The sequence below is a fragment of the Ascidiella aspersa genome, chromosome 7, assembly GCF_963924565.1.
Source record: "Ascidiella aspersa chromosome 7, kaAscAspe10.2, whole genome shotgun sequence".
NCBI lineage: Eukaryota > Metazoa > Chordata > Ascidiacea > Phlebobranchia > Ascidiidae > Ascidiella > Ascidiella aspersa.
The window spans coordinates 27,572,800-27,704,296 of record NC_139453.1 but is presented as its reverse complement, the minus strand read 5'-3'; the positions used below and the strand labels follow the sequence as shown (position 1 = coordinate 27,704,296).

Below are 131,497 nucleotides of genomic sequence, written 5' to 3'. Positions count from 1 at the left end.
CTTGCTTGACAAAAACGCAAATTCGTTCGTTTGCATGCGATTCTTATATAAGTTTTTGTGGCGTTATAATGCCACTCTGTGACCTCATCCGGAAAAAATATTCCACTCCTCCGAACAAAATTCCTGTAACCGCGCGCCCGATGCCCGCTTACACGCGATGGTTCAAAGTACGAGAAGCAGGTTTAGTTGTCTCGTCCAATGTTTGCTTTTGGTTAAGACGCGACAATTTCTGTGTCGCCATTAAAGCTACGCCCAAAGTCGCTACAACCTACACTTGGAAACTGAATTTGTTTTAGCTTTTTAATATTAGGATTACACTAAAATTTAAGGTATTTCAGTTTCTTAAAATAAGACTGGAATTGAATTTATGGAACTTAAAAACTAAAAAAATTTTTTTTTTTAATTGAAACTAAAGCAGGGTTCTCTTTTTAAAAAAAAAACATTTTTTGATTCGTGTGGACACGGGTCAGCCGGAAATTGTTAAGATTGCGCCTTAATTTGACGCCATAAACAAGTAGACATTTTCTGTCCCAAAAAGGTGAATTGTTTTATAGTTTAAATACATTCAAGGATAAGGCGCCAAAGCGGTATTTCCTATTGAACTTTTTTCTTTTGAAAAATAGTTGCATTTTCATAATACGCCATTTTTTTATTATACCTTTATGAGCTCCCTAAAACTAGTCCGCGTACCCCAAGGGGTCATGGAGCCCGGTTTAAATACCCCTGAACTGGAGTTACATTTATATGTTTTTATCCTTTTAGCATAGTCTATGCTTTTCAGACTATTAAATTCACTTACACCAGCAGAGTAAAAACTCCATTCATTTGTTCTGACTGAGATTAGATTGGATCTAGAATTGCGGAACACAAGTAATCTACAAATTAGATAAGAATTAAATTTAGCCGCATTTTGTTATAAATCTTTGATTTATATACGCGTAGATTTGTTCAGATGTTGAAGTTTGACATCAGCCCTTGCTTCACCTAAGACGCATGAATCCAGTGTCGCCATGAGAACCACGCCCTAAAGGCGCTACTACGCACCTCGCTGCTGAAACAGTTGACTCACACAGGGCTTTGGCACTGATTTTTTCCCTTTGGAAAACTTTTCAGGGTTGGATTGTCATAAAAAAACCCACACCCTGTAAAGCAGTAGTTCTCAAACTGTGCGTGTTTTTTTACGAGCTTAATAAAAGAAAATCTTCTTCGCTGTTGACTCGCTCTTATTGGTTGCAAGATATTCGATGCAAATGACACCAAACGAAATCACGTAACGGAGTAAGGCGTATAACTAATATAATTTAATTTCCGCTCATTTTTTAGCGTTGAAGTTGACAAAGGTCGCCATTTTTTGTCATTGCTTCTGTATGGTACAAAATTAACCTCGTATGTAAAATTTATACCTTTCAAAGTATCTTGCTTTTCTAGACAAATGGAATTTGAACAAAATACGGCCGTTTCGCACTAATTTTATACTTGTGCAAATCAATCGCAGAACACCCTAATACTTGACTGAGTGTGAAAAAGTCGATAATTGTACAACAAGCCTGATGACTTTATGAACCCTAACAGTTTGATAAAAATGGCTTTTTAGGGTCAAGCTCTGCCAAACATAAACGTTTGCCCACCCCAAATTCCCCCAAGTGTTACCCCAAACTGACCTTTGTCTATTTGTTCCACTAAACAGCACAATTAAGTCGGAAATGGTGTCCTCAGTGAACCGCGCGGTACTATTATGACGTAGTTCCTTTAAGGGGGCAAAATGATCAAGCCTAAACAAAACAGAGCCAAAGATGTTTTTTCAGTATCTTTAATAATTTCACTACAACTAATAAATGTAACTAATGCGGCACGTTAAATGACAAAACGCCATTTTGTGACAATATTTAACACTATATTTTAAAGCGATTTTCGGCTCATAAAGGTAAAACTTCACATTGATTTTCTTTTTACTTTATGACAGCTAATAGGTTTCCAGCAACACACAATTAAATGTGTTCTTAAAACTTCAAAGCATCAAGGGTATATGGTTTTGTTACACACAACAGTTAAATGTGGAATGGATATATATCAAATACCATACAGTAGTTAGCATTTTGCAAACGTTTCGTATACTTGCCTACCTCTGTTCGGCATTTAAGATTCATTCTACGGCTATACGTATACATTCGCCATTATGCTCCGACGTTACATCTGCATTTAAGGTTTTACTAACTTCATGATTTATAAGTGATTTTACAGACATGGAAAAACACTAAAAAGTACGTGTATACCGCTCATTTGCTGGCCTACACCGGTACAAAGCGATTTATACAAAAAAAACACATATCCTGACGGCCACGTGGTTTTTCAGAGGTCAAACATTTGACCTTTCTCGAGATGAAAGTGCGGTGCCATTTGTGCAGATCATGACGTGTCGTTGTCTATTGTGACGCAACAGCACATCGTGATATTGCCCGATAGGTGACCGCCCAAGAAAATTCTTGTGCAAGTAGAATGAACGCCAAAGCCCATACAGAAGTCTGTCGCTATTTGTTACGTTTAGAATGATTTTTGACTTAATGTCTAACGATTTTAGTTAGTCGTAGATTGCATTTTAAAGCCTATACAAAAGAACGTAGCATTTTGAGAACGATTGGAAAACATCTATAATCCAAACGTTTAAAACCGGATGTAAAAAACTAATAAAGATTTTGATATACAACCTCCAGCCATAGTCTTGAGGTTTATTCGAAACCTCAATAATGCAACTTATACCTCAGTATGGGCTTTGATATTCATTCTACGTCCAACTAGCAACCTCCAGCCATTGGCTTTGATTTTAATTCTGCGCTAACTAGAACATCCAGTCAAATTATCCTTTAAGATTTCTTTGCATTTTGGCCTCGGCCAAAATTTTGTTTCCGCATCAACAATGACGTAAATATGACGTATTTCTCGATATTGCGTAGCTAACAAACAGCTTACTTCCGCTTAAGCTTCCTTGATAATTGCATTGCGTGAAAGTCATTAAATCACGCAAACGCGGAATTATGGAACAACAGGTCTTTTGGCCAAACTACATATTATAAGGTTTTTTAGTTTTTCGTACTCTTAGTGACTTACTGTAAACGTAGGCCTACTATATTTCATCTTGTGAAACCGGAGTACCTGAAAATATAAAATGGCTTTTCGAGTAATTCGCCCAAAGTTTTAAAAGAGTTAATGGATGTATCTGCAATATTGCAAAACGTTCACCAAAACTTACATAAACCGGATGTTTAGGTTATCAGTTAATTACGCTAATATAAGGTTGCCAAAACTATCGCTGGAAAAATCTAAAAAAGTGTTACCAACTTGCTTCACTAACTTTAGTATTATATGCGCTCTTTTAGCAAAAGAAAAATCAATGAGAAAACTGAAAACAGCAAAATGTCCTCCATTTTGCATTAAGCGTTTATTTCGTTATATTTTTGACTTATATAGTTTTATGAGTTTTTCGACACGAGGTCTAAGCCCAACTAAATAATTTTTTGCGAGAGTATGAGACTTTTTTTTTAATTAACGTTTCCTACTAAAAAAATGTTATTAAACGAACCAATAACCATTCATGGGCTAAATCCGCTAAAACTTGCGTTTTCTTTGCGTTCGTTTTTGCTGTTAGTTTAGCGACACGTTCCACAAAATTACCACGTAAAGTAGACTTTTTAAAACGCAAATTTATAATTCTTTAAACGCAATTTATTTATATGTGTTTGTGCCGACGAAATTGTCCACTTTTAGGAATTGAAAATATGGTAGACCTTCATGTTAGAGAGTCATTTATCTGCGGCTCATTGCTGTAGTTAATTCAGTTCCGCTAAACTTCCATTGAAAATTACGAACCAAAGATGCAACACGGTAGGCTTACTTTGTAGCACCAATATAAATTGGAAAATATGGTAGGCCAATTTGTAACAGAGAAGTCATTTTTTTGCGAGGAGTCGCTTAGGGACTTAAGTCGCTTCGTGATAGGCCTACTCTATAGCACCAACCGAACCCTAATCCCGAGTCCTTACCTTCATTCCATCTCCTATAGAGTACTTCTTTACCTAAAAAAACACTCACCTTGGCTCCAGCGATCGCCAACTAACACTTGAACTTAACTCGCAGCTCTCTGCTCCTTATAAGCGGAAAGGCAACTGAAAGAGGCCAACGCCCTGGCATCCACAAATTTGCTCCGAGCCCAAGGCCTCTTGTTTGCTTGCGCAATTGTTTGCCTTGGAATATATCAGTCTGTGCTAATGAGACAGGCCGCCTGTGCGTAAGCACAACGCCCTTGTCAAGTCGCCTGACGACCTATATGCGACCAGCGCGTATGGATGCGAATATATGAGCCGCTTGAAGCCGGGATATGTAGCAATGCGTTGCTGCTGCGGAGCTCACGTAGGCACCGCGTGGTTTCGGTCGTTCTTTTGCGCATGTGCCACTGAACGTTGCCTTATTAAGGGCGCCGCATTTTTTCAGTTTGGGGTATTAAAAAATCAGCAATTAACGGCATATGATCTAATTTTTTTATATATTATTTATTTGAAAAGTGATTAACTTTTTAAAGAAGCTTTTTTAACCGGAAACAGCAGCTTTATATTCGATTTGTGTTACGTCAATCTTTAAAATTCCATGCCGATCTTGGTCCACGCTTTTTTGACACTGGTCCATGCTAGGTTCAAAAAGGGCAATTTTTTGCTGATTCGTTGATCAACTAAGACACTACGTATACAATAAAAACCTGGAGCCTTTTTTTACGAAGTTTGAAACTCTTACTTTTAGACAAATTACTGGAAAATATGGCTGAGTATCTTCCTCGGGGTATGACACAGCACTGGCTTATTTATCTGCCGACGGGTTAGAACATTTTGTTCGTAAAACGAAATAACTTTTACAAAGTGCTGTATTATTATATGCGTGTTTTCTTGCAATAAAATTTAATGAATTACATTGTGGGTATATTGAAATCGCTTCGAATTCGTTTTACGATTTTCGTTTCGTTAAACCGCAAACGGTGCCAAAAAGCTTTCACAAATTCATTCGAAGATTACACATCTATAACTTAATATTGTGCATTATTTTGCATCAAGCAATATCTACCATTAAACTAGCAGCTATTTTACAAAGTTATAAAGTACTATGATGTTTTCGTTATTATTTTCGATATGTTCCAAGTCAACTAAAATGAATTTTTCGCGACAATATTACTTGGGTAAATCATTTTTCTAATCAAAGTTATCGAAATAAGAAATGGGATAATTGCAAATCACAAGCAAAAAAAGACAAGACAGTAAATACTATTTAATACATTTGCACAAATTACAGAAAAACAACTATTTAACTTAAGAAAACCACCAAAAATTCGTGGTCAAAGATTTAACCCAACTGGATGGAATACCCTTAAAAGCCATCCAAAGCTGTCGGGTTGCGGGTTACTTACCTTTTGCTTAACATTTTAGCATTTCAATTCAATCCATTTGTATTCCTTCATCAGCAAAAAATCAACACACCATCAACGAAATATATCGCAAAGGTCCATTTCATCTTAAAACAGGAGGAATTGAAACATTTCGTCTTCCTAACACTCGCGTGCGTTCTCTTGATAAATCACCTCTGTTAAGTCAACAGCAGGACGCCGACCGGTTAATGAGTTATACACGTCGTCCGTTGCTCCACACAACGTTGTCGCATTGCGAAAGTGTAGCCTCTTGTACATATTTAGATAACCGCCCGCTCCGGAGTTCCTCTGTTTGTCTTTGCCTTTCGAGACTCGGTCGCGAAAGTATTTTCCTGATAAGAGCGCCCGGGCTTTTTCCGCGTTCTGCAAGGCTCGTGTAACTTTCGTTATAACATTTCGCCCTACACGGTTTGGAAAGTGTTTCTTAACCTTTTTTTCGCTGCCACCTAAATTCTAAGTGTAAGTATAACAGCCAGTGGTGAAAGAAAATCGAAACAGTCCGGAACGGCCTTCCAGTAAAATAAGTTTTACAGGCACGCCACACCGCTAAAATTGGTTTTGTCCCTTTTTCACCAGGCCATGGTCTTTTCCTGAATGTATTTCACCCAAGATTTCGAACGAAAACCACAGGTTTCATTTAGTTACTAGATTGCAACGCCCGTTATGACGTAACTTTGTGAGGTCATTTCTAAACAAAAATAGATGCGTTTCGAAAAAAAAATGTTCTAGATTTACCCTTAATAACAGCTATGCTTCGGCGGCCCACTTGTACTCACTAAACTTTTTGTAGGCTAAGACTGGACAAAACACAAATGAGGCCACAACATTGGGTTTGAATTAAATTATACGAGCCGTTTTTTAATCCATTTGCAATTTTGTCCAATTTAGAATAAATCTTGCTTCGAACTTTTCTCAATAAATATAACACTTTGTGGACTTCAGCAAACGGCGACTCAACCAAATCAAACCGCGACCCATGTGTTGAGAAACCCAGGTTTTCTGAAGGAACGGTTTCAATTGTGAAAACGTAACACTGTGGATGGCTGTATATTGTGGCTGCCAATTTTCCACAATAAAAAATCTATTTGGCTGATTTTATATTTATAAGATATAAGTAAAATAAAACTACAAAAAATTACAATCTCAAACTCATTTTGTTAAAAAAAAACTCTATGAAAAGGCCACCATTTTTTTTTCGACCCCTAAATTAGTACATTTAACTGTAACATTATCGCATTAGTTCAATCCGGAAACTAAAAAAATAAAAATCGCCATGAACTATAGCCTTTAAAGTAGATAACAGTAGAATTTTTACTATTTGAGCGATTGTTTTGCTTGATTTGATAAAGAATGAATGGGCCATTGTTTCGTCATAGGCATACTATAATAAAACAATGAGAAACAAAGAGCGGAAAACAAAATGGCTTACAGCAGAGAGCAATGGGGTAAAAACATTCCCGTGACCTAATGAATTCAAACCAACCCTTAGAGTTTTACTTGAGGTCATCTAATTCAAAAAGCTAACAATTACATAGCTCTTAATATAGAAATATGGCTCTATAAGATATTTTAGGACAAATGACTGAGAGGTTTTAAACGTGGGTCTGTTTTGGGAAATTACTTGGGCTGTAGGCCATAAGTTCATTGGCATCTAACAACATGTTTATTCACTGGGTGTTCCATATTGACCTTACATACACACTTTACACTTTACACACTCAACGGTTAAGCTGGTGCTAGTAACGCTACATGGTTCTGAGGACATACCAATGACAAGTGTGTTGTGCTATTTGTGGTATTTTTCTGTTCGGTTGCTCTGTGCTGCAATTGGGATAGCAACTGCAATTGTTAACAAGAGTATTTTATACTAATCTTGTGGTTGAAATACGCACGTATCTATAACAAAAATCTTTCAGGTGTTTAATTGAAACATCAAAATGAAAATTAAACACGAATGTATTTAAATCAGGTGTTGACTGTTTAGACTTCAAACGTGTTTAGATCGTTTAGTGCTTAAATTTAAACAAAGCAAACTCCACAACGTAAATGAATATTTATGCTAACAAACCAAAATTATTCTAATGCAAATACGATTCGAAATGTATTTTTTTAGAAATGATTTCAACTAAACTTGATAATGATCTTTCAGTCTACGATTAAGCTTAATAAATCCCAATCGTTGTAGAGCTTTACCGGATTTCGTGATTGGGCAAGGTCAAGAAGTCACCAGCCACGTGTTATTTCGCCTTACATCATTCATTGACTCAAGGTAGGTTGGAAATTCCCTAGATTAAGGTTTCCAAAAATGGATTCGAAGTTGGAATTTTCCAAGTGCCTGTAGTTTCCAAGGCTTTATTGCTCTTAAATTTTCGTTGTACATTAACGTACATTCAAGCTGGATTAAAAACACTGATAAGACTTTCAATTCATTTTTTTCAATTTTCCCCCCATTATGTAGGCTCGCAGCAGAAAATTAGTTTCTCCTTCTGTTTTTTTTAAAGTAGAAATTCTTTTCAACCAGAACAATAAAAAAATTCTCACCAAAACTCACTAGAGATAATGTCAAAATGTTACGTCGCAAAAGTACATCATAAACAAGTAGCCGTATGAAACCGGAGGTCATCGTTCGATGTAGTGCACAAATATGCACCTGAAATCTTAGTTTAAACACAATTAAGGAGATTTCGGGATGGCCTGGTGAAAAAGGGACATAGCTTTACCAGTACGACGTGTCTGAAAAAATATTTTACCACAAAGGCGTTTCAAGCTCTTCCGCATTTCACCACCGATACAAACACAAATACCGTGTTATATGTGACGTTTTAAACTGTTTCTGTCCTTATGTAAAATACTCACAACAATTGAGCGCAAACGAGCTTATTTATGACCCAGTTTTTATTTTTATTATACTTGCTGCGATAAAATAAGCGTTCCAAAATTGAGCTGAAAATGATTTGTTGACAGACATTGTTTTTAGGTATCCTGAACCTTGAACTAAATGTCTCACCTTTTGTGAATTTTCCGTAGAGGGTATCTATAGTGAACTGAACTTATGCGCTTGGGTTTAAAAAGCACACGTGAATCCTTTTTTCGAATAATGTGATATTTTATTTAATTTCTAAAAAAAAACTTGCGTATCGTCCTCCAACCTTTTTGTAACGAACACAACTTTTTAACTTTTGCTGATGTACCCTGACTAAAAAATAAAGTCAATTATACGCAAAACTCCAGATCACATAAATAGGCACCACAAGTTGTATAGCTCAAAACAAAACAAACTGACATTCCCCGGGTATTACCACTCGAGGCTTCGAAAATCCGTTAAAATTGGTTTTATAGGTTTTCGTCACTTTGTGGTCTATATTTAGGCCTTCAATGCCATTTCAATTATTTTCGTTTTGTTGGGCTATTATTTAGCCAACGAAACCAGGAAATACTTTTTGGATTGGAACTAACATTTCTGGTCGATTGGTTTACTTTTAGGGTTTCATTCGATTTGAAAACAGAAATTAAGGCTATTTTTCACTGGCCCCCATATTAAAGCATTTTCATCTCAAACTGAAATTGGGGTGTTTTTATAGACCGACGCTAATACTTTGAGAATTTCTTTGTTTAATGAAAAAACTTTATTTAGGCTACCTACTAGATGCCAACAAAGTACAATCATCGATGGGAACTTTCTTAGTGTGTCGCTGAAGAAAGCTGAAAACGAAGCAGTGACTTAAAGAAACACAAACAAATTTACCGAAAAAAAACTTAAAAAGCAAAATATCAATCTCAAAGTTTAGCGATAAAAATATTCGAGTGATATAAGCACGCACCACTAATTAATCCCAACAAAACCTTAAAAATACACCGCAGTGTGTACGTGACCAACCAGCCAAGACTATAGACCACGTGTTTAAACATACGGAAGGGCTTCTTTTTTCTTCGGGCAAACATAGCGAATGGCATACTTGGCGTTCGACTCCACCCCACGACAGCCTTGATTGTAAATCATTAAATGTTTGAGGGAGGCACGAGAAGCAATTAGCGGGCCGGCGGTTGCTGGGCAAGGCATGCCGGGACAATGCTGTGTAATGCTTGGGCAAATATTAAAAAACGCCAAGGACATGATGTTATTCAATGCAGTGGTTAACAACCGTGGTGCCATTTCTAACGTTCAAGGCTGCCCAGAGACATTTCGAATCCCTTTGGATTCCATTTTTTCCTGTATTGATGAGCTTCTTCATACGATTTTACCCTACGATCGAAGATCAACAATTTGGAAAAAAATTGTCTAAAACTTTTTTCATGCCCTTATTTCTACGATCACATTCCGCAATTTATTTTTGCTACATTGCTGTCATTTCGAAAATGCGCAGTTGTTCATTTTAATGAAAGATGAACATATTGTTGCGGTCTTGCAACATCTTTAGCCGTTAGTAATTACTTAAGGAATAATAAATTAACACACAGTACCCCGACGGGTTATAAACATTCGTGCATTTCATAGGCGCCGGTTACCACGATATTACCTCGCGAATCTGTGTATCACTATAGCATGTGAGGTCACGCGAGGATTGTGAAATTTAAGCAAAATGGTTTGATTATGTTTCGTTATTATTTCAGTAGATACAAGTTTTTGTTCGAGAATGTTATAGATTGCTAGCGTATTGTCGCTATGTATTGCTGCCGTTTCAAAGATATGTTCTATGATAAGGGAAAATGTTATGAAAAAGTATTTAAATATAGTTGTTGATTGTTTAGTCGATAATGTATATAAGTTATTGTAGTGCTTAAGCTCGTTTTTGTTGTCAATAATTAATAATGGAAATTACGTTTCTTGGTATTTTTGAGAATCAGGCAGATAGTCTTACTGCGGCAGAACATTAGCGCTAAGATACAAATAATCAGAACTCACGCTAAATTTTTATTTACGATAAATAAGGTCGTAAAATTAGTGTACCCGAGATCGTGAAATTGGTCCCCGAGTATCGTAAAACATACATGAGTTCAAAAGCTGTAATCTGGCCATTGTGAAGTCGCTTTTTGACCAACGATAAGGGCTTACAAATCATACACCGGAAGCCAACGCATTCTGTCGATAAATGATGCAAGAAAGGCAGGGTAGAAAATCAAATATAGCCCATCGTGAGGTTCGAACTTACGACCTCGACCAAACCTGGGCAGTCGTTCTACCGACTGAACTACACAGTCTAAGAAGAAAACATGTCCAGGAACAATCATAGCAACGTTGCCTGCTGCATTCTGTTCCTAAAACTAGCCTGCCGTGAGTTTCGAACTCACGACCTCTGGTCATACCGGGTTCGTCGCTCTACCAACTAGGCTACACAGGCTCAGAAAGGAACGAGTCGAGAAACAACCATAGTACCAGTGTTCTCTCTAAGAAAACTTTCTACTGCGCAAATATTTTTTGTAGTGCGCAAGAATATTTTAAGGCTGCGTTGGCAGGGGCCCGCGGCAGATCAATGTTTTTTGCATGGGGGCGAGTCGTGAAAATTAATTTTTTTTCAAACATTTAATTTCCACGAGATAATAACATACGCAGCATGGGTGACAAAAACCGAAGAGACAAACTGATTTATTACGTCACAATCGTCAATGCGGATTTGAATTGCTTACTTGCTTTTAGCTACAGACATCAACGAAAAATGGCCAATGCGAAATGCTCAAACTGTTGTGGCAAAAAATTAAAGATATTTTAGTTTTAATTGGAGAATGATGTAAGTTCGCAAAACCAAATTTTACTGTGCAATTTGTCTGCTGTTGCTGCGCTGTTACGCACCTTAAGGGAACATTGCATGACAGCGTTGCTGGCTACATTCTGTTAGTACAAGCAACTTCACATTGAAAAAGTAGTTCATTTAAACTAACAAATGTAGAATTTGTACTACGCTTTTTCTTTTGGTTTACTGCCCTTTACCTTCCGCGTAACTATTATTTAAGAAGCAAACAGCACTACTATATAATTTTCTATTTATTTTAGTGCAAACTTTCTTTTGGTTTTTAAAAAAGTTGTCGAAAAAAAGATTTAACAAGCCTGCGCCTAGATTGCCAAATAACGTAACGCTATTATTTTTTTATATGTGAACGACTAACACGATATAAGTAAATGTCACCAAAAAAATTTAGCTTGCTGTTTTTTTTCGACGTTTTCTGGCGTGATATTGCTCGGATTCGAACGTGTTTCCATGTTTTAAGTTGACACTTGTACTTTGATGTCAATAACCTGACTATTGGATTTGACTTGTTAATGATTAAAAATGACTTATAAATTAGATTTAAGTTGTAGGGTACTGCGCATAACTGTACCCTACAACTGACTGGGGCTTAAATAGTTTTAAAATGATTTGTTATGTGGAAGTAGGTTGATTATGAGAACCATTAATTGTCTTTTGCCCGATGTATCAACCTTACTCCTACAAGGTAGAGACTTCTTCAAATAGAATTGTTCATCTTCTGCTTCATATTAAGCCTTAGCTCAGAAAACAACCACTCGACCTTTTGCTTCTGGGTTACTGGACGTACTTTATCCAATAATCATCTTATTCAAATAGAATAATGTTAATGATGTCAAATCATATAACGCTCAACCATATAAAGAAGTTTAAAAAGAGATCTGCATGAAGAAGGCAAGATGTACATACGCAATAAAATAGTTATTTGTTACATTATAATACGTAGGCGTCACGTGATAATTGGGCGGTTCCAGCTAAGCTTTTTCTCTCGACTCCCTTATAGGCGGAAATACCATTTTTGTCCCAATATGGCTAAAACAAAAGCCCTTCGATCGACAAAGCCACGTAAGGGCCAAACGCATATTCGATTCTAAAAATATCGAATTGTTGACAATAACGCGAATTTCAAAACATGCGTCAACATTAAACGGATGTACGTATGAGCCGGCGAGGCCTGACTCAGTGAAAAATGGTGTTTAGAAAGCTTAGTTTGCAAAATCTTGCTAGATCGGAAATTGATGTTTTTTTACGGTATTTTTCCATGATGAAACATTTTACAGCAAAACAGCGATACAAGAAATTATCTGTGATAAATAACAATGTGACGTCATGTGTCGCTACAGTTTTACAATAATGCAAAACAACGGTCCCTCACGCCATATCCTATAACTGTTTAGAGGCATCTAGCGGCAAATAAATATCTAATCATATTTGTAAACACTGCTGATTGCGGGAACTGCGTTGCTAAAACGTCTGCAAAAAATACATGTTGATTTTATCGAATATTATGACTTTTGTAGTTTTACTGAAACTACTAAGTAAAACCTGTATATTTTGTCCCAAAGACTGTTTGCGATAAACAAAAACACTTGGAAACTACAAACAAACTTGCGCTTTGGGTGTGTTAAAAACTTAAAAAAAGAACATTGTCCAAACTCCCCTACTTCTACCAACCGCTGGCGGGGTTCCACTGCTCGATTATGACGTCACTCTTGTCGGCGACGGGCCGGAGTTTGGTGCCCCCTGTTATAAAATCTCCAATGTTTTTCGGAGCAATACGAGACACGAGATAATTTCACGCCGAACATTCAAATTGAAAAAAATCAATTTGCAACAAATCCCAAACAACCCCCTATTTCTACCAACCCCTGGTGGGGGTCCACTGCTCGATTATGACGTCACTCTGGTCGGCGACGTAGAACAGGGGGTGCATGGAGCAGGTGGCGCACGAAACTTCGGGAGCGATCCGAAGCCGACTTCCCAACGGAAAACTCGCGAAGTCGAAAGATCCTCCATCTTTTCTCCTGATCTCTCCGAGCTCCTGAGACATGTCATGGAGTTTGAGCTCCGGATGACCCACCACCATCCCGAATCCGCTGTCCTTCGGAAGACGCCCGCAGCAGTTTCCTTCTCCGTGCATGCTGAGAGCCGTGAAGCCGCAATCCACCAGTAGGAAGTTTCTGCTTGAGTCCGGGTAGTGTCCCACCACCTGAGTGATGACGAAACAACCGATGTCGTCGGCGCTGCAAGATCCGAACTGGAGCTGGAACAATTTTAAGAGAATCGCTTTTAGAATTGGGCAGTGTTGTAACAAACAAGTCATTTCAAAATGACTTAAGTCCCAGTCAAGTCATTTGGAAATTAACTTAAGTTCAAGTCAAGTATCTTTGTCATAAGACTAAAATGTTAAACTATTAGAATGTTTAAACTAGTAAGATTATAAACAACAACTCAACTAAAAAATGAGAAAACGCAACATTTTATGTGCAAACATTTAGATAAATAACTCAATTTTATAAAAAAAATACTTAAAGAAAATACTTCATTTCAACCATTTGCCCAAATTACTTAATTCAAGTCATTTGAAAACAGTGACTTAAGTGCACTTAAGTCAAGTCATTGACTTAACTCATTACAACATTTGAATTGGGTATATTCAAAAACATAAGTATACGTGCGTGTGTTTGCAAAAACATCAATTTACGCGCGTGTGTGGGTATCAACATCCGTATACCCACATATCACGTACGTTCGTAGGTACATGAATATATACGCGAATGTGTGTGTGTTTGTGATTTCTGTATAGGAACAAACAAGCAAGAAAGCGAATCGTGTTAGCAATTAAGGTAAGTTTACGCCGGGCTTCCCAGACTTTGAAGTAATGTGCATTTCACAGGTTTTGATTTGCATTAGGTTTGTCATTAGCGTATCAAACTGAACAAAATAACAGTTTTAAAAGTGTTACACTTTGTATAAAAATATTTACTCGCGACCCCTTAAACTCGTTGCACGACCATTTGTTCCCTAATGGGTTGAGAAATTATTTTTGCTATAGTTTGTACTTTTATTTTAGACAGACAAAAAATATGGATTTCAACCCCAAAACACGTGTTTTGTCTGCTTAATCCATTGTTTTAAGGGGTACGAAGCTAAAAATAGTTTGACTAACTCTGTAATATAGCCTTCGTGTTGTAAGAAATTCGCCTTAAAATCCTTGCATGGGGCTTAAAGAAAAGGAGCCTATACATTTATTTGGACTCAAAAATGAATAGTTCTTTTGCTACAAATTATAAACGTGTGCTATTTGTGTAATTCCCAGTGGGAAATTATTCGATTTTAGTTTGCCTGGCGAACGCATAGTGTATAAAAAATCCGTTATATTATTTTACACAGAGGTCGCTTATTTTGCCTTCAATTATTTACATTTTTCCAGAAATTTGAGCAACCTTTGTGAGCGTGCAACGGTTTACTATAACACTTTATGCTTAACACTATATTAGTCCAAACCTGCATATGATCGAACAGCACGTAGTTTCCTGGGTGCCATTCCGTCAGTTTTCCCATGGCTGGAGTCGGATGGCTGCAAGTAGGAGTCGAACCAATCCCGTACACCTTACACTCGATCCCTTCGCTTTTCAGGCTTTCAACAGCCTTAAGCAGCTGGTCTGTTGTCCGGTCTGCCACCTTCTGAACCTCAGCGATGCCTTGCGCGTAGTAGGAGTCGCCACAATGTGCGTAGAGGCCGCGAAACTCCAAGGTTTCCGAGTTCACGATTTCCTTGACCAAAGCTACCAGTTCTGGTGAGTCAAAAGGCACCCCTGCTCTGCCGTTTTCGCAGCAAACTTTTACGACCAGCGACCAGCGCTTTGAGGCTGGCGGAGTGCTGGTTTTCAGCAGCTGTACAATTTGCTGGTTGTCGACGAACAACGAAAAAGACTCGAGGCTTTCAGCAAGCGAGCGACACCGGTCTATCTTGTTCGGGGCCAGCGGAACGCCGTAAAATATATCATCAAAGCCGTGATCCCGTAGAAGCTCGCCTTCTGGAAGAGTTGAGACCACCATTGCCCGTTTGGTACCGCCAGTTTGCATTACAGCGGCCTCTACGCATTTTGTGGTCTTGATATGGGGTCTGAGCTGTACGCTGTGTGCCTTAGCGACTTCGAGCATACGCGCGCAATTTTTCGCAATACGATGCTTGTAAATGACCAGGGCGGGCGTTGGGAGGTCGTCCACCTTTTTGCCTTTGTAGTCGCAGTCCATGGCGTCGATTCCTGTTAAGCCAGAGAAAAAAGTGACGAATTTTTTAGATGAAATTTTCGCGAATAGTCTAGACCTGAATAAAACAAAGAATTTTGTTTTCCGTTAACTTTTTCAATCGAATTTATTTAAAAACATATACCTGATAAATAATTAAAAAAGAAACTTCCTTCTTAGATTACTCTGAGATAGTTTTCAGTTTTTTTAATTAAAATCATTGAAAACTGGATACCTCATAAAAATAAAACAAAAAGTTTCAATTTTATTGTAAATTGAAATCGTTTGGAAATCTACATCTGAAAAAACAAAAATTCTTGCTTTTTAATCATTGTTTTCTTGTATTACATGTAGGCCACATTTAAGCGAAATTTGATCACACTGCAGGACTTCTCAAATAAATAGGGGCCTATAATCACGCTGACAACTTTCTAAAATCTGTTAACTTGACTCTACAAAACGATGGTGGTTCCGTAATTTCGTTTGAGGTGACATGGAAGATACGTGACGCCATAAAAATAAGTCTCGTACACAATATGCAACTGAAATCAAGCTTAAATACATTTAAAAAACCTTCGTCCCTTAAACTTTAGCAAACTGCAATGAGATTCGCAGCGTGATGATCTTAACAAGAATTCCCAACCCGGCTAAGACAAATTGAAATGTTACCAGTTTAGCGTAATATAGTTGCATTTAGGTATTTTAAATAGGCAACAAAGCACATGAGAGTTGATAATGGACATCCTAACAAACTGAAATTTAAGCTGGACGTGGGAACCGCATAAAACTGATTGAAGAGCTGCGGTTGGGCCAACTCTGTACTTAAGACAATAACATATTACGCCATTGCAAAACTTACCGCTGTCTACCATGCAATCACTAGGCTGGTGTAGCGCACGGCTATTTACCGACTAAGAGATTTTGTGTTTATTGTGCAATTTACGCTGTAACGGCTTATGCCCCAGATTTATTGTTTACTCGCACCAAAGTGTAAATGCTAAATGTGCTGTTCCGCGATTATCTCGGCGGTCAGCAGTTCGATTGTCTGTGGCTACTTAAGGCCGCTATCCGGATTGTAAACGGGACCACTTCTCAGTTGCGTGTTGTGCGGTTGAAAGCGCTGTGCTGTTCACAGCGTTGTGTTGTTAACAGTTTTCATTGTCCGCCTTCTCTAGTTTCAACTGGGTGTTTCGCTTATCAGATAATACAATTAATAATCACCAGAAGCATTGTGGTTGGCAAACGAGTTATACGCACGCAACCTTCAAGCAACCTTAAAACGAGAGTCAGAAGCTTCAACTAAACTGAACTCTTGCCCCACACTGGCCCCAGAAACCAAAACCCAAAGGAAGTATGCAGCTCGAAATTTCGTCGTGTAGTGCCGCCCAGAAGTTAACAAGATACCGATCAGAAAGCATCTCAACCCCTAACAACAGTAACAAGCAAACGTACATCAATTTAACAACAGAATTTTTTTTTCATCGTGCAGTACAGCCAGTTTTCTTTTCGTACTACAGGATATCCTATCATAATATCGGTTATCGTCGATTTAAACCCTTATCCCCCCCCTATCAGTGGTATCGTGTGTAGCATCGTTGGAAAGGTGTGATCAAGGTCTACCCCAATTTGTTGGGTAAACGGTTGGCAAATGAAAATTTCTCTTCATTTTGAGGGGATGCTACTGGGAGCAAAAATCGCGATTATATCACATGGTTAATTATGAATATGAATATCGGTTATCTTCGATTCAAATCCTTATCCCCCATATCAGTGGTATCGTGTGTAGCATCGTTGGAAAGGTGTGGTCAAGGTCTACCCCAATTTGTTGGTTAAACGGTCGGCAAATGTTTTTATATTTTAATATTTGGCGAATATTAATATTCAATATTAATATTTTTTTAAATTTAAATTTTGTTTTTTGATATTCCTAAAATATAAACCTGTATTAGTGTGGTTGTAAAATATTTTTTTTCTAGGTGCCGAATAAATATGTTTATTTTGCCTTTGAAATTGTAGGATGAGATAGGGCGAGTTTTTGTAGGTTGGCTAGCTCTTGGTATCATATTGTGTGTTTTCCGACTGATTTTTGCGCAAGATAGCCTACATAATTATCCTGTTTCGGTAAGCATTCAAGTCTTTTGTTTTGCAAATTTTCTGAACACTGGCTTTACTTGACGCGTTTACAGCTTAAAGCAATGTTTCTCAGCCGATTTTCGCAGACTAATATTACGCGAAAGTACAACAGATAAGCTTTGGCGTCCCAACTATTTCCGCTGAACTTTTTGTAAGCTTAAAGTCGGCAAAACACAAATAAAAAAAATCTTTAAACAATTTAAATTCATTTATTTGCACCACGTTCCGACATTTTCACAAATTTTGAAGAAATGTTGCTCAAAAACAATAAATCCAATCATATAAACTTATAAACTTAACTGCTGTCCACGACACAACCAATCAAACGGCGACCCACTGCGTTAAAGAGTAAAACAACAAATACACAAAGCTAAGCTGTTTTCCATTCAACCTTATAAAACAGCTCTCCAGTGTACAGTACAGTTTTCTGTTCGGTTAACGCCGCTACGTTTAGCAAGCACCCAGTTTACGAGACGGACTCAAAAACAAAACGTGCACATTGTGCGCACAATGTGCACTTGTCATATGTGCACGAAACAAAACGTGCACATTGTCATACGTGCACGAAACAAACATCCGGCTCGTTTCGGTCGCTTCAAGCCGTCTTATAATTTCACTTATTCGGCCTTACAGCAGTCCCGTGGATGTCCACTGATCCACTGGTGGGGTATGCTTATTGCTTTATGCGAATAGCTTATTCTACTCGCTCAAAGCACTCACGAATCTCCGTGAATGTGATTTACTGGCAAGCGGCTATAGAGAAAGGCAATAATTTGTTTTTTTATTACACTAAGGTAACGATTTAACCCGAAAATTATGCAAAAATAAACTACTTAAGTAATAACGCATAAAAACAGCAAAATATATTTTTAGTTAACAAACAAATAGGAATTACGAAAATGTAGAATTTTTAATAAATTACTTAAATAAAACTTATACTTCAGTATAAGGGGACTCCCCATTGTAGCGACCGGAACGCTAGAAAACTTGAATTTGGCTTAAAAGTTGTTTTTTCTGTCATCACAATTTTAAATAATATGAAAAAAGGCAAAAGGTAATTACCTGATCAGGTAACATTTCCTGTCAGCTATGTTTTAGTCATGATAAAGTGTATTGTATTCGGCCCTGAGGGTGGAATCGCCCACAATCGGTCTCCCATACATTTTTATTAGCATTCAACTGTTTTCACTAGTCTGGACCTATCACTTATCAAGAAACACAGCCGTTTGAACAATCATTTTTTGTGGCTTGTGTAATGATTTATGTTTCTATAGTTAACTCTGATTTCTATGGTATTTACTTTTTTAAGTGATCTAAAGGAGAGGTCACCAAACCTTTTTTTTCGATAAATTTATGAACTACAAAACGAAGAAAACACCAAACAAATATCTATTAAAATATTTTGTGAGCTTTACGAAATTGCCGCTTAGTTTAAAATTTCATTAAGATTTAGCCTAGTCTTGCATTGATTGAACAAACACTTTCGTTAAATGAATATTGTTAACCGTACTATCGGTAAGGGGCTGGGAGAATTAAACCATAATAGTTTTGAAAACCGAGTCAAATTAATATTTTCCAATAAGATTCTTAGTGCGCAAATTATGTTGCTTTTCTGCAATTTTTTAGCAATATTTTCGTTTTTTAACAATACTTTATTTCTAGGTGACTGGAAACTGTAAAGACTGGAGATCGCGGGCTGGAATTATAAATTTGTTTTTAGGCCTACCTTATTTTACTTTCTTATTAAAAAAGGCGGAAAATATAAGAGTATTTATCAAACTTTACCCGAAACTTTATGAAATTGTCGTTTTTATTTATAATTTTATCATATTTCGCTTATGAATGTATTATATTCGAATTTTAGGAATATTTCTTAAATTTTATTAGATTTACCTTAATTTTATATGCAGCAAATATTTTGCTTATAAATGTATTAATATTCAAATTTTAGTAAATTTTTTTCAAATTTTATTAGATTTAGCTTAGTTTTGTATGCAGCAAATATTTCGGTTATAAATGAAATAATGTTCGAATTTCAGAAATAAGTTTGTTGCGGGGTTTCAGTTAGACGCAGAGCAAATAACACCCAAAGCCCTCCTTAAAAGTGTATAGGAACGCACAATAAGACCTATAAACAATGTTTGACAACAAAATTTAAAGCGGAATTATCTTTAATACCGTAGTACGTGAAACAACGAAAGAGTAAAACCAAATGCGCAGAAATATCCACGATGGAATTAAACCTAAACTCGCAGGAATAAGGCTCTTATTTTCTACAAACACTGGAGCATTCTTCGTTGAGCGTTTCTTTACAAACGACTTTGCAGACGAATGGCCGTGCTCAAAGCCATCAAGGTCACCATCACCAACTTTCCCTCATCGGACGAATTGGACCTGCTCGTCCCCGACTTCCTGGCGGATGAGAGCAAGGGAAAACGGTTCTGGTCCACTGGCCGTAGTTTTGCGATCCCTAGTCTAAAATCTTCCATGTTTTTCGCACACACAATACATGAGACCAGATAATTTCACGCCAAACGTTTCAATCGAAAAAAAAATCAGTTTGTAACAAATCCCAAACAACCCCCTATTTCTACCAACCCCTGGCGGGGGTACACTGCTCGATTATGACGTCACCCTGGTCGGCAAAGCAATACATGACACGAGATAATTTCACGCCGAACGTTCCAATTGACAAAAAACACTTCGCAACAAATCCAAACCAACCCCCTATTTCTACCAACCCCTGGCGGGGGTCCACTGCTCGATTATGACGTCACTCTGGTCGGCGACGTAGAACAGGGGGTGCATGGCGCAGGTGGCGCACGAATGGTCGGGAACGATCCGAAGCCGACTTCCCAACGGAAAACTCGTGAAGTCGAAAGATCCTCCATCTTTTCTCCTGATCTCTCCGTGCTCCTGACTCATGGCATGGAGTTTGAGCTCCGGATGACCCACCACCATCCCGAATCCGCTGTCCTCCGGAAGACGCCCGCAGCAGTTTCCTCCTCCGTGTCTGCTGAGAGCCGTGAAGCCGCAATCCACCAGTAGGAAGTTTCTGCTTGCGTCCGGGTAGTGTCCCACCACCTGGGTAATTACGAAACAACCGATGTCGTCGGAGCTGCAAGATGCGAACTGAAGCTGGAACAATTTTAAGAGAAATCGCTTTTATAATTGAACAGTGTTATAAACAAACAAGTGATTTTAAAATGACTTAAGTCCCAGTCAAGTCATTTGCAAATGACTTAAGTCCCAGTCAAGTCTTTTTTAAATGACTTAAGTCCCAGTCAAGTCATTTTAAATTGACTTAAGTCCCAGTCAAGTCTTTTGGGATAAATAACAAGTCAAGTCCTAGTCCAAGTCACTAGTTGCTCCAATCAAGTCCCAGTCAAGTCACTTGTCCAAAAGACTTAAGTCAAGTCAATTAATTTTGCCCAAATGACTTAAGTCAAGTCAAGTCATTTGAAAACAGTGACTTAAGTGCACCTAAGTCAAGTCATTGACTTAAGTCATTGCAACACCGGAATGGGGTATATGAAAAAACATAAGTATACGTACGTGTGTTTGCATACGTATATTTCTGAGCGTAACACAATGCATGACGATAGTCGTCCACACCTGCATATGATCGAACAGCACGTAGTTTCCTGGGTGCCACTCCGTCAGTTTTCCCATGGCTGGGGTCGGATGGCTGCAAGTAGGGGTCGAACCGATCCCGTACACCTTACACTCGATCCCTTCGCTTTTCAGGCTTTCAACAGCCTTAAGCAGCTGGTCTGTTGTCCGGTCTGCCACCTTCTGAACCTCAGCGATGCCTTGCGCGTAGTAGGAGTCGCCACAATGTGCGTAGAGGCCGCGAAACTCCAAGGTTTCGGAATTAACGATTTCCTTGACTAAACATACCAGTTCTGGTGAGTCAAAAGGCACCCCTGCTCTGCCGTTTTCGCAGCAAACTTTTACGACCAGCGACCAGCGCTTTGAGGCTGGCGAAGTGCTGGTTTTCAGCAGCTGTACGATTTGCTGGTTGTCGACGAAGAGCGAAAAAGACTCGAGGCTTTCAGCAAGCGAGCGACACCGGTCTATCTTGTTCGGGGCCAGCGGAACGCCGTAAAATATATCATCAAAGCCGTGATCCCGTACAAGCTCGCCTTCTGGAAGAGTTGAGACCACCATTGCCCGTTTGGTACCGCCAGTTTGCATTACAGCTGCCTCTACGCATTTTGTGGTCTTGAAATGAGGTCTGAGCTGTACGCCGTGTGCCTTAGCGGCTTCAAGCATACGCGCGCAATTTTTTGCAACACGATGCTTATAAATGACCAGGGCGGGAGTAGGGAGGTCATCCACCTTTTTCCCTTTGTAGTCGCAGTCCATGGCGTCGATTTCTATTAAGTCTGAGCGAAAGAAATAACGGATTTTTGAGAAGAAAGGTTTGCGAATAGTCCAGACCTGAATAAAATAAAGAATTTTGTTTTTTTGTTTACTTTTTCAATCGAATTTATTTAGAAACATATACCTGATGATTAAAAAAACTTCTCTCTTAGATTACTATGAGATAGTTTTTCGTTAAATTAACGGCGTGCTGAGGTACACGATTTCTCAACCTGCCAAGACAAATTGAAATGTTACCAGTTTACCGTAAAGATAGTTGCATTGAAGTAGTTTAAATTGGCAATAAAGCACAAAAGAACAGCCAATAGACATCCTAAAAAACTGAAATTCAACCTGAACGAAGTAACCGCATAAACCTGCTTGAAGAGCCGCGGTTGGGCTAACTCTGTTAATCGACAGTAACTTACGCCATTTCAAAAGATGCCGCTGTTTACCATGCAATCACTAGACTGACTTCCACAACAAGTCAGTATAACTGGTTTCGAAAACTTCCTGGTCAACGAAAAGCATGTGAGCAGTCGTAGCGCTTAAATAGGCAGCAGCGTGCAAAGTTTAACTTTTTTTGAACACGTTCGGTTGCCACTGGCGCTAATTGACGCGTTTTACAGCTTCAAGCGGTGTTTCTCAACCTATTTTCGCAGAACCCTAATACTAGGCGTAAGTGAGTGTAACAGCGAAGCTTTGGCAACCAACTATTTTCGCTGAACTTTTGGTAAGTTTAAACGAAAAACAAATCACAAAAATCTTTAAACAATTCAAACTTGTTTAAGTGAACCATGTCTTGAAATATTGCTCAAAAACAATAAATATTTCATACAAACTATACTGCTGTCCACGACCCAAGAAATCAAACAGCGACCCACTGAAAAAGACTGGTTTAAAGTTTTGCCTAAAATCTAGATAAAATACCTAAACCCACTGCACCAAACCAACCTTTATAGAGTAAAACAACAAATACACAAAACTAAGCTGTTTTCTATTCAACCTTATAAAACAGCTCTACAGTGAACATTACAGTTTACTGTTCGGTTAACGCCGCTGCGTTTAGCAAGCATCCAGTTTACGCTCTAATACTTTCAAGCGTGTACGAATCCAGTTTTGTTCCGATTGTGACATAAGTAATTAATTTCGATTCACTTCCTATGCTGACTTGCTCTGAAGTGCAGGTTTGAGCAGCCGAGCGTATCGGCAATCAAACGCGTTCTTTTGTTTGTTTAGAAAGACTAGATAATTTCAAAACAACCTGGATAGTCTTTCGGACCATCTACATGCAAAGGCTCGGTTTTCAATGCAATACTTAGAAAAATAATCTAGTATAGCTCGGGGAGACATTGATGTAAAAACAAATCATGTTATCATCAAAGTTATTTACTTTAATATCTTAATTTCTTAAAGTCACATAAAGGCAGAATTATGTTAGTTTTCTATGCTATGACACAACATTTTTGTTGTAGCGGCCATGTTTTATCAAAATATAAAACGTTACTCTGCTTATTGGCTGTTTATTATGTGCTAAAATGTGTATAATAAAGTTTTTTCCGAACTATTTATTTTTTAATAATTTTTAGATTTAAAAAGAAATACTGCCATGCATTTTCCCGAAATTCGTTGCTGTTACACACAAAATGGTGTTCAATAAATTTTCTCGTTGGCAAACAAACTAAATCGCAATTTATTTCATTGGAGGTCTAATTTTAAAGAGTTTACGTTTAAGTTTATTTTTTGTTAACGTCGAAAAAACAATCTGCCTGGAATCCTACAACAACGAACATTTTTTCTGTTAGAGTGGGGGTTAGCGTTTGGGTAGGTTAAGAAATATTCTTAAGTTATAATAAATATAATAATCCACCATCACCTAAACAATAAGCGACGCCTTAACCCAAATATTGTTCGTTGCTTTAATAGTTATTTTAACACTGCGGTAGGATTCTAGACCAGCGCCAAAAAATGCGCTAGTTACAATTCCTGAAAAAGGTATAAGCGTTGTAGAATAGAAAGTATCAATAGCATAGCGAAAAAAATCTAGAAAAACACAACTATGTCAGTAAAATAAATCCTAGGTTCTGTTATTTTAACATTTTGAAGGGCCTTCGGTCTGGTTAAACTAGTTCTGGTACAATTGAAAGGAAGTGGCTATTTGACTGGATCTCTATTTTACGCTCGCAGCACTGTTGCATGATTTTTATTTATTTGGTTTGTGGATACTAGCACTTGGGTTGGGCCTCGGGTAGTGGTCATATTAGATTTAATTGTATTTAGAGTTCAATCAGAGGTTTTTCAGATTTCGATATAAATCACTTTGTTAGGTGGGCAAATATCCTCAGAAGGTGCCAATAGGCTATTTGACTGGATCGCTGTTATTTGAATAGCCTCTTCCTCAGTTAAAGCTATACTCTATCCAGGTTGGAAACTTTGGATTTTGCGAGGGGGAGACGATTTTGCAGCTTGAAATTGCGCGGCTGTAATAACATTTTCGCCCAAATTTGGGGAATAAGAATAAATCCCCCACGCAGGCCTTACTTTCCAACCTGGTACTCCATATACATTTGCTATATACTATGTCACGCATGAAATACAGATTCTCCAATTCTTATTTTGGTTTAAATTATTTTATTCTGTTAGCTTAACAATTTAGAGTAGTAATTTTAGTACAACACTGTCAAAAAGATGCCAGATTACTTGGGAACGGACCAGCGAAAAGTCAAGAAAGATGACAAGGAAAAGGAAGAAAAACCAATTCAGGCGTTGGACGAAGGCGACATTGCGCTGCTAAAAACTTACGGTCAAGGCGCGTACGCCAAGCAAATAAAAACGGTCGAGGAAGACATCCTCGCCATCACAAAGCGCGTCAACGAGCTGAGCGGCATCAAGGAGTCAGACACGGGACTGGCGCCGCCGGCACTTTGGGACCTTGCAGCCGACAAACAGACTCTGCAAAGTGAACAGCCGCTTCAGGTCGCTCGTTGCACGAAAATCATTGACGCCGACACGGAAAATGCAAAGTACATCATCAACGTGAAACAGTTCGCTAAGTTTGTGGTGGATCTCGGAGACCAGGTGGCGCCAACTGACATCGAAGAGGGTATGAGTAGAGATAGACCCATATGTCCGACTTGATCATGGAGAAGTGTTTCTCAACTTTTTTTAGCCTACAAAACACTAAAAAAATGAACACTAATTTGGAACACACATTTTACAAAACAACATACATGGCTTCTACCGATATATCGGTATCGGTTAAAGTAGGCTGATACTTTGGCCGATCGGCCTACATTAACGGGCTAAATTATAAGTTTAAAATAAAGTGATTGCCTGCCCAATTTAGTGCCCGACTGCCTTTCATTTTTTTATATTTGTTATCCTTTTAAATAAAACGCCACATATTTTCGATTTATCTTTTTGATATTTTTCACTCAATTCATCCCAAATACTTAGGACGGTCGAAGTTTTTTTCGTACCAAAATATTGATATTTTAGTACAAAAATAGGATATAATTTTTTGTGTATCAAAGAACTTACCCGTCTTTTGATAAAAAAAATTGGGTTTTAGCATCAGTCAAGTAACAGTTATAAAGGTATATATCAGGGTGATGCAAGATTGACAGCATCGCGGGCCACAATATTTCGTTGATATACTTCGCGGGCCACATAAAGCAGGCTATTTATGCGACATGCATGCCAGGAGTGATTAACGATTTTCGTTAGGTTGGGGCATAAAATGTTTAAAGATGACGACAAAAAGCATTGTCAAAAAGTAATGTGATAATTAGACTGAGGGCAAAATGGTGCGCGCGAAGCGTGAAAAAAATTGACAAAACAGAATAGTGCATTTATAAGCGTAGAATGTTTTTTAACTAGAATTGCACGATGGAAAGGTCCAGGTTGTTAACCTTTAGCCACAGTGAAATCCTGTAAAACAATACTTTCCAGAAGCGCTATATATTTCATCGTTCATTTACCTTAAAGGGGCAAAAATAATAATTTATATAGGGTTACTTTTTATGTTATGTTTATCGGTACATTAAAAAGACGTAAAACAAAGCGCAAATGTAACCTACAAGTTCACAAAACAGCCATTTTATAAAGTTGCATATAGGATGTACTGCGACTTTAAAACCGGTCTAACACATAAATTATTAGGCGTTTTGCCACCCCTGGATTAAAACTTGATGGGCGATAGTAAACCAGTTAATTTATAACTAGGTCTATAACCAAACAATTGCAATATGCTTGCTGTTCGTTGGTAAGTTATATTTATTTGATTAAACCCTCAACTTTCCTATTACAATAATTCAACAGTGCTTCTCGGGCCACAAAAAATGGTGTCGTGGCACGCGGGCCTGGGTTTGGACCACCCTGGTATATATAATAAAACAATTTTTTGATTTTATTTTCTACTACCAAGTTTTAAAAAAAAATTTTTTTTAACGGGTATCGGTTTACAAAATTGTAAAAAATCGAGATCAGTAAAAAAAGTGATAACGTTCGATTTCTAGGTATGAGAGTCGGTGTCGACCGGAACAAGTACCAAATCCACATTCCGCTGCCCCCGAAGATCGACCCAACCGTGACAATGATGCAGGTCGAGGAGAAACCTGACGTGACATACAACGACGTTGGCGGTTGTAAGGAGCAGATCCAGAAACTTCGGGAGGTTGTTGAGACGCCTCTGCTGCATCCTGAACGATTTGTAACGCTCGGAATCGACCCTCCTAAAGGTACAACATGTTTGTGGTCCTATTTTTATATGCAACCGTATATCCAAATTTTGCAGAAATACTGCTGAAATGTGTTGCTTTTTATGTGTTTAGTTTTGAAAAAAAAATGTTAATATCTTTCAATGGACGGTTTACAAACTTTGTTATTGCTAGAATGCCAAGATTCTATCGCGGTCTTAAAGTGCTTTCTGAAAAATGTAAGCAAAGTGATTTCTCGATTGTCTCCTTCAGCAACTGTGGCTAGGCCTTAATATTTTTTTTGGCAGAACATTTTTCCTCTTTGTAAAGCATGTTTTGTGTATTTTTTACACAATGCTGCAAGTTTTGTGCCCAACTGTTTAAAAGTAAGCTACAACTCGCTTAACTTAAACTTTTAAGACCAGTTGTATGTAAAGAACTCCAATAGAACCACTTATAACATGTATGATATCAAAAAGACAGCAGCAAATTGCTCATTAGATTGAAGTTTCCATTCTTTGCTTTTAAGTTACATACTTGTCGTAATTACATTTTGGATTGATTTTAATTTTTTAAAGGTCCACCAGTCCGCAAAATTTGTTTTGAAATTTTACCGGTTTATAAGCTAAAAAGGCTGAAAACCACTAGTTTAGGGCACTCGCCATTCAATCAAGTGGGGAGTACGAAATATCAAGCTTAATTTCATTTTTTTTGTAGTTGCTGTTTAATTAAGTTCATTTACATTTCAGGAGTTTTGCTTTTCGGACCTCCCGGAACCGGCAAGACCCTCTGCGCCCGTGCCGTGGCCAATCGCACGGACGCCTGCTTCATCCGAGTAATCGGCTCAGAGCTGGTGCAGAAGTACGTCGGTGAGGGGGCGCGCATGGTTCGCGAGCTGTTTGAGATGGCTCGAACCAAAAAGGCTTGTCTGATTTTCTTTGACGAGATCGACGCCATCGGTGGAGCGAGGTTCGACGATGGGGCTGGGGGTGATAATGAAGTGCAAAGAACAATGCTGGAGTTGATTAATCAGTTGGATGGGTTCGATCCGAGGGGTAACATCAAGGTAAGTGTGAAAACAGTTTTTTCAAGCTATTTTTTATTTTAACGATTTCTTGTTTTTGAGTTTCTAGGTTTATTTAACTTCTAAAACTTACACTACAAAGTTTTGCTCTTCAGGTTACCTTTAGGCTAATAAATGGCAATTGATTGGACACCCTACATTAGGCCGTGTTCCGAACTGGTATACATAAAACACTCAGCCTGCTGTTTATTTTTAAAGGTCTCGCGATGCCTTTAAAGCAGTGGTTCTCAACCTGTGGTGCGCGTACCACTAGTGGTACGCCAAGTCATTTTGGGTGGTACGCTGTACGCAGTATGTTTTTAAGTAAAATTACAGTTTTACCAAAAGATTAAGCATTTTTTTTATCGTTTCAAACTATACATTCATTGTAATGACTGTATAGTTAAATATTTTACAATTTTTAAAGAAAGGAACTATTATCTTTCCGGAACTTCTATGCAAATTTATTTCATGACATCATAGTAAAAGAACAAAGAATCACAAAACTTGATGACTATCTTGCAAGTTGAAAAATAGAAATATTTTTGAGAGAAGTGGGCCGCATTTGTTTTGAAATTTCCGGGCTAACTATAATTAGCTAATCCACCCCTGTTAAAATACATTTTGAGTAAAGTTAGTTTTTCGACAATTTGTTGGGAGGTAACAAGATCATAGAAGCTTGAGGTGGTATGCAGTGACAAAAAGGTTGAGAACCACTGCTTTAAAAGGACTGTATAAAAAATTATTTGAAACACCATTTTAAACTTGAAAGGTAAACTTTGGGTGGTTTAAGGTAAATGTTAAAAGCATTCTTTAATAGTTTTAATTCTAATGATTCCCTTATTTTTGAGTTTGAAACTGTCTTTATTTAATCACCAACGATTTTAAATACAAAATCTAGCCTATTCAGATGTATCTTTATTTATGGTTTGTGATTAAAATTGATGAAGCCTTCTTATAAATTACCGTTTTCTAAACTGTTTTGTATCAAGCAATCATTAAATACCGTAGTATTTGTTCTTTTTTTTTTGTTTAAAAAATGTTGTTTTTCAATAGACTGTTTAAAGGCTTTCTATTTTTATCTTAAAAAAGTAAAGCCTTACTTTTACCCAGAAATTTTTATCTGTACAAGTTTTCAACTATTCTACTTACTATACAAACTTTTGAACCAACTACTACCATATAGCCTCATATGAGAAAATATACATATAAATGATGTAACGTCATAACTGCATTCCATTGCTGCCTTTATTTAAATTTGATAGACTCACTAGTTACTTGGCAGTACAAATTATTACTATTAAGAAAGTCTTGTAGGTATGCTGGTCTATCAAAATAAAATATCAAGTATTGGACATGCCTAGCTGGGTGTTTTTATGTTCAATTGCTTATAATATATTAAATAATATATTAACATAAATTGCCACTGTGATAACTAATTTATTTTAACCTTCACAGGTACTGATGGCCACCAATAGACCGGACACTCTTGACCCCGCCCTGATGCGACCGGGACGAATGGACCGCAAGGTCGAATTCGGGCTTCCTGACCTTGAGGGATGCACCAAGATTTTTAAGATTCACGCTCGTTCAATGAGTGTAGAACGTGATATCAGGTATATTAAAGAACATAGCCAGCAAATCTAGCTAGCTTTAGTGAAAATTAAACACCTATCAAATAAGATAAATATTATACACAGATTGTAACAAGCTTTATGTAAAACAAAAAGGGATAAAGATTTAGCATACACACTTTCCAGTTGTTAAGTTCGGTAATCATGTAAATATTTTAAGTAAAATTGCCAAACAACTTTTTTTTTTTTTTTTTTTTTTTTAGATTCTAGATGTAGGCCCTACTTTAATTTTTGTGTTTCTATGACTTAGCACAGGGGTGTCCAACATGAGGCACACGTGCCAAATTGTCATTGTTTATTAACAATACAAAACAGTCCCAGTTGCAACAACGAACAATTATTTCTGATATTATAACATTATACTATTTTTTATTTTATGTATAAAAGCGCTTTTAATATTACAAAAAAGAGACAGTTGCTAAACTTTGGCATGGGACGAAGTTATAAGATAAAAATTGGCACGTCGGCATGTTTGAGTTGGACACCCCTGCTTTAGCACAACGTATTTCAATTTTTTTTTTTTAACAGCAAATCGAAGTTTATATAAATTAGAAAAAAAAAGAAGCCAGCTTTATTTTTCTGATCAAATTTTTAAACTTTTACTGGACTAGCCCCATTTTATATTATTAATCATAAACTGATGTCCATCGGCTACGTTTAAGTGGTCCTTGGAGGATTAATTGATGTCTTAGTTTGTAATTTAACAAAGATTAAATTTTTCAAAACAACAAAGTTAAATTTAAAATGGGTTCGCAAATTTTGAAGTGGAAATACTTGGAATTTATACAGTTTTACATTACATTTTGTTATTGGACTGAAATCAACTGATTTCTCACTTTCTTTATGACGTCATGTCGCAAACCATGGTCCACACCAGCAAACATTTTTTGGGGTCTGCATCAAAAAGTTTAATACCCCTGTATTGGTAGATACGCAAACAAAAAAGGTTAAGCACACTGCTATAGCTCAAAAGCTTTTCAAGCTTTTTAAGTATGTTATAGAAAATAAAGTGTAGCCCATAGGTGTAGCCAGGGGGGGGGGCCTGAGGGGCCATGGCCCCCCCCAAAATTTATAAATATTTTACTCTTAATAATTTGTTTTGTATCATTTATAAGCAGTACCACAACATTTGATCACAGGCATGCCACACCTTCAATTGTCAGGCATTGTTACGTCACAAACGATGTAGTTATTATAACATTTACTATATATTAATGTAGTTTTACTACTTTCAGACAGTTTTTGCTCATTGACTGTTTTTTGAGTATTGCGTTTAACACTCAGTCAGTTGCTGCTCGAAACGGTTTGCTGGCATTGTTACTTGTGTTCGTTACGGCAGTTGATACAATGCTAAGAGCTAAACAAAACATTCCAACTTTTTGGCCCCCCAAAACTGGCTACGCCACTGGTGTAGCCTACCTGATTTCCAGATGAAAATCTAATAAGGACATAAAACTATTAAACCTAGTAAGGATATAAAACTGTTAAACCTAGTAAGGATTTAAAACTGTTAAACCTAGTAAGGATTTAAAACAGTTTAACCTAGTAAGGATATAAAAGCCTATACAGAAGTAGGCAGTATTTTAAACGTTTGAATATCTCTTCTATTCATTTTCAACATGCTCAACAAGAGATATTCGAAACGTTCAAAATGTTACCTATTCTATATGGGCTTAGCCTTAGATGTTCTTACCAAGTCTTAATACAACCTGCACGCATTATCTTAAGATTTATTTAAAACGTTAGCAAAATGCTACCTACTTCTGCTTTGATATTCATTCGACGTCTTACTCCAACCTCCAACCATTATGCTCCACTACTATATATTTGTTTCTCTCTCGTTTTCCAGATACGAGCTGCTGGCGCGTCTCTGTCCGAACAGCACAGGCGCTGAAATCCGTAGTGTTTGCACAGAGGCCGGTATGTTCGCCATTCGCGCACGACGCAAGGTAGCAACAGAGAAGGACTTCCTGGATGCGGTGAACAAGGTTATCAAGTCCTATGCCAAGTTCAGCTCAACGCCGAGATACATGACCTACAACTAATCGATTTATTTGTCTCTTATAGCGTCCGGTTTTGATTCCTTTTTGGTCCGATTAGGTATTAAAAGCAAAATAAACAAAAAATGCATGTTAAGTGTTGACAACCTATTTTGCTCTTAAGTGATAGAAAATCTTAATATCTCGGCATCAAGTTTGTTTTTGTTCACTTGGCAAGTTTTTGAAACTAGTTAATCGGCAGCAATTTTTTTTTTTAAGTTTGATGAGTATAGCCACTTAAGGCTTTTGTGTTGCCTCCCCTCGTCCGATATAACCACGTTTATTTCTTGTCAGCTTTTTCAGTCTGCTAACTGGCCTACCGCCATCCAATTTTTAGTTTTTTTGTGAAATTTTGAAACCCCTTGCAAGGATGCTTGATATTTGTTTGAATTTGTGTTTTCCTAACACGTTTTTCGCAAAGTTCAGTCGTGTCGTTTGGACAGCACCAATAAATATACGCACAACAAACACATCGAAACGGGGCTAGTCGTTCTTAGTTACTCAGCCGTCGCTTACTACCAGTGTTGTAAACAAGTCGCTTGTCAAATAACTTAAGTCCAAGTCAAGTATTTAAAAAGAAGTCAAGTCAAGTCATTATTACAGCAAGTTAACCAACCAATATAATAATAAAACGATAAACCTTTAAAATAGGTAAACTCGTCCGACTATGAGCAATAATTCATCTAAAACATACCCCCAAAAAAACATGTAGCTATCTAATCACTTTATGAACAAAACTTGCAATAGATAGCTCGATTTTATAATTAAACCCTTAATTTCAACTCAAGTTGTTTGACTCAATGACTTAAGTCTAAGTCAAGTCGTTTGTCTAAAAGACTTAAAGTCAAGTCAAATCATTTGAAAACAGTGACTTGAGTCATTACAACACTACTTACTACTATACTAATTAATAAAGTAGACTATATCTGTTAATGTAGTGGTTATCAACCTTTCAACGTTTCAAGAAAAATACATCACAAAAGGTTTAAAAAGGTTGTAAAGTTTACCTGGCTAATATTTCATGTAACAAGAAACCTTAATACGACGCCTGAGGATCTTAGGTAAAATAAAAATGTGTGTTCTACCAGAAAAATCGAGTTTGGCAGATAGTTCAACACTGAAACTTTAACCCGACCGTCTACATGTGCAAGGATTAGTAAGCTGTTGCTGTAGTTGTGGTATTAACCTTTATTGGTTGGGCACCTTTTCAAGGGCTGTAATTTTAATACGCCTGGGAATTTTGTGCGCAAAATGCGACTACAATTTTCGATGCACATTGTTCGCATAATGGCAATTACATTTTTTGGCTAGAAATTACTTTTTTTATATAGCTTTGTAAAACACAAGAACACATTTGTCGAATTTGCCGACTGCTGTAAATACTGGGCTCCGACTTTACAGCCTGCACCCATTTACGTAACTTAAACAGGGTAGATGTATAGCATAGCAATCCGCTTATAGATGTGCATAATGATTCACCAGCCCACATTTTGTGGGTGGAAAATACCTTGTGGTATTCCACATGTAAGATTTGCAGTTTGCTGCCTTCTTGGTTTCAGAATTAGTACTGCGCATGCGCACCCCGGACTCCGAGGGTAGGCTTCCCTGACCAATCTGATGATGTCTACACTTTAAGTTTCAGCTTACCGGTTAAGCTGTGGGATGTATAAAAATTAAAATCTGTTGCGACCGAAGTTAAAATCATAATTTGCCAGAATAGTTTTATAAATCCGTTCAGAATACAATCCTCGTAAACGGCGACGAAAAGGCTAAAACGATCGCGAACAATTTTGTGGAAAAAATGCCAAACGAAAACAGCATACCCAAGTGATTTGGCCAAAAATTTAAATGTCTTTGACTTAACAAAAACAGTTTCTAATTTGTAAAATATTACAAAGCCCGTAACTTTCACATGTAGAAGTAGCCTACGTTACTCGCTGGTAAGTCCAGTCGTTTAGTTAACTGTGTTATATACTGGCATCTCAAACAAGTGTTGCAAACAAGAGATTTTTAAGTGAATTAAACTGGTTGCTCAATAAAAATCAGTTAAATGTCCAAAATGGATATTTTAAAAAAATAATTAAAAATCAAAAAAGGGAAAGGCTATATAGTCTTGCCAAAATTTCAAATTCTACTAAAAAAATTTTTCGCTCAAAATTGCCTGCAATTATGGCCTAAACTGGTATGGGGTGGTTTGAACTGGTTACTCAGTCATAATCAGTTAAATTTTGGGTGGGAAAACCCCAAAATCGTTACTATTTTTTGGGGGTGGGAAAACCCCGAAATCGTTACTATTTTTGGATGGGGAAAACCCCAAAATCGTTACTATTTTTTTTGGGTGGGAAAACCCCGAAATCGTTACTATTTTTTTTGGATGGGAAAACCCCGAAATCGTTACTATTTTTTTTGGGTGGGAAAACCCCGAAATCGTTACTATTTTTTTTGGGTGGGAAAACCCCGAAATCGTTACTATTTTTTTTTGATGAGGAAAACCCCGAAATCGTTACTATTTTTTTAAGATGGGAAAACCCCGAAATCGTTACTATTTTTGGATGGGGAAAACCCCATTTTTTTGGAGGGAAAACCCCAAAATTTTTTTATTTTTTTTATTTTTTTTTTTGATGGGGAAAACCCCGAAATTGTTACTATTTTTTTTGACGGGGAAAACCCCAAAATCGTTACTATTTTTTTTGATAAGGAAAACCCCGCAAACGTTACTATTTTTTTGATAGAGAAATCCCACAAATCGTTACTATTTTTTTTGGGTGGGAAAAACCCGAAATCGATACTATTTTTTTTTGACGGGGAAAACCCAGAAATCGTTACTGTTTTTTTAGTTGGGGAAAACCCCAAAATCGTTACTATTTTTTTTGATGGGGAAAACCCCAAAATCGTTACTATTTTTGGATGGGGAAAACCCCAAAATCGTTACTATATTTTGGGGGTGGGAAAACCCCGAAATCGTTACTATTTTTGAATGGGGAAAACCCCGAAATCGTTACAATTTTTGGATGGGGAAAACCCCAAAATCGTTACTATTTTTGGGGGGTGGGAAAACCCCGAAATCGTTACTATGTTTGGATGGGGAAATCCCCATTTTTTTGGGTGGGAAAACCCCGAAATCGTTACTATTTTTTTTGGGTGGGAAAACCCCGAAATCGTTACTATTTTTGGATGGGGAAAACCCCAAAATCGTTACTATTTATTTTGGGTGGGAAAACCCCAAAATCGTTACTATTTTTTGGGGGTGGGAAAACCCCTAAATCGTTACTATTTTTGGATGGGGAAAACCCCAAAATCGTTACTATTTTTTTTGGGTGGGAAAACCCCGAAATCGTTACTATTTTTTTTGGGTGGGAAAACCCCGAAGTCGCTACTATTTTTTTGATGGGGAAAACCCCAAAATCGTTACTATATTTTGGGGGTGGGAAAACCCCGAAATCGTTACTATTTTTGGAGGGGGAAAACCCCAAAATCGTTACTATTTTTGGATGGGGAAAACCCCAAAATCGTTACTATTTTTTGGGGATGGGAAAACCCCGAAATCGTAACTATGTTTGGATGGGGAAATCCCCATTTTTTTGGGTGGGAAAACCCCGAAATCGTTACTATTTTTTTTGGGTGGGAAAACCCCGAAATCGTTACTATTTATTTTGGGTGGGAAAACCCCAAAATTGTTACTATTTTTTGGGGGTGGGAAAACCCCGAAATCGTTACTATTTTTGGATGGGGAAAACCCCAAAATCGTTACTATTTTTTGGGGGTGGGAAAACCCCAAAACGTTACTATTTTTGGATGGGGAAAACCCCAAAATCGTTACTATTTTTTTTGGGTGGGAAAACCCCGAAGTCGCTACTATTTTTTTGATGGGGAAAACCCCAAAATCGTTACTATATTTTGGGGGTGGGAAAACCCCGAAATCGTTACTATTTTTGGAGGGGGAAAACCCCAAAATCGTTACTATTTTTGGATGGGGAAAACCCCAAAATCGTTACTATTTTTTTTGGGTGGGAAAACCCCGAAATCGTTACTATTTATTTTGGGTGGGAAAACCCCAAAATCGTTACTATTTTTTGGGGGTGGGAAAACCCCGAAATCGTTACTATTTTTTGGGGGTGGGAAAACCCCAAAATCGTTACTATTTTTGGATGGGGAAAACCCCAAAATGTTACTATTTTTTTGGGGTGGGAAAACCCCAAAATCGTTACTATTTTCTTTGGGTGGGAAAACCCCGAAGTCGCTACTATTTTTTTTGATGGGGAAAACCCCAAAATCGTTACTATTTTTTGGGGGTGGGAAAACCCCGAAATCGTTACTATTTTTGGATGGGGAAAACCCCAAAATCGTTACTATTTTTTTTTGGATGGGGAAAACCCCAAAATCGATACTATTTTTTTTGGGTGGGAAAACCCCGAAATCGTTACTATTTTTTTTGATGGGGAAAACCCCAAAATCGTTACTATTTCTTTTTGGGTGGGAAAACCCCGAAATCGTTACTATTTTTTTTGATGGGGAAAACCCCAAAATCGTTACTATTTTTTTTGGGTGGGAAAACCCCAAAATCGTTACTATTTTTTGGGGTGGGAAAACCCCGAAATCGTTACTATTTTTGGATGGGGAAAACCCCAAAATCGTTACTATTTTTGGATGGGGAAAACCCCAAAATCGTTACTATTTTTTTTGGGTGGGAAAACCCCGAAATCGTTACAATGTTTGGATGGGGAAATCCCCATTTTTTTGTTTGGGAAAACCCCGAAATCGTTACTATTTTTTTTGGGTGGGAAAACCCCGAAATCGTTACTATTTTTTTTGGGTGGGAAAACCCCGAAATCGATACTATTTTTTTTTGATGGGGAAAACCCCGAAATCGTTGCTATTTTTTTAGATGGGTAAAATCCCAAAATCTATACTATTTTTTTTGATGGGAAAACCCCTAAATCGTTACTATTTTTTTTTAAGTTTGTTTATGACCTTAATTTGTTAAAAAAATCAAACAAGATTAGCAATTATTTTTTTTTTAAGAAAATAACTTGGTGGCTTAAGTTTTAAATACATTCGAAAAAAAGTAAAACTAGAATGATTTTTTTACCGAAACGAAGACATTTTTTACCAAAACGTCTGGCAATTTGCAGAAACAACTTCAAAATTTTAGGTCATAGCATAGCGTGACGTCTAAAGCAGTTAGCATTAATTAATTGGAATTTAATTAATATTAACCACGACGATTTTGCAGAATTCATTTTTAGCACCCATATCAAAAATCTAACCATATAAACTATTGCAGTCGGCGGCCCGAACAAATCAAACTGCGACACAATCATGGGTCTCTGCTCAAGGGTTAGGAAACACTGCCGTAAATAAATTAAAATAATGGTTCAAAAACAATTTATTTTTTCGACATTTTCTTGACATGAAAACTAAGATTTCCATTGTATATTTACGTCAGTGTAGCTTGAATTATTATTTGAAAAATTTAAGACAAAAAATTTAAAATTTCAGGAAACACGCAACATTTTGATCTTAACGCAATTAAAGGGGGGGTTGAAGTATACCATTTTTCTCCATATTTTACACCGGTTTCTTTGTTTTAGCCCACCCATTATGACTTTTTAAGCGTGTCGATAAAAACTTTTTAACGTTTCTGTAAGGAAGTTATTCCACTTTTGCCCCTGGTAATTCTAAACCCCTGAAAACCGTCGCCTAAAGATCGCGCAGAAAGTCATACAGCAAACCTCAGTACCGAGTTCAATGAAAGATGCACACACTATGTGTTTTTCCAACTGAGATCTAGGCTTTCTGAAGCTGCTTTTTGACCAACGATTACGGCTTACTTATCATTAGTGCACCGAAAGCCATGGCAGAATCTGTCGATCAATTATGCAAGCAGAGCAGCTTCTAGTGAGGTTCGAACTCGACCTTCGGTCATACGGGGACAGTCGCTCTACCAACTGAGCTACACATGCTCAGCGAGTCAAGAAACAACAATCCGCCGACGCTTGCTCAATCTGTTAGTACAAGCAACTTTATATTGATGGGGAACCTCAGTACCAGGTTCGAATCCCAGCCAAGGCAACGCGCTGTGCTCGTGTTAAAAGAAATCAGGCCGGTACTCCGTTGGCGTTTCACTTTATTCTCTTTGTATACAAGCAGTGGAAAGAGGACAAACACAACAGAAAACACAACAAGAAGAAAAAAAAACAGGTCGAATTTTCGTCGCGTAGGGTATTTCCCCAATACCGAGTAATTGAACGTTTTGTCGCTTGATAAAAAGACTCCAATTACCTAAGATATTTTTGATATAAACATAAAAAAGAACAAAAAATAGTAAGAGGGCACCAGCGTACTTTTTATTATCATAATAATGCCCGAAAGCTTCTGAACTAGACACACATACTGTTTTTAAAAATGTCATGTTAGACCAGCCCAAAATAGCTTTCGGTAAAGCCAGACGAATCAAAGTCGATTTCAGAAAAGTTTTAACAGAAACCACATTTTGGGTTAGTATTAAAATTATCGCCAATCACGGCGTTACTTTGCAATATATTTTTTTTAATTAGGCGTAAAATGACTATAGAATATTTGAAATCTTTCGCAAAAAATGGCGTAATTCCGAATATTGAAACATAAATACGAATTGAGGTCCAAGAGTATAGATAAAAATCGCAACATTAATTGCAATGCAACATTCTGAGTAGCAAATGTTTGGTGAGTTTTCGTGTTTAACAACTACAAAAAAAAACTGGACTGCATTTGTGACCGATAAATAAACTTTTGCGAAAATGATTTTTCAGTTAGTTTCTCCTGAAGATTGAAGAACAAACACAAGAAAAATTTCAGTTGTAAGAATCGTGGGTATTTATATTTTTAGTACCGAAAATACAATTCTAAATTTCTCACAACTAGCAATACAATCTTAGGCAATTTTAGTCCTACAGGGTATTCCCAAAATTGCCGATGAATTACGTGAAAGTTGCGCAAAATTTTTGCAAATCAAGAAAACACTAGTGAAAGTTACAGCCTCAGGCGTGGCAAAAATACCTTGCCTTCATAGGCCGTTGCAACCGTGCTTTAAACTTCTAAATAATTTCCTAAATTTGCTCATTGAACCTGAAAAGGCCGAAAGAAATTAGCCAAGGATGATTTCCAACTTGGATGCATTTTATCGACTTTCGAGTGAAAATTGATCATACTCAATAAATTAGGAAAGCTGTGTTTAAAATATTAATGAAAATAAGTGAAAAAAAATATTTTAACAAGTTTCCAATTCTAAATTTATTCAACCGGGGTGTATTCTAAACAGAGGAATTTTAAAAGTAAAGCAATGTCATGACTTAAAGCGTCTTTATGGAAAACAAAAACATCACATTAACGCCGTAATAAAAGCAGCATTGCCGATCTGAAATGATGGTGGCACCAAAACTACGACTTCTTTCACAAGAATGGTGCAAACAATTTCGTAGCGAGTTTTTAGTTTCACAGATAACGCTATTGTACGTGGTTTAACAACTCACTGTTATTTTTCCGGCCGCAATATTAGAATCAAGTCGCATTGAGAACAAGTTGCTGAGTAATTTCGGCCCGTTTTGCCGCGTTTCTTCACAAAAGTCGAGTCAGCGAGAGATTTCCACTCGTACCGAGTTCAACCGCAGTGCTTCGAAAGCCGAAACGACACATTAGCAACGAGAATCGGTCAAAAAAACGGATTTTAACGGACACTGTGTTGAAATACCTAAAGAAAATCGGCGCAGACGCCTACTTGTCATGCAAACACACGTGGTATTGATTACGCCAGTGTTTCTCAACCCATGGATCGCGACCTAAAACTGGGTGAATGTTTGATTTAGTTAGGTCGCCGACTCCAGTAGTTTACATAGATGTATTGAGGTTACTTCGCTAGAAAAGTGATAAGTCATTTTTTTTAACGCATAGAAAGCACTTTTTCCATGGATGGGGATGGTAACAAGAAGTGACTGAATTATAAACTTTGAAAATGTGTTATTGTGATTTTTGAGAAAATTATTCTTTTTCTTATTGAGAAAGTGTTGGAGAACAACAAGACTTTAATCATAATAATAACATTTGAATTTATTTCTGCTATTTGTCTTTGATTTTGTTCACTTACAAAAAGTTTTGTAAGAACAATTAGGTCGCAAAAGCTTTGCTGTTATTCTTAGGCGTAGTAATAGGGTTGAGAAACACTGGGTTATTCGTTCTACAAGCTGACCGCTTCAGAGTTCGCACACAGTCGGAACAAAACACACACACAGAATACAAAAAGTCAAAAAACTTCGGCGGGCTTTCGAGAGCCAAAACCCCGCAGAACGTGGCGACATCGGTCGATCAGCAGCAGCCGGCTTCAAGGCGCCCAAAAAAATCGGCCGCTTACGAGCGTCCAAATCCTGCCGGGGCGCGCTTAGATCCCGATGAGCGAGAACACTCGGGGCACCACTTCTACGCCCACGTAGGTGATAATGCTGTAGACGCAAAAGCGAGTGGGCAGCTCAAAGTCCCAGGCGCCTCCTTCGCGCGCTTTCTTTGTGAGGGCGAAAATAGCGGCGCCCAGCTGCATCGACTCCAACCACGAGCGGTCCGGAATCTCGTGGGCCGCCTCCGCCTTTGATGACGTCATTTCCGAGTCGCTGACGTCAGAGGATGACGACGTAGTGGTGGCGGTTGATGAGGAGGAGGAGTTGGAGTCGTTGGCCAAAGGATCGTCGTCGAGCTTCACTTTGGTGGCCTGTGACGTAATTGAGGAGTGGTTGTTAGGTTTGGTTCTATACGTTTGGAGTCATTGTTGGCTTAGTAGGGTTTAAACCAGTGATTCTCAACCTGTTATGGCACCCCTCAACAATAATAAATAGATTTTTGGCAGCCCGAATGAAATTTTCGTTGAGTATTTTACTAAAATGTCACTATAAATGGAACTGGAGCAAAACAATCAACTTAAAACATGTAGGAAAACGTCATTGGATATAATGTCTCTAATCGTACACAAATAGTTGTATCAAGAAGCTTACCAATTAAGCAAAATCAGATTCTTAAAAATTCTCAAATATCTATTGGAACCCTTGAGCATTAGCAATGGCACACAAGGGTGCCACAGCACCCCGGTTGAGAATCACTAGTTTAACCTCTTTTATATATGAGAAATTTATGAGCAAATCTTTGTCTAAGCGAGTTCAAATGTTTTAACCAGGGCAGCGGAGTTCGTTAAAAACGGCCCTATAGTCCGGCTCCATCCAAAAAATCAAGTCGCACATTTCACCCAACTTCATATATTTAGTTAACGTCTACTGTAAGATAAACGAAATTTTGTATGTCACTTTTTTTTCAGTCCAGATGAAATAAGGTAATTACTGAATATCTACTAATAAATATTCTGTTACTGCCAGGCATTGTTTTGATTGTAAAATTGTTCTTCCGGCAAAATTTTATTACATAAACGTTGGCACTTTAATAAATTTATGCCAAAAGAGCAATTTTACAGTTGAATATCTACTAATATTATATAGTACACCGAAAGCCATTCATCGAATCTGTTCATCTATGATACAAGCAGGGCAGGCTAGGAAAACAACTAGCCTGCAGTGAGGTTCGAACTCACGACCTCGGTCATACCTGGACCACGGCTCAACCAACTGAGCTACACAGGCTCAGAGAGAAGCGAGTCGAAAAACAACCATACGCCGAAGCTTGCTCAATCTATTAGTACAAGCAACTTCATATTGAATCCACAGTACCATATCATTTATTCAATGAATCATGTACACACATATGTGTGTTAATAACTGAGATCTATTCTAGCCCTTCTGAAGCTGCTTATATATTACTAAATAACTCACATAGATAGGAGGCAGCTTGAAGTCCTTAGTGTAGTGCTTTGGGTTGGGAGCCATTGCTTTGCGGTAAGCCGAACTGCTGAAGGTTTCCAGCCCGGCCAGTCGGTACAGGTTGCTGAAGGTCGCGCAGAAGGTCAACTTGAGGCCCACGCGCAACGCGATGATGATGCCGCCGCCTGGGGACAGAAGAGAGCAGATTTATTTCAAAGCTGGGGGTCATTTTTTCAAGTTGTCTTTATTGGGCCGCATTATTTTGTATATCGTTTACCACATGCTTTTTTATTTCCTTTTATTGTTTACCACATAATTTTCATCACATGTTATAATAAAAGCACAATTTACGACAACCCGACAACAGTTTACGACATAACAACACATTTTTAAACGAACAAGGCTTAAAATACCTTTTATGCACCTTTATAGCGACAGATCCATCCATAATTTATTAACTTTATTAAATAATAATGGTCGTGTCCTTTGGTTTGATACAACACATACTTTAGGGCCACCTTAATCGCAATTTACGACTGATATTTACCGAGGCGGTATAGATGCTTCGTTTGAAATAAACCCAAGGCGTATAAATTTTTGCTACCAGGCATAGTAACATAAATCAAAAACCTAAGGTGTACCCTATGTAAGGAAGCTTTAAAATCCATTAAAATCAGTAGTCAGACATGCCAAACCAGGAGTCAACAAATTATAATCCGGGGACAAAATCCGGCCTTAATTCTACCGAGTACAATATAAATGTTGTCAGGTGCGATTCAGAACTAAAATTTCATGATTTTTGTTATTAAAGCCTAAACAGTTTTTGATGCATAGTCTTTTATCTTTCCTTCGTTCAACGAAAATCAAGATAATAAAGTTCGACACAAAATTATGGTCAGTCCTTACAGTTATTCGTCCTTTTCTGAGAAAACTTGGTTATTCCTGTTTGAAACGACGCTTAACTTTCTACATTCGATTTTTAAAATAACAAAATTCAGCTGGTAAAAACAAAAGGTGTAGTTCTTAAGGTCTCGAATCCTAGGTGCAATTACACCGGATTACCGCATGTTGCAAAGGTCAAAGTTCACCAGGAAAGCCACTGATTGGTTACTTTTTGCTGGAAAGCGACGCAGCAAAAAAACAAGAACGACAACAACGTGTTTTGGCGCCCAAAAGCTTTTGCAGCAAAAAGTATCCAATCATTGTCTTTCTTCGCGAACTTTGACCTTTGCGACAAGAAGTAATCTGCTGTAATTGAACATGGGAATTGAGAGCGTAAGATTATACCTTTTATGTGTACTAACTGAGTTTTGTTATTTACAAAATATAATGCAGCAAAATAAGAATCGTTTTTTGCTTGAAAACGACGCAGCAATATAACAAGAACAAGAACAACATCGTGTTTTTGCGCCTAAGAGCTTTTTTACCCGCTCAGTTAAATCAAGAACTATAACTTTTATTTGTACCAGCTGAGTTTTGTTAATTAAAAATACAACGTAGCAAGTTAAGCGTCGCCTTTTGCCGGAAAGCGACGCAGCAAAAACAACAAGAACAACAACAACAACATCGTGTTTTGCGCCAAAGAGCTTTTTGCAGCGCTCAGTTCAATCAAGAACTATATATTTTATTTGTACCAGCTGAGTTTTGTTATTTTAAAAATATAATGTAGCAAGTTAAGCGTCGTTTTTTGCTGGAAAGCGACGCAGCAAAAACAACAAGAACAATAACATCGTGTTTGGCGCCCAAGAGCTTTTTTGCAGCGCTCTTTTAAATCGGCGCTCAAGTGATTCGGAGTGACTTGAGTTTTAAAAACACCTCGGTCGTTCAAAGTCCGAGTTTCGACAGAGGAGTGAAAAACAAAGTCCAAAACAACAACAGCAGCAGCAGAATACGAGCGGCGGTTGCGGTTTTTGGGTTGTGTCCGCCAGTTTGTCTCCTAATAACAAATATGAAAGTCAAAAGCGACCTTGAAAAATGTGCTAACGCATGGGGAACCGAAGGCCAATTTGTGTGTATTAGACCAGGGTTTCCCACTATTTGTGAATCTGTTTTTTCGCGGGCCGCAATACAAATCAAAAATAGACATACCCGAATTTTATTTATTTACAAAACTGACAACATCAATGGGACGGATGACATTGATTCATTCTGCTTCGTTTCACTAGCTTTTGCGTTGGCAAACGTTTGGAATGATCTCAACAAAACCGCAAATTCCGAATGGCGATAAGTATATTGTTACGTCATAGACGAGGAATACGTAAACAACTTTTTGACTAAAACGAAGGGGCAACAAGTAAGATTTATGTCACTGGATAGCAAAAGCTTTCGAAATCTTTAAGTTGTGATTAACTGCAGCAATTATCTTTAAAAAGGGTGTGTACTGTACAACATATATGTGTGGCTTTTGAATTTCCTATCAAATCGCCAAGTACAACCTGTGCAGTCGTCGAGGACCACAGTTTGGGAAACCCTGTATTAGACAAGTGCACCGGTTTTCAAAGTTTGGCTTATTGCACTCTCAGTCGCACAAAGTCGACCAAGCGCAAAAACGTTAATTGCGTTTTTAGTTTTTAGTAATAATTCATATAAAGCTTTGCAAATTTTACCTGCTTAAGCATCTCCCGGCCGCAAAATTTAATTATTTAACTTTCACGTGGGTATTTCACATTCGTAGTCACTTCGAAAAAATGGCACAAACGAAATAAACCGCCTTAAACCAGGCTACAAATGTGCGTGGTGTTAAATCTGTTCTGATAGCTGAAATAATTTTAAAAATGTTGGTTACACATTAATTTCGCCCTATTACGAATCATTTTGAGAAAGTTTATGCAAACAAATAACCAAATACATAAGTTTAAAACCAACTAGCTCAACTAGCATGTTTCGCAAACGCCCCGTGCTAATTGTAAACATTGGATTTCTACAACTGACGACAAATATTGCCAAAATAGCCGCATTAAGAAAGTACTTCAATTGCAAAGCCAAAAAGGTCGAGTAGATCGAAATTATCTTGATTATTTCGATACAAAGATTGTATCAACTTCAGTTAAATGTGTATTCGGCTTTACAATTCATTATTATCGAGCTACATTACAGATCCGCGCATAGCGTACCCAATAAAGGACTTTTTAACCAAAACTGTGTCCAAAAAGAACCTTATCCAAAATTAACGTTTTCGGATTCGTAAACATTTCGAATTTCGACAAAAGCGCATACAACAAAGGAAAAGCGTCAAGAAATTGCGCAATGCGTCGTCACGTTTTGCGCAAGATTGCAAACAGCGTAAAAGTTGTTTGCACGAAATGTAAACTGGCACGCGGTCGAGTGCTGGCCTCACACACGACCTTTGACCCCGCTCCAATGACCTTTGAACCATCGCGCCACAATCAGCTGAGCCGGTTTGCAAGCTCGGCTGCAAATTTGAGATCGGACGATGGTCGCGTGACGCGTAAAATTACATGTTTTCAACAATTTGCTGCGTTTTTTTACTAAAACACTTTTAGCAAGCTGAAACCATAATATTTCTTGCAAAACGATTTCAAACGAAAAAAGTGTTTATTTTTACTCGAAATCCAAAAAAAATACAAGCTTCTATCATATTCAAACTGAAGCATTAACCAAATTACTAGTGATACATGTTCGTATCGAAACGTCTTAATCAAGATGATTTTATCTACTCAACCTTTTTGGCTTTGCAATTCATTAACAAGTTACATTACAAATCCGTGCACAGTGTACCTAACAAACAGTGCATGCATATTGGTAAGCTTTTTACAAGCAGATCTGGTTTTGAAAAACTCGGTGGATTAAAACAAAAGTTTTTGTATATATATACAAGGATTTTTGAGGGTTTTTTTGTTAGAAAGTTTACAATAAAAAGTAGAGCAAAAAATAAATAAACTGAAACACTGGTCAACGTAAAGGGCAGGAAAGTGCGCATTTCAAAAGCTTGCCGCTTTGATATTGATTTTTTATAATTAGTTTAGACGCTCGGGCGTATTAGGTATGCTTTTCACGATTCATTTTCTGATTTGTCAATTTTAGAGAGAATCTCCTAACTGGATTTACATATTTTTTAAACATTTTAAGAGGATACCAAGAACGTTGTCTTGTCGGGTGCAAACTCAATACAAACGCAAAAACTGGACGCGTTTTTGTTTTTTCGCTAAAAATGCGATTTCTTGTCGTCTTTAAATCGCTCCACGAGTCTGCTATGCTTTTTGTGAGTTTTGGTTTAGACCAGTGGTTCTCAAAGTGAGCAACTTCCTGGCTCCGCTAGGATTATTTTTGGATGATTCTTTTTTCATTTGGGGAGGAAAACTTATCAAAATAGAAGTTCTTTAATCAGCTTTATGCAATAAATAGCTTTTTTAAGAGTAATGATTTGTATTGTAAAGAGTATATTAGGCCCTTAAACTGGAAGGTTTATGGATTGAGAGTAGAACGATGAACAATTCTGGTGCGACAAATTAAAATTAAATGGGTAAAAACGTTAAGTTATAGTGTATATTATCAGATGTCAGTAATTATTGGACTTAACTTCGTTGTTGTATGCTTTGATACAAAACAAAAAAACACACAATCTAGGTCCATTCAAAAGACACAAAAAAACAAACAAACCTCCAGCCGCCAAATAAACCATGTAATTCCTCGCAAAAAGCACACCAATTTGTTAAAAAAACGCCACTGATCAACGTCAAACTTTTGAGTAGATTCACTTGTTTAACCAAACAACGGAGCGTCTTAATCTTCCGAGGAATTTGCTTACCTCGATACTACGTCAAACTCAAGCGCCTGTCGGTCGGTCACGCATCACCGCGCATGACCCACATTTACGTTCAATGACCTTAAATAGGTGCGTCTCAAGTCTTAACTTGAATCCACCTGATCCGTTAGACATTGGTGCATTTCTAAGCAAAAAGGTCTACGACAATTAGGGCATCCAAAGGCAGAAAAGTCTGACTTTAAGACCTTGAGGTCGTGGCACTGCATTAATTGGACCTTTAGGTAAACTCCCAGCGAAGATAATTTAAAAATTGGAATCGCAGGGTTAAAAAACTGTATTTCGGACCTTACAGTGGAAATGCATATGGCTCCTGTTAGACACAATACTGTAGCATAAGATCTACCAGTACTTCACCAGTTAAACAAGTTTACCAGTCTTATAAAAAATTGTATACCCATGGGATAATTTTGTAAACTTTAATTGCAAATTATTTTAATAAAATGTCCCCATAAGTACCTTTATTGTTTAAAAGCGTTTCCTTATTTTTAAAATAAAAAAAATTGCTTTTCCGACGGCACCTTCGAATGCAGAAAGAAGGCTAAAAAATATATGCTGTTATTTATACAAAATTATCCGAGAAATGTTGAAAATGAATGTAGATTTTTGGGGAACGTTTACAAAACGCTACCTACTTCTGTATGGGATTTCGTATTCATTCTACACCTAACTACAACATCAGCCATTATGCTACAAAACCTAAAAAAAAACTTGTTTTTCGGATTCTAGGCTGTTTTATTTTTTCACGGTAATTGTAAAAAATAAAAATGAAAAGCGACATACAAAATAATAGGAAGTATGCCATATTTGGCAAAACCCAACCCAAGTAACCATGACTAACACCAAAGGCGCAACGTAATGCCACCGCAAGCCAATCAGCGAACGTGAGTTAGCCACACGAGTGACGTCATCGTCTTCGCGTAATCTCAAGTCGGTTTTGCGTCAGAAAGACAGGAACTGGAAAACACGCCGTAATAGGCCGAACAAAACGTATTTCAACCACGAAATTGTGGACAAGAATAGCGACAAGAAACGACATCTCAAAACGGTTTTTTCTCTTACGTATTTGTAACAACTGGTATTTCAGGAGGGTAGCCCAAAAATCGACAACAGTTATTTAAAAGTTTACCGGGGGTGTGAATGAAATGATTTTAGTCAAAAACCCAAAGCCTAAATAAGTATATTAAGGAAGCGAAGAGGTCAAATCTTAAAAAAGTTCGCGATATATTAGTTATTTTTATGCTGTTGTTTTCCATATTACAATGGCCTTGGCCTAATGATCCTTTTCCAAATCATTTTTTTAATACAAAAGTACATTGAATCATTACAAAAACGAATCAAAAAATTTTTAACGTAAATTAAAAAAAAATTGGCACCGACTTAGCAAGACTTAGTAATGTCCTTAAAGTTAATACAGTCCCATAAAAAACGCGTTCACCTTTGCTTTTGATCACTATTTATTAGACCAAAATATGGAAATCAGGTGGCACTGCACAATGAAAAATTTGTAATGTTCAATAATACTTTTTTTACAAAAGTTGAATTGTTGTCTAAGATAGGTCTTTTAAAATGCGCTAAGATAAGAAATGTCTGAAAATTTCTGATCGATATATTTTTTACTTGCGGAGATATTACACGGCTAAATGTCGAGGTCAAATATGACGTGAATATATGAGTATTAAATCTTTCAATAACATTTTTTTATAAAAGTCTGTTTGCTGATAATAATGTGTGAAATTTTCTGAACGATATTTTTTACTTGCGGAGATATTGCACGGCGAGCTTCCGAGCTGATTGCTTCCCTTATGTTACCGGCGTCCTTGTGTTTGCTTTAGTTGTACCGGCTTTAACGACTGCCTTAACGTTTTGGAAATTGCGCAAAGGGCAAATTCCGCGAGCTTGGGTGACCTTTTTGTACCGCTAATAGTAAAGGTTGGGTGTTACACAACGCTGTTGGGCGCGTAGGCTTACGCAAGGTGGGTGGTTTGGGTCAATAGAAACGGCGCAGAACAGGGAATAGTAAATCTATTTAGGCCGGCAAATTTGGTCGCTTTTAAGCGGGGTTTTCGGCCAGGCTTTGGCTCCAAGTTTGAGTACAGATAAGAATAAACGCTCAAAGACGTAAATACCGTACAAAAACGCCAGTTTTAGGGGTTTTATGAAGGCTAAATTGAAATCTTAGTATACTATTTGCAAAAATTAAATACATTTAAAAGAAAAGACTTTGATTTCGGTGCCTTCTCCCTGAATGTATTTAGACTCCATTTTTCACATTTTTGAGTCTACTGGTTGTATGACGTTAGCTCAAAAATTCAAGCCGACCATGATCCACGTGAACAAAACCATTTGGGCAAACCTTTGGTTGTTTGGGTAAACTTGACTAGAACTTATTTTTTAAATTAATTGGCTAGGACTTTTTATTAATTGGCTAAGTTATTTTAAACACTGCTTCGTGATATGAACGGTTCATGTATCGCCTAATGCTGCGCTGAAAGCAAATCTAATGTAAAAATCGCGTTTCTATTATGACGTGACAGGGATGTTGCATAACAATTGTTTTGCATCCGTTTAACCGGTTGTTACGCTGTTGTTCTCAAAGCGTAAAATAAACTGACCTAAATCCACTCGAAAACGGGAAGCGAAGAGTGAGGCTTTGTAGCGGGTTAACCAGAAGTTGGTTAGTGGGCGATTAGTCAGCAAGTTACACGGGAAGTTCAGGGCCTGTGAACCAATGTTGCAAACGAGGCATTTTGTAATCACTTTTGAGTAAGAGTCAGGTCATTTGCAACGAATAACAAGTCAAGTCACGGAAGTCATCAGTTTCCCGTGTTAAGTCCCAGTCAAGTCTTTCATTTCCATATTGAAACAAAAAAAGTTGAACAATTGCAATTGGTTAACTTTAAAAACTATTAGGAGATATAATTAAAAAAAATAGCAATCGTTTTAAGTGCAAAACTTGAGATAATTAGCTAAATTTTATATTAAATTGTTAAATGAATACACTCAACTCCAACCCAAGTTATTTGAACTAATGACTCAAATCCAAGTTTACCCAAAACATTTTAAGTCAAGCCTAGTCATTTGAAAACAGTGACTTAAGTGCCCTCAAGTCAAGTGACTGACTTAAGTAATTTAACACTTCTGTTTTAGCTTTCCGTTTTTACATACAGACGACCGATGTGAAGTGTTTACTTTTGTTTTATAATAACGTTAGATGGAAAGCAAATCCAAAAGAATTACCTCACGCAAAAACTAGTTTCTACCCACAAAAAAGTACTAAAAAATAATAATTTATTGCGGTTTTGGTCGCAACACAACCCAACTGGGTCATACCACTCGCGCGACGTTGACAATTTGCGTTGTGACGTCACTGAGTGCACGAAGTGCCGGTAAGCGCGTCTACGTCATACCAGGAAGTGTCCCATAAAGTTGGCACACAGTGTGCAGGCCATTCGTCAAATGAAGTCGCTATTTAAGTCATTGTGGTAACACTGATATACTGTTATGCAGTTATTATACAGGAATTAAAAAGGCCTTTTTTGGCTGCCATATTTAATGGGTAAATCATTACATTTTATTGGAAGTGAATGTGATAGATGGTGTACCATTTCTGGGTGGTAAATCGTTCAATTTTGTAGTTAAATTGTAACATTTAAATCTTAAAAAGGGTAAATCGTTTCATTTAGGGCAAATAGTGTTTGTTTTTTTGATATATTTCGGGAAATAGGTAATATTTCCGGTAGGTTATTATAGTTACATTTTTGGGTAAGCTTTCCCATTTTGCGATATAACGTCATATTAAATCGTATAATTTCGTTTGGGCTAAATCGTTCCAATATTTTTGGGCGGTTAATCCTCACAAATTATTGTAGATAAATCTTGTACCGCCTTTAGAGGGTAATTTTCCTGAGGGTAACATTTGATTAGCGTTTTCTGTAGCAATATCGACAGACACCATCTGTCGTACATCGGCCATCCGTTAGGCTAGCACTGTTTCTATTTTTTGTTGGTAAGAAAGACAAAGGTCGCCGTTGGCGGCTTTTAATAATTAATCAGCCGCCACTCTACTAATTGTTGCGGCCTTTACGGTTCCACCAATTTGCGCAGTTACTGCCAACAGAACGCTTTTCTCTTCAACATAATATATATAGCAGCTCGAACTACCAACTGAAACGCAGGCTACATCTATATGTACAATGTATATCTGTGATCAAGCCCTTCTGGAGTCGTACTGGCAAACGACAATAGAACCCCTATATAGTACAAGATGCCTTCGGAGAGGGTTACCGAAAACAATTAATCAACTAAACCGTCCATATACATATGATGTCATGTTTGTTGCATCTACTTTATTTTAAAATTTTAAGCCATTTTTCATACATAACAGCCTAACAAATATTGTTGAAATGTGACATTTGTACCATGACTACTCACTTTTTTACTGCAAAACAGGTTAATTTATGGCTATTCAATTGCAAAGCAATGCAAAAAAAGAAGAAAAAATATTTTTTTAGGGGGAAGACAGTTTATGTTTTTTCAAAAATTTTAGCCCAAATCTGAATTTTCAAACTGACGTAGCACGGTCAATACTGAACCAAACGTGGTCAGATTGGTTTGTGGGGTTTTTAGACGCAACCTTACAATTCCAGGGGGTCCCCACTGAAATTTGACAAAAAAGTGTTTGAACAAACAACCCTAGTATACAGTTATAAACAATGTGTATTCTGTGATCAAGCCCTTCTGGAGTTATACTGGCCAGTGATAACGTCACACATTTATTTAGTATACAAGATTCCTGTAGATGGAATAACCGAACTCGGTTTATTAAGTGAAACGCTCATATAAACAAAGTGTATTCTGTGATCAAACCTTTGTGGAGTCGTACTTATATGTCAACTACTGTTTGGTGCTAGGTTTTTACTAACATGGCACGACTATGTTCACTTTATTACTATGTTTACTGAGCGCGATTTGTTTTGGTAAACCGACATTTCTTGCAAGTTTTTATTACACTGCCGAAAATAAAAAATAGAAAAACGGAAAAAAAATTATCTTCAATAATTTTGAATAGGTTTTCCGTTTGTCCGCGACATACTTTGCAGCCTTCCACAGCGCAACGGTAAAGAAGCGCTAATCTAGTTGAAAAGACAGCATCAAAACGTAGCGGGCGTAGAAAGATCATTCTAATTTTTCGGACTTGAGACGCACATAGTATACAAGATGCCTTAGAAAAGGTCAGTTGGTGAACTAAAACGTCCATATAGACAATGTGTATTCTGTGAGCAATCCCTTCTGAAATAGATATCGGCACCCATATATAGTACACAAGTTACCTTCGCAAGACTAACCTAATCGGTCGATCAACGATGCAAGCGAGGCCGCCCTGCCCTACTATTTGAGAAATATTAATCAAAATTATTTGTGGACACGTTTTGATTATTTTTAAACGTGCTGCGTTTTCTTCTATTTGTGATTTTGCTATTCCTGGCTATGTGTGTAAATGTACGTTCATTCAAATAATATCGAGTTACTGGAGTTAAATATATTTGACAAACTATGCAAAGTATATAAAGCAAACAAGAGAAACTATATGAGCGTCGACATATAGTTCTTCACAATTTATACTGTTCTTTTAAGATCGGAAGCCACTTTAAATAGAGCGTCATTATTGGCAAAGGAAAATACTTGTTAACTTGTTCAAATAGGCCTCAATAGCTATTTTTAAACACAAATTTATTTAGGTTTAAGTACATTTTTGGTGATTTAACATAACATATTATTTACACAAAGTATTGCAATTTTAAGAGATTAAATAGCAAAAACTTAAGACGCAGCAGAATTAAGTCAGGCAAGCAATTATGGTCTGAACATAGTAAATTTATGCAAGCAAGGCCTTGTTTTCCTTGCATCTCGGACTATAGGTTAACCTTAAGAAAATCTTCTAAACATGCAGTTGGTGGCTAAACCATTTGGCTCGAGTTCAATTGGAGGCGTCACTTTATGAGCCTCTTTTATGTGGCATTTCAAGTCATTCTAAGCACTTAACTAGCAGTCGGCGTTTATTGATGGTCGTAAAGTCATAAAGGTGTACAGCTATAAGGTTATCTTGAGTTTTCAGTTGAAATGTGACGGTGCTAACCTTAACACTAGACTATCTGCCGAAACGTCGGTTTATACTTCGTTTACACCAGAAGAGCGATTTATATTTGTTGACTAGACTATTTTGTTCAATTTTAACAAAAGCTTCTTCGTTGGCCACTAGAGATGTTCAAAGTAGAATATCGAATCCTTGGATTCGAAGATGGGATTCGAATCCAATTCTGCCGTTTATTTCGGGTAATTGGAACCGATATAATTTAATGTTTTAAGGCCGATTGTTGCGCCTAATTGCACAAACGCTTGTGGTAAGTTGGCCTGTCGCTGCGGCAACACATTTATAGTGCTTGCTTAAAATGTAACCTGGTAGTGCAGTGTCAGCGTTTTTTCGGGGACCAATTACTTTGCGTCTCGCGATAACGTTCGTCTAATAATTAAGTGTCAATCAAGCGTTATTGGGCGAGCGACTAAGGTGTAATGCCAGGTGCGGAGTTCGCAATTTCCCTAAATGCGTTAAGTTGCAAAAGTAACAATACATTGCAAAACGTGCTGGCCGTCGACATAATGCGCTATAGGGTTACTTAAGGTCAACTTTAGGCCAATATTCAGTGAGGTTATGGAGTTATTCACAGCGTGATTGTCAAGTATTCCTTATGCCAATAGTAACTTTGTTTTTTGCAGTACATTATTGGACTGCATAACAGACCCTGTTAGGCAAAAAAGAAGCACTAAGACCCAACAATGCTTTCAAAAATAGGACCGAATTGTTAGAGTTCTGTGTGCAGTGTTGCATTGTACTAACTATTTGCAAAAATATAAGTTTTGGCAACAACTTGTACAGTTGACATATTACAGTTTACACAACTGCTTCAAATGACAGTTGTTAAGAATGTTAAACATATGGGAGATTTTTTTATTATAATGTACAAATGTTAGCAAATTGTTTGGGCGATTTATTGTTGTGATTGTGGGCCCTGTAGGGTAGATTAAGATTAATCCCTTCCCCAAACAAAATCAAGGTTAAATAATTTAATAAAAATATACTAGGATTCGCTATTCTGGATCCCCATTGGCCACAAAATCTAAGTAATCACAAATTGTTTTACATTTTTACAAAGCAATATTCCAATGACAGACAAATCCATTTCAGGTCAAACTTAATATTTAGGGCACAATTTAAGACCAGAAACTCGAATTTATACAAGGAAATACAAATAAAACTAGTTAAGATGCCGTTTGAATACGGCTATCGTACTAAAACTTGAATGGCACTTATCCATAAAAATAATCACATTAACCATAATTTTTATTTTGTATTCTTTTTTAAATCTAAATGTGTTGAATTTTCAGGAAAAACTTAATCATATTTTCATAGTGAACATGAAAAGTTGCTGCTAACGATATATAGGTAGAAGCAATATATCGGCGGATATAATCAGTTAACCAAAATATCAGTTTGTCTCTATTGTTAAGGCTCCTGAGCACTGATAAATTTTAGTCTGCAAAAAATTCTTAAACTGTACCTATGAGTAGCCGAGCGAGGGCGATCATGATAAAGGTCATCGCATCTGTGTCGGGAGAGGTTTCAAGGACCGCTTGCATACCAAGAATCCTGGATCGCTGGCTTCGTCCGAACACAATTCCATTGATCACGCCAACCAAAACACACTGTTCGAAAAACATGCAAGTTTTAAATCAACTACTAATGTTTTTGATAGCATTGGTTTCCTATCGAGAAAATTAAAATGAGGATTTTTTGAAAAATTAGATGTTATTATAGGGACACAGTATTAAAAGTCATTTCAGCAAACCAAGCCATTAAGGAACAAACTTGACATTAACATAAAATCGAAGGTCTATCAGTTAGGCTTAATCATGGACACTGATAAAAGTTAAATGTTTTCCTTAAATTACTGGAATACAAATTTTAACCAGACTTTGGTTAATAAAAAAAAAAAACTAACCAGATTTTTGTTAATCTTTTTTTTTAAACTACATAATACAAATACAAATATGGCTTGTAAAATTGTCAAAAACCCATGCTTTTTCATAAAGCCATTTTGTGGGCAGCAACAAAACAATGGACCACAAACATAATTTTAGAGAAACAAGATTTTAAATTGATTAGCATAGAGTGCTTACGCTGTCTGAAAACGAAGGGTTTCCGGGTTCGGTTGTCGGGTGAATGCACAAAAGTAGCACCATGAGTGCAAATAACTGCAGCTGGGGTTCCAGGCTCGGTTGGCTGATGTGCATTTCTATGTAGTCATCAACCTAGATTTGTAAAAAAATATTAATATGGGATTATCACAAATTTTTAGGAAATAAATTCAAAGGAGGGAAATTCATAGCTTTTTAAAGATCTTAAATTACACCGGTCGATGTTTTTTAAATGCAATTCATGTAGGGTGGAATTTTGGCATGACACAGCGAGAGACACACCGCATTGTTTCAATAATAACATAGCACTAAATCTGTTTCCCATATACTGTTGCTTTGTTGGTGATTCACTACTAATAAAAAAACATTTGGACTAATTTAAAAAAACGCCCTGGAATTTTTAAAGTATGGCGCCTATGGTTGTAAATATTTAGTTTTAATTTCACACAACCCAAATAAATATCAGCTTTAAATGAAACCTCTTGACAGTATAACTATAAATTGTGTTTGTTTTAAACCCGCAACCACGGCTAGACTTTGCAATAGAGGCCAATTTTGCCAGAAATAAAGCCTGTAGTTTACCTGCATCCACATCGATAGCACCAGTACGCCTGAAATTCCCCCGCAAACAATATCTGCAGGACTGTGGACACCAAGGTACAATCGACTGAGCAGCACTCCAAATGACCCTGGAATTTATTCACATTAAAGTTTTTTTGGTCAATTAGAGTTTTAACCATGTTTTTCAAGGAACTGAAAAAGTGCATCTTTGTAACACATTTAGTTGCTGAAACACTTTTTGGTTAGACATCATTTTATAAAATTTATAGAATTTTTAATACAGTGAAATATACATTTCGGTAAAGTTTAAGAACGGATTTTATGCTTTTGTACCTGTTGACAGTCTAAATATCAGAATTAGGTATTTTGAATTTGAAATCAAACCTGTTTAACCAACATTTTCAACAACATTGCGTTACAACTAAAACGTCATATATAATAGCCCGCTTAAAAATACTGTTGATATCTATTTTGATGATGTCATGGCTGACATAGAAAACAACAAAAGAACACAAAATCAAACATTTAAAAACAGCCAAAAAACAAATGTCCTTACGTTGCCAAAGCGTAGCAAACACAAATACAGTATTCTCCCAACAGTCCTATCAAATTTCATGGCTTACTTTCCCATAACATCAATTAGTTGCCTAAGATGTCACTTTATGTGTTCCCATTAAAATGAATAGCCGATGTTAGTGTATTGTGTTACTGGATATATATATATTTACACATATGTCGTTCTGATGTGCCAGAACAGTAGATTAATGAGGTAAATTGTAATTTTCATTCAGAGTTACCACACATTTAAAACAAATTTTAAGATATTTAAAAACTTTTTAAAGAAAATGTATAGGTTTTTAAAAGACATTTTGAGTTTTGAAAAACACTTTTAAAAATAAATAAAAAATAAAAATAAAACCGTATAAATGGCATGGTCAGCACAATAACAAATAGTTTAATGTTTTTTTTACTATGGCACTAATTTTCAATATTGAAATGAGTTAAAACATGATCAACAGCATTTAAAGATTAAGGGAGTTTGTGCTAACCTGTTATATTTATCATTAGAATTAAAAAACTAAAATTTAATTTTTCAAACATCAAATTCATAACAGATCGTTACATAGTACTTAAAAAAATATTAAATTTGTCGTAAAAAATAAAATAAAAAAATGCATAAATTGGGTTTGCACAACATTATTAGGATGGACAGTTTACCAATTACTAGAATGTATAACTCCAAGTTATTTGGGCTTTGGCATATTGCAACAGATTTAAGTGTTTACCTAAGTGCTAAACAAACAATAATGGAGCCATTGCTAGCCGGCATTTGAGTGGGCTGTGTAATTACTGCAAATTGCTAGGCACCACTCCTCTATTTGCATTTAATGCAATAGGTCTCCATACAAAATAAGGGTGCTTTTCCACACATAAGTATTTACTATCTACATGTTTTACAAACTCACAGAGTTAAATCTGTGAAACATGCACATATCAAATAGTCATTTTAAAAAACTTTTTGCGATAAAATTAAAAAAATATTATACTGAAGACAAAAAATTACAGTTTTCACACAATTTTTTGTACATTCTACGACTGAGATGTATTTGGTTTCATTTGAATGTGTATGTTTTGGGTGACAAAACCTTTTAGGTTGTATAACTCAGAAATATTATTTGGAGAAACCGATTTAAAAAAACAAAACAAACTATATTAACAAAAGTAATGATATATGTACTGGTTTACATAACATGGAGAATGGAGAATATAATGTTAGGAAATCAATATGTTTCAAAAAGAAAAAAAACTTACAATAACTTATGGGTAATTCTTCCATGAATAAAAAACTTAAAACTTAAAAAAAAATGATAAACATATCCAGGTCACTGAAAAACGAATTGCCAAAAACAAAATTAAAAAACGAAATTAATAACCAAAACAGGTCCTAAAATCTGTTAACCAGATTTGTATTTTAAAGCTTTACATTTAAAAAAAAAGTAAGTTGTTAAACATAACTTACATATTACAATCAGTGTGCAGACCACACTCATTCCAACCGTACTCATGTCGTAGTGTAGTGTGGTGTAGAGCCAGATATACCAAGGACAGATGACGCCCAGCAGTGAATGGTGGCTTGGAAGAGCCCTACAATTAACAAATGCGGATTTATTTTATACTCATGTAACACATTAAAGCCTTTATATTCAATAAAATCGACATTACACTGTTACGAATGGTTCGGCGGTACGCAATGCCATCATCAGTGTGACGATTTTATCGAATATAATGGCTATAAATAATATTTTAATTAAAATAACATACATATTCCTTAAAAGCAAGAAAATTTTGATTTTTTTAACTTGAAATTTTGTTCTTTCGAATTTATTTTCATAACTGGTTGACTTATAAAAAAATTTGGTATACTGTGTTTAACATCATGCAAAATTATAAATTATCACATCCAAGACAAATGAAAAAAAATCAGTGTCAGGTATTACTTGGCAAAAACATAACAAAATCGATCTCTGTCCAAAAAAGTGACTGGCTAATCTCTATGAGTGAATATAAAATTTAGCATCACTCTGTTGAATGGCCTTTTAACGAATAGGAAGGGGTCTGTCAGATGTATAACAGGAAGTATTGACATGTAGTGCGTGTTTGTATGTTGTGTAACATAGTTTGTTGCTATATTTGATGACTGGCTTATTTGTATGGTCAGATATACATCATTATATATATATACGAAGACAAACTAAACAATCTTCTTTTGGAACTATTCTGAGATTCAACTCATATAATAAAAAACTTAGTTTTCAAATTTTGCAAAACGTCAGAACTAAACCAATGTATGTGACTCACTGAATAAAAATTGGCCTTTCAGCCTTAATAGGCTTTAGTCTTCTCAATGGACAGAAATGTGTTGAAAAAGTGTTTAAAAAAATAAATATACTCATCATGTATTTATTTTAAATCTAAAGTTGTCTTTAAACCTTTTGCAAACATTATTTTTATGATGGCTTGGTTTATTAGTGTATAATAAATTAAATGAGAGAAAATGCTTTCAAATGAAATGTGTCAGCCAGTATATAATTAGCTTACGCAGGAAAGAAGTTCATTATGGTAATGCACTTGCATTAAGGTATGAAAGTATCTTCAAAAAATACTAGCTGACCAAGTCAGTGGTCAACAACTGTTTTTTTTGCAATTTAGTTGGTTTTAACTACACTACTGATCCTGCAATTCAAAATTTTTCACAGTATAATGTCACATTCAGTGAAATGCATTCCGCATTTCAGGGTGCCGATTTTATGCCCTCAATTTTTTTTTCCACACAAAATCTAATACCAAATTCTGCCCATATTTGGCAGAAAGCATTTATTTCTAATATAAACTCACTATCCCAGTAATATTATTACATAACTTGACCAGCATTTAACACAAAAGTTTTTGGCAGAATGGGTCTGAGAAATGTAGTTGGGAGTCGGAAGACTGTGGTTTAAAACTTTCAGACTCAATTGCTTTTTAGAGGGAAATAATTAAGTTTTACCAATCAAAAGCTTTCTCCAGTGGAATGATGGGTGGGCATGGCGGTCTCGGCAGACACAAAACCGTCTTCAGAAATCCAGTGGTGTAAAATCCGATTCCCATCAGGATTCCGAACAGACGGCCAAGTCGCGAATCAACTGACCTGCAAACAGTAAACGTTGTAAAATCTTTTAGCAAAATAAAAATACATAAAGGGGCTAAGATCAATACTTTGTTTTTATTTAAAGAACGGCAAATTAGTTGCAGGGAAATACAATTACATTAGTGGTTTTAAGATAAGGTATTGGACTAAATTCGTAGCCAGGAGTCTGGCAGGGGTCTGCTAATTAACACTTGCACACAACAAAGAGAGTGCAAAAAAGCTTAAACCTGCATTACTTTTATTATTAATGTAATTAATCTTAACATATCACATGCTCTGGTAATATTCGTTTACCTCAAATATTATATATATATTCACGCTAACAGTTTTTAGTTATAAATCCATTTTTTTATTTATATACAACTATAGCAAATAGTAGTCTTAAGTTCAGCCTAAGACCTCAAAACCTACCATAAAAGAAACAGAAAGAGTATTGTGTAGAAGTCTTCTGTCCCGAGAAAGCTCATAGTTTTCATAATGGTTGTTCTCAATTTGGTGCGGTGACGTTGAATAGTTAGCAGCACCGGCGTTCCGACCAAAATTCCGTCAAGGAGTTTGTGCCGAAACCATCGTCCGGTCGGGCCAAATTTGTCTGCCAAAATAGAGGTTTAGCTAAATTTTGGCCACTTAATCTTAATCGGGTAAAGAGAAATGTTGCTGCATAGTTGAACAGGCTGTGTTTCCGTGATTTAAAATAGTAAGCCAAATAGTAGAAAATTGTTTACTTTTTAAAATAACTGAGTCTTAACCTGTAAAAAAGACAAAAAAGTTTTTTTTTTTAAAAACAGTTGCATGGCTACAACCATCACCTACAAATTTTTAACATTTTTGTTAAATACTCAACTTCTGTAAGTCATATTAACAGTAACAAATTATTTATGATAATCCCTCTAAACATAGACAGTTTCAAAACTCCAAGTTTTATAAGAAAAACACATAGCTTTGCTTAAAGTCATATAGACCAAATAAATTTACTAAAAGCAAAATAAACCTTTAATAAACTGTGAAAAAAAATATAAAATATTCATGGATAAGTTGTAAATAAACCTACTACAAACCTATTGGCGCATGAACGTAGCTTCCCGATGATGATTTTTCAACCTCCATGTCAGAGTTTGATTTGTGACTGGAGCATTGGTCAGTCTGCAAGGACAGAGTGCCGCTTCTGAGAGCCATTATGGCGCAACTCCAGATTTTGGTCGGGTTAATTATTTATTTAATGTGTTGCGAAGTGAAATTGCAATGATGCCAGAAGTGTAATAATTAACACATTTTCATTTGACTAATTCTGAAAACACCCAAAGGTAAAAACAGTATGTTGACACACAAAACAAAGATTTATATTTGCATAACCTTTAAAAAGAAAAAAATCACAAACTTACCAGGCCATGAAAAACTAATTCGACGCGTTTTACAGTAGCTAACAACACAATTACTGATTTTTTTTAGTATTTTGAAAATATTTAACTTTTAAGATTAAGCATTTTCTAAAAATCTGTCAAGACTTTATAAACCGCAAAAAAAATAGCACAATCTATATCCTGGAAATTTGTAAGACCATGCCCCAACATGTTTAGTTCAATGACTGTACCAAGCAATATTTCACTGGGTTATATACCGTGGCCAATATTTAAAAAACAGTTTGCGACTAAAACATCAAGTATTTACGCATTGCTTTGTATTGAAACCGGCTTTCAATTAGACATAGACGTAATTAAAAACAACCCATTTAACTCAATTGTCTGGACGCTGGTTTATGAAAGGGCGGCCGTTGCCGTCACCTCAAGTAAAAAAATGACCGAATTTAATGACGTAATGAATGGTGCGATTATAGTAAAGAAGCGCTTGAGCGGTCAAGCGTGATGCGTTTTTCTGTGGCGACATTTTCGTGCGATTGTTCGGGTTCTATGACGACACAAAACATCCGTTTCCAAACTACAGATAAATTGTAGAAGCTATAATAAATAATTGGAGACTGATTTCTTGTTATAAATTAGGTCGTTAGAATTGTGTTGATGCCGTTGGAATTTTTACCTTCTGTGGATTTGGGCGGCGATGAGAAATTTAGTAAACATATCAGCGACTCTATCCACGACATTGGAAATAAGTTAGGATTTTTTATTTGTGTTTTATTTTCTGCTTGGTTATTTTTTAAGCAAAGCGGCCGTATCCTGCGAAACAGAACGGCTCAAGGTACAATTTTCTAGACATGGTTATCTTTCCTCATTTTATTTAGAAAATGGCTGATTTTCCGCATTTTTTTGTAGAAATAGCAGATTTGAAAATGAACATAGTCTATGTTAGGCTTATAAAAATTATATTTAGATGATTTTAGATCTTGTTCTGCCGTGGATAAAACCAGTGTTGTAAACAAGCTATTTTGAAATGACTTAAGTCCCAATCAAGTCATTTTCAACAAATACCAAGTCAATCACAGTTCAAGTGATTAGTTTCGTAAGTCAACTTCAAATCACAGCTTTGGCATCAAATAGTATTACTTAACTTCTAAAAATGTTGAACATGTTCCATTCTGAACTACATTTTTTAATGCAAACACAAAAAATAAAACAAACAGCAAGTAAACATTCACAATTAATAATTGGCCTGTCTAACCCAATTTACTATGAATTATTTCAATTAAAGAACATTAACATGCGTAAGTATACATCAAGTCATTTGTCCAAAACCTATAGGTCAAGTCTAGTATTTTAACAGTGACATAAGTACACTTAACTTATTTAAATTAAATCATTACACCACTGGATATTACGGTGTGTTTGGCTTTATCATGTTGTCAGTCTTAATACTAAATAGCTTTTAGATTTATGTGCTTCGTATGTCTCAAGGTTAGGTGGCATAGAGACACGAGTGGCCGACCTGAACCGAAAGTTCGACGAGTTACAAGTTTTGGCAGACGACGTTGCTGAGAGGTACGAAAAAACGGCGAGGAAAAACGGCGGGAGAATTGTGGACGGAATCGATCGAAAATCGTTGCTGCAGGTGGTTGTTAGTAATCAAAGCTTTAGGTTCAAAGTTTATACAAAAGAATTTCTTAAAATTGACACAGTTCGTACAAAAATCATGCGAAAGAGGTAAAATTAACAAGGCCTTCACGCTAGGTTATTAGACCAAAGTTGTTTAAAGTTAGGAAGTTTAGTTACCTTTAGTTGTTAACCTAATATGTGTTTTTGACAAATTTACCTTTCAAAATCGAACCGTTAGATTACAAAGTCATGGCTGAAATTCTCTGTTAACTTGGTATTGATCGGCAGCGACACCAGCCAAGTATCGGACGATTTCTGATTATAAGGTTGCCATCGGGTATCGCAGTGATTCTCAACTTTTTATGGCTAACGGCACCGCTCAAAAATAATTAATACAGGGTTGGGCTTAAGCACTCGCACGCTCGCCAATGCGAGTACAAATCGCTCCTGGCGAGTGCTGATTGACACCCACTCGCCCGACTGGCGAGTGGGTGCCTTCGGCGAAAAAATTAATTAGTTGGTGTAGGACAACTTGTGTTAAGCACCACTACTATACGAAATATTACTTAGCGCCAGTTATTTACTTTACACACTAAGGCGCAAATACATTCAACACTACACAAATAATAAGGTTAATCGAAGTGACGTTCGAAGCTTGTAATAAAGACTCTTTGTCCCGCTGTATGATCGTAATAAAGACTCTTTGTCCCGTTTAAAACAAAACGTTTAACTGCAAACAATCAAAGACGTCATTGGACGTGCTATACACAACGTCTTCATCAGGATACTGACATATCATGTAAAGATATACCAACGTTTACTTATCGAAACTACAAGTCAGGTAAACGATAACCCACAAAATGACCGCGCTAGGACGTAAATTTGCAGATGGCGTGCCCACATTTTTGGCGAGTGTTATTTCGACCGGGCGAGTGCTGATTGATAGCCGCTCGCCCGGATGGCGAGTGCAAATTTTTGCTTAGGAACAACCCTGTAATAGAATTTCGACACCCCGACTGGAACTTTTGTGGAGTATTTTACTGAAATGGAACTGGAACAATACATCGAACTTAAAACATGTAGAAATGTAATTTGATATATAGGTCTCTAATCGTACACCAGTAGTTGCATCAAAAAGCTTGGTAATTGAGCAAAAATCAGATTCTTAAAAATTCTTAAATACTTAACGGCACACTTGAGCCTTAGAAATGGCACATTAGGACACCAATTACATACATAACGGCCATTTGTTTGCAACAGCCCATTCTGGACCACAGTCTTCGCAACGCTGACGTGACCTTGCTTTGTCGCTACATTCGTTCTCTCTTCTGCATTATTCTCAAGCTTATTCAGAACAAGGACCGCGCCAGGTTCGCCGAAATAAGAACAATCGTCAAGCTACATCAGGCTCGAGCTAATGACAGGTTAGGCTATAGCATATTTTTCAAGCGTCCTATTTGCGGTTAATGGCCTGTACATGCGCAAATTTGGCCTGTTATTACATTGGCTTAGTGCAGTGGTTCTCAACCTTTTATGGTTTGTGGCCCCCTTTGAAAGGCCATCGACCCTTGAATGGCCCCCCTGCTTATGAAAAATACCTAGCGTTGTGTTTAACTGTTTTCACTTGTTTTATTTCTTTCTTATTAATAACAAATATGGCTATTAATCAACGAATAAATGTACTTAGTTTCTAAAGATTTCTAAAAATTTAACAAAATCAGTAATTTTCTAAAAAGTAACAAACCAGTCATTTGAATTTAAATTAACATAGTAGTCATTACAAAGCTTTATCTTACAGAGCTATTTTTACATTCGGCTCTGTTTTGTATTGAGCCAAGCGAACGTGATTAGATTCGTCGAGATGATTTCTGAATTTTTGTTTTATAAATGCGTTACTATTACTTGAGAAATGCGCTGTGCATAACCTCGCTAAATATTAGTCTAAAACTGACCTTGAGTAACCCCGCATCATACTTTTACAAGTTTGTTTGCAAGTTAATGCCCTTTAAGAAAATTGCGAATTTCTGCAACTGGCATTAGGCTACACCAGTGTTCGGCAATTTTTTTGTCATGGCCTAAAGTACGCTTTTAAGAGGCCCACTACGTAAAACCACTACGAAAACAGTGGATAAGTGACGCATATGGCACATGAAAGGATTCGAAAAAATCATTTATAGTATAAATTAACAGAAATTTAACTGTACAGTTATAAGTCTCACGACTTACAAGGCGCCTTGATATCGAAAACATAGGCAAACCATAATGTTAATATAAAACTAAAAAAACAGGTTACGCGCGAAGCGCGCCAAAATTTTTGCGTTCATATATAAGTTGGCAAAAAATATAACTTGACCTGCACTCTCAGAGCCACATTTGGCACGCGGGCCTAAAATACGCTGAGACATTATCAAAAAATATCAAAATTGTTAGCCACGCATTATCAAAAAATATCAAAATTCTTAGCCACACCAACTTTTGAAATACATTGCAACAAATGTAGGGCTTCCACACGGCCAACAACTACATAATAACACTAAGCAATTCAAAATAACTCGGGACCCATAAAATATGAGTCTGCGGCCCACAGTTAGCAGACCACTCGGCTACACGTCAGTTGCTTGCCCAACAGCATTCGACGAACACTTTATGATTAGGCGAAGGTTATCGGAAAGTAATAGGCCGCCGGAAAAAAAAAGCTGGCTCTAATTACTTGGCTACATAGAAAGCAGCAAAGTAATTGCTTAGCCATCGTGATCGGCCGTTATCCAAACTTGCCAATGACGAACGTTCGAATAAGCGTAACTTTTCGTGATAGAACAAATCCAATATTATACTTTAAACATGCCTAATGACGCGTCAAAGAACGTGTCAGAAAAATTTGTTACGAACGACACGAGAAAGTTTTACAGTCATAATAAAAATGACACATTTAAGTTAACTTGCAAATTTCGAACATAGTGATGCTTTGGTTTTGCAATACCAATACTTACAGAATTATGCCCGTGGCCCCCCAATGACGGTTGAGAACCCCTGGCTTAGTGCAATGTTTCTTACACTTTGGGTCGCGTCTCAGAATTGGTTGTCGTTTGATTTGCTGTAAGGCTAACTGCAGTTATTTTTGCATGGCTAGATTTCTTGAGATTAGTTCTGAGGGGGTGCGGGTCCGATTAATGAGTCTTCATTTATATAATTGCCAAGATGAATCGACCACACTCCTACAAGATTTGAGATGGCCTGTCTTCGTGAGGCCATTCAGGTCCAATTCTTTCCTTTAGTTCAGATACATGAACAGTCAATTTTTGCTGTCTTCAGTCAAAGCTGTAAAAGCCTCTCTCTGCACTAGGCAGTACTGGGTGATACTGGTTGATACTGGTTGATACTGGTTGATACTGGTTGATACTGGTTGATACTGGTTCAGTCACAAAAGCACTCAAGTTTGCTGTCTGAGTAGAAGCTATAAAAGCCTCTATCTCTCCCTGCTTTATATTGATTGAACACGCTATTTATAGACGAGAATCAGTTAAGAAAATTTCTGCGATAAAGAAAGATTTACGTCATTAATTCTTATAATACTTAACAAAATATCACGTGATAACAAGGCGTGGTCTAAACCTTTTTCTCTCGACTCTTATAGACGGAAATAATATTTTTGTCCAAATATGGCTTGAACAAAAGCGCTTCGATCTACATTGCGACGTAACTGGCGTTCGATTCTAAAAATAATGGATTGTTGACAATAAGGCGAATTTCAAAACAAAACGCTCACATTAAACGGATATACGTCACATCACATACAGCTCTGACGCATAAAAATTGGTGTAACAAGGCATTCGTTGCAAACTCTAGCAAGAGATATCGGCAATGGAATTTAAACAAAAACTTTCATGACGCAACATTAAGGCGATAAAACAAAGAATTAATTTGATGTGCTGACGTGTTGCGACAGTTCTAAGCAAGTTTTCTGACATTTGAGTAAACTGCGAAAGAAATACGAAAACATGACGCATATTAATTCAATTGAAATGTATTTATGCTATTTGTCTTACATTATGTTTACTTAAAAATGTTTAGTTTAAAGATTTAAGTCCTAAAAGCTTTGTCTTATACTTTCCAATTTGGGTCGCCGCGAAAAAGGTACTGGCTTACTGTTACACGAGCTTGTTGATAAGTGCAGTGCGTTTCAATCTATTTTTTACGTCGTTTTAAAACCAGTTCACGAAACCACAAGGGGTCCATGGACCCCAGTTAAGGAACCACTGCCCTAGACGGAATATTTCACCCGGCTTAAATCTACCCAAAGCAGTTGGATCGGCTGCAAGTTAAGAAATCAGCATGTAGTGCTCTTTCCTGCCGTCTAGCGCAGTGGTTCTCAACCGCCGGTCTGCGTCAACTTTCCTGCCGGTCCGCCAAATATATTACAATTTTATATCTCGATTGCAAAATGGAAGATGTTGAAGGCTTGCATCAAATTTAGAACTTCGCCAATCGCGTAATTTGCAGCATTGTGACGTAACATAGAGTTAATGGCTTTAAGTCAACATTAGGACCAGTTGTATGTAAAATACTTCAATAGAAACACGTATAACACGTATGTTATGAAAAAGACAGCAGCAAATTGCTCATTAAATTAAAGTTTCCATTCTTTGCTCAATTTACATATTTTTGTCGTAATTATGGGTTGATTTTGATTTTTAAAATCGGTCCGCAAATTTTGTTTTCAAATTTTACCGGTCCGTAAGCTAAAAAGGTTAAGAACCACTGGTCTATAGCGGTTAATAAATCTAAGCCAATATTTCGTTTTTATCAGCGCTTTGGGTCGGGCGTACAGCGACGTCGCAAAGTACCTAGAGATTGACAACAGCGGCAGGCCGGAGACGTGCTTGCATATCTTGCACGCGTTTCTCGCCGATTACAAGTCAACCACAGAAGGCGGACCCACAAGGGCAACAGCGTACAGTGTAGCTACAGGTTAGTGGGGTGTGTACTTGGCATAGGGCTGTGGGTCCATTGCCCCAAAACTATGTTATTTTCTTAAGTTTCTCACAAGGCAATAATGTAATCGATACCGATATGTTTTTTTTTATTAATCGCCCGAGATAATTATTTTGGCACGATTAAGTTCATTTATAGCAAAGTTGTAATATTTTGCGTACAGTGTATTGATAAGTGGTCGTTGTAAACTAGGAAAAATGGGCGTATCCAAGGGGGTCCACTGCCCCCAGAACTATATTTTTTGACTATTTTTCTTATAAGGCAAGAATATTAACAATAGCGATGGAATTTATTTATTTATTGCCCGAGATAATTATTTTGGATCTTTGAGTTTGTTTATCGTTAACTTATTTTTTTTTTAAGTTTTGGACAAAATGTATCGTGTTCCAATCAGGGCTGGGGAGCCACCGTAAAATAGCATTAGCTCCGGCTCCAGCTCCGGAGCCATCAGGCAATTATTAAATGGCTCCGGCTCCAGCTCCGGAGTAGTAAAACTCATATCCCTTGGCTCCGGCTCCAGCTCCGGAGCCATCAAACATAAACCCAATGACTCCGGCTCCAGCTCCGGTGCCACCAGTCACTTATTCAATGGCAAGTTTTAAAAATTGCTTTTGTCTCACTAACGTTGGAGATGGAACAAAATATAATTTCTTAGCTTTAACACCACAAATTGAAAAATGGCTCCAGCTACACAAAAATAATAAAAATGGCTCCAGCTCCGGCTCCAGCTCCACAAAAATAATAAAAATGGCTCCGGCTCCGGCTCCAGCTCCACAAAAATAATAACAATGGCTCCGGCTCCGGCTCCGGCTCCAGAGAAAATGCTTAGCTCCGGGCTCCAGCTCCTGCTCCGGCTCCCCAGCCCTGGTTCCAATACCAAATGACGTCCCTAATAATAATGAAATAAAATCGTTCAAAGGCAATTTTGCCAGTTTAATAGCCCAAATATTGTGTATCTGATCCGGACCTATAGCGTATTATCTGATCCGAACCTATAGCGCATTGTCTGATCCTGACCTATAGCGTATTATCTGATCCGAACCTATAGCGTATTGTCTGATCCTGACCTATAGCGTATTATCTGATCCGGACCTATAGCGTATTATCTGATCCGAACCTATAGCGCATTGTGTGATCCTGACCTATAGCGTATTATCTGATCCGAACCTATAGCGTATTGTCTGATCCTGACCTATAGCGTATTATCTGATCCTGACCTACAGCGTATTATCTGATCCGGACCTATAGCGTATTATCTGACCCGAACCTATAGCGCATTGTCTGATCCTGACCTATAGCGTATTATCTGATCCTGACCTATAGCGTATTATCTGATCCGAACCTATAGCGTATTGTCTGATCCTGACCTATAGCGTATTATCCAATCCTGACCTATAGCGTATTGTCTGATCCTGACCTATAGCGTATTATCCAATCCTGACCTATAGCGTATTATCTGATCCGGACCTATAGCGTATTATCTGATCCGGACCTATAGCGTATTATCTGATTCGGACCTATAGCGTATTATCTGATCCGGACCTATAGCGTATTATCTGATCCGAACCTATAGCGTGTTATCTGATCCGGACCTATAGCGTATTATTTGATCCGGACCTATAGCGTATTATCTCATCCGGACCTATAGCGCAGGGGTGGGCAAATGTATTCAACGGAAGAGCCATTTGCAGAAAATACAAACCTCAAGGAGCCTCAAAATTATTCCAATACAAAAACGGTAAACAATGCAAGGCCAGTCGCAATAATAACAGAATTGTAATATAACAAAACGGTAATAATCAACACAATAAAAACGGTAATAGCAAAATAACATGCACAATATTTATTAATATCAGTCTTTTGTTAACTAACTCTTCGGCCTCTATGTCTAGTGTTACGTCATAAACGAAATGCTGGCCTAAATAAAGAAAAGAAAAAGAGAGAAACGTTTACAAACGGTACTCTTGGTAACCTTTACAATTTTTTTGAAATTTTACGATTCAACTAGAAGAGCCACAAAAACATGCCTGAGGGCCGCATGCGGCTGGCGAGCCGCAGTTTGCCAACCCCTGCTATAGCGTATTATCTGATCCGGACCTGTAGCGTATTATCTGATCCGGACCTATAGCGTATTATCTGATCCGGACATCTAGCGTAATATGTGATCCGGGCCTACAGCGTATTCTCTTTTAGACGAGGAGGATGACGTAGTCGTTGCCATGCCGACCCACGCCGGTCTCGCTTCAGTGGCCATGTCGCAGTACGTCAACGCAAGGATAGCGCAGAGGGTTCAGAACGCCAACCTGGCCGAAGCGCTGAGGCGTTGTGTGAGGGCAGTTCGTAAAGTTCGCTCGGCTGATTCGTAATGTCGTCTGCTGTTTTTGTTGTGTTTCGGGATTCTTGTGTACGATGTAAGCGTGTGTTCCGTGCAAGAAAGTTTCTTACAGAGCAAACGGTCGTGTTAGTGTGCGGAATATCTAAAAGCTAAGCGGGTTCGAATAACAAACTTCTTGTTATAGTCCTATATATAAAAAGGCGTATCTTTATGGATTCCAAAACCATTGGCAGCAGGTTTTTGCTTGTCGATCACTGTTCCACTGACGGAAATTAACGATAAAACTCAAATTAAAAACACGAGTAAAACCATTTTTAAAGAATATATATTAGCCTATAGTATACTGGCATCGTCAGTTTCTCTAAGTTATGTAAAATACTTATGTAGCACAATTTACTTATAGGAACTGACGATGCCACTATAGGCGAAATATATATTCCTTTAAAAATGTCTGATCCTTTTTATACGGGTTTTTAAACTTTGAAACCCATATAGAACTTTTCTGGATTCGTAAGTAACCAACTTCTATATAGGCATTGATAACCCTTAAAACCAGGGGTGAAAACAAAATAATTTTCTTTCCCGGAAACACATGAAAATTTTCAGATATGACGTCACTTAGTTATTCCCAAACTTAACGTCAAAAACAAGTAAGCCAAGAAAGCCCAAGGCTATTGTTCGATGTCGTGCACAAAATATGCAACTGAAATCCTAGTCTAAATACATTCAAATTAATGGCGGGGTGGCCTGGTATAAAAAAAACATTACCGGTACTAAATGAATTATGCTCAGTAAAAAACAGAAACACATCACCTAAAATGAGGAAACGGCTATATTAGTAGAAAAAGATCTTCGAACAAAATAGCTAGCTTTTGCAGAGGTTTTAATTTAACGCAATTAATCAACAGCACCTAATTCTGGCCACAGAGGTACGATGAATGAAATTATCCAATGCCGGCTGTAGGTGCTTTTAGTAATAAAAATCTAAAAATCTGCAGTTATTTTTTATGTAAAAGTTATTTATTGTCCTGTCTTTAGTTGGCTGGTTTTAGGCAAAATTATCAAATCGACTTGGCATAGAAGACGTCGGTTTGAGAAGTTTAGGAGACGTTGTTTGTTCAGTGTTTTTTAACAAACAATTATCACAAAAATAGTTGACACACTGGTTCTTGAAAAAAACTTGTACTGCATTACTTCTTTCGACAAGATCTTATGCTTTAAATAGTTACTTGGTGATACAGAGCTGCGAAGTTTGAACCGTACTCCGATTACATGACCAGAGCCGGACTCCGGTAATATGGGTTGGGCGAGTTGTTAGATATCCTTCGGGGTGAAATATAGGGATGACGGGTCTTGGCGGCGAAGTTGTTTATTTGGTTGGACTCTTAATTTATTTTCTAGGCCAGACTTTGGAGCATAATGGTTGGAGGTTGTACGAAGACTTAGTAAGAATATCAAAGCCCATACAGAAGTAGGTATCATTTTGGACGTTTCGAATAACTCTTTATTCAATAGTTATGTTGAAAATGAATAAAAAGTTATTCGAAACATCCAAAATAATACCTTCTTCTGTATGGGCTTTGATATTCTTATTAGGCCAGACTTATTTTTTCGAGTGGACTCCAAGAGTCAATCTGTTTGGCTGGAGACTGTACTTTATTTTTTTTGGGTTTAACCGACTCCACAGCCCTGATTTTAGCTTCAGAGTTATTTTAAAAAACTCAGTCTAATAACCAACACACAACCACAATGCTTATTTTGGCCATACGAATATTAACTTTTATTGAACGCATTCGACGAACGGATATAGCTCGCATTAAAATTTTGACACGACCGGACAAATGTAAATAAACTAGCCAACAAACAAAAAAAGGGGCGGTTCAAAGATGTTTAACCGCCCTCTCACAACCGGTTAAAACCAGTTTAAACCGGCTGCTTGATAAGGTCAAGGTAGACTTTAATCTTGCTTGCGGTAGACATGTCAATGTACTTCATGTCAGTGTATTCGTCACCAATGTCTACGATCATCCCACCAAGGATTGAAGAATCGACCTGTGGAGAATAAAAGTGTTGAAAAATGTGCTGGGATAATACAGACTTTGGGTCTAAATCGGCCATAACAGTTGTGTGAAATGACAAAATTCTGGAAGAACATTTGTGAAAAAATACATCAAGTCATCAGTGTCTGCAGCTCAGAAACCAGACTAAGAAAAGTTAAAAAAAAAATGCAATAAATTAAAATTTGCGGTGAAACACTAAAAACAAGCACACCACTAGGTATATACTGCATTTAAGAGAATTACCAAATTAAAAAAACATGAATCTTGATAAATGAATTTCAAAGCCAAAAAGGTCGAGTAGATTGACATCATCTTGAAAAAGACGTTTCGATACGAGCTTGTAATTCATTATCTGTCTAAAAAATCATGTTATATGATTTTCATCAACTAAAAAGATACACCTTGAAAAAATAACCACCATAGAAATAATAAAAAAACCAAAAAACATAAAAATTGGGGTGCACAAAAATTACAGCAAACCAAAAAATAACAGTTCGTGTGTTATGTCAAATATATGACAGTGAAAAATTCACTAAACAACTCACCTTTTCACTGAGCTGAACTTTTTCGTTGCTCTTCACAAACTTGGCCAGTGAGGCCTCGACCTCTTTTTTCTGTTTGGCGTCCAGTGGCTGGGCAGTAGTCACCGTGGCCGGGACTTCCCCTCTTTCTGCTGACATTAGCCGAGCGAAGATCTTGCTGATGTCACTGACCAAGTTGAGGCGATGGTTCTCGGCTAAAACTCCTGTTAAAATGCAGGAAGGTTTTAGTAAGTGAAGCTGTTGAAAAGAGTTTGTTGCTAAAAATGTGCAATTACGGCATTACGGAAGGATTGCCAAAAATCAATTTCTTAACAAAACAGTATGGTTGCAAATTACAAAAGGTCAACACAATAACAAAAAGTTTGCTGTTCGAAAGAGCTTGATCCTAAAAATGTGTCTCGCTGGAAAATGTGCATTCAGGATTTTACATAGGATTGCCACAAATAAATTTAATAACGAAAAAGTATAATTGTAAATTGCAATGGTCAACAGTCAACACAACAACAAAAAGAAAAAAATGTTTTACTACGGAACTTTCCACAAGCATATTTTAGGTAGGAAATAAAAAAAATCAAGATACACATGAAGAAATATATATTTTATTCACTTTTAAATACGCCATTCAAATAAAAGATGTTTAAAATCGTTTTGAAAGAAAGATTGAAGGAAATTTGTAGCAACCCTGCTATTATTTTGCCAAACAAAAACAAAATTTAAAGAAAATACTCAAGCCGATGTTGTGGTTTGTAGGACATCTAAATACTAAAACACAAACTTAAAATCATCTAATTATGTTAAAATGATCAACCAACTAAATTTTTCCAACTAATGGTATTTGTATCTTGTGCATTTTAACTTGTAGGCCATCCTTTCCAAAGAAATATTTTGACAACGTTGCAAGGTGATAATTAAGAATTGCAATTATTAATTGTTTGAGACACTTAGAGGTAATATTATAATAGAAACAAATGAAAAAACCTACCAAAGAAGTTTACCACAGTAGCGGTCATTCCACCTTTGCTTGCAACTTCTTTTAAAATTGCTAAAAACAAGTAAAAAAAGATTTACTAAACATAACGACTTGTTTATAACTAAATTGATCTATGGATTATATATTTTAGGACACAGTTTTATTCAAATCTAATCGAGGGATTTACTTTAGGGACAATATATTTTTGTACTTAAGCCTTTTGGTTTTTATTACTTTAAGTCTTTTAAAAAGAAAGTGGGCATTATGTATTCAAGGTTAATTGAATATCAGTAGGCAGCATTTTGTCAATCTTAAGTATAAAATATTAAATATGTAATTTTTTAAAACACTCACAGAATTTTAAAAGACGGAAAACTTGATCACCTTTAGAAATGTTTTGAATATAATTTAAACAACATAAGAGTTGAAATACCATGTTCAACACGATAGGAAATAGCTAAAAATTTGTTTTACTAACTACAGGATATTTCACATTGGGGTTCCTCTTTTTCCCGGATTTTTTCACAAAAAAAAATGAAACTTCCCGGGAAATCCCGGGATGCCGACGAAAAAATTATACATAAAATTACGTCATTTTGAGGTTTGTATTTTTTTATTTTAGCTCCAAACATTTAATTAAGCTCATTATGGGCGTTCTTTCACTTATGTACGTGGAAAGTTATGCAAAAAAAACAAAAGAAAGAAATACCGCATACCACAGGTTAGCGTTTGGGTGAGGGTGTGTCAAGTATTATTATGTTTATTATTAATAATAACCCTTGACCCACCCTTACCCAAACGCTAACCCGCATTCTAACCCAAATAATTTGCGTTGTGGTAAGCGGTAAGTTGTGGTAAGCGGTTAAAGACCATTTTTTTTATTAATTTGTACGTTCATAACTGAAGGAGCGCCAGACCTTCTCTAATATGAGTCAGGACCGTTATTTGTGCATGCATGACATATTTTTTTGTTAGAATAAATTTAATTAGGTTTTTCCGCTGGTAAGCGCAAATAAAACAAATCAGGCAACGACGTTAACATGGTTGGTACTATTTTTTTATTTATATTAGTCAAAAACTGCAATATTTTTAAAGTTTTGCTAGGATGCCGAATACCCGGGATTATAAAAAAAATTTCCCAGGATTCAGGATTGTTAATTCGCGGGAAATCCCGGGAATTTCCCGTCGAAACATTCCCGGAGAGAAACCCTATTTCACATAACTTAGGCTGAGAAAAATAAATTTAAAAGCTTTTTCAAATATGCAAATCAATTCGAAGTTAATCTATGACATTTAAAAGACTTCATGGCAACCCTGTGTATGGGCTTCAATTTAGTTGTTTAGTATTGTTCAACTTACTAAGCTTTTTCTGGCTAGGAACGAATGGGTCGTTCATGTAATCGAAGACCTTCTCATTCTTAAGCAAAGTTCCGAGAGTCACTAAATCCGTGGCGACATTATCCTTCGTTTTGCTTTTCACCGCAGCCGAGTAAAGTGCCTGGGCGTAGTTTCCGGTGAGACCAAATGTCGGAATAGGAGTTCGCACCAGATTGGCTTGAATTGAACTTGTGGCAAGACTTCGTCGAAGCTAAACAAATCAAAAAATTTATAATCCAGAAGCAAATGGCTCCTTATGATTAGCTCTGGAATGTATGGCAAGTGCACTAACAATTTTTTTTTTGGTTTTTGGCGCTGGTCTAGAATCCTACCACAATTATATGGGTTAGGGTTGGTCAAGCATTATTATTAAATAATGAATATGATAATACTTGACCCACCCACACCCAAACTCGCACCCTAACCCAAATATTGTGCATTGATATATTAATTGTGGTTGGATTCTAGGCGCTCTTTCACTATCGTACGTAAAAATTAATAAAAAAAAAAATTTCTTTAAATGCCGCATACCACAACGCACATTGTTTGGGGTAGGGTGCGGGTTAGCGCTTGGTTGAGGGTGGGTCAAGTTATTATGAATAATAAACATAGTATTACTTGACCCACCCTCACCCAAACGCTAACCCGCACCCTAACCCAAACAATGTGCGTTGTGGTATGCTGTATTATTATTATTTTTTTTTGCATAACTTTTCACGTACAATAGTGAAAGAGCGCCGGATTCTAGACCAACGCCTGTTTTTTTAACCAGCTAGATCTTGTGGAGATCTGCCATACTTTCCAGATTGGTTTGTGGGTAATAGCAATATTACAGCAAACAAACAAATAAATTCCTAAATTTAAAGCAAATCAGAAAGGTTTAGTTTTTTATGTGCTGTGTGAATCGGATTTCTATATTAAAACATGAACTTTCAAATGTAGTTTCACTATGATGTTTTTTGGCGCTGGACTACAGTGACAGCGCTGAAACAATTAGCAACACACAATATTTGGGTGAGGGTGGGTCAAGTATTATTTTGTTTTTTTATGTAGAAATATTGCCTAACCTACCCAAACGCTAACCCAAATAATTTTCGTTGATATAGGATTCTAAACCTGCCTCAAACGAACGCATTTAATGTGGTTGTACTTCGTTTATCATCCTATATGGTAGTTCATGTCGTTTACCATGTACAAAAGCAGCAAATGATTTTTTTTACTTACCAATAGAGAAAGCGACGATGCCATTTTACCGACTTCAGGTTGGAATCGAAAATTTACGAAAATTTGTTCCAAAAAGTTTCAACGCCACAAGGACACCGTGTTACCACAACGGTTGGTGAAATGCGTCGCGGGGTGTCAGCAATTTTTACTATTTTTTACTGAAATTTAAAAAAATAAAAACCGGTTCCAATAAAAAATACACATTTGTGGATAATCCCGATTTGAAATAAATAAATTAGCCTCATATCTTTATATAGCTTTTTTTACGCAAAATGTAATTTAGTGGGAAAAAAAATTGGGAAGTTGTTTTTAACGGCCGTATTGGTTGATAATCGTGCAGCTTTGTAAGAAGTTCGGGGATATCCCACAAGTTAAGTAATTGACTTGATTTAACTTGGGTCACTTGAACAAATTACTTGACTTAACCTGTGCTTTTTATAAGCGTGCACAAGAATGAAGGAAACTTATTATATTACAAAATGATGTCGGTTTGATTTGATAGATGTAGTTTTACTACTTTATTCAACTTTTGTTAGCATTACAAGAAATCTCCCGAAATTATTCACAGAAATCTTTGCCACTTACATTCTAATGAAAATAAACTGTAAGAACACACATAACAAATGCTAGCAAACCGTTTCGAGCAGCAACTTGTGGGGCGCGAGTTTAATAGTTAAAGTTTCTGACTCTCGATTTAAAGTTGACTCGAAGGTTGAGTGCGAATAACTCGTTAGCCAACCACAAGACATATAGGTTATTAGAATTGTATTATCTGATAAGCGAACAACCAGTTATTATAGAAGGCGGACAAGTTAGCATATAGTATAGATGCTACTTGCAAATATCAAAGGTTGCGAACAGCAAGACGATAACTGAGAAGAAGTTAGTTAACAAGCGGATAGCGGCCTTAAGTATAGCCACAGACAATCGAATGCTGACCGCCGAGATAATCGCGGAACAAGACATTTAGCATTTACACTTTGGTGCGAGTGGACAATAAATCTGGGGCATAAGCCGTTACAGCGTAAATTGCACAATAAACACAAAATATCTTAGTCGGTAAATAGTCGTGCGTTCCAAACTGACTAATACTCAAAAAACAGTCAAAGAGCAAAAACTGTTTGAAAGTAGTAAAACTACATTATTGTATGGCAAACGTAATTGTAACTACATCGTTTGTGACGTAACTGTACATACCAATTGAATGTGTGACATGCTACAAAACAAATTATTAAGAGTAAAATACTAATCAATTTTTATGGGGTCATGGCCCCTCAGGCTACGCCTATGCGTCCAAACAACGCAAATTAATAGATTTAAAACCTTTATGAATATTACGTTTGCACCTTATTAGTCCAAAGCTTGCTTCACCTTATGAAACTCCTTCGTTAGGCTCCTACTATTTTCTAGTGCTGTAACAAGTCATCTTGAAATGATTTAGTACCAGTCTGCAAAAATTAGCAAGACAAGTACCAGTCGACGTCATCCATTGCCCCCAAAATGCCCAGTTAAGTAATTTTAGTGCAAGTCTACCAATTGGATGATTAATACAATTTTTTTTTAAAAATATTTAAAATAAACACTTAATTTCATTTATGGAGACATAACTTTAAGCCATTATGGACACACTTAAAGTCCAAGTAAAGTCATTTATCCAAATGAAGTATCATCACTGCTATCCTTTGATCCGATATTATCAAATACTCAATATGGTTCCTGCAGATTCACGCCTAATTTGTAAATAACAGTAGGCTACTTCACCGCTGTTACTCAATTTAGACAAGTAACAGGAAACCAAAGCACGAAAAGAACGTATATTTGTCGCAAATCGATGAAAGCAATTAACTATCAGCTAGGTTGATCAGTCGAACAAAAATCGTTGAGAGAACTGACATGGAGCGACTTCGCCTTGAAGGAATTTGGCTTGTATGACGATAACTGTAGAAGAAATACGTAAAATTAATCAAGGGGTTTTGAAACGCATTTAAAAAAATAACAGGGTAGTCAAAAAGTATTTGAATAAAGTTGTGCATAGATAAGCCTTTAAATAACCTTAGGTTTTTTCTCCAAACGACAGAGAATGCCTCTCTCGGTAACAAATAAAGAAAAAAGAAAACAAATTATCCCGACCTGTGCAGCCACATAATCCCCCGGTTTCGGTGTCACCAGATCGGATGAGCCATCGGACGCTGGTATCCGGTCGTCGCTGATGTAGACCTTTATGAATCCGTCGCTTCGGCCCATCAATACGCCAGGGGTTTTATCCAACTCCTGGAAATAAAGTATTAGAAATAGAAAACAAAATAGCGAGACTTTGTCGTTTACTGAAAAAGACTTAAGTTGTTTTACGAATGACTTGACTTGAACTAGGATTAACTTAAAAAATGACTTCAATTGGACTTTAGGTGATTGCGATTGACTTAACTTGTCAGTTGTTGAACATGATTTAAATTGGACTTTTTTCAAAACAACATGTTGAAAACACTGCTAATACCATTCGTCTTCTACATTGCTGACATTTTTTTACTACTTAAGTTACCCGAAGTCAAAGTAACAATTGAAAAAACTAAGCTCCTACCTTTTCAACGAGCACGAGCTGCACTTGGTCAAAGTACTTGTGGTTTGCTTCGACCAAGTTTCGTTGGTACACCTCAGTAATCTCGGCAAGTCGCCTAATTTTGTCCTGCTCCGACACCGTGTCCGTCATCTTGTGATATGCGTGGGTTTTCTGAATAAAAGGGAAAATAACATTAGGGGGAATATAGGGCGAGGTGAAATACGAATCTCGTTCTTCTTCATGGCAGACTAAGGTGATTTATAGTTTGAAGTAGGCGCAGTGGGTTAAAAATAACCCGAGTCAGACTCCCAAACCTGACTCCGGCCCAATGTGCGATTTCCCCGAGTTTCGAGTCCGGCTCTGACTTAGCTCCGCCAATATACGAAACTAAAATAACGTGGATATTAAGCAATCCACTTATAGGGGTGTCATATATTTCAATCACTTACAATACATGGTGGAAAGTATTTGATCAGGTGCTATGCGGAATTTACAATTAACAGAATATCAGTTTTTCGCTACTGCGCATGCGCACGTCGGTCTCAGGACTCTGATAGTTATCCGTAGTCTTACTCGAGTCTCGAGTCCGACTCAAGCAAAACAAAACGACTCCGTCGAGTTCCGAGTCCGACTTCGAAGCCCCCCGGACGAGTTCCATAGTAATGATATGTTAGCAATTATTTTCATGTATTCTTTAACTCGTGTCTCTTTAAACTCTAAGTTCAAGGATATTAATTCATAGGTTGATGAAGAGGCTTTTGACTCTCGAGTACTTCCATCGATAGAAGTCATTTCCTGATCTAAAAATTGGAAAAAGCCCTTTCCTTGTTTTAATTTCGTTATAAAACATGACTTGCTACTGGAAATATTGCGTTGATAAATCGGCTTTGTTATTCGCATCAAACCCTACTCGTTTGAGAAAGATGAAATTCCTATTCGTTTGAATGCCCGTAGTCGCTTGCCTGTCAAATTTCATTTTTGGAAGTTTTTGTGAAATAAAATACATTGTCATAACTTCAAAAGTTTTTTTCCAACCTAATTTCAACATTATCATACAAACGCAATTCTTTACCTTCCTCATGCTGTACTTGAACAGAAAGGCCAGGTTGTACTTGACCGTCTCCATTAGTTCGAGCGTCTCGCGATGTTCCGACTCCGTTTCCGAGCAGAAGCCAGTTATGACGTCAGTTGAGAGGCTGAGTGCGGGAATGATTGAGCGCGCGTGCTGCACGAGGCGCAGGTAGTCGTCGCGTGTGTGCCTGCGTGAGGGTGCGTTTGCGTTGATTGGGAAGCGATTTTGTGAAAATCGTATTCCAAGCGGTTTGCTTGCGCGCTTGTTGTAGCCAGAGTTGGATGAATTGCAATTTTGAATTGTAGTTGATGTTATTAATTACAGCTTTTAAATTAAGTGGTATTGCAATGTAATTTAGGCAGTTTTATTCTGTGTAATTGTAATTGTAATTGTAATTCTAATTTGCTAAAATTTAGGCTAAATACATTGAAATTGAGAAAATTGAAGTAACAATAATGTTCCACGTTGTATATTTTTTGAAAGTGATGAGACAATAATTTTTAAACACATGGCCGTTGGCTTGGCTGTAGTATGTGTGGTCTATGCCATGCCGAAAGGCATTTCCTAATTTTAATGTAATTGCAACATTTAAGGGAGTAATCGTAATTGCAATTGAACTGAATTAATGTAATTGAACTCTGGTTGTAGCTGCCCAGGGACTTTTGTTAACTTGGGTGATATTGACAACTAGAAATGTCCATTAATATCGGATCGGAACCGATGCCCAATGCCAAGTGGTAGTATCGATGAGCGTCCGACACTAGGTTGGCATCGGCGTCAATCAGATACCAAATAATTGTGATTTTTTTTTTACATTTGTGATACAACGCACTAAATTTTAACTATAAGGTAGAATTACTAAAAAAATAATAGGTCATCAACTGGAAACAAATTCGAGCAAATTTTCTTCTGATAACCCCGAAAAAATACTTTTGAACTTTTCAATTTTATTAAACTGCCCATTTAAGCATAGTCATGACGTCATTTGGTATCGGATCGCGATAGTTTTAGTCCAAAACTTGAAATAGACATCGGATTAAAATGTCAATTACCGGACATCCACAATATCAAGAAAAATATTCACTATATATACTGTTGATACCAGGAGTAATATTAGTCAAAAACAGCTCCTCTGGTAATTGTAATTCTTAACCAACGTTTCGGCAACCTATGCAAGTCGCCTTCGTCAGGGTGAATGACCGAAAGCTCGTAGTACAATATACGGAAAACTCGATTACGAGGTATATGGTGTACCTGCATTTCTCTGTGTTTCCATATATTGTACTACGAGCTTTAATAAAATATTCACAATTAAATCACAATCTACAGTATATATATATATAGCACCAAACCCTCGTCGCATAGCTTCCAGTATTCTTGTACTTCCGCTTTGCGCTGGCAAGTGAATGTGCTTGCAAATGTTTTTGCGATCTGCAATTAACTCAAGGACCTGAAATGCAAGGGTAAATATGAGACGCCACTTTCTACACCAAAGGTGATTTTTGAAGATTGTTTTCTTGTTGTAGACAATTTACAAGGGGCAAAATGTATAGCGAAAATGCTTAAAAAATTAAATTTTTCAGTTTTTACCAATTACGGAAACACTAATAACGAAATAGAGCAAGGAAACCATTCAAAACAAGTTGGGAAAAATATACAATAATTCATATTCTCAACAGAAGCCCATAAAGAAACACTTAAATGGTTATATTTTGCACAAAAAAAAACAGTCGTTTCGCTTTCAAATTTTTTTATCAAAATATTCCGCAAAAGAGACTATCATTATTTTAGTTAAAATTTTTTTCGCAATGTTTTAAAAATAAATTTCCCGTCGAGAAAAAAAATTGTATTAAAAAAATCGAAAATTTAACAAAAAATTAAAAACTCCTGCACACTCACCTCGTCGGGGAAGTCCTTGGGGTGGGGTGAGGTGAATCGAACGCGCATTTCGGGGTCAACTCCCGAAACTCGCTCCAGAAGGTCAGCAAACCTAAGCCCACCCATCTTGGGTTTGTAAATCGTCTTAAAACCTGTGGTTTAAGGGATGAATGATAAATTATTGAAACTTAGCCGAAAACCGGATACCAGTTGGAATAATGAGTATTTAAGGAGCTTTAAAGTGGCCAGATAATGTGGCCAACTATAGAAACTCAGACTGATAACAATTGCGCCCACCTTTTATAAGTGATGCTTGAATTACTTCTCAGTCACATTAACTGAAGATGATACAAGCTCGTATTAAAACGTCTTAATAATCAAGATGATGTCGATTTACCCGAGTATCGACATTTTTTGGCTTTGCAATTCATTATTAAAATGCACTGTTACTGTTAAATTCATTCGGTCTTCTTTTCAACTTGACGGCAAATCTGTTAAAGTACCTTCGCTTAGATTTGTCGCTTGATCGGAAGTTCCGGTTGAATGTTGCTCTTCTGACAAATCCCTGTAACTGTTTACGTTCTGGCCGAGTAAAGTGACTTGCTTGATACCCTGGAATTGTAAATTCCACTTTTTATAACCTTGTTGAAACCAGACCTTTAGTATCGCAACAACAAAATATAATGAACTTAATAAACGGGGATCTGAATAACTACCATGATAGGAGATACCATATAAATATAAGAATTTCGGCAATAATTCGCGAATCAATGCAGCGATTTCTACGCTGTAAGATAAAATTAAAGAAATAGTAGGTTGACAACTGGAGGTATACCAATCTTCTTAAACCTAAAGCTAATTTTATCCTAATAACCTGGAAAAAGGGGCGGTATGAGAGAAAACGTATCTTGGGCAGTTTAAAGGAGTATCTGAACTACATATAATATGAAACGTGATACATTTTGAAAGAAAGTGGTAAATTATTCCAAGTATGACCATTTGATTCTTCAGCTGCTCTTTCATACGATTTGGAACTGATCCCCAACAATAAACAGTGCATATTCACCTGGTCGGAGAGCTTTTTTATTTCGTCAACAATTGAACTCACAGGCCTGCTTCTCTCGCGCCCTCTAGTGAATGGAACGATGCAGTAGCTGCACATGTTGTCGCACCCCCGCATAATCGACCTGGTGAAAATTTAATTAATTGATTGCTGGTTTACAAAGCTAACATTAAAATGTACGAAGGGTTGCCTTTGGCAGAACTACAGAAATTTTTTAGACACCTTTAGTTGATTAAAACTTTTGGAGCCTTCAAGCCAGGGGTTTCCAACCATTTTGTTACACCGTAACCACTTTGAAAATATTGAGAAATCAATTGCCCCCCTATTTTTTTCAAACTTGTAAAAAAATTAAAAACGTCAGTTAAATTAAAAAAATGGTTTATAAAGTAACAGGTAGTTAGAATGATAAAATGATATAAAAACAACACACAGTAAACATGATGGTACATTTATATATCAAAATTTATTTCTTTTGCTATAGTTGAGTAGACTGAATCAATTATTGATAAATTAAAAAAATATGTTCTTTTGTTTTTTTCATGGCCCCCTTGAATAATGCTCATGGGCCTCCAGGTTGGAAACCCCTGCTTTAGGGAGTAGAGATTGGCCGATATTTATGGGCTGATACTGATATCCGATTTTTTTTTGTTATCCGGTGCCGATATTGATTTGTTTTACCTGAAACATAGCGAACATTTAAATTAATTTAAAATAAAATCCAAATAATATTTCACTTTATCTACCTATACTTATTTAATAAACTGTTATTTTTTATATTAGCTTAGCATGATGCTAAGTAAAAAAAAATTTGCTAAAAAATAGAAACCTTGTTTTCAGGAAAATTTAAAACAAAAAAATTGAAACTTTGTTATTTAGAAAATATTACATCATGTTTTCATAAAGTATCAGCCAAACTTTACCGATATTGATATATATAGGTATATCGGCAGGAGCAAAATATTGGCCGGTATTATCGGTAGACCGATATATAATATATATTGGTTTATTTTCTATTCCTAGTAATACACAATTTAGTTGGTGGTTACATTCTGCAAGTAGTTCAAAAGTTAATAGAAAAAAGTAGACAGAAATTATCCAACAAATTTAAGGCTTGGGATTAAATGTTCCAGCACTATTGCACATTATGGCATACCTTGCACAAAGTTTTTGGAGAACAGCAACATAGCATCTTTTTTAAATAAGAAGATTAGCAAAAACATTGATACTTACACAAAGGCAGATTTAGATTTTTCGTCAAAGCGCACAGGCATAATGTCAGCGTAAGTTTCATCCACAGAAAGCATAACGTTAATAGCAGTCGTTGGTTCACTCGTAGCATGTTCCAGTAATCTGGGTAGATCCCTGTGATAAGTTGTAAAGATGTATTTAGTAAAGGTTTGTTAGGAAATGTATAATAACAATTTTAAATGGTTTTGAAGTACAAAGTTAAAACATTATTGCATGTAGAAACCAATGCAAGATAAACATTAACAAAAGTTACATTCTTAAACATTGACACACGCAGTTTAAGTAAGTAGGTGGATCGCATTAATAGTAAAAAAACATCAATTAATATGCAGTGTTATCAAGAAGTTTTTTGAAATGACTTAAGTCCCAGTCAAGTCATTAGAAAATCGACTTGAGACAAAGTCAAGTATTTTTGAATAAACGACAAGTCACGTTTTAGTTCAAGTCATTAGTTGCACACGTCACATCATTATTACACCAAGTCAAGTCATTTTTTCAAAAGACCTAATTCAAGTAAAATGATTAATTCTAGTCAAGTTATTGATTTAAGTCATAACAAAACTAAAATGCAGAGATAGAATTCTTGACTCTAAAATCCTCAAAAAATGTTAAGTGATAGTGTGGTTATTTAAATAACCGAACAGAAAATGTTTATTGTAAATACGTTATTTAAAAATTATATGCTGATTGCCGAACAATAACTACACAATAAAAAATACCAGAAATAATACCTGTACGCATCAGGACCTGCCACTACATCGACAGCTTTTTCTTTTTCGACGAGTTCTTTCTTTAGGCGCTCAGCCATACACCCTAAATAAATTTTTTTACTGCGTGTTCTTCTTGTATATTTTTATTAAAATAGCTACAAAACATTTGTAGGCGTGGATAGCATTCTAGAATAACAACTTACCGAGAACCCCAATCTTTGGGTATCCATAAAACCTTTTCCTTTTCTTAAGTTTTTTAAGCTGCCGCAGACGAGCCCAAATTTTCTGTTCTGCCTTTTCGCGAATAGAACAAGTGACCAACAATACGACATCAGCCTATTAGAAAAAAAAAATACTGAGGTTAAATAATGAAGCTCAGATGTTAGGTTAAATAATGAAGAGTTTACACATTTTTACTCCCTGAGTGTTACAATTTTTAAAAAATTATATATTTGGTGAAAAAATGGCAATATTTGATGTTACAAGGATCATGAAAAAGTGAGAGAAAAGTTCCACGTGGTAAATCTAATTTATAGCTAGCTTATTTTAATCCAACCGTAATATAACTTTAACCTAAGTTTCTTACAAAAACTTTGTATAAGAATTTAATAATTGCAGAACATTAACATTTGCCAACATTTTATTTGCTGAAAAAAAAAATAGTACAAGACACTTGAACTTGAGTCAACAAAAAAAAATTAGGCCATGTCAGCTTTGATGGTATTAATTTACAGCTGTGCAAATAGAAGTTAATGCTATCACAGAAACAAACCCTTACAAAAACGAAATAAAATCACCTCTTCGCTGACATCTGTCTTTTTGTAACCCGCATTTTGCAAGACGGCCCAAGCATACTCGGCGTCATTCACGTTCATCTGGCAGCCGTAAGCCTCAAAATAGACCGTCTTTCCGAAGGGGTGCTCGGAAAAAACTGCTTCCTGTAGATAAGGAGGGGGGTCATCTGCTTCTAAAGGTACATGTTTCACTTCCACTTCGGAAGACACAAAGTCTTTTATGTCTGGAATCTTTGAAATGTCCAGTTTTCTAACATCCGACTGGTCAGCTTTATTTGGTACGACAGGGCCGGTGAAAAGTGTTCGATGAAACAGAATGGTTCCATTAATGCTATTTGTTTTGCATTGGCACCTTGCATTTGTAAATAACCTCCTGTATGCTGTGAATCTTGAAAGACATTTCCACGCCATTGGGAAGCTTTCACATAAAGTCATGCTTAAGTATGATCAAAACTGCCAGATAATAAATAGCTAAAATATAAGCAACAGGTAACCTGTCACCTAAGGTGAACGGTGGCTTAAGTGTTAATTTTTTTTCGTTATTTATCCGAGTATTTTAACCAATATTTACGATTATCAAGGTATAAAAAGTATGTTAATTGGTTTTTGAAGTTTTTTTTTGTCTATTTGTTAGTTTTATACCTTTTAGGCTATCAGTCAATATTGAATACTATAGTTTAAATGGTATTGCAAAATAAATTTGTCTCTTTACTACAAGAACACCAGCAAAACAAAAATGTAAAACAAAATATTGAAATACACAGTCAGAGAATATAATTTTTTAAATTTTTGAACCACGCGAAAACGCCACATTAGCCTTTAATACCCGCACAAAAGTTCATTTAAATCATACTAACCAAAATAATTTACAGGACAAATTTAAAGACGGTCCATAAAGTTAAAAAAAGTATATAATAATGCAAGCAGCACCCCTTTAGGTTCAAATATGTTACCTTGAAATTTTTAGGAATAAGTTTGGGGACTACCCTTAAAGACGAACACTAACTATAGAATACATAATCAAAAATGTTCTAAACAGCGTAATAGCAATGGAGAAATAATGTAAATTTTGATTAATTAGCTGTCACTCTTTGGGGGTATTTTCGTTAATGTTCAAACTATGCCAGACTAGACGGCTTTAAGAGGGCATTACTAAAAGTATGAATACCACACATGACGAAACAGAAATACTTAATGATACAAATGCTTGAGTAAATTATGTTTACTTGGATTATATCAGTGTGTAGGGCATATCATACTTGTGGATATTGCCGACTACGAAGTTCTGTTAGCTTGTTGTTTATTCCGTCACAGAAGGTAAGGTAGTGTTGAGGGGAAGCAAGAGAGACCAGAAGCGGTCTCCCTGGTGAGAGACTTGGACGGTCTCCCGTGAGAGAGTATAGATACAGAAGCATATAAGCAGACACAAGAAAAAGGTGATATATAGAATACCACAGGAATATCGTTGGGCAGATAAAGTTACCGCTAGGTAGAGGTAGAGTCACTACAAGTGTTTTAGTGAATTAAGTCAATGGATTTACTTAGGTGCTGATTTTTAAATGATTTGACTAGGCCCAAATTTTTAGGCAAATAACTGTTAATGTATTTTACGATTTTGTCGTTTGACTTTGATAAACCACCCTTAAAAAGAAGGCCCCGAAAAACACCCCCCGACAAAATATACAACCGCAACCCCGTTTAGTTTCTGTTTTTTCTCTATTTTCTTGTTTCTCTTTCCCTATCATTTTTGGCCGTTTTCCACCAGTTCCCACTATCATATTGAAAACGCGCGTTCTTTTTAACCGTTCTTTCGTGCTACTTTGCGTTGTTGTGGGCAAAACATTTCAGCTGGTGATGCACGACAACCTCCTTTTTATACCACAAAATATCGCCGAGCCATGTGGCCTGACGTCACTAGCTCTTACGTCATGGGCCAGGTCAGCGTCGCTTTAATAGTGGAAAGTTTGATTGGCGGCAAAGTGGTTGACCTTTGTAAAAGGTTCAGTGATTTTTGTTCTTTGGGAGATTAAATATCGCATTTGTGAAACTGTTTCAGTGAGTGTAGGCCCCTAGGTTGTTTCGCTGTGGCTTACATGCAGCAACATATATTTAGCATTGAGACCTCCTCCGCAATATTTTTTACAAGGTTATCATTAGCTATTGCAGGTTAAAACACAGTTTGGATAATCGCTTTAAAAACGTGGTAGGCAATGTCCAATCGGTGGATAAGTAAATGGTGATATTAAAGACCTAAATCTCTTATCAAGGCCAAATAAAACTTTAGAGAGGATTGTGTTTTTAGGTGGGTTTTTATTTGTTCAACTTTCACTAAAAACTTGCCACAAACTTTAAGGCGTGCTTAACGCTTTGTCTGCTGCGATTTATGGCTTTTGTATTGTTGCAAATCTAGAAAGTTTTTTTAACTTACGCGTTGTTAGTGACGCATGTAGTCGTATCGTAAGTTATATTCTATAAATGTACTTTTGCCTTAGGAACTCGCCTCTATATGTCATCAGATTTTATTTGAGTTTGTGAATGTTGTAAAAAACGCGTGTAGCGTTCAGTTGCAACCCAACCCTTTTGTTATAGTTGAATGTGGAATTTTCCAACATTAGGATTAAACATTGGTTTGGTTGCTGCTTTTTTCCTAGCATTTTATTCGCGGAGTACGGGCGGGGGGGGGGGGGGGGTTAATTTGGAAAGAATTAAAACTAACATGATTTGTCAAAAATGTCTTTTAAAATGATTGATCGATTAGGTACTAAGCGCCATTTTGTGATGAAATCGGTCGAACCTCCATTAGAATTTGGCAAATGGAAAAGGTTGATATGCGTTTCGTCACTAGGGCTTGTGGTATCACCAAACCACCGCTAGAACAAATAAACCGCCCCACATCTTTTGGGTACATTACCAATAAAGGTTGAATTTACTAAAATAACCACCTAAAGGTTAAAATTTTTTTTTTGTATCCCGAATCCAACACATTCGCATGTCCAGACGAATTTAAATATAGATAGCAGGAAAAAATTGTTATAGCTTGTGTTGTTTATTTTCGACCATCAATGTGTGAATCCTTAGTGGCGTGAGTGCTCTCTACGTATACGCAACACTATTCTATTGCTGATTGTTACACCGGTGCCTTGTGAAGTGAAAGAATTAAGTCTGTTTTTTGCCTGTGCATGAAATTATAGTTATTTGTGCAATTTTTCTGTTTTTAGACTTTGTGTAAAACAACACAACGAGGCTGAACGAGTTAAGTTCCTCAGCGATGCCTAACTTCACCCGTTTAGTGAGTTGTTATAATGTGAAGTGTACGGAATTCGCGAGAAATTAAGAAAAATGGGCCTGGTGTAACAAGTGTGCTCCAAAAAGGAATGCGAATATTTGCTAGTCGTTTAATGACAGATACACACGTATATGTGTTCAACAACTGTGATCTAATTCTAGCCCTTCGGCGGCCGCTTTTTGACCAACAATTACGGCTTACGTATCATTAGTACGCCTACACCGAAAGCCATTGAAGACTCACGTAATCTGTCGATCAGTGATTCAAGCAAGGCAGGCTAGAAAAACAATTATAGCGTGCAGTGAGGTTCGAGCTCACAACCTTCGGCCATAGTTGCCAGTCGTTAAAGAGTAAGATTAAGAAATTGAAAGGATGGGCTATGTAAAAATATATTTCAAATAGGGCCACAATTTAATTTCAAATAAACGAATCTACGATAAAATAAAACGATTCTGATACAAACTCAATACGAAACTAAGAAAACCTATACCAGCTTGTTTTCTATGAGAATATACTTCGCTTCCATACGAGTATCGTTGGTATCTAACAGCACGACAAGATATAAAACAAGAATTACACATATGAAAGTTTATAACTGCGTGTTTTAGCGTTATCAGCGCCATTTTATCGCTGTTTAGTTGCATCTGTTGGCTTGGGGAGTTGTAATCAAAATTAACGTAGATACATAAAAAACAGTAACTTTCACCGACGTCTGTTTAACAGTAATCAAAAAAAAAATCTGATAAATGAAAAAATCTGATAATAAATGAAAAAAATCTGATAATAAGGCAATGTGGCTATACAGAAGACACTGTCGGATAAAAACGATGGAAATGACAAATATAGTTGATCACAACGGCGAGGCTTTATAGAAAGCTTAGCAAACATCAATAGCTGTTATCTGTTGTAGGGCGGTATATCGTACAAAAACCAAACACAAAGCAATTACGGAATATTTTTAGCTTGCATTACAATACTAGTGAATTGCAATGGTAAAGCAAAATGACCTTAATCGCAAATTGAAAAAAGAATATTTAAAATATAAATAATATATATATATATATATTTATATATATAATCACTGAGTGGGTGTAACTTAGTTTTAAAGGCTTTAATACAGGGGTGTCAAATGTGTCACGTGACCTAATAAAAATTGGCACGCAAGCGCCCCCCCATCAAAAATACAGCCAGTTGTCAAAAAAGCTAAATTTGTTATACAGCCAATTGTCATTGTTTATTCACAATACAAAACAATCCCAGCAATAAAGACAACAAACAATTACTTCTAATATAATAACATTATACTGATTTTATTTTTTGTATAAAAGTGCTTTTAATATTAGAAATAAAATAGTTGCTTAACTTTGGCACGGGAAGAAGTTATAAGATAAAAATTGGCACGTCGGAATGTTTGAGTGGGCACCCCTGGTTTAATCAATATTGAAGTAACAAAAGACAATGTGATAAATCACAGCATGAACAACGATTGTATAGGAAAAATATATACACCTTAAAATAGCTACATAAACACTATTAAAAAAGAGTAGCCTAACAATTATAAAACCTATATACAAACAATCAACAGTCAGTTATCTTGTAATTCAATCGTCTCGCTGATGTAATGCACAATGTAAAAATAGACAAGAGTGTTTACAATAATGCACGTTTAAATTAATCAGCTAAAGTTTTAGGAGTTTTTAATGAGTAAGCATTACGTTTCATTATTTCCAAAAAAATATACTATGATTGTGTTCTTGTTGTTTCTTTTTTAATCAAAATACTCGTTTATAGTTCTGCAATATTTCTATGGAAAATACAGATGTAGTAGGCAAAACAATAGGAGAAAGTTAGCCCTAACTATAAAATGCTTCCGTTGTCGTTTTAATGGAATTTAGTCGTAGTCGGGCTTTGGTATGTCTGGCTGGTTTGTGTAATCAATTTCAGGAAGATTTTTCAGTTCATAAACAACGGAACTGTTAGTTGTATCAGAATAGTCAGCGGACGTCTCTTTAGGATAGTCGGGCTTTGGGGGCCGTTTTAGACGGAAGAATTGGTAAACCGAATAAGAAATCGCGAAAACTAAACACACAAAAATAAGACAAATTACAACGATAACTGCTATAGGAAGAGGAAGAATAGACCGCGACGGGTCTAGTGTTATCGAAGCTGCTGTTTCCGTTAGTGTTATTGTTTGAGCAGTTGTCTGTTTTGATGTGGAAGGACCTGCTACTGTCTCTGTAGCATCTGTTTCTGTCGTTACTTTTGTCACTGTGTGTGTAATTACTGTTGTATTTGTTTCTGTCGCAGTGGCGGTTTCTACATGTGTGGTTGCTTCTGTAGATTCAATTGTCACTGTTGATTTATTATCGGTAGATTCCGTGAATGTAGTTTGTAAGGTCGCTGTACTAATTTCTGTCGTTTCTGTTACTTCTGTTACCGCACTTTTAATTGTTGTTGTATAACCAGTTGTTGCTGTCTCTGGCGTTGTATGTGATACTGTTTTTGTCGCTGCAGTTACTTCTGTTTTGTCAGTTGTAGCTGTTGGAGTATGAACAGTTGATTCAATATCTAAGGTTGTTTGTTCTGTTGCAATTTCTTCTGTTGTTGTAGCTATTCCTACTACTGTAGTTGCTTCTGTAGCAACAGTTTCTTCGGTTTGTGAAGTTGTCATTGTTGACACATCTTTGGTTGAGTCAGTCTCTTCATTTGTTGTTGTTGTGACAGGGGGTTCAGTCACTGTTGTATCAAAAGATGTTGTCTGTGTTGCTGTTGTTGCTTCTGTTGGCAAAGCTGTCGCTGCTATTGTGCCGTCGGTTGATTCTGTCTCTGCAGTTATTGCTGTTGTTGTACTTGCACCAGTTAATGCAACTGTTTCTCCTGATGTAGCCGTAGTAGATTCGTCATTTGAAGTTGTTGCTGTTGTTGCTTCTGTTGGCAAAGCTGTCGTTGCTATTGTGCCGTCGGTTGATTCGGTTTCTGCAGTTGTTACTGTTGTTGTACTTGCACCAGTTAATGCAACTGTTTCTGCTGATGTAGCCGTAGTAGATTCGTCATTTGAAGTTGTTGCTGTTGATGCTTCTGTTGGCAAAGCTGTCGTTGCTATTGTGCCGTCGGTTGATTCGGTCTCTGCAGTTGTTGCTGCTGATGTACTTGCACCAGTTAATGCAACTGTTTCTGCTGATGTAGCCGTAGTAGATTCTTCATTTGAAGTTGTTTCTTTAGATGTGGTTGCCTCTGTAGTAGAAAGTGTTCCAATAGTTGTCTGTTCATTAGTAGTTGATTCCACATCTGTACCTGTAGTTGTTGGATCCGCAGTTGTTTCTGTTTCTGTAGTTGATTCCATGTCTGTTGTTGTTTCTAGGTCTGTAGCTGCTCCTGTCGTATTGGTTTTAGTTGTTGCTGTACTTACAATTGTAGTGACAAGGGCAGTGGTTACTTCTGTTGTAAGAACAGTTGTATCTTCTGTTGTAGTTGGTGGGATAGGCGCTGTGTAAAACAATAATTGTTGATGTAAAATAATTGCAATAATTAAACATATTATTATAAATTTATTAATTCTAATACCCCAGAAATGTTTTTACGCAAATGGCAATGAAACTTTCAAATTATTAACTAGGCTCTACCGTAATGTTTTTTTGTTTTGTTAAAAATACATTTTTTTATTTGCAGTTTCAGATGTAATTTCAAGTGTAGTCAGAAGGTAAATAAAAGTACAACAAGAACCAAACAGGGGCACCTCGACATGTCTAAATGACTAAAATACCTATACTCATCTTAGCCTACATGCCCCAAAATGTATTAAAATTTGTTTATTAAAAAAAATAACATTTTTGTAAGAGTTGCTGACTTTTGTGTGTAAACCAGTGTTTCTTGTCCTATATCGAGTTATGCTATTTGTTTTATGTTTTGTTCATACAAAAGTTGAGTGACGAGAAAACGGTCGTAAAATCTTCATTGTTAAACTTACACTTGGTGTCTTCGTCGCCGCGAAAAAAAGTTTGAGAAACATTTTTGTAAAGCTTCACATCTATTGTGACGGCTATTATAAAATTACTAGTTACCAGCGTAAAAAGTGTAGTTTGATGGTGGACTAGGTGAGGACTCCTTTCCGTCAGCCAACCGGGTAGTAACTTGCAATAGTAAAGAATAGTTACGGCCACATTTCCAAGCACCTTGAGTTCGTACCTGTGAAAAATCAAGTTTTGTAAACAAAGTCAGCCAGAGCTTCACGCCTTGGCGCCTTTGTATCTTTCAACACCTGGTTGTGTCAACTGATCTAAACTTCGTATTCTTTCCCTGTTATTTTCGTCCTTTGTTTGATATCGCTTTTATCTTCAATATTTACACTGATGACGGCCTAACGTTTGCCGAAACGTTTGTAAACGACGGAATGCTGATTTATCGAATATTACAGCTTTATTATTTTTATTGAAAGTCAGGCATTTGTTATCATTGGATTACTGTTACACCGCAGGGGAAGTTTCATTTAAGTGCTATTTAATTAAAAAAATCAAATACTTGAAGGACTTATACTTTGCTGGAGATTGGTAGGAAAACAAACCTTGTGTAATATTTACTTTTCCTTGTTAAACTGTTTGAAAACCTTTGTTGGCATTTAACATTAAAAAACAACTACCTGCAATCTGAGAGAGCTGTCCAAGTCACTCTCCGTAACTGCAATTGCTTCAAGTTGTTTAGTTTCATCCCACAAGTCCAAAGTATAGGCGGCTGCTCTGGGCACAGGTTCAACAGAGAATTGGAAGATTCCGTGGGTACCATTCACGGAAGATACACATGAATGAGAAACTGAATCTGTGTCCATTTTGTCGGGACCTTTACATGTTTTAACACAATGGAAATTAGAGACTGGAAAAATCGTTCTTTTGACCATGTAACACAATGTTTCTAAACCTATGGGTCGCGCCCCAAAATTGGTGGCCGTTTAATTTGGTTGGGTCGCCGACTGCAGTTGTTCAAATGGTTTGTTCTATCAAATCGGTATAGAGAAAGAAATACTCCAATTAAAAAATAACTTCAAACTTTAGAAAACTGTGGGTGAAATACGAATATATGGTTCAAATTAATTAAATTTATTTATCCCTTCGTATTGTGTTTTGTTTTTAAAGTTCAGTAAATATAATTGGGTCGTCAACTATTCGCTGTTATATTTACGGTATGTCTAATATTCGGGTCGCGAAAAAAGGTGAGGAAACATTGATATAACATAACGCAAAGAAACAATTCATCCAAAGACTTGCGTTGAAAATACAAATTCAAAATTGAAAACCGGGTGATAAAACAAATCGTTTACTGAATGGAATTTATTAATACCTAATATGTCAACTAACAATTTAGAACGAATTTATAATTTAACAAATCCTGAAAACATTTTAACAGGTCATGGTCCATTCTAAATGCAGGTTGAACCTTTTGATAAAGTAATGTGTAATGATCATGGAGTGTAATAAGCTTTCAACTGGACACTTATTTTTGGTTTCTCCAGTTTAATTTACAAATTGATCTTGCCTTGGTCGCAAACGGGGTGTTTAAAAAGGATTGGTGTGAGTATGAAATTTTACCTGTTGTGTAAACAATTGTGTATTTTTCCGAAGAATTGCTTAATGAAGCTTCGTAGGTTCGATCGTACATGAACAAGCTTTCAGGGTCGGAGGCTTTAACGCAGGAAAGCAGGAAGTAATCTTGCTCGATCCCGTAAACTGTGTTAGCCGCAAAAGTGAAGTTCAACGAACCGCTGAACCACAATCCTGATAAATGATAGTTTCGGAGTTTTATATAGTTTTAAAATCTATTCCGGTTGTTGTCTTTCAATAATGCTGATGGATTGGGGTAGAATAGTGTTTAGACATTTGGATCAGATTGACTATAGTGGCAATAAAGTTCACTCTGATGGGAGTTAAAATGTTATAAATCTTGCCATTTAAATCTTTTATGTAAGAAGTCATTTCCCGATTCGGGAAAGTGAAGACAAACTTAATTATACCCAGTATTTTGTAATTGTGCCCTGGAGTGATTTATTATAATTACAACCGCCAACATTATCCTGGCGAGTGTACTGCACGAAGGCGTTAACTACAGAGTAACACAGTTCACGAATGCAGAAATGAATACCACCCAATTTCCCCTTTACGTCGACTACCTGATGGCGACTAAAAATAGCCCTGTTCAGAATCAAAGTAAATATTTTAGAATTTGATTTAACAAAGCTTTAGAATCTTTACCTTACCAAACACGCCACCCTGGTGTTGCGACCCTAATGAATTTATTATAGCCTTCTATAGAATGATATTTAAACCAATTCGCAGCGTGAATTCTATATCCAGATTTTGTCGTAATCGAATTTTTGAACGAAATTATTTAGGCAAATGTTCGACAACTGGTGCTTAGTAATATCCAACACCTGGTCTGCTTTAAATAAAGTAACAGCAAGTAAAGTAATTAGTCAATCATGATTTATAGGAAATTGCTTTAACCCTAGTTTGGAAATAATGCTTAGACACCTACCATGAAGAAATGCCTATTTTATAGCAATGAGTTTCCTCCTATGGTGAAAATTAACTTGACCAATGTGTTCAGAAAAGGTTGGGAATGCTGCTTGAATTTTACTCTCTTAAAATTTAAACAAGTGTAAAATTATATCGAGTATGAAGCAAACTCAACTATATTATTCTAATGCCCAAGATCAAAAAAATAATTAAAGCAATATTCTGCTCATTCTAATTCCAATTCCAATTTGTGTTTACCTAAAGCTATTTTGTCACCCATGAAACAACTTGTGGCAGTATTTGTGTCGTTAACTTAAAATATAGATCTGTTGCGGGTCATTTGGCACGCCAGCCTCATTTTGAAATGACTTAAGCCTAATTTACGTCTTTTAAAAGAAAACGAGGCAAATCCTATTTTTTTGTTGCCCCAGTCATCTCCTAGTTAAGTCATTATGGGAGCAAATCAACTTTAAGTCATGTCTATAGTGTTAAACCAGGGGTGCGAGAACTGCTCCAAGGGGATGATGCGGTATCAGAAACAGATAATGACTGTAATTTTTTTTCTTTTCTCAGTTTACTGTAAAACTAGCTCACATTTTGGTGTTGTGTTACTGTGCTATCAGTTACTAGTATAAAAATGAAATTATAATAGTTTTGTATTGCTCTAAAAGGGGGTGCGACAATTGGTTGGTTATCAGCAGGGGTTTAAAAATCACTGCGTTAAGATAACAAAATTGGCTAACTTTGATTTTTGTTCATACGATTATGAGCAAAATATCAACTGAAAACAACAAAAAGCAAACAAATTCCTTAACGTACGAAACTTAAAATAAATAAATCAAAAAAACAAAAAAAAATTGAAATATAATAAAATCGTAAAGTTTACCAAGTTATTTGACAAAATGATTTAAGTCCAAGTCAAGTTATTTGTCCAAAATACTTAAATAAAGTCAAGCAATTCTGGTCAAAAGAATTAGGTCAAGTCATTTGAAAACATTGACTAAAGTGCACTTAATTTAAGTCATTGAATGAAGTCATACTACACTGCATACTACTCTTACCTGTGTCGTCTATGTTCATTTTTAAAGGAACGGTAAAACATCGGGAACAATCTGAACTTGATCCTCGAGGAATTGTAATAGGGCTGTCAGGTCCTTCGGATGTGTGGAACTTCCAGGTTCGTGTGTCAGTTATTTTAGAGTCGTTCTCGCAATTTGTCCAAGGTTCATATTTAGTTGGGTAATGCCAAAATCCGTATTCCGTTAACGCGGCGGATCCTTTAAAAAAAATATGAAATTAGAGTTAATTTGTTAAATATGTACAGTTAATCTGTTTAATTAGGAATTGGATCTGGGGCGAGACTGATTTGCTATATGATGCATTTTTACTATTGCAAACTACGTGCAAATTTGCCGCTATTTTGATGCAAGCTATAGAAAAATAATAAGTTTTTAAATTTTCTAGGTCGTTTAAACTGATCTTACTCTGAATCTGCACAAAAGTTAAAAAACAATTTTTTTTATTATTGTAATTAAGAGAAAGTACAAAGTAAAGCACGGAGTGAATGTGTAGTGGCAGTATTCTTCCCATCGGCTCAAAACTAGGCCTGTAATATCTGAAATGTCAGTATTGGTGTGGGCACAGTCCTCGGTCAACCGATCTTCGTTTGAGGCGCTCGTGTTGTTACTTGGAGGTAGGCCAAAGTTTAACTGCGTATGGGCACAACAGACACATTTTACCTTTTTAGTTATGATGTTAGTGTAAATGTCAATATAAATATTTATATAAAAGTGTAGTTTTAGTATTTACTGCTTAAAAAGCGGTTTTAGCCAGGAAATAAATAGCAGGATACAACCCGTGGAAAATCTTGATACAAACTAAAGTAGTGGGACCATAGCAGTGCTTTTACTGTAATGACGCAACAAATATTCGACGCGATCGACCAGGTGAAATATGGCGATAAAAAAAGGTTGACTATAGCGAAACTACGTCATCATGCGTGACGTACCTTCCCGACAGGGATTGGACACCTCACCATAAAGGTTAGGACCGAGTAAAAACTGCACAAGACAGAAGCTAACTCTTTGTTGTTTTAGGATTTTTTGGTAATTTAGTTATGTTGCCGAAACAAAACCCAGGTTACCCGAGGAAAAAAGGGAGAATACTATTCGAAATTAGCGAGAAACCTCCACAGGGAGCGGGTACCTTATTTAAATTGTTAAAAGAAGCGTCGGAATAACACAAAATTTGCGTTCGATTGGTATACCATTGTTCTAAAAAAAAATTTTGTAAGTCATTTGCGAAATACTTACGTTTAAGGAGTTTTGCGAAAACAGAGTTTTTGCATTGGTAGCATACCTTAAGGAAACTTGTCATAAAACTAGTGTTTAAAGTTTTTCACTAAAGGTTCTTCGGTAAAATCTTCTACTAAAAATTCAATTATAATATTTTAATTAAACGCCAACTCACCAAAATGTAAATGAAATAACAGGCCTACCATTGTATATAACTCTAGCTGCTCCAAAAAGCGTTGCGTTTAACGGATGGTAACTGGTGTTAATTTCGTCTTGGTTAGGGGGTGCCTGGTTTTCAAGCAGCAACTCGTAATGGCAAACCGAAGACCCACTGTAGTCAGTTAAGTTGAGGACAATAATATCGCTAATATTGCTGTTGGCTATGTAAGCGTCCTTTAGTTGGTTTTCAGTGGTAGTCGTGTTAGTTCCATTTGTGAGAAGAGTCACCCTTCCGAACAGAGAAAGTCGCTCTGTAAGTAAAGAAAGATAAAACTGAGCGCTATTGCTTTTACTTTGCCCCTACAGCGGTCACCAAACTATGGTCCATAGGCTGAATGCGTTGATAAGCTAAAAGACAGGTACCGGTATGCTAATGGTTTATTACGATAATGAGTGCTAGAATAAATATTAAAAAAAGGTTCATAAAACCAAAAGTTGGGGGGGCGAGTCTTGCCAATTTTTTACAGTGGCTTGGGTAAATTGATGGGAGTACACATGATTTCATGAGTGGGTCTTGTAATGCTACTCACCTGGCCAAGTAAATTGCAATTTTAACGGCCGTAATATACATCCTGTTTATTCAGGGTTTAGTCAAGTACAATTCTTATAAAAGTTTCTAGGCTACAACAGATTTAAACGGGCGTTACATCCAATGGTTACTTGTAGTAAAGTTGTTCCATGTTCCGAACGGGCTTTGTGCTTCCGTGTAGTTGATGTTTGATAGCACTTGTGATATGCGGGCTCTGGCTTGGTAAGCTGTGTTGGAAGCAAGATCAGTAATTCTATAAAGAGAAAAAAAGGAATGTGAGACTCTAAAATGGCTTTCATGAATCCCAAAAGAATGCATGTATACAAAAAAATTAAGAGCTCTATTTGTATTTCTATACACAATGTTTTACCGAGAAATGCTTTATGTTTAAGATTTGAAATGATAATGATATAGCCTACACTTCCATTTGCAGTTCTTTTTCAAATCCAAAAACAGTTTTTATTTAAAAGCTTGGCTTAGATCTGTCTATTTGAATAAAATGAGCTACGAGTTAAGAAGCTTACTTAAAGCAAGGTTTGGTCTAAAAATTAGTTCAAAAATAAAAACAAATCTAAAAACGAACTTAGATATTGTTACATATCTTTGCTTACACAGATACGTAGTAAGTGTTGGTCGGCCAATGTGGTGCAACTATAGTCTCCGAAAAAGTTCCATCAACTGCTTTGTACTCTACAATCCATTGGCTAGCTGTGGGTACTTGCTCCAGGAATAAGGTGGCTACAGTTGGGGTTGTAAAGCTGCTTAGGATCGCAGCACCTCCGGGAGCTAAAAGTAAATAGAATAGTTTATATAAATAAGCAGGAATTGCACAACCAAGGTGTTCGTTGTGAGTGGCGGAAAACATTTCCCCTCTTAACGATACTCAGTTAACAATATAGGGCAATGTTTCTGGGTCGCGACCAAAAATTGAGTCGCAGTTTAATTTGGATGGGTGGCTGATTTTTTTATGAATTTAAAACAACTGCGGTTGAATTACGAAGATAAGGCTCAAATTAATTAAAATAGAATTTATTTATGCTATTCGTATTGTATGTCGTTTACTTATAAAAACGTCAGTAAAATCAAAATAAAGTGAAAAAAGCTTGAGAAACACTGATATAGGGTAATCAATACAAATTAGGTCACTAAAATGACCCCTGAAAATATTAAAATAAATATATCTAAAAGCGTATATCAAAACAGGTAAATGCAGTGTTTTTTTAACATATACCGTTTTAAGTGGGGTTTAAAACGCTTTGGGAGGACTAAAGTGCAGCTAAAATCGTTGTAAAAGTTAGTTTCGTGAAAAGGTTTTGTCCTTGAATCATTTGCAGTTTTATTGGTTCGATCCCACGTACAAACACTTTTTACAGCTTTGCATACCGATGGATCGGTTAAAAAGGTTGCGCCACCTGAAAATTCGTATGAACGTCATTTCTCTAACTGCAAAATAAGCAGTAGCACTTCAAAATTACACCTGCCATGAGTTTAAAACAAATTAAACCATGTTAACTTAACGGCAACATAGTTTACTGTTACGCCGACATTTTAATGTTTTTTATTCGGAATCAGAAAAGAAAAAAAGGGGGAGCTGCAGATGGTATTTCCAATAAAAGAATGTATTTTGCCCTCCTCCCAAAAATATTATGTTAATACGACATCACTACCCACGCTCTAACCCTAATAAAAATATAGTGATACGCTAATATGCTAACGACAGATTGTAGGCAAATAGAAAAACATGAGCCCAAATACTCATTACCATTAAAAACATAGAAATTTTACCCGTTCTTTTTTCAATTGAGCTGTTCTCGGAAGTCGTAGTAGCCGATATGACGTAGATTGTATTGCATTTTAAAGATGTTACCTATACAAGTGAATGTGATTAAAAAATTATGAAGACGTGTGTATTAATATACCAAGAAAGAACAGGGGTAATTAAACTAAGATTTGTGTGTAAATTACAATTTGGTATTGAGTATAGTGTCGTTTTTAGTTTTTCTAGAAGCGAATAGTTTGCAGTATTAGATTTGCATCAAATATCCCATTTCGCACAACACTCCGAAACTCCGAAAGTAACACTTCATGCATTTGCTGAAGAAAGAATTATATTTTGATTTAATCTTAATTACGTAAATTGAGTTTTCCTGTGCATTTTAGATGTGTCCAACATTGGAGTTCCGACAGAAGGGTAATAACACTAAAAGCAAGTTTATGGGGTGCCACATCAATGGCCTGGCCATAAAACAAGTAACTCAAAAGGCCCCTGGAAATTTCGCTTTTTTGTAAATATTTAACTAGTTCTTGAAAAGGCGAGACAACGACCCGAACTGAATGCATTGTTATCTGAAGTATTTATTTAATGGAAAGATATTTTTAAGTTTCGAAAATTTATTTTTCGATGTGGTTAAAATGTGCTTAAAGTTTGCAAAACGAAGACACCCTTTACTTCCATCAGAGTTAACTGCTACTTAAAAACCTGAGCCCCTTTTAACGATGGGAACTCCTTACAAACAATATACAATTAAATCATATGTTTGTACGGTACCACCCTGTACTATGAGTAAGTTATTTTATTTGCACTGTCGATAATGCAAGGTTGTAACATTTTAATTTAAGTAGTATGCAATGACTTCAGTCAATGATGTGACTTAAGTGCACTGAGGCTCTGTTTTTGAATGACTTGACTTGACTTTAACTTTAAGTCTTGTGAACATATTTGACCTGGGCTTAGGTCATTCAGTCAACTGACATTGGTTGAAATTAAGTGTCAATGCTTTTTTTAATAGTAAAAAATGACTTTAGTTTTATCACTTTTCCAATAGACTTTATGCGGTTTGATATTTTAAACAATATTATTTTCATAAGTACACTTTTCGTTATCTGTCGAAATGAACGACCGGCAAAGCCTGCGGTCCATGAGTATTGATCTGTTTGTGTAATTTATTTTAATAAACTGTCTTCCTTAACATTTATAGTTCTATAACGATTTAAACATAAGTACCAATGCTTACGTTATATGGGTCGGTTGTTGCGCTGAATCGATGTGTGTCAGTGTCATTGTACTTCGCTGCCACCGACACATTGGCACCCGTCACGTTCACTGTCACTGTCAAGCTTGATGACGTCACGTTTGTCACCGATATATCGATGCCTGAAAAACGAGTTCTTATTAGACTGAAGATATTTTCACAACGATGCATTACTGAGGAAAACTATACAAATTTACTGACAATAGAGCAAATTAAACCCTAAACGTTCAGGTAAGTTACCAACCATCGTTGACTAGGTGGATCTTAAATGGACTGTTTCATATTTTAACATTTATATTTTCTTAAACTATGAATAGTTTGTGGCATAACTCAAAAATGCACTAAATTGTGTACGAATTCAAGTTAATATTTGTGAAACTTTTAATAATATTTCTGACAAACAGGTTGTTTTCAAAAAATGTTACATTATACCAACATGAGTCTCTGATGGCCCTATCGGTTTTTATCGAAATCTTTAGTCAATATTTTACTAATAAACTATTCTACTAATAAAATAAACTATTCTAAAAGATATAAATAGCTATGAAAGCATTAACTGTTTTGAGAATACTGAGAGTCACGCACGATTCCGATAGACGCCCAAACAGAAATGGTTACGTTTGGTGTTCTTTCTTTTTTATACTCTCCTCTGCTTTAAATCAAAATTATACATGGGTAGTTAACGGATCTAGGATATTTGTTTGGTGGGGGGTGAATTTTTTTTAGAGATGACGTTACAAAGTTACGTCACAACGTGATTCGCAAACATACGTCAAAATGTGACGTCAAAAGTAACCTGAAGAACACCGCACAGTTCGTTTATTTTGTTAAAGTTTTAGTTTGAAGAGGTATTACTTTAAATACAAAAGCTTATATTACAAAGATGTTATTGATTCGCGCGAGGCAAAAAACACCTTTATATTGTTTAAGCTTGTAAAACTAAGTGTGTGCGATAGGGCGCACAACGCTTTTGGGCTTAAACGATTGAATCGAATTGGGACTCGACATTGTATAACCAACGTTAGATTCGGGCGATGGGGGAAAATTGTTTGTATTTGCATAATATGTATAGGTAAAAATACAGAATTAGGGGGAAAGACCACCCTCCATCCTGAAAGTTAAATCCCATTCAACCTGGTAGTTAAATATCTGAAGAAATGGTTCCCGATTTTATGATTTACAAGATGAACTTTAGTAGACTATTTTAATAATGACTTAGTGATTTTTAATCGAAAACTACCGAATTGCTTTTTGTATGATACTTAATATTCAAAGGGGGGTGGAAAGCTAAGGACAATTACCATATCAGGCGTGGTAGAAACAAAGTGCAGAACCACTGATTTAGGCCCACTTAGGTGTATAAGGGCCAAAGCCGAAAGTTGAATTGTAATTGATATAGAAATAGGAACATAGGGGTTTAGATAGTTTTAAAAAGAATGTTAGGTTACGGTGTCAGGTAAATGAATGTTTACCCCGCGTATTTTCTAGTTTAACGTTGCATTATGGGCCTATGACCCTAGGGTAGCAGTATCGTTCAATGTAGCGGTTTTAGCGGAAAAAACTACCATTGTTCGCTGCGAAGGTCTATTGAGTAAATTGGCGCAGCCGCACAATAAAAATGTACAATAAACCTGTTGTCTCACCGTCGACAGACGAAAGCAGACAGAGAAAAGCAAACAGAAATGCGAAAATCCCCTTCATAAATCCACGAGCTTCTTTTGTCCCGTCGCAGCTATAAAGACAGTTGTTACGGTTTGTAACTCAACATCTGTTTTAAAAACGTATTCTCGCTAAAGCAGGGATCGGTAGTGTTTTTATAGTCGTGCGCCAAAGCCAATACGAAAAATAAGCTACATGCCGATTGTGGGCTGTTTAACATGGTTTTGAAATGCTAAAACTTAGCATTTGGTTCAACTACATAACACCTGATTTGTTAACTGTTGTTTAAATCTAAACTCAAGTTGCTCATCGGATCTATAGTGAAATGCATATTTACAGATTTTGCTGGATTAAACCAATATCAAACGATTATTTATCTAACAAAGTCCACTGTAGATCGTTACTTTTAATCAAATAAAAACAAATTTGTGCTACAATTTGCTAACTTTTCTATTTTGACAAGTTTATCAAAATACCGTATTGCGTTTGCCGAGCAAATTAGTTACAAAGTTGCAGCTTCACTAAGATCTTTTGTGGTGATAAGTTACACTATAATCAATAATAATTATACAGTGTCTTGTAACGCTTAGATACGGTGATTTTTCTATAGCTAGTTACCTAAAGTCACATTACATTAAGACAAAGTTCTAAAAACATTCATTCGTATACTTGTGCTTCGAACTGACCCTTGACTAACGATAACGTATGGCATCAGTATTACTCTCAAGGCCGCCTGAAAGCATAAACGAATTTAACCCCTCATGCAAAAGTTCTATTGTTTTCGGTGGAAGCTAATGACCAACTAAGCAAATCGAGAAAAGAATTAATTTTAACAAAAAAATTTAAGGTCGTTAACTAGTCGGTTAGCCTACGCCATCTAGCGACAAAAAAATCAGTAAAAAATTGAAAATTTACAAGATTAGGCCACAACAAACATTGGTAAAATTTTCAGCTTCTTTTATGACAACAGAAGTTCGTGCAGAGTACATAAAATTATACAAATTTTATCGCCTCCAGTATGCACAGAGACCATGAGCAAACAAGGTAATTAAAACGGGATACGACAAAACTACAAATTGAAAGATTTTAGCAGCTATATTGTTAAAGTAAAAAATAGGCCAAGAAAAGTAAAATATAAACAAAAAATATACAAATACCACAAGCTATTAAAAACTAGTTGCTAAAAAACTTTCAATTTGCAAAATTATAAATAATAACTAAAAAAGTGAATTTTTATGTAAATCAATGTGCATCAAAGCAGAATCTTTTTTTTGGGGAAACAAATGAAATCTTTGTTTCTGTTGAGCCAACATTGTGCGGTTTCAGACCAAAGTTTTACATGTTGTGTAACATATTAGTATGATTTCTACTTTTGCATTTCAAATAGAAGCAATCATATATTTTCGTTCTTTACACAAGCAAATAACAATGTTTGGAACGGAACTTTCAAAACATTAAAATCTGTATAATTTTACATTTATGGCCTGAATTTGGCCAAAAAGAATCAACAAATCGCAGTTTAAATCATGAGACATTTTGCACTGTGCTTTGATTGCAATAATGTGCTGGTTGCGCGTAGGGAAATCAGATTTTTTTGGCTGGTATCAGAGATTTGAAGTCAGTTTTCAACAATCCTAGTCTGACTCCGAAAAAAAGTCGAAAAACGTTAAAACACATCAGGCCTAATAATTACTTTTTTAAGTTAAGGATTAAAGTTCAAACTTTAATCATTACAAACTCTAGGCAGCATTATTTGGTTAATTATTATTACTATGGTTGATTCATTGATTGAAACCAAGCGCAATGATGAGGTAGACTGGATCAAAGTAGCATTGTCACATAAACACAACTCTCAGCTTCTCAAACCACCTGGTTTACTGCGCTTAAGGTGGTAGGGCGACATACTTCTTTTTGTGTAAATATGTGGATCAGAGAATGGGGCAAGGCGGGGCACTCACCCCCCCCCCTGAAATTTCCAAATGCGATTATTAGTATTATTTATAAGTGTAATATGTATTACTTATGAAGGTTAAAAATATTATACATTATTCACTGCCCCCAGTGGCGTATCCAGGTGGGCCGTTTTTCGTCTTTTGTTTGGTCGACCGTAAACATTGGAAGTTTTTCTCTTTCGTTGTTTGTTTAGGATGATTGATTAGCAAGTGTGTATTCGACAATTGACAACGCTAAGTCAAACCTTTTTTTCTTTTTTCTCGCTAAAAAACGAGTTATACGCAGTATGTTCCTCGCTGTTCGGTCTCTGCGCTAATATCCGATGTTGGTGTAACATCGGCATTTGTTTAAATGAAGAAGATTCTTGAAAGGAGGTATAATGGTGACTTTCGTGCGCGTTTCAAAGTCTCCATTTGTAAGTAATGATGGTTAACGCAAAATTATGCTCTTTAAGCATACTCTAAGACCACGTGCTAAGTGTGCAATGGACACAACTTATTTCCCCTCAACCGCAGCTTGTAATTTAGCTGACTTAACACACAGTTCGGCGCAGATGTTGCGCTAATCGTGGCATAATAACACCCGGAAAAAACGATATTCGTTTTGTATTGCAGGTGGTGAACTTGTAATTTAGCGCTCGTTCCGTTCATGGAACTTGATCCTGCGCTGCTGATAGTCGAATTATGTGTGACACCGTGATTTCGCAGCTGGCGCCTGACAGGATTGTCGATGACGCACGTGGTCGCTTTTGCTGGACGTATTTGGCTGTTTCTGATTAGTCTTTTATCATGTCTTGCAATCACCATTCTATGACATCATACTGTCACTGTTTTATGACGTCATTATTCATTAAAGTCAAACGAAAAATAAGGGAAATACCTAAGTTGATAATTCAGGACCCCCCCTTTTTGATTTTCTGGTTACGCTCCTGATTTCCCCCCCCTGGAAAATTTTCTGCGGGCGCCCCTGGCTGTGAGACCTATAATAGAGAAACAGCATCTGAAGGAAAATTATCCATAATAGCATAATATTAGGACCAACGAAATTATAAAACTAAATACGCCGTATAATTACGACGAAGATCTAAACGCGCCTGCTTTGCGCACACTGTACACAAACAAGAGCAAATTTTTGGCTTAGAAAATTTGATTTTTAAGTAACCTTGTTTAGTTCGTTGCATTGCAAAATGCTGAATAGGGTTATTTGTGATGTTTGACTTTAAAAAAATCTCACGAGAACGCAAAGACCCACTTATACCATGACTTGGTGCTAGTTGTCTGCTGTTATAATAGAGGTGAGCTATGTTTTATGAGACCGTTCGTGAAATATGTAGGACAGTTTTGTTACCTCAAAACTCATGTAACAAACTCTGACGCTGAATTTAGTAGAATTGTAACGAAAGTCCTGATAACGTTCTGTGCTTGACCAGAAAAATTACTAGACATGTTAAATTTTATTATTACAAACAATTAAAAATTGGTAAAAATAAAGTCAATAACAGTAAATATTAAACTTGAAGAAAACGCAAAGTTTAACGTTCGGGTAGCAAAAATCGCGTTACGACTTGTTAACAACGTCATAATGTGTTTTAGAAAACAAAAAATAAATTACTGGTGACGAGGTTTACGGGCATTTATAAACCGCTGCACCCGACACGTTATTGCACGAATAAAATTAAACGAGAAATGCATGGAAAAATAAGAAATTGGGGCAAAATTAATTTTACTTTTGTACAACAAGATAAGTCAATTCAGTAAACAATGATTTTAATGTTTAAAAATGCCAACCAAATTAAACACAATATAAGACTTTTAACATTCAAAGACTTCGTGGTAATCTTGTTTCACAGATGTCCCTGTTTCGAATTACAATAAAATTGTATTTGTTCTCTGTTTTATTTGATTTTCCGCACACTTTATTGTGTGCACTGAAATTAATTCTTAGTGAAATTGGGACGTTTATAAGTTGGTGACAGTTGGTGGCGGCGTAATTATGTTGGTGGACTGCGACGTAAAACTGTTGCTAAATGTCATCATCCCCGGCATGAAAAATGTTGGTATCAGTTGACACGAAGTAAACATGTTGGTAAAAGTTGATCGAGAAGTAAATACGTCAAAACTGTTGGTAAAGGTTGGTCGCTAAGTAAAAATTGTTGGTACAAGTTGGTCGAGGAGTAGCCTTTTCTAAAGTAGGTAGTATTTTGAATAATTTAAATTCTCTTTATTCATTTTCAACATAGTGAGATTTATTTGAAACGTTCAAAATGCTACCTACTTCTGCATGGGCTTTAAACTTCTTCCTAAATCAAACAAGTTAGCCAAAACTGTTATACAAAACAGTCGAGTGTTGTTACCAAATTAGTCATTGATGTTAAAGCACAAACTGGTGAGCATCGACCGGTTAAAGCCAGCGCATCTGGATCTTTCACAGCCAGTGCTGGTGGCTCATCCTCCACGTAGAGGGCAGCCAACGAAACTTTCACCTCTACCCGATCCGCCACCGCCTTTGGATCCCCTGCAGCCGGTGTTCGTCCTTCAGCCACCGGAGCCGGTACCGCCACCCTCGGACGAACAGTTCTTACGCACGCGCGCTCGCAGTTATTTTCGCTTTCCATCGTCGTGATTTTGTATCCGCCGTTCTTTACGCATTGTTAAGAAGTCATTTGTCCGTTTCTGGAGGGGGGTTATGTAGCGGCACTTTATGTCGCACACTTTATTATTGCACCGAACCGGACATATTGCCTTTTTCTTTTCGTTCTCTTCCTTTCATGCATTTGTATATTTCAACAGGTGAGACATGACCACCGTGCTATCTGACTCCACTAAATCGAAACTAAAACAAACTGCCATTGTAATTTAAGGAGCATACTGTCAGGTCGCTTATAGATTTATTGTACATTCACATAATTCAGCATAGTTCGCAAACACGTCTCACAAGTAAGGCATGCATCTGTTGACTGTAGTGCAGTAGAAAGGACACTTTGACTAACGTTGCATTCAAAGCGAATGCGTTGAGGATTAAAACTGGCCAGTTAACTAGCAGGATGCAGCGCACAGGAAACACGCCAGAAAGACTTTAGCAGACTTTAGCACACGCACAATAAACACAGTACTGTAAATAACAAATACAGACGCTGATTCGCTACACCATCCGCCTTCCCCCAGGAACACAAAAAAAGTTCCTAGCAGTTCGTTGAGCCGCGCTTCTTCTTTAAAATCTTCCCAGGATCCGATCAGAAGTCGACCAACAAACGCAGAACGTCGGACATTTGTGCAATATGGAAACAGCACGTGTTGGGAACCGTGGTGTTCAATAGAGCGAAGAGGGTTCATGAATTCCTTGTCTTGGCGGCCCACGAACAACTCCAGGGGTAGCTGGTTGTACGACACGATGTAACGTCTGAAATGGTACTTGAAAGGCACAATAAACAACAATGCAAAACACTTTTGAATAGCCTATAATGCAGAAAATGATCGTCTTAAAACGCAATTCTAATTTCAAATCGCAAAACTGAAGTTAGTTGCTTAGAGTCTTTTGCTCTAGAATACCAATTAAAAGGGGCAAGGTGCTAATCTCAAAAACGCGAAAACAAATTACATCGCCTAGTCCACATTAGATGGGTTCCCTAAAGCAGACATAACTAGACGGGGGTGCGGTTGTTGTATATTTTGTCAGGGGGTATATTGTCAGGGCTTAGTGTTTATTTTTATTTAGTTTTAATTTTTTTTTGAAATTGATTTTATTTATTTATTTATTTTTTTTCAATTTTATTTTTCATATTCATTTTTTAATTTTTATTTTTTATTTTTTTTGTGTGTTTTTTATTTTTATTTTTTTATTTTTTTTTTATATTTAATATTTTTTTTATTTTACACTTTTTATTTTTTAATATTTTGTATTTTGTATTGTGTATTTTATATTATATATTTCATATTTTGTTTTTCATTTTCCTTAACTTGTTTCTGCAAGCAAAAACAGATATGGGCCGAAAACTTCCCCACTTTGATGCGAAAGGGGTTCAAATATGGCGTAGTATTTGGGGAATGATCGAAACATATATTTGATAAATAGAATTTGCGTAGATAATGTACATGGCCGTTTTATCACATTTTGGCCAGAGCTTACGTGTTTGAAAACCAAATATTATCATTCTCCTCAAGACTTAAAATGGTTTAACGCCTATGGTTTGCAATACTTTTGCAAACTTTTACTCGGTAAATTTTTACCATGGCTTGGTCCGAGCAATCACTGTTAAAACAGACTTTAAATCTGTAGTTTTAAACAATATGAAACACACTATTATGTGCCTAATACGCAAACTATTAAATCGAAAGTTTTGCTAGTTGTTTAGGCCTGATATTGGTATGTTGGTTGGAGCAACATGCACAACAGGTGCTAACAGAGAGGCGTACACTGCCTTAAGATTTCGCATTTAAATTTGCGGCGGTAAATACACCCTATTGACACTTGATTATTAGGCGAAGCTTATCGCAAAGTAATTGGTCGCCCCAAAAAATGCTGACGCCGCATTTAAAGCAAGCATTATAAATGAGTCGCCGATATTCTGCTTTGAACATCTCTACTCGCAATGCTTCCCTCCGTTAATTGTACGGTGGGTGAAACTTTATTCACGGCCTTACCTCTTTGTGTATTACCGCAACAATACGATGAAATACGATTTGGAGAATATTGGAAAAATCGTATTTGGAGAATATTTGCTATTTGCACCTGTATAGTATGTTACTCCAATCCAACATATCAACACACAATTTTAAGTTGTGTAGGCCTGGTGTTGAAATGTTGGATTAGAGTTGCCACCAGATTTCGCATTTAAATTTGCGGCGCCTTTGATGCGAAAGGGGTTCAAATATGGCGTAGAATTTGGGGAATGATCGAAACATATATTTGATAAATAGAATTTACTTAGATAATGCATATGGCTATTTTATTAAATTTTGACCAGCTTACGTGTTTGAAAATCAAATATTATCATTCTCTTAAAGACTAAAAATGGTTTAACGCCTATGGTTTGCTATACTTTTGCAAACTTTCACTAGGTAATTTTTTACCATAGCTTGGTCCGAGCAATCACTGTTAAAACAGGCTTTAAATCTGTCGTTTCAAACAATATGAAAAACACTATTACGTGCCTAATACGCAAACTATTAAATCGAAAGTTTTGCTAGATAAGTTTAGGCCTGATGTTGGTATGCTGGTTGGAGCAAGATGCACAACAGGTGCTAACAGAGAGGCGTAGACTGCCTTAAGATTTCGCATTTAAACTTGCGGCGGTAAATACACCCTATTGACACTTAATTATTAGGCGAAGCTTATCGCGAAGTAATTGGTCGCCCCAAAAAATGCTGACGCCGCATTTAAAGCAAGCATTATAAATGTATCGCCGATATTCTGGCTTGAACATCCCTACTCGAAATGCTTCCCTCCGTTAATTGTACGGTGGGTGAAACTTTATTCACGGCCTTACCTCTTTGTGTATTACCGCGACAATACGATGAAATACGATTTGGAGAATATTGGAAACATCGTATTTGGAGAATATTTGCTATATGCACCTGTTCTGTATGTTACTCCAATCCAACATATCTACACACAATTATAAGTTGTGTATAATAATATAATAACTTATGGCTTTGAAGCGAAGGGGGTTCAAATATGGCGTAGATTTTGGCAAATGATCGAAACATACATTTGATCAATAAAAATTTACGTAGATAATGCTTACGGCCATGTTATCACATTTTGGTCAGCTAGCATGTTTAAAAAGTCAATATTTTCATTCTCTCTAAATGATTTAACGTCTATGGTTTGCTATACTTTTTCCAACTTTTACTGTGTAAATTTTTACCATGCCTTGGTCTGAGCAATCACTGTTGAAACAGAGTTTAAATCTGTAGTTTTGAGCAATATGCAAACACGTTTATGTGCCTAATAAGCCACGTTTTATATTGAAAGTTTTGCCAATTTAAATCCAATAAACGCAAGATTTATTTATTTATGACGCCATGTTATGACGTAGCTTTGTAACGTCGTCGTTAAGAATGCGTTAAACTTAAGCTTTTTGTTGTTGCGGCCCTTGTATAATTATATTTGCTTAGACCTGGTGTTGATATGTTTGAATGGTGCAACAATTACAACATGTGCTAACAGAGATGTGTACACTGCCTGTAGGATTCGCATTTCAATTTGCGGTGGTAAAATATTTTGTGTTGTAAGAGCAATAGGTTTTTTTACTTAGAGAGGCCTCTTTATGAAAGGCAAGTCGCATGTGCATAGTTTTACTAGGCAAGCCACTTCCAACACAAATGTTGCACGCGCGGGACAATAGGGCGCAGCAGGGATGCCAGCAGCCGCCTCGTCGCGACGCGAGCTGGACAAAGCAAGCGAATATGAACGAATTCTGTATGAAAGTTTTTCTGCTGCTAGATGGCTGTCGTTAGCTACAAAGTGCTAAAACGCACTATTTCAGGTTTTTACCCCCCAAGCAAAGGCCCCTGGGAGTGCAGCCTCATAAACTTTTACAAAGCACCTACATACCACTCTACGCCATGTCTGAAAATTTGAAGGTTCTACGATGTCTACTTTTTCTATAAAGCTTCGGACAAAAGTCGGTCTGAAACAAACCATAGGAAACCATAGGAAACCATAGGAAACCATAGGAAACCATAGGAAACCAAAAAAGAACTAGACGGGGGTGCGGTTGTTGTATATTTTGTCAGGGGATATATTTTCAGGGCTTAGTGTTTATTTTCAATTTTTACTTTATTTTAATTTTTTTTTTTTAATTTTTTTTTTAATATTTTGTATTGTGTACTTTATATTATATATTTTGTTTTTCATTTTCCTTAACTTGTTTCTGCAAGCAAAAACAGATATGGGCCGAAAACTTCCCCACTTAAAATATGCCTTTGATGCGAAAGTGGTTCAAATATGGCGTAGAATTTGGGGAATGATCGAAACATATATTTGATAAATAGAATTTACTTAGATAATGCATATGGCTATTTTATTAAATTTTGACCAGCTTACATGTTTGAAAATCAAATATTATCATTCTCTTAAAGACTAAAAATGGTTTAACGCCTATGGTTTGCTATACTTTTGCAAACTTTCACTAGGTAATTTTTTACCATAGCTTAGTCCGAGCAATCACTGTTAAAACAGGCTTTAAATCTGTCGTTTCAAACAATATGAAAAACATTATTACGTGCCTAATACGCAAACTATTAAATCGAAAGTTTTGCTAGATAAGTTTAGGCCTGATGTTGGTATGCTGGTTGGAGCAAGATGCACAACAGGTGCTAACAGAGAGGCGTAGACTGCCTTAAGATTTCGCATTTAAACTTGCGGCGGTAAATACACCCTATTGACACTTAATTATTAGGCGAAGCTTATCGCGAAGTAATTGGTCGCCCCAAAAAATGCTGACGCCGCATTTAAAGGAAGCATTATAAATGTGTCGCCGATATTCTGCCTTGAACATCCCTACTCGAAATGCTTCCCTCCGTTAATTGTACGGTGGGTGAAACTTTATTCACGGCCTTACCTCTTTGTGTATTACCGCGACAATACGATGAAATACGATTTGGAGAATATTGGAAACATCGTATTTGGAGAATATTTGCTATTTGCACCTGTTCTGTATGTTACTCCAATCCAACATATCTCACACAATTATAAGTTGTGTATAATAATATAATAACTTATGGCTTTGAAGCGAAGGGGGTTCAAATATGGCGTAGATTTTGGCAAATGATCGAAACATACATTTGATCAATAAAAATTTACGTAGATAATGCTTACGGCCATGTTATTACATTTTGGTCAGCTAGCATGTTTAAAAAGTCAATATTTTCATTCTCTCTAAATGATTTAACGTCTATGGTTTGCTATACTTTTTCCAACTTTTACTGTGTAAATTTTTACCATGCCTTGGTCTGAGCAATCACTGTTGAAACAGAGTTTAAATCTGTAGTTTTGAGCAATATGCAAACACGTTTATGTGCCTAATAAGCCACGTTTTATATTGAAAGTTTTGCCAATTTAAATCCAATAAACGCAAGATTTATTTATTTATGACGCCATGTTATGACGTAGCTTTGTAACGTCGTCGTTAAGAATGCGTTAAACTTAAGCTTTTTGTTGTTGCGGCCCTTGTATAATTATATTTGCTTAGACCTGGTGTTGATATGTTTGAATGGTGCAACAATTAAAACATGTGCTAACAGAGATGTGTACACTGCCTATAGGATTCGCATTTAAATTTGCGGTGGTAAAATATTTTGTGTTGTAAGAGCAATAGGTTTTTTTACTTAGAGAGGTCTCTTTATGAAAGGCAAGTCGCATGTGCATAGTTTTACTAGGCAAGCCACTTCCAACACAAATGTTGCACGCGCGGGACAATAGGGCGCAGCAGGGATGCCAGCAGCCGCCTCGTCGCGACGCGAGCTGGACAAAGCAAGCGAATATGAACGAATTCTGTATGAAAGTTTTCTGCTGCTAGATGGCTGTCGTTAGCTACAAAGTGCTAAAACGCAATATTTCAGGTTTTTACCCCCCAAGCAAAGGCCCCTGGGAGTGCAGCCTCATAAACTTTTACAAAGCACCTACATACCACTCTACGCCATGTCTGAAAATTTGAAGGTTCTACGATGTCTACTTTTTCTATAAAGCTTCGGACAAAACTCGGTCTGAAACAAACCATAGGAAACCATAGGAAACCATAGGAAACCATAGGAAACCAAAAAAGAATAACGGCAAAAACAAGATATGTCCCGAAAATAAATTTTCGGCCCATATAATAACGGCAAAAACAAGATATGTCCCGAAAATAAATTTTCGGCCCATATAATAACCTTGGCGCAAAAGGTTATTCTAGAAAGTTACTCTCTACATGCTAGTAACTTCATGTGGGCTACATGACGGTTATCTCACACCGTCTGAAAGGTAAATGAGGCATCAAAGGCCTTAGCAATCATGGGTTTATAATACCCAGAGCATTTTCGCTTGCAGTCACAAAATGAGATAAATCTCGCGTTATGTTGGGAATTGGCAACAAGGTTTGGCCTTCTGCTCTGTTTTCCTTCTTATAAATCATAACAGTTAAGTGACGCAGGAATTTCAGACAAAGTGATCAGGTTATTTTGGGTGAGATATAAAACATCAATCACCATAACACGTGACCAGAGACAATAGCCGCAGTGGCTTTGACACTTTAAAAGTAACGACTTCTGTAAGTGCTGGTTGAGATAGAATCTATCCGTTTATTGGTTTTGAGATTAGGCCTAGTTATCACGAGAGGTGTTCAACCTCGATCGTAATATTTTCACCTTTAAAACTTTACCAAAAAAGGGCCATAATTTCGCAACAATAACTATAACAGTCTTGCGTAACCACTAATTTAAAGCGTCAAACGATTTTTCTCTGCATTACGGCTAATCAAATATCAATTTAACAAGCAATAACGCTGGCATAAACTTGTCAACAAACGTTTCAACAAATCATAACTGATCGGCGTAGCTTAAAAATACTTACAAGCGAAAAACTGCGCTAGCAAACCAAATGAATACATACTTTCTATGCAACCTGACAGTATGCATAAAATTTAAATCAGAAGGGTTTAATTGCGTGTTCATATCTCAGTCGGGTTCACCAATGTATATTTCAACAGGTGAGACATGACCACCGTGCTATCTGACTCCACTAAATCGAAACTAAAACAAACTGCCATTGTAATTTAAGGAGCATACTGTCAGGTCGCTTATAGATTTATTGTACATTCACATAATTCAGCATAGTTCGCAAACACGTCTCACAAGTAAGGCATGCATCTGTTGACTGTAGTGCAGTAGAAAGGACACTTTGACTAACGTTGCATTCAAAGCGAATGCGTTGAGGATTAAAACTGGCCAGTTAACTAGCAGGATGCAGCGCACAGGAAACACGCCAGAAAGACTTTAGCAGACTTTAGCACACGCACAATAAACACAGTACTGTGAATAACAAATACAGACGCTGATTCGCTACACATTGTGTAATTGTCTTCCCTTTTTTTCGGGAACTGGAAGCAACGCAGAAAGCGTCTCGCTTCACGCCCCACTTTTACCCAATGTTCACCGCAACGTTCCGATATTCCTTGTATACCACCGCAACCCTCTGTTCCTATCCGACCGAGGCAAACTCGACGTGGCCGAGTTATTACTGTGCCTGCTCGTCACAGAACGTGACTTACGCACTGGTGAGGTGATTTGTAGCGTATCCCTTTATTATGTGTGTTACGCGGGATGCTACACGCGACACGCCTATTCTATCGTGCTGGTGCCGAGCGGTCACTCGCTCGGTCATTCTAAAATACAAGCGGACGTGTGCACTTCTCTTGCTCCTACAATCTCTTGCACTTCTTTATCCATTTACGTTAAATCTCAAATTGCGTTTTTTTATTATTTGTTTTCTCCAAAGAAATACACAACTGGATAAGCTCTATTGTGTTTTGCAAATTATTAATTATATTTACTCACAAAAGATCCGTCTTATTTACAGCAGCCACGTGTTAAAAGCTAAGAAAAGGTGAAATTCCACAAACATGGCGAAATGTAAAAATACTCAAAATAAACCAAGCTTTGACTTGAGTCAAAATATTTCTTTTAGCGCCGATACCATTAACGCTCAAACGAATCAGGCACAGAAAAATGTAGTACTGTAATTAATTTCTTTGCTCAGTTAAATGTAGAAACAATTCACATTTTGGAATTGTGATACTGTGTTAGTTATTTTAGAAGGGTTGCGAGAATTGTTCGGTGATTGCAGCACGGAAAAAAAACAGTTGTTTATTAAAGATATCGCCAATTAACTTCAGGCAAGCGGCATTTAGTGAGGAACTCGTTTGCTTTTGAGAAATGCTTACAACGTTTGAAGTTTCCACCAGACTTTGTTGGGTAATCAGCAGTAAGAACAAGGTGCTTTTCTTCGTCGATTAAATATCTCGTTTTATTGCTATCAGCTTCGTCACCCCAAAGCATAAACACGAGATGATTAGCATTAACACTAAGGAATGCAATAATGTTGTTGGTGAAAACGTCCCAGCCACAATCTTTGTGTGAATCTGGTTCGCCTTCTCTCACTGTCAATCTTCTGTTGAGCAGCAGAACACCTTGAGCTGCCCAGTTGATCAGGCTTCCATCGTTGTATCGAAACGGGCCACAATCAAACCGTACGGCTTCGAACACCTTCCGTATAACAGATTCGTGATTGTCGGGATAATTAGGATAAAGACTGAATGCAAGGCCGTGATCTTGTCCATTGAAACAGTGGGGATGTTCCCCAAGGATTATCACTGTAACATTCCAAGGACTGCAATACCAAGTCCATGTAAACACGAAACGCTCAGGAGGAAATATTGGTAGTTTAACGTCATCATCATTTTCTCCGTGGTCGTACCTGAACTGGTAATTCTCAAACTCTGACCGTTCTTTTGCAACAAAACCCAAAGTCCTTTTTAAAATTTTTTTGAATTCAATATCAAAAAAAACATTGAACCAGCCGTTCCCAATCATCACAATTCCTTCCTTCTCATTTCGAACCTTTTTGCCTTCCTCAGGCCGGTAAAAATCCATTTCGTTAATTGTGTACAATTGTTGAAGACTCTGGCATTTCAGCAGTGCAACTTGGCCTATTTGGGATTGTATTTGATTTGACGCGTAGTCACTTGGCCATAGTTCGTCTGGTATGTCGAAATCTCTGAGGAACCATGTTTGGTCCAAAAAATTCATTTTTACAATACAAAGAATTAAGTAACTAAAAAATAATGCTTATTAGATTTAATAATAATTATTAGATTTAATAATTTGTAAAAAAACAAATCATGGACAGGCACTCCAGGAACAATACTATATTGGCGCACAACCACGCCAATCGACGTCATGTTATTAGGCGCATGATTTACGAGTAATTATCCCCGTTGTGCATACAACATGGGATTCGCGGGTGCTTTGTAATCTCCACATTGAGCCTTAAGTCTTCCCAATTAATCCTTAAGTATGCTTAAGAGTGTCCGAGGCCTGGACCCGGTCCTATTTGTACTCACATTGAATAAAAGAGGTTCACAAATTCTTGGTTTGATTTTTGCTACACATTCACCCCTTACCTTACGTTTTACTTTAAAAAACAAAAATAAAACTAGTCCAATTGGCCAAATAGGTTTTGCTCAGTAAATTACTAACTAAGTCTTTTCGGTTAATCAATAGCTGGAAATTGTTCTTCTGGTGTTAACAAAGTAGAAACCGACGTTTCGGAAGCAGATACCAGCTGACCTTATCAGGTTAATTATTAAACGAGAGTGCGTTAGTCAGATTATATACAAAGAACTAGGCCTATAAAATAAAACGAATATAGCAACGATGTCTCGTATAGCGGTCATTCACTCAACGAAATAACAAAAATAATCAGGATAATAATTTAAAACGAGAATGCATCAGTCAGCTTATAAGGTCAAGGTGTCTGCTGCCGAAACGTCGTTTTACACAAGAAGGGCGTTTTCGATCTATTAATATGTTGCCTGGTCGAGCTAACTCTGCCTTTCGGTCAGTGGTGAAGAATCTAGTCACCAGAGTAGGACCATTTACATTAATTCAGTTTAATTACAATTACTCCCTTAAGGATTCAATTATAATTACAATTACCCAGCAACTCGAAAAGGCATCTACCTAACTGATTGTGTCCAGGGCTGCCACTCTCAAAATTAAAAAAACACTAGATTGGACCATAAAAAAACACTAGATTTGGAGAAAAACCACTAGATTGTTATCGCGACAACATATTGCCATTTTTATAGTGATTTAACATCTCCAGACGTTTAATCAATGTAAAAACAGACTATTTTTTAAGTCTGTGTGTCATAATTGCGTTATTAAAGCTACTATTTGCTAAATATACACAACAAAAGCTCTGCTTTTATTACCGTTTTTTGTTGAATATTAAGGCACCTACTTAAAAAAATGTACGACAGTGGTTTTGAGTTTGGCAGTATTATTCTTTTATGCTCAACACTGTCTTTGTATGGTACATTAAACGCCACTTGTGATTGGTTGTTTTAACTTTATATAGCAAGCTTGGCATATTGCTGAATATCTATGAGTCTTGTCCGGTTTCAGTCAGGCTTTAAACAGTCATTATTCAACTAATTCACGCCACGGTAAAACAGGCGTTTTTCGTGGTGGAGTTACGTCACACTCCGACTATGATATCAATTGAACTGTTAAGTACAATAAAAGGGCCAATCGCAAAGATTGGGTTTGGGCCCTGGGGGCAGTTCTATTCACTATAAGTGAGTATAACTGACCCTGGGGGTCCTAGCCAGAGATTGCCAAAAATTCCTCCCTAATTGTCGACTTTTTGAAAGAATTTTTTTTTTTTTGCCGGCTAATTTATCAGCTTTACCTATATACCCTACCTAGACCTGCTCCTTCCTCTCACTCCCCTCTTCTCCCTTTAGCACCTTTGGTTGGCAAGCGGTAATTAAATAGGCCCACACCCTACAGTGCAGCACTACAGCTGTACAAACTTCTAAATATAGTCTGCTGCCCGACACTAACAGTAATTAGTATAGAAACTTATCCATCGACGATCACCAAACATGATAAGGCTTTTACATTTGATTTAAAAAAGGGAATTTTTTATTCACTTTACCATTTTTAACAATGGAAGCCGGGAAATAACCCAAAGTTTATTACTCCATTTCAAGATTATAAAAACCACTAGATTCTCCAAGAAAACCACTAAACCACTAAACCACTAGATTATTTCAAAAACCACTAAATCTAGTGGAAAACCACTAGGAGTGGCAGCCCTGATTGTGTCTCGAATATCTTATACAAAACTTACTTTGTTGTTTAATGTGCAGTCAGGCGTGTACCTGCTGATTACGCATGCGTGAAGTAACAGTATGTATTTATTTAAGTTAGGGCCATCCTTAAAATACATCAAAGAAAGTGTACATCAAAGAAGTCTAAAACCTCTGATGAATAAATAATTGACTTAACTTACGCGGTTGTAACTTATTAGGTTTACACTTAAAATAAAAATACTGCTTCAGGAATCAATCTCCATTACTTATCAAATTATAACCGGCTAAATAATGTGTCAAAAGTACACAACGCCACAAGTTTTTATGCTCGCCCTTCCATAATTTCATTGAATATATTAAAATTAGGCCATCCTTAAAATACAGTGTACTTAAAATCAGTCTGCAACCTGTAGCGTCAAACCTCTGGGTAATAATTGAACTTACACGGGGGGCTTAATCAGGTTATACTTATATAAAAAAAACCTAATCCGCTTAATGAATCATTCTCGAAGCTGTACTTCAGTATAATCGGCTGATTAATTTATCCACGTAGACAATTACTTTATTTATAACTATTATGCAACTTAAACAAGAGCATTTGTTTGGCTTAGAAAAAACTATGTGATTTAAACGATTTTTTTTAGTTCGTTGCTTAATGCTGCACAGGATTATTTGTAAGGTTCGACTTTGATCACCGCGAGAATACAACCATCCGCTAAGAACGAGAATACAACCACCCACTTATACCATGACTAAGTGCTATAGTTGTCTGCTGTTGTAACAGAGGTGGGCTGTTTTAAGACTGTTGGTGGAATAGGAAAGACCGTTTGGTTCTCTTGTAGAAGCCACTTTGTCATATTGTGTTTACACAGAGAATTTTTGTTTTAATCGATGTGTCGTAACGGAAAATTTTCAGTAAAAATCTATGGCCTAAATTCTTTGCAACCACATTGTAATGTTTGCGTTACTCCTTGCAGCCAATGTGCAAACGATAAGCGGAAAGTTTTCGGTAAAATTCCGTTACGTAGATTTCTTGCAACCACATTGTAATGTTTGCGATATATTTGCAGCGAATTTGCAAAAATTCAAATTGCTGACACCAATTTTTATGCGTCAAGGTATTTACATCCGTTTTTTTGTATGTTTCAAAACACCGCGGTCTGAACATTAGTCGGTTTCCCCGGTCGTGTGATTTTCAAACTGTTGACATTTAACTGGAGTCAGAGGCTGTTTCGCAATCGCATTTTGACATAAAATTTGTATGTTTCGCGTCAGAAATAAGTGTGAAAAAGATTTAGACCACGCCTTGTTATCACGTGATATTTTGTTAAGTATTATAAGAATTAATGACGTAAATCTTTCTTCGTTCGCAGAAATTTTCTTAACTGATTCTCGTCTATAAATAGCGTGTTCAATCAATATAAAAAAGAAGAGAGGCTTTTACAGCTTTGACTGAAGACAGCAAAAATTGACTGTTCATGCATCTGAACTAAAGGAAAGAATTGGACCTGAATGGCCTCACGAAGACAGGCCATCTCAAATCTTGTAGGAGTGTGGTCGATTCATCTTGGCAATTATATAAATGAAGACTCATTAATCGGACCCATACCCCTCACCCTCAAACCTGCTTTAACAAACTCTGACGCTGAATTTGATTGTAGAACTGTAACGAAAGTCCTGATAACATTTGGTACTTGACCAGATTGCGCAAAATTACTAGACATGTTAAATTTTATCATTACAAACAATTAAAAATTGGTAAAAGTCAATAACAGTATATATATATTAAACTTGAAGAAAAGTTTAACTTTCGGGTAGCGAAAATCGCGTTTCGACTTGTTAACAACGTCATAATGTGTTTTAGAAAAAAAATAACTGACTGGTGACGAGGTTTACGGGCATTTATAAACCAAAGCATCCGACACGTTATTGCACGAATAAAATTAAACGAGAAATGCATGGAAAAATAAGAAATTGGGGCAATAATTAATTTTATTTTTGTACAACAAGATAAATTAATTCAGTAAACAATGATTTGAATGTTTAAAAATGCCAACTAAATCAAAGACAATAATCTGAGACTTTTAACATTCAAAGACTTCGTGGTAATCTTGTTTCACAAATGTCCCGGTTTCGAATTACAATAAAATTGTATTTGTTCTCTGTTTTATTTGATTTTCCGCACACTTTATTGTGTGCACTGAAATTAATTCTTAGTGAAATTGGGACGTTTATAAGTTGGTGACAGTTGGTAGCGGCGTAATTATGTTGGTGGACTGCGACGTAAAACTGTTGCTAAATGTCATCAACCCCGGCATGAAAGATGTTGGTATAAGTTGGTCACGAAGTAAACGATGTTGGTAAAAGTTGATCGAGAAGTTAACACGCCAAAACTGTTGGTAAAAGTTGGTTGCTAAGTAAAAATTGTTGGTAAAAGTTGGTCGAGGAGTAGCCTTTTCTAAAGTAGGTAGTATTTTGAATAATTTAAATTCTCTTTATTCATTTTCAACATAGTGAGATTTATTTGAAACGTTCAAAATGCTACCTACTTCTGTATGGGCTTTAAAATTCTTCCTAAATCAAACAAGTTGGCCAAAACTGTTATACAAAACAGTCGAGTGTTGTTACCAAATTAGTCATTGATGTTAAAGCACAAACTGGTGAGCATCGACCGGTTAAAGCCAGCGCATCTGGATCTTTCACAGCCAGTGCTGGTGGCTCATCCTCCACGTAGAGGGCAGCCAACGAAACTTTCACCTCTACCCAATCCGCCACCGCCTTTGGATCCCCTGCAGCCGATGTCCGTCCTTCAGCCACCGGAGCCGGTACCGCCACCCTCGGACGAACAGTTCTTACGCACGCGCGCTCGCAGTTATTTTCGCTTTCCATCGTCGTGATTTTGTATTCGCCGTTCTTTACGCATTGTTAAGAAGTTATTTGTCCGTTTCTGGAGGGGGTTATGTAGCGGCACTTTATGTCTTTATTATTCACACTTTATTATTGCACCGAATCGGACATATTGCCTTTTTCTTTTCGTTCTCTTCCTTTCCATTGCATTGTGTAATTGTCTGCCCTTTTTTTCGGGACCAGGAACTGAAAGCAACACAGAAAGCGTCTCGCTTCACGCCCCACTTTTACCCAATGTTCACCGCAACGTCCCGATATTCTTTGTATACCACCGCAACCCTTTGTTCCCATCCGACCGAGGCAAACTCGACGTGATCGAGTTATTACTGTGCCTGCTCGTCACAGAACGTGACTTACGCACTGGTGGGGTGATTTGAAGCGTATCCTTTTATTATGTGTGTTACGCGGCATGCTACACGCCACACGCCTATTCTATCGTGCTGGTGCCGAGCGGTCACTCGCTTGGTCATTCTAAAATACAAGCGGACGTGTGCACTTCTCTTGCTCCATTGTTCGGTGATTGCAGCACGGAAAAAAAAACAGTTGTTTATTAAAGATATCGCCAATTAACTTCAGGCAAACGCCCATTAGTGAGGAACCGGTTTGCTGTTGAGAAATGCTTACAACGTTTGAAGTTTCCCCCGGACTTTGTTGGGTAATCAGCAGTTAGAACAAGGTGCTTTTCTTCGTCGATTAAATATCTCGTTTTATTGCTATCAGCTTCGTCACCCCAAAGCATAAACACAAGATGAGTAGAACAAACACTAAGGAGTCCAATAACGTTGTTGGTGAAAATATCCCAGCCACAATCTTTGTGTGAATCTGGTTCGCCTTCTCTCACTGTCAATCTTCTGTTGAGCAGCAGAACACCTTGAGCTGCCCAGTTGATCAGGCTTCCATCGTTGTATCGCAATCAAACCGTAAGGCTTCGAACACCTTCCATATAACAGTTTCGTGATTAACGGTATAATGAGGAAAAAGACTAAATGCAAGGCCGTGATCTTGTCCAGCCAAACAGTAGGGATGTTCCCCAAGGATTATAACTTTAACATCCCGAGATTCCCGAGGACTGCAATACCAAGTCCATGAAAACACGAAACGCTCAGGAGGAAATATTGGTAGTTTAACGTCATCATCATCTTCTCCCTGGTCATACCTTAACTGGTAATTCTCAAACTCTAACCGTTCTTTTGCAACAAAACTCAAAGTCCTTTTTAGGATTCTGTTGAATTCAATATCAAAAAAAACTTTGACCCAGTCTTCCCCAATCATAACATCTCCTCTCTTCTCATTTTGAACCTTTTTGCCTTCCTCAGGCGGCTAAAAATCCATTTGGTTAATTGTGTACAAATGTTGAAGATTCTGGCATTCCCACAGTGCAACTTGTCTGTATTGGGATTGTATTTCATTTGACGGGTCCCTTGGCCATAGTGCGTCTGGTACCCTGAAATCTTGGTGTAACGTTGCTTGGTCCAAAAAATTCAATTTTACAATACAAAGAATTGAGTAACTAAAGAATAATGCTTATTAGATTTAATAATTTGTAAAAAAAACAAATCATGGACAGGCACTCCAGGAACAATACTATATTGGCGCACAACCACGTCAATTGACGTCATGTTATTAGGCGCATGATTTACGAGTAATTATCCCCGTCGTGCATAGAACATGGGATACGCAGGTGTTTTGTAATCTCCAGATTAAGCCTCAAGTCTGCCCAATTAATCCTTAAGTATGCTTAAGAGTGTCCGAGGCCTGGGCCCGGTCCTATTTGTACTCACATTGAATAAAAGAGGTTTACAAATTCCAGGCCTAATTTTTGCTACACATTCACCCTTTACCTTACGTTTTACTTTAAAAAACAAAAATAAAACTAGTCCAATTGGCCAAATAGGTTTTGCTCAGTCAATTACTAACTAAGTCTTTTCGGTTAATCAATAGCTGGAAATTGTTCTTCTGGTGTAAACGAAGTAGAACCCGACGTTTCGGAGATACCTGCTGACCTTATCAGGTTAATTATTACTGACCTTATCAGGTTAATTATTAAACGAGAGTGCGTTAGTCAGATTATATACAAAGAACTAGGCCTATAAAATAAAACGAATATAGCAACGATGCCTCGTATAGCGGTCATTCACATGTAGGTTTCAGCGAAATAACAAAAATAATCAGGATAATAATTTAAAACTAGAATGCGTCAGTCAGCTTATAAGATCAAGGTGTCTGCTGCTGAAACGTCGGTTTACACAACAAGGGCGTTTTCGATCTATTAATATGTTGCCTAGTTGAGCTAATTCTGCCTTTCGGTCAGTGGTGAAGAATCTAGTCACCAGAGTAGGACCATTTACATTAATTCAGTTTAATTACAATTACTCCCTTAAGGATTCAATTATAATTACAATTACCCAGCAACTCGAAAAGGCATCTACCTAACTGATTGTGTCTTAAATATCTCATTCAAAACTTACTTTGATGTGCAGTCAGGCGTGTACCTGCTGATTACGCATGCGTGTCGAACTAACAATATGTATTTATTCAAGTTAGGGCCATCATTAAAATACATCAAAGAAAGTGTACATCAAAGAAGTCTAAAACCTCTGATGAATAATTGACTTAACTTACGCGGTTGTAACTTATTAGGTTTACACTTAAAATAAAAAAAACTGCTTCAGGAATCAATCTCCATTACTTATCAAATTATAACCGGCTAAATAATGTGTCAAAAGTACACAACGCCACAAGTTTTTATGCTCGCCCTTCCATAATTTCATTGAATATATTAAAATTAGGCCATCCTTAAAATACAGTGTACTTAAAATCAGTCTGCAACCTGTAGCGTCAAACCTCTGGGTAATAATTGAACTTACACGGGGGGCTTAATCAGGTTATACTTATATAAAAAAACTAATCCGCTTATTGAATCATTCTCGAAGCTGTACTTGAATATAATCGGCTGATTAATTTATCCACGTAGACAATCACTTTATTTATAACTATTTGGCAACTTAAACAAGAGCATTTGTTTGGCTTAGAAAAAACTATGTGATTTTAACGATATTTTTTAGTTCGTTGCATAATGCTGCACAGGATTATTTGTAAGGTTCGACTTTGATCACCGCGAGAATACAACCATCCGCTAAGAACGAGAATACAACCACCCACTTATACCATGACTAAGTGCTAGTTGTCTGCTGTTGTAACAGAGGTGGGCTGTTTTAAGACTGTTGGTGGAATAAGAAAGACCGTTTGGTTCCCCCAAACCTGCTTTAACAAACTCTGACGCTGAATTTGATTGTAGAACTGTAACGAAAGTCCTGATAACATTTGGTACTTGACCAGATTGCGCAAAATTACTAGACATGTTAAATTTTATCATTACAAACAATTAAAAATTGGTAAAAGTCAATAACAGTATATATATTAAACTTGAAGAAAAGTTTAACTTTCGGGTAGCAAATATCGCGTTTCGACTTGTTAACAACGTCATAATGTGTTTTAGAAAAAAAATAACTGACTGGTGACGAGGTTTACGGGCATTTATAAACCGAAGCATCTGACACGTTATTGCACGAATAAAATGAAACGAGAAATGCATGGAAAAATAAGAAATTGGGGCAATAATTATATGGGCCGAAAATTTATTTTAGGGACATATCTTGTTTTTGCTGCTAAGACAAAATAACTCGCTATATACCGATAACTCGGGGTTTTTGAAAGGCTTTCAAAAAGAAGTAATAAAAATATTTGTTCTCTACGGCAAATGCAGTAAGAGTCTTAATCGAGCGAACCGAGCGACAAATTCGTTTATTTGGCCGAATTGGCAAAAGTTTTAATTTATAAGGAGACTTGAAGCCTTCGGCCAGAGTTCAAACATAGATAATTGTAAGGCCTGACCATCGGGGGCCAAATAACTGTAAGAATTTACGATTGAAGGCCAGGTACAAAAGTTTTTGTCAAACTCAATCAACTAGATCATCGTTAAACAAATGAAATATAAGAAACGATGCATAAAAATCTGTACCGAGGCTTAACTCTAAAATAAGACAAACTAAGAACATAACTCAAACATAAGTACATTAGTATTTTCTACCAAAAAACAAGCACAAGTCTTAGAAAAACGCACGAATGGTAGCCCTGACTATACAGCTGCAAATTGTTCACACTCTCTTTTCCTAAGCCTTTTGAAGTCTGTCGGACTTAATCATACACTGAATCGGGCAAACAGGTGTTGCTGTTTGGTAAGGCTCAGCACATTCAGTCATTCGTATATAAGTAATTGCGCTACGTTATGCACCACTGAATCATGACCGACCCGTTTTTTTCTAGAACAACACGACTGAACTCTATAAAACCTGGATAGCGCAACTAGCGGCACGCGTGAGCGGTTTTTGAAGCCAATTAGAAGGCTGAAACGCCATCTTGTAAAGGTCCTAAAATGCGCAAAATTTGCATTACGCCTTATGGAGAAGGGTGTTAGTGACAGCGTTTTCTGACTATTTAGGAATGCTTGTGACTTAAAATTAGTGGTTTCTAAGGCCGCAAGCCATACTTCAATTATTTAAAGAAGAAAAAATAAATAAAACTGTATAATTAACGCAAAAATCTGCTTTTTAAAGACGACTAAACCAGTGTATTTTTCCCATTTATTTTTAGACTACTTATAACTTAAAGTTGGTGGTTTCTAAAGCGACAAGCCAATATCTGACTATTTAGAAATAAAAAAACGTTAAAAGCACCTATTTTTTGTGTTTTTTTACGAGACTAAACCAGTATGACAGTTTTACACTCAACTATACTTATCTTTTATTAAATCTTTTGTTCAATTCTTTCTGCTTGTTGGTTACTTTTGAGTTAAAACTATAATAGTACTAAAATAATGCTCTGCATTTTTGTTATGTAAAGGCTTCTATTTAAGTTTTATTTTATTTTGTAGACAGACATGGAACAAAACTCGTGTTCGGCTAGGATATCCTTAACCAGGTTATAATTTAAAAAACCCAAGGATGCATTTTATTGGATGTCCTGAAGGTTAGCCATATTTTTGCATATACTTCTATAGACTGACACAGTCGGTTTTAAAAGTAACTTGGTTGCTTGCAGCAAAGGAAAAACGCAATAATTGAAAAATATTTAACAACAGTAGCAATAAACAAATAGTACAAATTTAAAACAACAAGTGAACATGTGATTAATAAAACTTATTGATTGTTAAATAAAACTAGCTTGCTAAGCTTTTTTCTTATTTTTTCTCCCACTATTTTTTCAGAGGTTTCCTTTCCAAGATGGTACAGCCTTATCTTACTGTAGCACTTCGATACAACTTTGATCAGTTGAAAGACATGATTATCAATCAATCACTGTACTGTCAAACATGTGACTATCTAAATCAGGAAATAATTGGGATGCATTAATACTGTGTAATACTGATGTTGCAATGGCATCTGGAATTCCTGTATTAATCTGTAATTTTCCACCAGAACATGCCAACAATCTTAAGAAGCATTTTTCGGTGTCAGAGCACACCCTAATTACACTTTCTGATGGTTTCATAAGACCTCCTCTGTCTTTGAATGTCAAAAAACTGGGTTGTGCTATCATTTTCTGGGAACCAAGTGCCAAGGAGCAGGTAAAACATGTTGTTTGTTTTTTTGCCATCTTTGCAACATACCCAGCTTTGTATGTAATAGCTGTTTTTTTATATTCTGATAAAATTTTTATGTTTGGACTGTCACAGTAATCATGGTCTGTTGAAATGGGCAGACGTTCAATGAGGTCATATTTTTTAATTAATGCCACATCAGTTAACTTTACCTCCGTATAATTTGTTTTACAGGTGTCGCTTATTGCATCCAGAATTGTTGTTGAATCCTGGTTGGAGCAATTACCATTTGTACCTTTAATACAGCTTCTCATCAAAAGACGCTTGAAGGCTGCTGTGAACTGTTGTGCTGTTGGGTTATTATTGCAGCCACCAGCAGTTCGGACAGCACTGAAAAACAATTCTAGGTGATCTTGGCTAAACTTGTACATTAACAAATAACTTAGTGGAGCATTGGCTCTGCCAACTAAGTTATCGAACAAACCTTTTGTGCTCTGGATACAGGCTAAAAAACCAACAAAACCAGTTTTTCTTCTGGAAATGTGCATTGGAGTGCTGTCAGTTGTTTTTAACTGCATTATGTAAGTAAAACATTCTGAAAGAAAGGGATCCCATACAAACTTATTCGCAATCCGAAGGGCAGACTTAAAACCTTTGGCGAGGGGATTTCTTGAATTTAAAATGTCAAATAAACGATCAAACATTCGTAAGAACCTGACAGTTGGTGCAAATCCCTTAAATTCCTTTAGTTTTAAATTCTCTGCACAATATTGGATGGCATCAGCCACATCAGAACTCAATGCCTGTGCTGCAAGGTTTACCTTCATTTTTTGCTGCTGCCATTTGATGTGTGCCAGCTTAAGCTTGTTGCCCAAACGCAAACCTTCATTTTGTTGGAGTTTTTGCAATGCAATAATGTATTGCCATTTGATTTTTCCTCCATCTCCATCTACCAAAATTCCCCAATCAGCAAAAGTATTTCGCACAAGTTTAAGCATATGGCAAACATCAAGAAGAACATAAATCCGCTCGGTTTTGTTCGAGGGAAGTTTGCTGTTAAGCAACCGTTGATATTTTCGAATCCGTTTTCCGTTTGTCCGCAACGCAATTGTCAGCCTTCAACGTCGCAACGGTAAAGAAGCGCAGTGTTCTAGAGTTTAAAAGACAGCATCAAAGCATAAACAAAGCGAATGCACAAAGATCATTCGCGCGAAGCGACACTTTTTTGCATTTATGTATAGTTAAAATAGTCAAAAAGTAAAATTGACTCGTGTCTAGTTTGTCAAATAGGCGGCGGGACGGATCCGGCGGTAGGTGCCCCTTCTCTAATAGTTCTCATTATTATCGTCGATTGGGTCTGGAGCATTAATGTCGTCACACAAGCTAGTAAATGAACAGTTTTGTCTAACAAGCAAGTAATAGCATTGTTACGTCACATAAGTAATGTGCGCGTACACCCACGAGCCAGGCAAATAACTACTTCCTCATTCTTATTAGGAAATGAGTCCTTAAATACAACTAAAAAAATATTTGTGATTACAGGCTGCTAATGAATTAAAATTCCCAAGATATGGAACAGATATCCCCAGATCCCAAGGTCTAGACTGAAATCCCAAGATCTTGGGAAAAATCGAGTGGCAGACCTGCTAGAACCGGCGATAAAAGGAACGAGAAAGATAAGAAAAAGGCAAACATAACGCTTCGATAAATCCGGGTCGGTGTAGTGTCGCTACAATCACACAGTTTGTTTATTTTGAAGTTTTAGATTGGAGTTGGTACCTGCAATACAAAAGCTATAACGCTGTATCCATTCGTGCAATGCCCAAAACGCCTTTATATCGTTAAAGCTGTCGAAATTTTGATTTTTGATGTTGAGATAGACGGTTCAAAGTTGCTTCTGGTTTTAGGTTGTTAATTTTTAGGTTCGAATACTACTTTACTAGAGATAATTCGGCTTTAGATATTGTTGCTTTTATTGCGTGTTATTAAGAGGTAACAACCACCTTGACCATCTAGCTCAGTGGTTCTTAACTTTTTCCTTCCTGCACCCCTTTTAATTCACCAACCAATTTTCGCGCCCTTTCCAGAATTGCCTAAATAACAAAACCATTGTAGGAAAATTTTATTTTGCAACTAAAACAGTAACACTGTACCATATTGTGAGTTATTTTTACATTTAACTGAACTTAGAAATAAATTACAGTAACACATTTTCTGTGCCTGATTCAGTATCCCCACACACCCTTGGAACAGTTCTTTTACCCCTTAGAGGTGCAAGCACCCCTGGTTAAGAAACCCTGTTCTAGCGGTAATGTAATTTAAGGCCGCATGTGTCAGGATTGTTTACGTCTGCAGATCCCTCTAAACTCTTAAATGAACTGCAATACCAGAACAAACGATAGTCACTCTAACCACTTTTCTTGCAGGAAATCGGTCTTGGTAAACTTGAAAGTAGGGCCTCGATACGACTCCACTCTCAATCAGGGCTGCGGAGTCGGTGCGATTTTGTCGAGTCCCGAGTCCGGCCCTGACTCTACAGCCTTTATTTCACCAATTTAGGTAACTAAAATAAAATGAATATTCAGCATTCCACTTATAAGGGGGTCGTATAATTCTTTCACTCTCAATACATGGTTGGAAAATATTCCACCATATGCTATTCCAACTTTACAATTTTCAGTTGGCAGCCATATCAGTTTCAAAATTTGGTACTGCGCATGCGCATGTCGGACGCGGGACTCGGGTATTTCTACGTGGTCTTACTCGAGTCCCGAGTCGGACTCCGCAGCCCTGCTCTCAATTATGTTGATGTGTCGTCGATTTTTCCTGACTTTTTCGATACCGCCTATAAAACTTTATTACACTTACACCAAAAAAAAAGGATGAAAAAATACTGCAATACGACATTGGTATAACTCAATGACTTGGACAAAAATGCCCATAACGATAAAAACAAATTTACTGCTGAAACAAGTTTGGTTTTAAAAGAGATCAATCATCTTCCCCTATTTAAAAGGAACATACTTTTCTTTGGGTCCGTCTTTTGTGGATAATTTTTAAACGCCAATTAAAAAATCTATTAGGCTTTTGTTGGTGTATGTATCCCCTTTTCTTGAACTTTTCGTTCCATATTTTGTGATGATAAAAGTTGACTTACCCTTTTAAAACAATAAGCGCACTTAAACTTCTTCAAAATTACCACCCAAGCCTAAAGGTCTATAGCAGTGGTTCTCAACCTTTTATGCTTCGTGGCCACCTTTGAAAGGTTTTCGACCCTCGTGACCCCCTGCTTATAAAAATACCAAGCATTGTGTTTAACGTATTCACTTGTTTTACTTCTTCACGTTAGTAACAAATACAGCAATTAATCAACAAATAATTGCACTTTTAAAAATTGTACAAATAACATTTTAATTTCAATTAACTTAGTTAGCCATTACAAATCTTGTTCTTCGACGCCGTCAAGGTATTTTTTATATTCGGTTGTGTTTTGTACTGAGTCAAGCGCTGTCACCACATTCGTAGAGATAATTCTTCGATTTTCGTTTTATTAATGTGTTACTGTTAGCCTACTTGACAAATAAGCTGTGCATGAACCGTTGAATGTTGGCTTAAAAATGACTTTGAATATTTGAATAACCCTGTAGAGTACTATGTATTGTAGGATGGAATGTTTCTTTTGCACTGAACGCCCGAAAATTGAACGCCCGAAACTGCAAACCATTTCACCTGGCATTGCACATTAGTTGCTCGCCTAACAGCATTTTTCGGATGCTTAATGATTACGCAAGGGTATCGGCAAGTAATAATTTGCATGGCTACGTTACAAGAAAGGTTAACAGTAATAATGAAAAACACAAAATTAAGTTACCTGGTAAATTTTGAAATAGTGAAACTTTGGTTTTCGCAATATCTAGCTAGAGAGTTATGCCCGTTGCCCCCCAATAACCGCTCCGTAGCCCCCCAGGGGGGCCGAGGGCCACGGTTGAGAAACCCTGGCCTATAGGATTAGTGCTGTGGAAAAAGCGCACATTTCATCAAAGGTTTACCAACGGCGTAGTCGCAAAAAATAGTTACGCTCAAACAGCCGCGTTTTCCGTAGCGTAGCGTTTATACGCCCACACAAGGAGCACGATGATGAAAATGATGAACACCAACGCGCAAACGATTCCCACGATAATTGAAACGGGAACGGTCGACAGCCCTTGGGTTGTGTTTGGAACTTTAGAGGCTGTGGTGCTTACATGAGGCATAGCGGTATCTGGTGTTTCAGTTGCTGTTGGAGCGCGAACGCTTGTCGTGACTTTTGTTGAATCTGAGTTTGATGCTGAAAAAAAAAAGGCATTATTTGCTACCAAAACAGTGTTGTAGGCCTAATGTTTTTTGCCCACGAATTGAGAAGCACTGCATTGGGTTATTTAATTAAACCTACAAAGACATAACGAATAAGACAATATTGTATTTGGAACTGAGGTTTGATTTGCACAGAATGCATTTCGCATAAAGACTCAAGCCAATGACTTGACTTAAGTCCACTTAAGTCACTGCTTTCAAATGATTTGCTTTAATTTAAGTCCCCTTTTATTTTTGTCACTGACTTGACTTGAAGTTGATTTGCTCTAATAATGACTTGTGACTGGGACTTGACCTGGGCAACTGATGACTTGGATTAGAATTTTTGCAAAAGACTTGACTTAGACTTAAGGTATTTCAAAATGACTTGTTTACAACACTGGATCGGATAGATTAAATGATTGGAATTAAATATGTAAAAATGTAACCTGCCCTTAAACTTTATTAATGCTGTTAATAATAATAATAGTTTATCAACATTTCCACTTGAACTACCTGTTTGTGTAGCGGAAGCTGTACTTGAACCATCGCTAGATGTAGGAATTGGTGTTTCAGCAGTTGTACTTGAACTACCGGTTGTTGTAGGCACTGGTGTTTCAGCAGTTGTACTTGAACTACTGGTAGTCGTAGGCACTGGTGTTTTAGCAGTTGTACTTGAACTACTGGTAGTTGGAGGGACTGGTGTTTTAGCATTTGTACTTGAACTACTGGTAGTTGTAGGCACTGGTGTAGAGGCAGTTGTACTTGAACTACCAGTAGTTGTGGGCACTGGTGTTTCAGCAGTTGTACTTGAACTACTGGTAGTTGTAGGCACGGGTGTTGCGGCAGTTGTACTTGAACTACCGGTAGTTGTAGGCACTGGTGTTGCGGCAGTTGTACTTGAACTACCGGTAGTTGTAGGCGCTGGTGTTGCGGCAGTTGTACTTGAACTACCGGTAGTTGTAGGCACTGGTGTTTCAGCAGTTGTACTTGAACTACTGGTAGTTGTAGG

General features: G+C 36.8%; 7 protein-coding genes and 1 pseudogene across 7 annotated transcripts in view; 2 read left to right on the top strand and 6 right to left on the bottom strand.

Moving 5' to 3' along the window:
- Window positions 1-13,062: 13,062 nt before the first annotated feature.
- On the bottom strand, window positions 13,063-20,081 carry LOC146138774 (D-serine dehydratase pseudogene; annotated as a pseudogene).
- Window positions 20,082-20,325: 244 nt separating this feature from the next.
- Window positions 20,326-21,960, bottom strand: LOC146138773 (D-serine dehydratase-like). Its single transcript, XM_083394678.1, has 2 exons — window positions 21,208-21,960; window positions 20,326-20,730 (listed from the first exon to the last, which is right to left on the bottom strand). Exons 1-2 carry the CDS (start codon window positions 21,958-21,960, stop codon window positions 20,326-20,328), a joined length of 1,158 nt encoding a protein of 385 aa, XP_083250804.1.
- A 2,632-nt stretch (window positions 21,961-24,592) lies between these two features.
- Window positions 24,593-31,855, top strand: LOC146138772 (26S proteasome regulatory subunit 7). Its single transcript, XM_083394866.1, has 5 exons — window positions 24,593-25,060; window positions 26,475-26,696; window positions 27,404-27,720; window positions 29,176-29,333; window positions 31,201-31,855. Exons 1-5 carry the CDS (start codon window positions 24,646-24,648, stop codon window positions 31,394-31,396), a joined length of 1,308 nt encoding a protein of 435 aa, XP_083250992.1. The 5' UTR covers window positions 24,593-24,645; the 3' UTR covers window positions 31,397-31,855.
- Window positions 31,856-37,500: 5,645 nt separating this feature from the next.
- On the bottom strand, window positions 37,501-59,792 carry LOC146138771 (putative sphingosine-1-phosphate phosphatase). The gene is made up of 9 exons (XM_083393564.1): window positions 59,567-59,792; window positions 58,920-59,100; window positions 58,368-58,508; window positions 56,841-56,965; window positions 54,842-54,948; window positions 54,242-54,373; window positions 53,623-53,767; window positions 41,233-41,405; window positions 37,501-40,127 (listed from the first exon to the last, which is right to left on the bottom strand). The coding sequence occupies exons 1-9, from the start codon at window positions 59,682-59,684 to the stop codon at window positions 39,804-39,806; spliced, it is 1,446 nt and encodes a 481-aa protein (XP_083249690.1). The 5' UTR covers window positions 59,685-59,792; the 3' UTR covers window positions 37,501-39,803.
- Window positions 59,793-60,523: 731 nt separating this feature from the next.
- Window positions 60,524-68,850, top strand: LOC146138770 (uncharacterized). The gene is made up of 5 exons (XM_083394677.1): window positions 60,524-60,615; window positions 61,355-61,508; window positions 62,753-62,916; window positions 66,300-66,460; window positions 68,678-68,850. Exons 1-5 carry the CDS (start codon window positions 60,524-60,526, stop codon window positions 68,848-68,850), a joined length of 744 nt encoding a protein of 247 aa, XP_083250803.1.
- Window positions 68,851-70,578: 1,728 nt separating this feature from the next.
- Window positions 70,579-75,098, bottom strand: LOC146138769 (ATP synthase subunit O, mitochondrial-like). Its single transcript, XM_083393980.1, has 5 exons — window positions 74,993-75,098; window positions 73,751-73,979; window positions 72,404-72,463; window positions 71,425-71,624; window positions 70,579-70,871 (listed from the first exon to the last, which is right to left on the bottom strand). The coding sequence occupies exons 1-5, from the start codon at window positions 75,014-75,016 to the stop codon at window positions 70,743-70,745; spliced, it is 642 nt and encodes a 213-aa protein (XP_083250106.1). The 5' UTR covers window positions 75,017-75,098; the 3' UTR covers window positions 70,579-70,742.
- A 1,696-nt stretch (window positions 75,099-76,794) lies between these two features.
- Window positions 76,795-84,938, bottom strand: LOC146138768 (mitochondrial tRNA methylthiotransferase CDK5RAP1-like). Its single transcript, XM_083393324.1, has 12 exons — window positions 84,318-84,938; window positions 83,724-83,856; window positions 83,542-83,623; window positions 82,793-82,924; window positions 81,566-81,686; window positions 81,003-81,111; window positions 80,521-80,651; window positions 79,974-80,071; window positions 78,622-78,808; window positions 77,571-77,720; window positions 77,123-77,263; window positions 76,795-76,930 (listed from the first exon to the last, which is right to left on the bottom strand). Exons 1-12 carry the CDS (start codon window positions 84,747-84,749, stop codon window positions 76,841-76,843), a joined length of 1,806 nt encoding a protein of 601 aa, XP_083249450.1. The 5' UTR covers window positions 84,750-84,938; the 3' UTR covers window positions 76,795-76,840.
- Window positions 84,939-129,478: 44,540 nt separating this feature from the next.
- LOC146138767 (uncharacterized) overlaps window positions 129,479-131,497 on the bottom strand; it is a 12,079-nt gene continuing 10,060 nt past the window's right edge. Inside the window, exons 12-13 of the mRNA XM_083394676.1 lie at window positions 131,002-131,497; window positions 129,479-130,480 (exon numbers count right to left, since the gene is read on the bottom strand). The exon at window positions 131,002-131,497 is cut by the window's right edge and continues 362 nt beyond it. Of these exons, the coding sequence (XP_083250802.1) occupies window positions 130,233-130,480; window positions 131,002-131,497 (744 nt within the window). The 3' untranslated portion in view covers window positions 129,479-130,232. The remainder of the gene's footprint in view (window positions 130,481-131,001) is intronic.

What these genes read in the sequence shown, in the direction of transcription:
- LOC146138773 (XM_083394678.1), bottom strand. Translation starts at nt 21,960, where the DNA reads ATGGACTGCGACTACAAAGGGAAAAAGGTGGATGACCTCCCTACTCCC. An exon ending in TGCTGTTCGATCATATGCAG is followed by an intron (nt 20,731 to 21,207) that starts GTGTGGACGACT and finishes AAATTGTTCCAG; the next exon opens with CTTCAGTTCGCATCTTGCAG.
- LOC146138770 (XM_083394677.1), top strand. Translation starts at nt 60,524, where the DNA reads ATGCCGTTGGAATTTTTACCTTCTGTGGATTTGGGCGGCGATGAGAAA. An exon ending in ATCGAAAATCGTTGCTGCAG is followed by an intron (nt 61,509 to 62,752) that starts GTGGTTGTTAGT and finishes TGTTTGCAACAG; the next exon opens with CCCATTCTGGACCACAGTCT. An exon ending in CAGGCTCGAGCTAATGACAG is followed by an intron (nt 62,917 to 66,299) that starts GTTAGGCTATAG and finishes CGTTTTTATCAG; the next exon opens with CGCTTTGGGTCGGGCGTACA.
- LOC146138771 (XM_083393564.1), bottom strand. Translation starts at nt 59,684, where the DNA reads ATGGCTCTCAGAAGCGGCACTCTGTCCTTGCAGACTGACCAATGCTCC. An exon ending in ACCCTTCGTTTTCAGACAGC is followed by an intron (nt 53,768 to 54,241) that starts GTAAGCACTCTA and finishes TTTTTCGAACAG; the next exon opens with TGTGTTTTGGTTGGCGTGAT. An exon ending in CCTCGCTCGGCTACTCATAG is followed by an intron (nt 41,406 to 53,622) that starts GTACAGTTTAAG and finishes TTCTGTCCCCAG; the next exon opens with GCGGCGGCATCATCATCGCG.
- LOC146138769 (XM_083393980.1), bottom strand. Translation starts at nt 75,016, where the DNA reads ATGGCATCGTCGCTTTCTCTATTG. An exon ending in TCCTAGCCAGAAAAAGCTTA is followed by an intron (nt 72,464 to 73,750) that starts GTAAGTTGAACA and finishes ACTTGTTTTTAG; the next exon opens with CAATTTTAAAAGAAGTTGCA. An exon ending in AAGTTCAGCTCAGTGAAAAG is followed by an intron (nt 70,872 to 71,424) that starts GTGAGTTGTTTA and finishes TATTCTCCACAG; the next exon opens with GTCGATTCTTCAATCCTTGG.
- LOC146138768 (XM_083393324.1), bottom strand. Translation starts at nt 84,749, where the DNA reads ATGACTTTATGTGAAAGCTTCCCAATGGCGTGGAAATGTCTTTCAAGA. An exon ending in GCAGGTCCTGATGCGTACAG is followed by an intron (nt 82,925 to 83,541) that starts GTATTATTTCTG and finishes AACTTATCACAG; the next exon opens with GGATCTACCCAGATTACTGG. An exon ending in CTGGAAGCTATGCGACGAGG is followed by an intron (nt 78,809 to 79,973) that starts GTTTGGTGCTAT and finishes ACCCTCACGCAG; the next exon opens with GCACACACGCGACGACTACC.
- LOC146138772 (XM_083394866.1), top strand. Translation starts at nt 24,646, where the DNA reads ATGCCAGATTACTTGGGAACGGACCAGCGAAAAGTCAAGAAAGATGAC. An exon ending in ATCCGAGGGGTAACATCAAG is followed by an intron (nt 27,721 to 29,175) that starts GTAAGTGTGAAA and finishes TAACCTTCACAG; the next exon opens with GTACTGATGGCCACCAATAG. An exon ending in AGTGTAGAACGTGATATCAG is followed by an intron (nt 29,334 to 31,200) that starts GTATATTAAAGA and finishes CTCGTTTTCCAG; the next exon opens with ATACGAGCTGCTGGCGCGTC.